Raw genomic sequence first — 126,544 nt, 5'->3', positions numbered from 1 at the left:
CTTAATTTTTGCTTTGGTTCGCTTTTACTGATGCCGCTTTATGCACTGAGAACTTGCACTGCCAGATGTTTTGTACCAATATAAACGAGAACAGAGTACAGCTTAGAGATCTTTAATTAAATCATAAACGGCAAAATCCTTTGGCAACTAAATTGCCAGTATGAACACTGAAAACCTGAGTATTGCTCTGAGCGTGCAGTCAGAAATTGGATAATTATTTTTCAGTCACCTGAGACTACATTGCCATGCTTAATCAAAACTAAATGGAATGAAAGTCAGACTACCCATTTCATTTCCTTCCCAGCAAATTACAGCATGTGGTTTACTTTTAAGTCAGCTAATTTGGAAGGATGGCTGACAAAGAAAAAAAATGTACAATTACACTTCTATCTTGATTACCCACTGCATGTTCAAGATACATAGGTAGGTATTTAAAAAAAAACCACCCTAATCTAATGTTGCCACTTTACATTGTGTAGTCTTTCTTTATAAAGATAATAGCCCCGCAAAATCAATAAATGAGAACATGGCTTGGAGAAGAGAGGGCTAACACAAAGCTAATGAAAAGAAATTATACGTGGTCAGAGGGGAATAAAATAGCAATAGAAAATAACTGCTATATGTAGCAGTTGAGTGAAATGAAGCCCTGAGCATACATCAGACAAAGCCTACATGTTAGATATGCCCCTGAAACCAGTTAGGCACCTGCCTAGTGTGTGCCATTTCAACTGCCCCTAGCCTTAAAGGTAAGGTAAAGGGACCCCTGACCACCAGGTCCTGTCATGTCCGACTCTGGGGTTGCGGCGCTCATCTCGCTCTATAGGCCGAGGGAGCCGGCGTTTGTCCGCAGACAGCTTCCAGGTCATGTGGCCAGCATGACTAAGCAGCTTCCGGTGAACCAGAGCAGTGCACGGAAACGCTGTTTACCTTCCCGCTGGAGCGGTCCCTATTTATCTACAGTACTTGCACTTGACGTGCTTTCGAACTGCTAGGTGGGCAGGAGCTGGGACCGAGCAACGGGAGCTCACCCTGTGGCAGGGATTTGAACCACCGACCTTCTGATCAGCAAGCCCTAGGCTCTGTGGTTTACCACAGCGCCACCTGGGTCCCATCGCCCCTACCCTTACAGTTCCTTTAAAAAATGCCAAGGAAATGAAGATGCTGTAGCAGCTGGAGGCTGGTACTTTGCTTTCCATTGGATGGCAAGAGAGTGAAAGCTGTGCTAAAAAATGATAAGGAGATTGCAGAGAATCTAAATGAATAATTTGCATCTGTCTTCACAGCAGAAATATTGGGCAGATCCCAGTGCCTGCACTGACATTGCTAAATTACAGCAAAGTATGGCACTAGTAAATGGTCTTTTGAGTTTCTAATGCTATAGCATTGCTAAAACTAAATGAGACATAGAAACTCCTAGTATAGAATCATAGAATTGAAGAGTTGGGAGGGAAGAAAAGGATAATCAAGTCCAACCCTCTGCAATGCAGGAATCTTTTGCCCTACATGGGGCTTGAACCCACAACCCTGAAATTAAGAGTCGTTACTTAGATATATGTACCTTCATTACTTCTAAAAAATATGGTTGCTAGAATGTACTTTAACTACACCATGCCTTTATATGAACAACTGTTTGAAGTGACAAATAGGTTTCATTTTACCAAAGTATTGTATGAAAAGAATTAGAAGCACAAATGCTTGGAATACTAATATAGCACTCGAAAATGGTACAGTGAAAAAAAAGCATTTAAAGTATAGGGATAAATTTTATATAATTAGATTTTAATTATGCCCTTAATTGCAACAGATTAGTCAGAATGCATGAAAATTAAAATTACATTACCCTTTAATTCAGTTTTCTGCTCTGTGCTGCAATATGATATACTTCTTAGTATTCAAGCAGTAAGAAAGCCATAAGAATGTGCCTGTGGCTGAAAAATACACAGAGGAAGTACTTGGCATATATAACAATGCTAGTAAGTAAATAGTATCCTTTGAAAATCATCATTTTAGGCAATAGCCTTCCCTTATGCGGAGGCTCCAGTCTACATTGTGTACTGTAACTGATGTTAGTCACAGAGGAGGAAACAGACAATATTGATTTGGACAGGGGCCACAGCACAGGGGAAAGGCTTTCACATAAATACACCATGGCAATATAATAAAATAATAATAATAATAATAATAATAATAATAATAATAATAATAAAACCGCTATACCATGGCCATAATCCAAATCAGGGTTTCCTGTTGCAGCTTTTGTTATAAATTTCAGTGAGTGCCTTTTGGCTAATTATCAAACTATCTCACAGACACATAAACTACTTCACATGGTTGTGGAACTAAATGAGACAAAAATCCTAACACATTTCATATACATAGAGGACAATCCTAAGGCAAGATCCACCAGGAGGAGGAGCTTAGGCTGCAGTGGATCTCTGGCTCAGCTGACTGATTCCCCACACAGCTTGGTCATGTGACCTAGCAACCCAACACAGAACATTTTTAAAGGCTTGTTTTCCCTTTGCCAGGCTTAGGGCAGAACAACAGCTCTAGTGCTGAATAGCGTCTGGATCTGGTGTAACTTTATGCTAGCTTAATTTACACCAGCTTGCTTTACACCAGCTTCTTGTGCACAGAATTGCTCCCCCAAAGTGTATATAAATGCCAATAGTTACAGCTTTTTTATTTTTACCCTATATTTCCCATAACCTTTGTTGAAATGTTCCATGAAAATATATTCCCTTTTGTTGTCACATATGAAAATTTGTGCAACAGTTACTTGGTAACTCCTGCCTCAACCAGTGTACACAAACATTAAGTATAATGTTCTTCTGCTGTTAAGATGCAATTACCTGGAACACTTTGCTTTTCTCTCCTGAGAGAACATGTCTGAGTCGCGTATAAAAGAGACATTGATTGGAGATGTAACTTCAAAGAAAGAGCTGAGTAAATAGTGGCAAGCTGGCAAATCATCGATTTGTTACATTCTTGTCCTACAGTGTCTTCTAAAATGATCAGACTGGCATAATCTTATTTTACTCCAACAGCCCCAGTTAGGCTTATTTGATCCAAAGAGCTTAACGAATAGGGTTTTAACTTGTATCCAGTTTCGAGAGTTGCCCCATGCCCATTGGCTGTCTTTCCTCAGTATCATTATTTCCCCTTAGCAAACTCACGACTGAACAGAATCCAGCAATTGCATATTGCCAAGACTACCGGTACTTTTGGTCTAACGTGTATGTAAAACAATATGCTAGGTGCTGTACGGAACAGAGTGGTGCATTTCTTGTGCTGGGGACTTAAGTCTCAATAGGCTGGACAATGATTTACAGGGGGAGGGAGCGCTGAAGTCATATGGTAAGAAAGCTCCCCAAGTCACATTTGAACAGAAATAGCCATGTTTCCATCTGTGTTATAAGAGGCCCAAGATATACACACACAGCACCCATGAGGTAGGTGGATGGAAATAATTTGAAATGCAACCATAGGCACCAGATCAATACGTGCAGGGATATTATAAGCTGCTGAGTGCTGAAGTTCCAACATGGGCTGAATAAGTTCCAGCCGCTCAGCCCTGCTCCCTTTCCTCAGTGGACCTGGGAAGGAGCTGTTGCCTAGCAACCGCCTCCAGCAAGGAAAGGCTGCTACCATCACTGAATCAACCAGCTAAGGCACCAGCTGGAAACCTGCCTTTTTGCAGTTGCAATACTGATCTGTGTTTTGGGAAACCCAGCAGAATATTGGCATGGTGTACCATTTTGTTATTATGTTTCATCATCATCATCATCATCATTAATTAAATTTATATGCCACCTTCACCTGAAGATCACAGGGTGGTTCAGAACATAAAATATGCTACAACATGAGAACACAAAATACATGCAAATACCAGAATAAAACAAAACCAATAACCCGCCTCTTCCAACAAACAGGCCATATAATGAACTTTCAATGCAAGCCAGCTAAAAGTTTCGGAGATGGTGGGCACTCTTATTAATTCTGAAAAATTCTAACCGCACTTTCCCATATGTTAAACTTTCCAGATTCTGGGTGGCTTTTCGGTAGCGGTTTTCACCACAAACTAATGAGCACACTCTTGTAATTTTCAGCCTTTTATTCAAATGTAACTCCGTTCAGCTCGAGACGCACTGAGCCTTATTGTGCATAGGGCAAAGTGCAAATAAATGCCCTGAAAGGTTATATCATCACTATGAGGTCTTGGGGGGGGGGGAGTTTCATTTCAGTTGTGTTCTGTTCGCATTGCGACTTCCCAAGTCAACTACAGCACACAGAACTCTTGTGTTTTATATTATATTATATTGTTGTTGTTGTTGTTCAGGTCGTTCAGGCCGTGTCCGACTCTTCGTGACCCCATGGACCACAGCACGCCAGGCACGCCTATCCTTCACTGCCTCTTGCAGTTTGGCCAAACTCTTGTTAGTAGCTTCAAGAACACTGTCCAACCATCTCATCCTCTGTCGTCCCCTTCTCCTTGTGCCCTCCATCTTTCCCAACATCAGGGTCTCTTCCAGGGAGTCTTATCTTCTCATGAGGTGGCCAAAGTACTGGAGCCTCAACTTCAGGATCGGTCCTTCTAGTGAGCACTCAGGGCTGATTTCTTTAAGAATGGATAGGTTTGATCTTCTTGCAGTCCATGGGACTCTCAGAGTCTCCTCCAGCACCATAATTCAAAAGCATCAATTCTTCGGCGATTATATTATTATATTATATTATATTATATTATATTATATTATATTATATTATATTATATTATATGATAAATTGATAAATTTGTGTTTTCACTAGTCCTATGTTTCACTCTGAAGGGCTTTTTTTTTTTTTTTCTCAGCACCCAGCCTCCCCTCTCTCAACCGTCACTCAAACCAAAGCAAGTGCGGGAAACCTTTATACGTAAAGCGACGGCACGAGCGCTTCCCTAACGGCGAGCGCGCACGCGCGTACCTCCTCCCCTCCGCCCCTTTTTCCCAACCCACAGACCGCCTCCCTACGAACGAGTGACGTCTTATGCCCCGCCTTCCTTATTGGCCGGTTCAGCTTCCTCGGTTGCGCGCGGCGGCTCGGTTAAAGAACGCGGCGCGGCATGTTCGCCCCGCTGAGGTGGCTCCGCGAGAGCCCCCGTCACGTGCTGGTGTGCGAGGGGAGCCACGTGCGGCACGAGCGGTCCCGCCACGCGGCCCACGTGCGGGACCACGCATTCAATTGCCAGGTGAGTGGGGGGGGGCTGAGAGAGTTGCGGTAACGGAATCCTGAGTGCCTCAGGCTGTACGAACTTCGTTGGTGCTTACGATGGATGAGGTGGTTCAGGATTGCACCGCCTCATTGACTTCCACAGGTGTATCTGCGGTTACTGCTGTGGCGAAACGGCCGTTTCTTAAAAGCTTTTATGTAAAATTGAAACTTCTAGGCGGTGCTTGCTGAGTTTCAATGGCCATGTGGCAGTGATAAAAGTGGCGAATTATTGAAATGCGTGGCAACTCCTAGTGCCCTGCTCCTTCTAAGGCTACAGGGCAGGGTTTTGTTTTAATTTTTGTCATTAAGGCTTCAATACCAAAACAGTTCCCCCCTCTACTGATTTATCCAGCCTGATAAAGGGGGGGGGTGTTCCTTGCTTACTATTCTGTGGTTTTTGATTGCTCTTTCTGGGGGGGAAAGGGGGGGAATTCACCACGAAGTTTGGCTGTGGGCTCCCACCGCCACAGAAGTGGCTAAATGTAAGATGTGATTATTAAACACAGGCAGACAATGATCTGGATTATTAGTAGCCACAACTTTATTGATTACAGGTGTAGGTAATCTATATTTGGCTCAGGCATTGGCTGTATATCTGTTCCAACCCCTCCCCCCAGACAAAAATAATTATTTAAGTTTTAAAAGGTAAGGGAATTCAGTTTCCCTAAGTTCCTGCTAAAAAAAAACAAACACCCCTCTGGACATAACAATTCTTTTCAAAATAAAACAATATATTACCCAGTGCCATTGCCCCAGGTAAAGCTTCCAGAGAGGTGTCATTGAGGCTCCCAGCCTCTGTGTGTGTGTACATAAATGTGGGGGTTGTGCCAAACTGGGTCTTTGACCTGGTGAAATAAAGCCTAGTTTTGCCCCGTGTTACCCCTTAACTGTAACCTGCCTGTCCTCTGCTCAGCTAATTTTAGTAGATTTTAAGAAAAGTATATGTATCTAGTATGCAGACAGGATTGACAAACAGCCTCTCTAGATATGACATTGTTTTTTGCTGCGCTGTAAGTAGCAATACATCATTCTTGCATCACTGCCATTTGGCCTGAGGGTGTTTGTTTTTTAAAAAATATCCAATGGTGCCAGTTGGCTGCAAAATATGTGCCCATGGACACACACCTCTGCCAACTGAATATAGTGTTTATGCCTTTGATGAAATGTATCATTCTCCACAAATGTTTATGCCACAATACATATGTTAGTTATTAAAGTGCTTGCAAGACTGTATTGCTTTTGCTGCAATACACTAATAGTTTCAGACTATCTTTAACAATATGGTATTTATTTAATGTTTAAATCTCATGAGGCACTTAGAAAAGCATTTAAAAAACTCAACCCATTCAAGACTATTATTTATTCAGTCTCTAATCAACTTACATATAAAATTAAAAATCAACCAGCATGTTATACTAAAGAACAGTGCCAACACACCCATCCAATGAAATTAAAAAGAACAAAACATAAAACAGATTAAAAGCCACCAGTGTCAATTCTATTCAGTAACAGTCCAAAATCATGGCTTAAATAAGCACATACCTTATACAGTAACAGAATATGGGCCAAACTAGATGCAACACACAACTTCATGGCTATGAGTTTAAAGATAGTTTCTCACCACCCTTACATGAGCCTTTTGTTCTAAAAATCAGACATGAATGGGGTCAACCCTTGTTTAAACACATCAGCCTATACATCATATATAACTTGGCCCTTAGTTTTAAAACCTAAAAGTATCTTGGCACATCACTACGAAGCTACTGTATTATTTTGTTTTTTGCTGGTTTCAAGTTTAAAATTCTACTGAGGGTTGTGCAAAGAATAAAATATTCCCTGACAGAACAGTTCAACTGTCTAACAGACATAACACTAAAGGGCTTATGAGACAATGGAGGGGAAAGGGGAAAGCATGGATTAAATTAAAGTTTAATACCAACAGTATAATATATTTAGTACTCACTGCCTTGCGGGATATCTTCAGGAGTGGAGTCCCTAAGATAGATGGATGGCATCTTGTATGCCTCCTTCTGACAACTCCTGAAGCCAAGCCGGCACTTAATGTATTGCTTTCGTTTTCTTTGGACAACATCAGCAGGCTGGGGTGCAAGATCATGTAGTTTGGGCAGCCTAGGACTTCCATACCCACTGCCCAAGCTTGCACCCAAGAGTGGTCACTTCAGTGCTGCTAACACAGTGAAAACAATGGAGGAGGCAGCAGTTACAAGTTACCAGTCTCTGCAGCCACAGCAGGCGCTATGATTCTCCAGCGGTTTGACTTCACCCCTAGAGGCACACTTCATTGTCTCTTGAGACAGATGGATGCCAATAACAACAAAAATTATTTTGGCATGTAACGTGGGCACATAAGATGTGGCCTTTTGTATCCAATCCATATAGCTTGTAGAGCTACAGTTTTCCTCTTGCATGCTTTACGTGGGGATACTTGTGGCCCTACAGATATTGCAGGACTCCAGATTCCATCAGCCCCAGACACTTTCTTGCAAACATTTGTAAGTGTGTAGAGATAGCTTGTAGCTGTGTTCAGCATGAGCAAACCTACAGACAGTGTACCTAACACAGGAATGCTGGGAGAATAAAGCAGGATAAATCCTTGTCATCTTGACTTTCTTGGTAAAAGAATTGGTTACAAATGCACAAGTATTTGGGTACTAACTATTCATAATAGGTTTAAAACACTGCTTTGTTGTTTGAGATATTATTTAATATAAAACAGCCAGCATTGTATTAATGTTTATCTGTGGAGCTGTGTAAAAGGTATTTTGCAGTCTGTTTATCAATGATTGTAATACCTCATTTATATCCCAAATGTTTTCTGAATAGGTGTCTTTTTTTATCCCTGACTGTGGAGCAGTTCCAGAAGCACTAAAAAATACAGTTGCAGATATTGGGCAGTACTACTTGGTGAAAAATTTGTCGCTTCATGAGTTAGTTACACAGGAATTTATTAACACATTTGTGAAGAAAGGTAAGAAACCATTGAAATAGATAAGAAAGCATGACTGAACACTGTTTCATAGAGGTGGATTATAATTAATTTAAGGAAAATATTTGGCTCCTGAAGGATTTTTGAAGAGACGCACCTTAGAAAATTGGGCATTTTTGTTTGTTTTTGCTTTTTGGTATTTCATTCAGTTGTATTTTTTTTAATAAATTTTTATTAATTTTCCAAATATACAACCAATCAATTCAATATCTAACACAAATTATATTCAACCATCGCTCCGCCGAGCTATGACTTCCCTCCCCCACGTCAGTCGGTTTTCTAGTCCAATCTTATCGCACAGTTTTTATTCCTTCATATTAACCAATGTCAAAGGTTTATTCCAATCCTACCAGTGTTTTCAAACTTCCTCTATTCAATCTTAAGTACTCCACAAATTTACTCCATTCTTTTCGAAACCTCGAGTCGTCCTGGTTTCTGACCCTGCCGGTCAGTTTTGCAAGTTCAGCATATTCCGCCATCTTCGTCTGCCACTCATCAATCGTTGGTAGTTCCTGTAGTTTCCATTTTTGGGCAAGCAATATTCTCGCTGCAGTTGTTGCATACATGAACAGTCTTTTGTCCCTCTTAGCTATTTCATCTCCCATCAAACCCAATAAGAAGGCCTCGGGTCTTTTTGGAAAAGTATATTTAAGCATCTTCTTAAGTTCATTATAAATAGATTCCCAAAAGGTCTTGACCTTACCACAAGTCCACCACATGTGATAAAAACTCCCTTCCTCCTGTCTACATTTCCAACACATCTTATCATGCATTCTATACATTTTTGACAATTTTACTGGAGTCAAGTACCATCTATACATCATCTTATAAAGATTTTCCTTCAAAGCTACACATGCAGTAAATTTCATCGTCTCTTTCCATAATTTTGTCCATGCATCATATTCTATATTGTGCCCAAAGTCTATGGCCCATTTTATCATCACTTCTTTCGTCAACTCATCTTAGTATACCATTCTAACAACAAATCATACATTTTTGTAAGAAATTTGCCTTTACTTTCCAGTAGCTCAGTTTGTAATCTAGATTTTTTCTCCTCAAAACCAATTTTTTTATCTTCTAACAACAGATTATTCACCTGGTGATACTATATCCATCCTGTAAAAGTATCTTCAATCTTGTGATATGGTTTTAACTTCCAACCTCTTTCTGTTCTCATTAACAAATCCCCATATGTAGACCTTTTACCTTCCATATTAACTTTCTTTAATGTAAGTACGTCAATCGGTGAGATCCACCATGGGGTTTTTCTCTCCAGAAGTCTCCTTATTCCTATCCCACACTTCGAAAATGGCCCTCCTTATCACATGGTGCATGAAACCTTTATGAACTTTTACTTTGTCATACCAAAGATAGGAGTGCCATCCAAATCTATTATCATGTCCTTCTAAGTCTAAGAGCTCAGTATTCTGTAATGTCATCCATTCTTTTAACCAACACAGACAGGACGCTTCATAATACAACTTCAAGTCTGGTAGGGCAAAGCCCCCTCTTTCCTTCTTATCTATCAACAATTTGAATTTTATTCTTGGTTTCTGCCCTTGCCAGATAAATCTTGACAATGTTTTTTGCCATTCTTTGAATTGTCCTGTCCCTTTATTTATCGGAATCGTTTGGAATAAAAACAACATCCTTGGTAGAACATTCATCTTGGTTGCAGCTATTCTTCCACTAAAGGATAGTTTAAATCTAGTCCAGACTTCTAAATCTTTCTTGATCTCTTTCCAAACTGGTTGGTAATTATCTTCAAATAAATTAATATTTTTGGGAGTTAACCAGATTCCCAGATACTTCACCTTCTTTGAAACCGCTATACCAGTTTTTTGCTCTAATTCTTCTACTTTCTCTTTCTCCATATTCTTCACCATCATCTTTGTTTTAGTTACAGGTGGGTAGCCGTGTTGGTCTGCCATAGTCAAAACAAAATCGAAAATTCTTTCTAGTAGCACCTTAGAGACCAACTGAGTTTGTTCCTGGTATGAGCTTTCGTGTGCATGCACACTTCTTCAGATACCTTTCGTGTGCATGCACACTTCTTCAGATACTATTTCTTATCTGAAGAAGTGTGCATGCACACGAAAGCTCATACCAGGAACAAACTCAGTTGGTCTCTAAGGTGCTACTAGAAAGAATTTTCGATTTTGTTTTATCTTTGTTTTAGTTTTGTTTAATTTAAAACCTGCAAGTCGACCAAATTTCTCCATCTCTTCTTATATTTTCGGAACACTGCTCTGGGGTTCTTCTACCGTTACCACCAAATCATCCGCAAAGGCTTTTAACTTAAATTCTTTTGCACCAACTTTAATTCCTCTTACTTCCGGGCAATTTCTCAATCTTTTAGCTAAAATCTCCAGGACCATTATGAATAATAAAGGTGACAACGGGCAACCTTGTCTGGTGCCTTTTGTTATATCAAAGCTCTCTGTTATTTCATTGTTGACTATTAACTTTGCTCTTTGATCTGAATATATCGATTCAATTCCTCTCAAAAAAGACCCCTCTATTCCCATTCCGACCATACTCTTCTTCATGAACTGCCAAGAAATGTTGTCAAAAGCTTTTTCCACATCAACAAACATTAATACCGCTGGTTTATCATTCCTGGTTTCCAGATACTCTATTACGTCAACAATATGTCTAACATTTTCTTTTAACTGTCTGCCAGGAAGAAAACCTGTTTGATCTTTATGAATTATTTCATTTAAAATTCCTTTCAATCTTGTGGCCATAATATCTGCGAAAAGCTTGTAATCATTGTTAAGTAAAGAGATTGGCCGATAATTCTTAACACTTAATCGGTCTGCCTCTTGCTTAGGTATTAAAGTTACATATGCTTCTTTCCATGTAGTAGGGATCTTTCCACCTTTCATAATATTGTCCATTACTTCTTTCAGCACCGGTATCAGTTGCTCGCTGAGAGTCTTATAATATCTTGCCGACAATCCATCTGGTCCTGGAGATTTCCCCAATTTCATTCTTTTAATCGCTTGTTGTATTTCTATCGCCGTAATTTGAGTATTTAAATAATCCACCTTCTCTTTCGAGATTTTATCCAATTTGTGTTTTTCCAAATATAAATCTATTTTCCTTCCATTCTCCTTCTCCTGCTGGTATAAGTTTTTATAGTATCTTTGAAAGGCTTTTTAAATTTCCTTCGGATCTTCTGTTATGCAATCTCCAATTTCCAGTTTGTTAATTACATTCTGATTTTGCCTCTTCCTTAATTGCCAAGCCAATAACTTTCCAGTCTTATTAGCTGATTCAAAACTTTTCTGTTTCATCTGTTTGATTTTCCATTCAATCTCTTGATTCACCAGCATGGAGAACTGAGTCTGTAATATTTTTATATTTTGTTTTAATTGGGTATCCATAGGTTTCAATATCAATTTCTTCTCACAGATCATTAATTGACTCAAAATTTCTTGTTTCTTGCTTTCTTTTTCTTTCTCTGTTGGCTATTCTTTTGAATCAAAAATCCTCGCATTACGGCTTACTCGCATCCCAAACCACATCCAGCCCGGTTCCTTTTCGTAGATTCAAATTAAAATAATCAATTATTTCCTGCTTCGCCTTATTCACTACTTCTGGATCCTCGAATAGACTTTCATTCATTCTCCATCTGATGGGACTTTTCTCTTTGCTCTTCAATTCTAGATCAATCGAATTGTGATCTGACAATGTCCTTGGCGTTATCTCACATCTAGACACTCTACCAATCAATTCCTTTGTTATCCAAATATGGTCAATTCTTCCAAAACTTTGATTTCATTCAGTTGTAACAGCCTCTGCGTACTTTGGCTCTAACATTGTGTCCAATATAATAGTTCTGAGGGTTTTGAGTGCATTGGTGCCTTGTGTTCTGGCTGCAGGAGTTTTTTTGTTTTTGCTGCAGGAGATGTTGAAAGCTAGGTGTTGCAATCCTTGAATGCAGTATTTTCTTGTGATGTTACTAGAAGTAAATGTTACTAGAAGTAAAAGGTGAAGGACTCCTGGACAGTTAAGTCTAATCAAAAGGCGAATATGGGGTGTGGCGCTCATCTTGCTTTCAGGCCAAGGGAGCTGGCGTTTGTCCACAGTCAGCTTTCCAGGTCATGTGGCAAGCCCAAGAGCCTCAGTGGTTTAGACCACAGTGCCACCCATGTCCCTTTACCTTTACATTTTTACTAGAAGTAACATCACAACAAGTAGAAGTGGCACTCCCAGATTAGTTTAACTATTGCAGTTTCTTTGAAGAACATGATATAATAAAAACAAACAAAAACTAATAACAACTTAAAAAAGAAACAATAAACTGAAGTCTTTCTGTGTTTTAGGTTCATGTTATGCTCTTACGTATAAAACAAGGATTGACCAAGACAATACAGCTGCTCTGCTACCAACAGGTATGATATCATGCTGAAAACAAATAGATTTAGCATATTTCAAGTTTTATAGTACTAAAAAGTATCATTCAGTTCAGTTAGACTAACTAGTGGTCTATAGAAGCCGTGTGTGCGTGCGTGCGCACACAGAAGAGAGAGGGGGATGTAATTCATATACTCACCTGGTCCAAAGATGTTTTTAGGTAGAAAATCTAGTGCGCATGTTTTTACTTCTCAGCACACATATAAGAAAATGTGCAACTAAGGTATTCCAGGCCTAGTCTTGATTCACATTGCCTTTTATTCTCTTTTTGAGGATTAAGGGTTGTAAGACTCAGGCCTCAAAGCATATAGACCTATGTGTACAGCCTTCACATCATATTGTATGCCAGTACGCATGGGCAATCCTTAGCCAGGTAAGTCTGAACCACTCCACAGAATGTGTATACATAACAAGCTGCTTTCCAAAATAGAGTAGAAAATGAGAATCAATGTAGTTGATCCCTGTTATCTTCTGGTAATAACTGTTCACAATTTTAATTCAGCGTTATTAGTTCATTTTGTGTTTGTGCTTTTACTTTGTAGTATGTATTAAGAAGTCGGAAAATATGATTACTTGCAATTATTTTTGTTTATAGGCAAATTAATTATATCAGTAGACAAGGATACTTATGAAGAGCTTGGACTGCAAGGCCGTCCTTCTCTGTATTCTGGTAAAAAGCCGATGAGATACAGTAAGTACCTATTTCTTAGATAACACCCCACTTATTTCCAGTTCTTGGGTTTCTTATGAATATAAGACATCACACCCTCAGCTTTTGAGGTTTGGAATTTGAGTTGGATTCTGCTTGAATAAACAGATTTGCCCCTTACAGATCAATTTTCCTGATCAAACAAGGGAAATACTTAAATAAGTAGTTCTCAACACATGTAGCTTGTGCAGATGCATATGCCTATTTCAATGTGCATCCCTATTTATATCATAATACTCAACTCATTGGACAGCCGTCCTAGTGGTGCAGCAATAAAATTGATAGCTCATTTGCAAAGCTAAGCAGGATCCAGTATGCTTTCAAGTTGAACGGAAGACCACGTATTGAATGTGCTGCATTGCAGAGTGTTGCACTAGGTGACCCCCGGGGTCCCTTCCAACTCTACGGTTCTATGATTCTATGGCTCAGTCTGCCTTCAGATACAGACTAGGATATTTATGCCCATCTTGGGCCAGTAAACGCTGTGTAGAACTAGAGATGAGTTGAGGTTAGTATTCATTACCAGCTTGTTTCAGGGATCAATTCACAAAGCTTTAATGGCATGTACAATCTGAGATTGATATATCTCACAGGGCACGTGCTCCTATTCCAACCGCTCAGAGTCTCAAAATGTGCTAGTGAGGCCTTGTTGTAGAACCCTTCCTCTAGGGAGGTAAGGTTATTCTCTCTTAGGAGTAGGACTTTTTGTGGCTCCTGTAGAATGCTCTTCCTGAGGTAGTCTGCATGTCTCCTGGTCTCATTTTGTAGTCAAGTGAAAATACCTTAATTCCATCAGGCATTTGGGGATTAGTGTAGATTCTAAATGTTTTCTTACGGAATCTTTTTTGTTTTCTGTTGAAATACTGTAAATAATACCTGGTGTATACTCATTAACATTTTTTATCGCAATGTTAGCTTCTTTTTAGAAAGAGTACCTACTTAATTATCCAGGTAGCATAAGATTTACTGATACTATGTACACATCAAAATTTATACTTTTTCCTTTTAATAGTTATTACTGTTGATTTGACTGATTCAACCTTCAGTCCTGATAGTAAGAAATACAACAGAGTGATCTGGGCCTTGAAGGAAAAAATGCCACTAGAGTTTGATTTCTTGATGGCTTGGCACCAAACAGGTAACAGCACGTTAACCATAAAAGGGAATGGCAGAAGACATACATGATAAATACCATTCTATTTTAAAGGCTGATTCTGGTGTTTTTACATGTGACCTATAGGTGTCTATACACACTTAAGGTGCATGTAAATGTAATATAGGAAGGGTAATCTGTCTGTCAGGAGAGCCCTTTGTTTGGCAAAACTGCAGACCATAGTTTGGAAAGTGCATGTATTTTCTAAGAAATGGGGTTTCTTTTATGTAATAGGCTGGAATGCTTAGGCATCGAAAGTAGAACTAAATTTGTGGGAGATGATCGTACATATTAAACACCAAAAACAATTGATTTTTTGGTTTTGAGTACACACACACACACATATTTAAATGTACAAGAGAATAATAATAATAAGCATTATTGTACAAATAAGCCTTAAAGATTGTGTGGATGGGATAAGGAGTGTATTAGAATTATGACCTTGTGCACTTCCTAATTTGCAATTATTTTTCCTGTGTTCTTGCATTTTTCCAATAATTTCATTTTTCAGTTTAAGCCTCTAATAATGTTGATAACACAGTTTCCAGCAAAGTGGCACAGTCTGGTTGGTCTCCTAAGTGCTAAATGGATCTGAAAGTATACTTTTTATCCTAAAAGGAATGTGACAACTTGTTGGATTGAGAGGAGGAGGCTGGAAATCTTAGGCTCTGGCATGGCATAGATAAACAGTAGATTTAATTTGAACACTGTATTTCACTAAATCTATCTTTCCAAATTGCATACAATCATAAAAGAGTTTGAATAGTGTGGGGGGAAATGCTCCTTTTAAAGTCTGTTTCTTTTTTTAACTTTTGGGGTGTGTTGTTTGCATTCAAGGATCAGAAGAATCAAGTTTGATGTCATACTTTCCCAAAAACCAAATACAGGCACTTCAGCCAAAAATAACATTCAGCACATTAAGAAATGTGCAGTGTCCAGTTCTGGAGAGCAATAAATTGGAAGGAGAGCCAGAAACAGCATGCAGTGCTCAGGAATTATTTGAATGGCTAGGTGCCATTTTCACTCACACTGGCTTGTAAGTATCTGTTGCTTGTTGTAAACCTGACTATTTTTCTTCAAAAGAAATTCAAATGGCTTAATATCAAATTACATATAAACACACACACATACACGAGTATTAAAAATAGTAGGAAAAACATCACTATAAAATGGCAAAACCCATCATATTTTCAAAATGAAAGGAACAGCCAAGCGAAAGGGGGAGTATCCACAACACAAGGCATCCACTTTCAGGCATCTGTTGAAGTCCTTTTTCTGCCGACAGAGCCAAGCCACTGGTTAAACTTCCCAGCCATTTTAATGATTATTTTGTATTGTTTTTATTGTCTTTTGTGTTTTATTATGCTTGTATAAATTGTTGTACACTGCCCTGATATTTTAAATGATTTGGTGGTTTATAAATAAAAGTTATTTAGACACTATAGTGCATAATGTCATTTGGATAGTTGTTATATCTAGGTTATTAAAAAGTAAGCTGAATGAATTTTTTCTGCTGAACATCACTGTTGTTCACACATCTCAAAGGGCACAATCTACTGACACAATGGGAATTGTACAGGAGAATTTACTAAATGGATTTTGTCCAGTGAAAGGGGAAATTATTCAGCACTTGGTGAGTTAGCTGCATGGTGCACAGATTTTTAAAGCAGAACATTTATTTAGCAGTCGGTATGTTAAAATATTAAAGAGTCTTGTATAGGGTCTTATTTGGCATATCTTCTTTTTTGCAGAGAAAATACATCATCTAGTTTCTTATCAACATATTCATGCCCTCAACCGAGCACAACAGTAGAACAAGGTTTGTTGTGTACAATAACCGGCTTTATACTTCCAGAGAAGATAATTGATTTGTTCGAACAAATATGGTAAGCAGTTAGCTATACAATCTGTCCTATTTAGCATGTTATAACAACACCAGGAGTTGATCAAATTGAGCCCTAAACATACTTACAACAGCATCAATACCACTGAACTGACTTCTGAATATACATGCATTGAGTTGCACTGCATGTGTGTTTATGCAAAACTGTATATTATACTGGTTTCAGTGTTTTTCCAATCATTTCATTTGCAGCCAATTTCAGGGAGGGGGTGCAGGGGGGAGCCCTGTTACACAAGCAGAAGTCCTTGGTTTCCACTGATGGTGCTGGTTAGGTGAACAGCTATGATTTAACTTCTCTCGCAAAGCTTAATATAATTTATAGTTTTGCTTCTCTTTTCCTTCCCACAACAGTTCGTATTTTGAAGAACCAAAGTTGGCTCACTGGATATCTCTCATTGTTCATGGCTTTGCTGACAGCCCTGTTTCCTGGAAAGAAAGTGAACATGGTTTCCTAAAAGGCGGGGAGAATTTATACAACTTCGTAATTTTTAGGAGCTTGGACTACTGGCTTCAAATGGCAGTTGGAGCATATGATGATTGTCCTTAAATAATGACTATTGAAGGCATTCAGAGGTGTTGTATTATTAAATAGGCATTTTTGTAAAATTATAAAAAATGTACCCTTTAAAAGGGTAGGTTATCTGGCTTGAAATCCAGCACAAAGGTGAAATCATTTTCATCTTAATTTTCTTTTTAAAATTAGTTGTATGTTTGTGTTTGTGTGTTTGTAAGGGTTTAAAAAATATACAGGTAGTTAACATTTGAGCTTTAGATTTGCAGCCATAAAAAATGTTGTGGAACATGTGTTGGTTTGAAGTTGGTTTAAAATCCTGGTATAAAAACAATGATACGTAAATAAAAACATTTATTCTACCAAATGGAGAAAAATGTTTTGAATTTATGTAAGAAGTTGCAGAAGCAACAATTATTAGACTTTGTTCATACCAAGGTGGCAGCTAGTAGGAAGGATTGTACCAGTTCCTAGAGCAAACATATTGGTACAACTAGAACCCTTGCCTTATCAGAGACACCCATCTCAATCCCTTTTCCTAGCCCCTTGTGCTGCACAGCTGTGTTGTCTTTTTTATTGGGCTGTGTGTGTGAATTCTAATTACAGCACAATACCATTGGAAATTACTAAGAATAAAATGACATATAATGGGAGGCAACTTTGCAATGTGTCTGCTGCTTGTGTCATGGGAACCATTTTTATAATTTCCTGTGATCCAATGAAATGACTGCAATAAAACACAGCTGAACTTACTGGGTGTAGAATTGGGAGTTTACCAGCAACTGCAGTAGTTGGGTGGAGATCTGGTAAACAGCATTTCTACTATAATGGAAATGGTTTCTAGGACAAGATCTTGTATGGTGGCATCTGACACTCTGACAGTAAGCTCCTGTGAGTAGAAAGGTAAAACTGATGCTTACTTTCTAGGTTTACCAAATTGTGACCTATTCCCAGTGCCTATTGTTATAATAATTTCAGGTCAGCAAGATTGTCAGGTGCCTCAATTCCCTATTCAATCTTGTGCCATCTTGTCTGTTAGGAAGCAGAACTAGAGTCCTTTAATTTAATACTTACAGGTTCCTTTTATAACATAGCTCTTACAAGGCGATCATAATATGTTAAATACATTTAAAACATGATATTCTAGACATTAACTTCCGAACACTGGCATGGTGCTCCAGTAGAGTTGGGTTCTCCCAGAATAATGCATTGCTGTTCTTTAGCTTTTACTCAACAGGTCAGAATCTGGCAACTTCTATGGCATTTCAGCATACTCAGAAGCAAATACTGAATTGGGTAGAGAACATGCAGACTGAATAGCTGGAAAGTAATTTACCTTCAACATCACAACTTGCAAGTTACTGCAACAATATAAAGTATAATAAATAGGACAAATGCAACAAACTATAGTAGATAAACTCACTGCAGCATAATAGTTGAGCCTGTTAAGATCAAAGCAACTTCAGTTGCCTTAAAGACAGCCTTTTCCCTAATTGCTGTGCTGAGAACTTGTTCCTTGCTTGTCAGTGAAGTTCAAAGCCAGACAGGAAGGAAGTGAGCTCAGTTGTGGAAAGGGGTATGTGTAATATACTTAGTGAAAACCTTTCAAGAATGGAAATCTAGACCAGGGGGATTGTGACCTTATTAAATTTGTTACACATGAATTCAGAAAAAAATAAATTTACTCTGCATTTTGCAACAGATTACAGAAGCAAAATATTATAACCAGAAATTATTACAGCATCTCTTGGCATTGTTAAAAAAAAGTGGCAAAGGGGGGGGAGCTCATTATGCTATATACTAGCAGTCCTAGGAGCATCGTTGCTCTGTAAATACTCTATTATTATTTTTGGCAGAGGAGAGCATGTTTTGGAAATGCTTGCTTGCCATTATTTTGTTTGTTTTAAACTTTATTAACGAGTATTTTTTTAGTTGGCATATTGACCTTTCAGACAGTCAGTCTGAGCTTCAGCTTTGAGCTTGAGCTAGTTCAGTCTCAGCAAGTAGGCTGAGCATGTAACATTATACAGCGGAAAGATTCAGGTGCATGCACCCTCTCATGTCACATATAAAATAATCAGTTTGAATCAGAACCTCTTCACATGTTTATTCTTGGATGAAGAGGCAGTAGTCCCACTTGTGCCATTTATCCATTCCTTTATTTCTTAGCAAGAGCTTTGAGAACAGTGTCTATGTGCATATGCAGATGGAGCTAACATGAAAAGATGCAATGAATGAGAAGAGGTGGGATATATCTGCTGAATATTTGGTTCCACATACAGCTATCTGTGAACTGGCCTTTTACTACATGCACCAAACATGCTTGTTTTGTTATTCACAAATTTATGAAAATATGCTATTAATTTCTTATAGCAACTTTTTTGGTCATATTAGAAAACAACAACCCCCAAACTCCAGAGTTTTATTTATTTTAAAATATCATATTCTTATGTTATGGATATTCATGGTGAAACAACCAAACGGTCCTCTGCCCCATCTAGTCCAAATTTAGACAGTTTGTCACCATATCAGTTCAGCTGTAGTCAGTAGCAGATAAACAAACATACTTTTCCGTCTCCCAGTTAAATAGCAAGAGTGGTGACTTAGAAGGCTATGCTTAGATGGCTTAAATAATACTGTAATAGAGATTCAGAGGTGTTCTCTAGCTTCTACGTAGAGCAGGCATAATGTCTTATAAAATAACCTGAGCTCTTATTTTAGAATAAAAACACAGTTGTTGACTCCTAGAGCCTCCAACTGGGAAGCAGGAAGCAAATTGTAGCATTCTGCTCTCTCCAGTACTGTTTGCATGCACTTTACAACATATTTTTTTTAAGAAAAGTATCATCTGATAGGATCCATTGCTAATTTTCAGTTACCCCTTTAGATTATAATGCCTTAATTACTATATATTCTCTAATGGCATATTGATTCAGCTAGAATTTAGGGCCACTTCATGCATCAGATTTTTCCTAGATGCATATGGTGAAAAAGCTACGTATGTATGTGTTCTTGGTAAAATGTTCTGTCAGTTTAAATGACAACAGTGTAGGGTATGGTCTTTTGTGAAGTGGTCCTAACAAGAAAGTGCATTTAGGAACAAATTCTTATTCCAGTCAGCTTTCACAAAAGACGTCAATTTCCAAATTACTATACAGAGCATCAAATGGGGTGCTGTGGAGCCCATGACTTATTGGCATGCAGCCTGTATACAGTTCTATCCCACCAAGACTTACTACATGTTTACACCAAGCTGACACTACAGAACAAGCTCACATACACATGCAATTACAGGCGCTGCTTTAAGAGGTGGCATTCTTACACACACCCTTCCCATTTGCTGTGGTAGGATAGGGTGTGCAGACTTTCCGTGACTGCAGCTCCAGTTCTGTTCTTAGAAGTTTGGTATTCATGGAACTGTCATGGAGCAAACTGATGAGAAAAATGCTAGGTCAGTATCATGAACGCATGGGGGGGGGGAACCCAGAAGAAGCCTGATTTGAGCACTTCTGTGCATGCGTGAAGTGTGCAGAACACTTCTGTGCATCCGGGGGTTGCATGCGGGTTGCACGCGCTCTGGAAAGACTTCTGGGTTGCGGGCGTTTGCAACTCGAACCTCCACAACACGGGGTGTGCGTAACCCGGGGTACCACTGTATCGCAATGTTTTTTGTTGCTATGGCCAACGGCTGATGCAAATAAAGTTTCATTCATTCATAATTTACATAGTGTAATGTTAGAAGACAATAAAAGTCACAGGAAAAAAAATAACAGCCCCTCCACACAAACTTAAAAAGCCATAGATAGTTTAATAGCTAAAGGCCGAGGTAAAGAGGAATGCTTTTCCCCTGGCGCCTAAAGACATGTAATGTTGACTCCAGGTGAGCCTTTCTGGGAAGAGCATTCCGGTGCCGCCACAGAAAAGTCCTGTTCTTGTGTTGTCACCCTCTGAACCTCTTGGAGCGGGAATGCAGAGAAGAGCCTTGGATGACAAGCGCAGGGTCCGGGTCAGTTTGAATGGGGAGAGGTGGTCCTTAAGGTATTGAGGTCCTGAGCCGTGTAAGGCTTTATAGATCACCAGCATTTTGAATTAGGCTTGGAAACTCATTGGCAGCTAGTGTTGTTGGGCCAGGTTCAGTGTTACAGACTCAACTCACCTTGCCCCAGTGAACAACCTGGCCGTCAAATTTTGCACCATCTGAAGTTTTTGAACCATCTTCCGAGACAGCCCCACATATAATGCATTGCAGTACTCTATGCAGGAAACAATGGATGACATCATCATGTTTAAAACCAGTTGCCTATGTGTACAGTGTTAACACATGACTGTGACATACCCCCCACACCATAGATCCGTGATTTGCTAATGCTTACATATTTATATGCTAGCAATTTGTTTCAGAGGTGATGCTGTCTATGCGTATCCCTGCATGGATCATGTTTCATTTATTTTATGTGCCCAATGTCACATTTGAATTGCTGCATAATTATTTTTGCCTTTTTTCTGGATGGTGATACAAAATAAGTCACACTAAAAATATTCAGAAAGGAAGACAGCATAGACAGGTGGAGCTGAACACATTTCTGGCAGGGCTCCACAGAAGGCAGTGGAGCTCTACAAGATTGGAATTTGCTCCATTTTAATCTTCACAGCTGTTTGCTGTCTCTCTTGAGGGGGGAAACACACACCGCACATCCATTAAAAAAATTAAATCCCCCCCAAAATTAAGAAAGATGCCAGCAAAGTAAATGTTTACACCTTTTCTTTATCTTTATGGAGATTTAATCCAAATCATTCCACTGCAAATTAAAAAAATTGTTATTTAAACAGGAGAAGTAGAACTAAAGGACAAAAAGAAATGCACAAAATAGGATTACTGTAAACATGTTGAAGCAGCTCGGCTTTTACTGAGAAGATGTACACCTCTCAATATAAGTCCACTTAGCCGTTCTTTTGGATTGCCATTAGAAAATGAAACCATTCACTTAAGAAAAACTTATGCTAGCTTAAATTGCTCAATCCTCTTAATAGTGATAGTAGCCTTACCTAGTGAGCTCAACCAATTTATGTTTTAAAATAGCCATAAGACAACCTTATAGAATCTATAGCAGATCTGTGAGCGACCATGTAAATAAACAGAAGAGATACTGAGTGCTTAATCTAAGGGAGGTTTAAATTGAAAAAGGCTCAAGGCATGTGGATCTGAAAGCATTTTGGGAGATTTAAATTATGGATTAGATACACAACATCATACTTCTGAAAAGCCTCATCATGGTCTGAAATGCTGCTTTATGTCTTCTGAACACAATGCCAACTGCACTGAATCTGGCACCTGCTGTTGTAATTAGCTTTTTTGGAATGGTTTGTAACACACTCTGGCCAAAGGCTTCTCTCTCCTTCCCTCCCCCTCTCCACCCCCTCCTGTGCTGCTGTGGTGGCAAAATCCAACACACTTCCTTCTGCAGCTTTCCATCTATTGATCCTTTTCTACTAACTGTCAGCAACATAAGACAATATTTTCAGGTGATGAAACCCAATTTTGGTCTATTAAAAAAGAGCCAAGAAGGCTTTCTACAAGCAATAAGAGTCAACAGAAGTGAATAGTGGGTACTAAATTAAACGAAAGAAGAAGCTTCTGAAATAAAAAATTGAAGCACTGTCAAAATATAGGCTTTGATATGAAACGGAGTTGGCTGGAGCTCACTCATCTGTGTAGGTAGTTTGGAGATGAATTGCATATATCTGCATTTTTTTCCAAGTAGAAAGTTGACTTTGTAATTCTCCAAAGCAGAAGAATCCAAGAGTTTACATTCATATTTGTTTCATTTTGAACTGGAAAGGCTATCCAGCTTTTTCCAGTGCAATGGTGCTTATGTAGAATAAATGTTGTGACTGAACAATTTTTGTTGAAAGGCAAACAACCATAAACCTTTAAAAAATGTGTTTTAGAGAAATAATGCATGAACCAACACACTGCCAAGTTTGTAACATAATGCTTAGTATACTATTGCTCCAATTTAGCAATAGAGAACTTGCAGCATTGTTTGGAGAGTTCATGAGAATTCTCATTCAGACGTAGAGGGACTTTGTGACATTCATCTGGTGCTCCTCTCTGGGCTTGATTAATACAGCCAATGATTGTGCACGTCATCATTTGGTTCCAATTGGAAACAACAAAGTTAAGCTACACCAGGATCAAGCCTTGGATAGGTGACGGTAGAGATGTGTTGGGGAGTAACTGGGTATTATGATGAATGCATATATATTTTTGTTTCTTGGTTTAGGATCCTGCAACTGTTTTTCATATCTTCATAAGCTTAAGACATGGCTGCTGTAGGTAAATTCAAATCGGGTGACAATAGCCACTTGAAAACATATTTTTGTTGTGCTCTGAAGCAGTCATTTGTAGCTTCCTGCCATGCATATTGTCCAGCTTTATCAATCCTTCTGTCCACCCCCACCCCCAATTTTCTAGCAACTGCAAAGGGGCATTAAAATGCCACCGTATGGCTCTTCAGAATCTACCTTGTAATGTACCTTCATGGGGCTGATCTGGAATACTGTTGATAGACTTGATTCCTCCTTCCCTAGGGTGATCTGATGAGTACATATTACACCAGGGGTCCCCAAACTAAGGCCCAGGGGCCGGATGTGGCCCAATCGCCTTCTAAATGCGGCCCACGGACGGTCTGGGAATCAGCATGTTTTTACATGAGTAGAATGTGTCCTTTTATTTAAAATGCATCTCTGGATTATTTGTGGGGCCTGCCTGGTGTCTTTACATCAGTAGAATGTGTGATTTTATTTAAAATGCATCTCTGGGTTATATGTGGGGCATAGGAATTCGTTCTTTTTTTTTCTTTTCAAAATATAGTCCTGCCCCCCACAAGGTCTGAGGGACAGTGGACTGGCCCCCTGCTGAAAATGTTTGCCGACCCCTGCATTACACCAACAAGTTGGCACTGATTTACTAGAGATCCGGGGGGGGGGGGGGAGATGGATGCTGCTGTTTTTTGACATGCTTTAAAGCCTACCTTGAACACAGTCCAGAATTGATTGTTACCATTAAGTGCTATCATGATATTCTAAGAACAGTGTGTGCCTTCAGGCAACTTTAGCTCTTAAAAGAAATACATTATCAGTTGCCACAACTCAGTGGCTTGCTAAGGTCTTGCATCTTCTGAAAGAACACAAGACCTTTCATATGAGGTGTTTTAATTCTGTGGTTGTTTTAATTCACTATATATATATATATATATATATATATATATATATATATATATATACACACACACACACACACACACACGAAAGCTCATACCAAGAACAAACTTGGTTGGTCTCTAAGATGCTACTGGAAGGATTTTTTTATTTTTTATTTTTTATTTTGTTTAGACCTTTCAAAACCACTGATTTTCACAACTGATTTCAAAACTCCACTGCTTTTTCTTTTGGGGGTTGGTGGGGAGTGGGTTCTTAGAATTCCCAAGCAATAGCAGGTATGAGGCTGCTAGATCACAATATATTATCCTACAAAAATATGCAGTCCACATTGGGGATGCTCAAGCTATGTTGTTAAACATCGTTCAGGACATTGTAGTATGAAACAGAATGGCTTGGTCTGATGCAGGAAGGCTTTTCATGTGGTCCTTTTAAGCAACTTAATTTTACTGCAACAATTAAAATATATTTCCTGAAAATGTCATCATGTAAAAACCTGAAGAAACGAAACTGAATTATTATTATTTTTTGGGGGGGGGGACAGTCCAAAGCCCTTGGTGAAATGTCTGTTTCCAAAAGTAACCATGAACTGTTGATTTCTTCAAATCACTTCCTAACTCCCAAAGTGAAATATTGTAACTTGCTTGTGAATTGAGTTGATGCACTGATTTTGGTTGTCATGGGCTTCTAAGCCAGACAAGCCATAGAACCGGCAATTACTGCTGTCCCGGGGAATACAGAAACAGTTCTTCATTTTCTGTTTCTTCAAGAAGCCCTATATTTTATTGCCAGAGGTCTGAAGGTCTTCCTCTGTGTCAATAAGATACCAGGAGCATATGTTATTTTGTTGATGATAGTGTTTTAGATAGTGTTGTAATGGCAGTGTACAGTGGTACCTCGGTTTAAGAACAGTCTGGTTTAAGAGCGATTTGGTTTACAAATTCCACAAAACCGGAAATAGTGTCTTGGTTTGAGAACTTTACCTTGGTCTAAGAACGGAATCTGAACGGTGGAAGGGCACCGGTGGCGGGAGGCTTCGTTAGGGAAAGCGTGCCTCGGTTTAAGAACGGTTTTGATTTAAGAATGGACTTCCGGAACAGATTAAGTTCGTAAACCGAGGTACCACTGTATTCTTAAACACACTTAATAGCAACTAATGTTACTTCCGAGTAAAATGTGCTTAGGAGCACAGCCAAATTTTTAAAATATCCTCACGTGCCCTTCACCAATGTATTAAACTCTTCTCCCTGTATCTACAACAGAAGACTGAGTCGCCCTGATCCATGAGTGCTCTGTGCCCAGGGAACCTCTCCCATTATATCCTGAGCAAATTATCAGAACTACCAATTTGGAAGAGCACACAAAGTTAACATTACACACATAATTGGGGAGTACATATTTGAGGCAACTGGATGTCCAGTCAGCAGGATTGAGTCATTTCCTTGAGTTGCACTTCTTTGGAATGAAGGTCATTGACATGGGCATCTCCAGGAATTTTTCCTGCAAATTAAAACACCAAAAAGCGGCACTTGCCCCCCCATCCCCCATAGATGCCCATGGTCACAGGTGGTGTTTCTGTGATACAAGCTTTATTTGCATGTATACATAGCCTAAACATGAGAGCAGTTTCACCTCATTAACTTTCCAACACGTCCTGCTCACCCACTAGGTTTCCTAGTGCCATAGATGTCTCTTTCAGACCTAGTTTCAAGAATGGCAGTCTTTTTTTTGTTCTCTTTCAGACACAGACACATTGATTACATCTCCAGCCATGGCAGGAGGGAAGAAAAACATGCACCCTTCCACATGGATCCCCAGGTATTTTGTTTCCGTGGCAACACTTCACCTGTACTTGGTCATCACTTTAGTTGCACAAAGACAGGTTGTCTTTTAGTGATCCATGATGATTGTGGGGTGGGGGAAATCAACTAGAGCCTTGATTTCTCTTATCCCCCCCCCCCCCGTGAAAAAAATGGTGGTTGTAGCAGATACATCTTCTGACACAGCAGATTACAAAACTGAAGCGTTCCCCTTCAAAACAGCATGAGGATAGAGGGGAGAGCCATGTATCATTCCTATATTCAACATCATTCAGTCCCTCTACTCCTTAATCGGTGGAACAAAGAGTAAGTAAGTAAAATCTAAAAAATTCCACTTGGTGGGGGTGGGGGGATTAAAATCTGTAAATCTTCCAAGTTTTCCTGCGGCTCTGTTCATTTAAATTGAGGTTGTGCAACATCAGTATTTGGGGGATTGTGTCCATAGAAAATAACAAGCTTATTTTATGTCTGGATGTTTTTAAAGCTGGTTGGATCTCCATTCTCCATATAATGTATCATGACCCTTGAGTGAATAGAAACTATCCCCAGTGCTATGAGTACTAGAGCTTTTAGAGCAGAGTACACATGGGACACAGGTGGTGCTGTGGTCTAAATCACAGAGCCTAGGGCTTGCCGATCAGAAGGTTGGCGGTTCAAATCCCTGTGACGGGGTGAGCTTCCGTTGTTCGGTCCCAGCTCCTGCCCACCTAGCAGTTTGAAAGCACATCAAAGTGCAAGTAGATAAATAGGAACTGCTCTGGCGGGAAGGTAAAACGGGATTTCCGTCTGCTGCTGCTCTGGTTCACCAGAAGCTGCTTACTCATGCTAGCCACATGACCCGGAAGCTGTCTGAGGACAAATGCTGGGCTCCCTCGGCCTATAGAGCGAGATGAGTGCGCAACCCCAGAGTCGTCTGTGACTGGTCCTAATGGTCAGGGGTACCTTTACCTTAACCCTACTTGCATTTACCCGTGGAGGGCTCCTAAGAGAAGAAGTCACACCTCTTCAAAAGGTAAAATATGAACCACACTCTTGGCTTCTTGGTAAAAATAAAGAATCAAATGGCTTATTGTTGTGTCTCAGTTCACAGCTAGGACACAAATGGTTTTGAATTAACCCCTTATTGGGGCAACATTGATTGTGAAAGTGCCCTTGCTCAGATTTGCAGCAATGTTGCATGTTCACGATTAAAGTTTGGTTCAAATTAACTTGGTTTATTGCTGAATGTCATATGTGGTCTTAGACACAAGTGTCTATAAAGCTCATACATATTCATTTGCAGATAGCTCATACTTCACTCCCTGAAAACCATAAGCATTGAAAAATATTAGCTCAAGCCAAAGGGATCTTTATTAGGTCAGTCTAAGGCATGTGTGTGTAATCTTTGCAGGGCTGTAACTGTAATGCTGCATAAAGCAAATCATACAGCAAGATCTGAAAGAGCATTTGAGACATTCTGCTATGTAAGTCTTCAAGGGAGAGGTCATATTTCATGAATTTGCATTTTCCTTTCTCCTTTGAAAATGGGCAAGGGAATCAATCTTACATTCAAATGTGAAACCTAGACGTGTGCCCTAAACAAATCTGCCAGACTTCATTCCAAAATCTCTAGTGACCAGTGGAATCAAAACATTTACAAGCTGAGAAATAAACCAACTTGCTCACTTTGGTCGGTTAGCTAGAAATGACACCAGTACTATACAGTGTGTGTTACACTTTAGATTGGGGGGAAATATAGTATGTAGTGATTTTTTGTTGTTCCTTTTTGCATGAGTGGGTGAAAGACGCAAAAAGTTACAAAATAATTTGACCAATTGACATATTACATTAATCTGCCAGTTGCCCTGTGCCTGCAAGGGGAAAGGGCACTCAGGCCCTATCATTTGGCCAAAGGAACAAGAGCCCCTGCCTGCTATTCAGACAAGAACAGGTGCAAGGGAAGAGCTCATTTATAGCTCACCACTTTGTTCTTGCACTGAAGAATTGATCTCCCTTCTCTACCTGTTCACCCTGCTTCCTTTCCCTTGAGTATATTTCAAAGCCTGGTGGCAGTGCCTGTCTCTGCTTTATTGAAGCAAGTTGCTTTGGGAGGCAATAATTGTTTGAAAAATGGGATAAATAGGGTGGTAGTTGGCCAGCTGCAGTTGTGCCTGGAGGAAGCAGATCTTTGAGACCCATTTTAGTCTAGTTTCAGACCTGGTTTTAGTACCCTTGCTCAGCTTGATTGATTACCTTTATCAGGAAAGATACAGAGTGCCAGTATCAGTATCAAACTTTATTTTGGTCATAGGTTAGCATAAGATAAAACATACGACTTAATACACATAAGACTTAAAACAGGTAAGGAATAAAAACTAGTAATTAAAAGGTGATTATATTATACATACGTAAAAACATAGAAACAGAGACAGTTAAAAGTGACTATAAGGGAGGGAGCGTGAAGGAGCACAGGTCTTGCATTTTGGGCCTAGTTTGTGGCACAAAGCATTCTTTGATGAATATCCATCATGGCAGTGCAGAATCTAGCAACTGAGCATGTAACATGGGTTTTCATCTTGGAAGTAGCAGGGAGGTATAAAGTTGTTCTGTGTGACCTGGGTATTTATGTAATATAGGCAAGATGAACCTAGCTCGTATATCTGTATAGTATTGGCAGAGAAAAAAGACATGTTCTGTTGTTTCCAGTTGTTCAGAACCACATGGGCATTTCCTCTCCTCATATGGTGTCTTCCTAAAGCAGCCCTCCTGGATGGCTGAAGGGAGGGCCTGGCAGCAGGCCAGAGTGAAAGTCCTTCGCTGTTTTGGAATTTCAAGGTTGGTTATATATGGCATGTGGGAGGTAAGGTATCTTCTGGTTTCACTGATTAAAATTTTTGGGGACCTGGCTAGATCTGCTTGGCGTTCGGTATCTTCTACGTGCTATTTGATGCTTTTTTTTTTTTTTTGCTTGTTCACACCCCATGTCAAATAGGATCTGCAGGGTGAAGCCTAGAGTTATTATGTTTATCATTGCACATTTCCATGTTGTTTGGAAACTGACCTTAAAAGTTAAGGGAGCAATGCCAAGTGGAAGGATAGTCTTAGCCAGTAATTTAGTTTGGCAAGCCATACTCTAGCCTCAATTCTTACAAATCCAGTTTTGAGACGTATGGTAGCTTTGGAGACGTGTTTAGGTACTTGTAGGGCTGATCTTAAGAATCTAGATTGTACCAGTTCTAATGGCACACAGTTGGCAAGGGGACCCAATTGGGTGCCATACACAAGCTGCACAATGGATTTGGCCTCAAACAGTTTGAGGGCTGCAGGTATATATTGTCTGCCTTTAGTCCTGAGGTACCTGAGTATTGCATTTGCATTTCTCTGGGCATTTCCTGCAACATAATCCTTGTGGGCATTTCTACTTTCCGAGGAGTGAAGGGTTATGCCCAAATATTTGTAGCAGGTGAGCTGCTCAATCTTACGGCCATTGATGTACCATGAGCAAGGTTTGGGCCTTTTGGCAAAGGCCATGATCTTGATTTTCTGATAATTTAGTTCTAGTTTGTTCTCCTTGCAGTATGCTGCCAGTGTTTTCAGGCCTATAGGAGTACTTGAGAGGATTGCTGCGTCATCTGTGTAAAGTAGCACAGGGATATACTTTCTGGAAGGATTCAGAGGAAGTGCAGCCTTGTCGTTGTTCCTTAATCTCCTAGTGGCTTTAGACACCATTGACCATGGTGTCCCTGGGGAATGACTTGGGGATGGGGAGTTGGAGGCACCATATTACTGTGGCTCTGCTCCTATTTGCAGGATCAGTACCAGAAAGGGCTCCCTTGGAAGGAAGGGTGGAATAGAAATTTCATACATAAAAGGCAAAATATATTAATATACAATCTATGTGCCAGAGTTACCCATATGGCTTGGATAGTGCCAGTTTCAACCAGGTATTTGTGGGCAGAACAACAAGCCAGGCACCTGTTCCTATAATTGTGGAACCTCTTCCCTTCCTATTGGCAACAAGAATGTTAAATGCATTTATCTGAAGTGCCATTTCAAGGTAGTTTTTTGAAGTGGGTTTCAAGACCTTCCTTCTTGATTCAAGTTCCAACTTAATTATTCTTTTAAAATAATTGGTATGTTTAATGTACAACCACAAGACGTTCCCATCTTGCTTGTAACCATGGACAGTCCAGGAGATAATTTCAGAGTCATTGGTAGAGTTGCACAATTTGGCTTCCTGGATGCAACTAGAGACTGGAGAACAGAGTGACTCAGTGATTCATAATTGGCATCAATGCTTAATGATGTAATCCAGAGGCCATGGCTGCAGCCATCTATGAAGCTATTCATAACAAGAATAAAACTACTGATCAAGTGTTCAACAGAGTATCTCTGAATTAGCTGTAATTCAGTGATGTCACATTCTGCTTGCATCATTGCTTTTTACAAGGCAGAATGTGCAACACCCCAAAAAAATGCTGTTAAAATTTTGTGAGACTTATAGGGTCTGACAATCATTCTTTATTGTCTACCATACAACTGTGGGCTGAGAGCCTATGAGAGGTGGCAAAATACCTGCATGGAGTAATGAATATTAGGATTCTTGGTTTGACCTCTTACTGTTGAGAGAGGTAACATCTCAGGGATCCCCTTTGAGACCCTGAGAACTCTGGAAGCAGCAGATGGGAGAAAAAGCTGCTCCATTCCTGTCCTTTGGGTCATTGCCTCTAGAGTATGAAATGATAAAAAACAGGACCAAATCCTACCAAGAAACTAAACAAATCAACAAATGCAGGAAGGACAGGGAGGGGAAGAAAATGAATAGTAGCCAGTCTACAGGTGCAAGAAAAATCAAATTTATTAAGTTTCCAAAGTAAGGTAGATGGTGATAGGGAACAGGACCCTTTGGGCTGTGGCACTGTATTTCTTCCAAAATTAGATGGCATGCTCCTTAAGAGGCAAGAATCACTGTATGTTTTTGTCTATATAAGGTTCTGTATTAATAAGATTAATTTTGTTTAAGTTGAACTATTTCAGTGTTTCAAATTACTGAGCAATGGTTGAACTTCTAGATGGTCCTGCTCCCCCTAAAAGACCTGTACTTTGTCAGCTGTATTGGTTGCAAGTCTGTCTCAAGGCCCAATTTAAAGGTCTGGCTTTAAACCTTAAATCCCTGAATTGCTTGGGTACCTAAAAGGCCACCATTCCTTTATGTATTCACTTGAACCTTAATACCATCTTTAGAGGCTCAGCTCTTGGTGCCCCCCACAAAATGAAGTGAGGTGGAGAGCCACCTTTTTGGTACTGGCACATTATGGAACAACCAGTGTGGTGTAGTGGTTAAGAGTGGTAAACTCGTAATCTGGGGAACCGGGTTCGTGTCTCCACTCCTCCGCATGCAGCTGCTGGGTGACCTTGGGCTAGTCACACTTCTCTGAAGTCTCTCAGCCCCACTCACCTCACAGAGTGTTTGTTGTGGGGGAGGAAGGGAAAGGAGAATGTTAGCCGCTTTGAGACTCCTTCGGGTAGTGAAAAGCGGGATATCAAATCCAAACTCTTCTTCTTCCATACACGTTTGTGCTAGGTGAAGCTCCTAAGTAACTTGCATCTTATGGTCTGATCCTGATATATATATACATTCAGTTAATAAATGTTGTTAAAAATATTCTGAACATGATGGGCAGGAGTGCTCATTATCCAAATCAGCCAGGTGGGCCTATGGACAGGCAAATGGATTTGTGTGGTAGGGTGTGGGCAGAAGGCCTGAGGGATAACAATCCAAAATACTCAGCATGTTTTTCTCCAGGTCTGTCTATTCTCATGTGCACCAGGGAGATTCAAGCCAGTGTATTAAAATCTCCACATACTTGACAAAATGGCTGCTTTCAGGTTGGTCCCCAGATTACACAATACACTTTTTAGAAGAGGAACTGATTTTTATTTTTTAAAATGGAACACTAGCCTAGCAGAGGTTACTGAGACAAACTGGAAGTCTGTACAACTCACTGTTGGGTAAAATAAAATTTAACAACACTGAAGGTTTATCATACTGGTTCACACCATCAAAAAGACCCCCTTCCTTTTTTCAATAAATAGGAATAGAAACTTAAAACTCATTTCTTTTTTAAAAAAAAAACATGGTAAAATGAGATGGTTGGGTGGAAAACCAAAAATTGGCCTAGATTCTAAAATGTAGAAAATGTTCCGTAATTGCTTCTGGTATGTGAAGATAACAGTCATTTGGAAGAATATCATCATGTGTGTTTTTCTATACTTTTATTTTTGCCTAAGGCCTAAGAGTCAATGCAAGTGAAGTTCGTAGCTGAGACTGAACTTTCCACTTGACACCGATGGAAAGAGCTAATCCTGTTGTATCTACACTGAATCATCTAAGAGGTATACCAGATTGAAGTGTTAATCTCCTGACCTTTTCTATAACTGTTTTAATTTGCTATGTCTGCAAATGAGGAAATTAAGTAGAACAGTCTCAGGTTAACTAGCAGTGTTTACAGGAAAACTGCAATTTTAAAAGGATTTGTAAAGCTGGAAATGAAGTATTTCCTGGAGGAGTGAAGGCAGGGAGATGGAGGAGAAAGAGAACTACACACTGCAACAATTTTAAGAGGTGTTAAGAAATATTAGTTTTATTTTAACCAGTTCACAGCTGAATATTTATTCTATAAAAACTTTACAGATTGTACAGTTTATATATAGTTCAAACTACTAGAACAACAAAAAGTAGGTCCCACAGATGCAAAAATACTGTACCAATCCAAGGTAAAAGCAGATTTACACACTGTACAACTCTCCACTAGGATGAGGTGGTCAGGCTCCAAGTATAAAGTTCCATACTGTACAAAAATAATGTTTGATTCCTTCCCCCCACCCACCCGCCCCCCATTCTTCATACATTCAGTAAGATTGCAAACAGATACCCAAGTATAGATATCTGGAGTCAGGAATCACCACACACCCCTGAAAGGAATGCAAAATAGGCATGCTGATCCAGTAATGGCAACCTGCACATGGAAAACAAGGTTTCATGGGCATAGTGCCTTTCTGGATGCAGTCCCATGAGCACAAAAGGGCACTGTGCGGGGGCAGGGAAGAGAAAATTGCATCCAGCATCTGGGTGTTGCAGTGTGGTACTCTGGTATCAAGTATGCACTGCTAAACAGATGGGTGATTCTTCTAACTTGAAGGCAGAGGAACCGATTCCAAGAACCCACTCTGACATGAAATCATCTGACAGAGCTGATCGCCTGGCAGTGGAGATCCTCATCCACTGCAGAATGCATGCAGCCTGCTGCTGCATGGAAGGATCTCTGGATCAGGGCCATAGTGTATAATTCAAATTAAAAACAAATATTAAACATCTAATATAAGGTAAGGTGTTTTTTTGTTGTTGTAAAAAAAGGGAATATTTAATAGTGTGCCAAAAGAAATTTTAACTTATTAAATAAAATATATTCTACGTGAAGCTAAAAATGAACATAAAATACATTTTTTTGGTGTAATTCAAACAGAAGAACAAAAAGAACAAACCAGCAAACCGAAGAACCAAAAAACAAAAAAACTTATATAGAGTTGTTTTCTCACCCAGCAACAGAAGCAATTATGTAGTTAAAATAATAAAACCCGCTAAGACTAAGCTATAATTTAAGATATCCATAGTATATATGGTATTTCAGTGATTCACTAATACTGCAAATGAAGCTTCTTTTTCAATGACAGACTGGCTTCTTCATGCTCTCTGGGTAGGAATCGGGCATGCTCCCCTAAACAAGAAGGGCTGAGTGTTTTTTATAGCATAAATCCTGAGCACACTCATTTTTTTTAGGAGGTGGGGATGGGGGGCGGGAGAAGAGACAGAGAAAATAGACCATTTAATTACAAGGTTTTCTTTTAAAAAATAATTGTCTTTTTTTTTTTTTGAATGCATCATTACTTGAGGTATTTAGAACCTTCCTCAGAATTCAAGGCAATGCCTCTTCTCAACTAACTCTTTTTGGGCAGTGAAAGTAAGGGCTGGCCAATACCCGTTTCAATTCTGTACTCTAGTGAAAAAATATCTCATTGCTTCAGGACCTTCCTGCCACATACAAAGTAACTCAACACCTCATTTTATCCACCTTTTTCTTCTGATACAGTACTAGCCAATGATAAAGTAGAAGACAAAAGTTTGGTAGTGCACTCCATTATAGTTTTTTTTTAGTTCGTGTATATAAAGAAATATAATATATATATTTATAATCTATATATGGAGAAAGGAAATTTGTTCAATGCTTAACATACAGTACTTCTTTAATTTTTTTTTTTTAAAAAAACCCTTGACAATAAAACCATGTTCTCCTCAAGCTTTAGTCCCACTCTTTTCTGAGCGTTGGACTTTTAAATTCGTTTAGAGCATCCATAAAACCCAGATGTCCCAAAGTAAATACAATTCCAGTGTCAAATGAGCATCTCTTCAAAATTCATCAATCTTCCTCTGCAAGTATTTCAACATTGAGTCCATCCCTTGAGCAGAACCCCAAATTTTCTTTAGAACTTCACACTCTTTGTCATTTGCTTGTTCCAAGTCCACCTTCATAATACTACGAACTAAACCTTTGGATTCTTCAAGTACCTACATAAAATGAAGAGGATACAATAAGCATGTGGTTATAACGTGGTTATAAGCAAAGATGAGTGTGCGTTGCACACTCACTGGTTAGGGCGGGTGCCTCCATGTTGTGGGTGGAGGACATTGCCCTCTTTGCAATATATAAGAGGAAGGACGAAGCCCAGTGGCAGCTATTCTGTTACAAATGACAATTTTAATGACCATTTTGTACTGTTTATATTGGCTGCTGTACATTTTTGCTGTATATATTGATGGAGACCACCATTCAATATATCAATGCTTATATAAATTATAAATAATTAAATTATAAGAGAAAGTGAACGGGTAGCAGGCACTGTGTACAGAGGCACCCCACGACCAAACACAATACATAGCCACACTCAAGGAGGAGACAGATCACTGAGGGATGGGAAGAACTGAATTTTACCCACTCCTGTGTTAAGTGAATGGCTACCATTTGTTTCCATGGGGGAAGGGAATCAAGGCATGCACCGTCTTCAAGTGAGGGTTAACCCCTCTCTGCATTTACCTGATCTGCTTTCTGTTTTTCGGCCATGCTTGAGGGGGATGGAATGTTGGGAAATGGCTGACTAACATGGACAGAGAGGGACTTTAGGAGTCCCTAAGCTTTATCCAAGGACAGCCAGGCCTCCTCCACCTCAGCTTTCCCAAAATGATTGGGAGGATCTGAAGGGGAACTGTGAGCAGGCTCAACTAAATGTGTTTACAGTTCACCACGCAATCAGGGACATTACGCACAATCATAATATTTGGTAACTAGAAAGATGTAATTCTTCCTCCAAGTTAAAAAGAATAGGCCATTGCTCTCTGCATCTGCCACATGGAGTGTAGAAATGAGGAGGTCATAATACACCAGGGGTCAGCAAACTTTTTCAGCAGGGGGTCGGTCCACTGTCCTTCAGACCTTGTGGGGGGCTGGACTATATTTTTTTAAAAAATGAACGAATTCCTATGCTCCACAAATAACCCAGAGATGCACTTTAAATAAAAGGACACATTCTACTCATGTAAAAACACGCTGATTCCCGGACCGTCGGCGGGCCAGATTTAGAAGGTGATTGGGCTGCATCCAGGCCTTAGTTTGGGGACCCCTGTGATACATGATGAAGGGAAACACCTCAAAGCTGGTGGTAAGTTCCCCAAGGCAGCGCAGCTGAAGATAAGCTGGCATTGCTTGCTTATCCTGGTCCAGCCATCTGAGCTGAATGTGAGTCCCTTCAAAAGGAGTGGAACCAGAGGGTTAAGACATAGGCTTGGGCATGTGACATAGCAACTTAGTTTGTTTTCCTTCCGTGGAACAGCAGCAGCTGCCTCACCGCTGAACAGTATTCGGATCTGGTGTAAGGCTACGCTGGCTTAACTTACACCAGCTTGCTTTATGCAGGTTTCCTGTGCATAAAATTGCTCCCCAAATGCCTTAACTGTGCTGGAACCTAGGTGTGTGAGTTTAAGAATTATGACAGTATTTTCAGTAATGATTATGTAACGCAGAAAAAACCAAATAATGTTTGTTGCACCTCTGACTCTAGTTCATTAATATGAAGCTCAACCTATGCATAGCGTAGCCAAGAGGGTTGCATTGAATACTATTTTTTATTATGTAAGTAGGACTTATGCAGGGTGGAACCCTGTAGATTTAACCCTAAATATTTCTTTGATGTGATGGCAGGGTGGTGGTGGGGTTGGTTGGTGGTGGGGTTGGTTATTTTTGGTCCGTCTTATCCAAGCAAATATAAACAGAAACAAAACACCGCTATGGACACTCTGTTCAAATATCAAAGCAGTTAAAAGGAGCTCTTTCTATCTACAGTTTAGAGCAGGATATTTTTGGCTAGCTCAGTACAACTGTGATCCTTACTCTAAAATGTAAGACTAACTTTATAAAGCTGCTGAGGTTCACTTTCCAGATTTATGTAAAAATTCCCACAACATGTCAAATAGCTTATTTAAAAGCTGTATTACAAGTGTGGACAGCTTTCAGGTGGACATTAGGATAGTTAAGTGTTCATGGGATCAGTTCACACTCACTTCCCCCTCCAAACAAGCTGTCCCATGATGTAGTTGGGCATATATTTCATATAACCTAAGTATGAACAAGACTTTATGCAGATACAAGTCATTATTGCATTCATGGCCACTGGGGAAAATGCTGGCATAATTACGGAAATTGCTTCTGCCTGCATATGCACACAACCCAATTTACATTGTGGCTTCCCCATGTTTTGGGGCATATCCATGGGTCGGGAGGGCTCAGGACTGCTCAAACACTGAGAAAATTCACTATGCGAAGTTTTCCTTAGCCACTATAATAACTACAATCACTTATTCAGCCTTAAGTGAAATAAGGTAAAAGAAACTTACAACTGAATTACATGTGACAAGTTCCTTAATTCGAACCATGACTTCTTGTGTGAATGTTCCTGGCCAAAAAACTTGCGACACCAGTCCCTTGGCACATGCTTCTTGTGCAGTCAGTTTCCTTCCACTGAATAACATTTCATTTGCCTGAGGAAAATAGCAAATGTTTTTTGTAACATGAAATATGATGAGATTATCAAAACATTTTGAATACAAACCTTGCTGTTTCTAGAAATGCCTCTACAGGTTGGAACAATTTACTGGCCTGGACTATTTCTTCTTGTTTTGTTTTCCCTTTTCCATGGACTGAAACAAAATCAAAGACTAAATCTACCACTAATAAATATTTAGTGCTAGCGTGCAAGGCCCTGTCTAGAAGTGACACAGTTACAGTGCAAGGGGTTTGAAACGTAAGCATGGCATACAATTTAGGTCTCTCAACTGAATTGCTTTTAAAATGTGCACTCTGCTAAAATCTCAATATAGATCTTTGCATCAGATAAGGAAGGAATTGGGAAACAACCATTAAATAAATAAAGAAAAAACCCCAAACGTTCTCAGAAAGGTAATTTTTAAAATATATTTTCTTTTGCTATCCTTATCATTGTTGAATAAATGAGCAAAACAAGCAAGTATGCCCGTAATTACAACCTTCACTGATTCATATTGGCTTAGTTGACTGACCAGCCAGTTAAAGCCTGTAGCACTAGACAAGCATGACAGGAAATGGCATGGTGTGATAAAAAGAAACTAAATGATGCCAAAATTTGCTAAATAAATAAATAATGCTCTTTAAAACTTTTTTATCCTGTTAATATATTACATACTTGAATGATCCTGCAAATGCGATGAGTTTCACATTTTTAATTGGCTTGAATCTAGATAGTATTATGTATCTTTAATTATGAAAATTCGGTATATTTTCATATTGGATGCCAATGAGAATTGCATGCACCAATTCCTCACACCAATGGATCTTGTACATAAAACTGTTGATGCCAAAGTAAGGTAAACACATACTGCATTATGACATATCCATTTATAAAAGAGACTATAGGGACAAGTAGTGTATAAATCATGCAAATAAATAAATACCTAACTTGTTCCTGAAACAGAGCTTGCTCAATTCAATGAGAGCATCTCTTCTTTTTTTTAGACTGAGACAAAGCATTGTTATAGACAGATCACAAACTTTGAAACAAAGTTTTTAAAAACAGAAACTCTTTTGGAAGTATTTAATTTCTGTTGATCTTGTTTAATCTGGAAAGCAGTCTAGTTTGTACAGGCAAAATCGAGAACAATTTCCACTTGAAATAGTTTCAGCTAGCAGGACTTTGGCTTAAATGATCCAGTGCCATCACATTTTTAAATTTACGTTCCATACAGTCTACTGCCCATTTAAGTTTCAGCCAAACACCCATTTGCATACATTTGAGTATCAAACTTCTTTGTTGAAACAAAATAAAAAATAAAAAATTCCTTCCAGTAGCACCTTAGTGACCAACTAAGTTTGTTATTTGATGGACTTCCATTTCATGCGGCTCAATGTGGTGCCTTCCATAGTTCTAGTTACAGGTAGGTAGTTGGTTTCTAAGGTGCTACTAGAAGGATTTTTTTTTTTTTTTTAGTTTCGACTGTAACTAAAACTTCTTTGTACATCAGACTGAGGCATACTGTGTTTTTTCAGTGAAAGCCAAGTTTGGTTGCGTGCAACACAAGCAAGTTTGGGTGAGCACACAAATGCCAATTTTTATTTTTATGACTTCAAAAATGGGACAAATTTGGGGCCAAACAGGACAGGGGACTCTGTACTGCCAAAATGGGTACTGTTCCATTTTTTAAGGAAGGGTGGCAACCCTCGTTCCAATGTAACTGAGCTGCTACTTCTTATACAAAATACTGGGGATGCCAATTGTTATACAAGTTACCATGTGGATATTATAGATGTATTTTAATTTGGACACACTAGCTTTTTCAGACTTTAAAATAATGGCTTAAATGGATTTAAACTGTGATAAAAGTTTCAGATATTGCGAAAACTGAAATATGGATATGGAATTCAAATTAATTTGTGAACTAAACATGATGCATGAAAAGAGCCGACAGACTGAACATATTTAGCATGACTAATACTTGGTTAAATAATGGAGTGGCTTTGAGCCATATCACGAAATGACTCACAAACATGCAAATGGGTTTCCCCAAGTTTACAAACGTGCAACCTAAGGCTCAAGAATATAAAATCCTCTCTTATGGCTGTGGGGTGAAACAGTGCTAGGGTTGCACAAGAAAGCCCACAAACCTCTTATCTGTAGCCATACTTTCACCAAAATATGTTATGTAATATCCAACTGCACAGTCACTATCAAATATACCATAAAATATTTATATATATAATTTTTAATGTGTTACAGATCCCCCAAGCCGGGAAATGTAAAGCTTTTTTTCTTTTTAAAGTGTGTTATACAAGTTGAAAGGGAAAGCTGTGATTCATACAAACAAGTCGTGCAAAATTCCAAATGCATGTACACATTCATAAACTCAAAGCATGATGAAGACCCTTGCCCAAGAGTCCAAAACTCAACTAGAATTGTTGCAACTTCCTGAAATCACAGCATTTTTTTTTACTCTTTGGAGAGTTGAATAACTTTGAATAATTAATACAGAGACTAACAACATAGCCACACAAAGGACCTCTTCACAACAAAGGACACCCAAAATGCCACCAGCGTTATCACAAAATCATATCAGTGCTACTATTTACATATGCCATTTAGCTCAGTTTACATGCTTGCTAAACTGCAATAGTTCCACTGATGTCACTAACATCCAAATCTTCACAGGACCATTACTATCCAAAGGAGGTATTTACGTGCCCAAATAATGTTCTGCATGAGCATCTATGGAAATGTGATTACAGCTGTAAAATCACAGGAGGTTTGGAAATTCCTTTGTTAAGGAAAAAAAGGAGAAGCAGCAGCTTTGACAATTCCTATACATCTCAAGAAAGAAAATGTAAAAAGCCAGGGGAAAACGTATATGAAAACACCAGGCTTCAAACAAGAAGCTGTGATTAGATATCAGAGGTTTTCCTATTATTATGTTATCTGAACATGCCAGAATGCAGATATAAGCATTTTAGTGCATGAGAAAATATGAGCAAAAATTGAGCTGTCAACTTTTAAAGATGCCAACTGATTTCACAAGCTCTATTCAAATGTCATCAATTTTACCCTGCGTAATTAAATGCATTTCAATCTAACCTATGAGAGTTTTATCAGCAGGAACTTGCAGAGAGGAAGACTAAATTTAAGCAAACGTTACTTTTAACTAAAATGAACGGTTCAGCCACATGTGTTTACAATGGTATTCAAGACCAATTTTAAAAGTCAGCTTAAAAATGTCATTTATCATTACAAATGATACTGTTCCTTTTTGACAATGGGAAATCTGATCACAGATCTGCCATGTAACGTGTAGTTTAGCCTTTCCTGGGAAGCCAAATCCCATGACAAATATTTCAGTGCTGCTTAATCATTATTTCTGTCTATCCTGGTGAGGGGAGAAACGACTACATTGGCATTTTTATTATCACTTATTCCTGGCTCAAGCAAGTCTGAAATATCTGTGAAGACTGCACTGTAGGTCTATCAATGAGAAGCAATGCACAGGCCATGGATAATATTTCACTCTTTACAATCATGCATCTTGGCTCTGAGTATTATTGGAAGACTTGTTCCCTGCCTTGCTAGACTTTTCCTACCTGGCCTTGGAGGGTGGAGCCCTGACTGACTCCAGCTACAAAAGCTGAGAATCCTTGGCTCGGGTATTGTTTGGGCGGGGGGATTGTTGCTGTTAATTTTTTGTGTCTTTATGTCAGCTCTTATATTGTTCAATTTGGTTGTGGCTGTGTACTTTTTGATGTTTTTGTCTACTGTTTATGACTACTTTTGTTATGTTTGGAGATACATAATTTTCCATATGTTGTAAGCTGCCTTGAGCATGGTTTAAACTTTGCAAAGGTGGCATACAAATAAAATGATTGACTGATTGATCTATGCAAAGACTGAATATATTTTTATTTACTCCAGAAATCATACACAAAGCTTTATTATTTTTATACTAAGACTTCTTTATCTAATAATGTGGAAATGGTACCAACTGGGCAAATCTGATCATTCCTGCATAAAATTACAAGCACGTTGGGATAAGCAATAAATGGAGACCATATTGTACTTGACAATATCCATATTCCAACAAACAATTTGCTCCACTTTCCCATTCACAATGAATCAAATAATCCAGAGTCTATTCCATCTTGTTAGAGCCTGAGCAGGCAAGTTTCTTCCTGAATACTAATTCTACTGCAAGGCATCTATGGTGTTGCTTATACCTTTTCTCCAATTAATAAGTTTTTCAAGATCCTGTATTCAATCTCCAAGGACTTTTAAACAAGGGCTGCCTGACTAATAAATATATCCCACATTAATATCTTGAAGGCATTCCCTCATGACCAATATCTCATCACTAAAATGATCTATCACTAATTCATTAAATTTCTTAGATATATAATGCTCAGGAGAAATGATCTAGCTAAAGTGATTCAAAAACTTGTAGAATTTTGCAAATTATATATACATCTGAATCTCTAGACAAGGGGAGTATCAATAGTGGTTTAAAAACTCTATGACAGTGGAAGTTAAGGTCTATGAAAGCTTGGGGGGGGGAGGAACAACTACCAAGACTCCAGATTAATATAAGCTAGGCACCAAATGTCTCCTTAAACCAGGGTTACAGTCGCCAAAATGGAATGCCAAGTTGCCATTTTTGGGCCAGATGCCTCAAAAGCCTTATTTTTAATATGACTTTTGGTTCCTGAAATTTGTTCTGACTGTGCAGATAAACAGGATGTGTTGTTAGTATGTGAAAACCGTCAGGATCCAAGGACCCCCAGGCATGCACCTCCAGATGGTGGAGACATCAGGTGCCATCCTGGTGCCTGGGCATCTTCACTTGGTTGCAGAGGCCGATGGCCTGGTGCAAAATGCACTTGGCAAATTTTGAACGCTGCATGCATTGTATTTGCAGGATGTGTACATTCTTTTACTTCCATCCTGATACAACAGATGTACATACTCCTTAATGAAAGTATACATTCACCCTGAACAAATTAAGTTATTCACAAACAAGCTAACATACATAAATTATATTTCAGAGATAGAAAATCAACACAGCTAAATACATACAAAACGTCTGATTAATTAGTTTGGGTTTTTTAAAAGTTTTTATCTCTACAAAATAACAGAAAGAAACGTTTACACATATGTACGTTAGTAACACAAAGCACCCCACCTCACCCCCAACACCACCTTGGGTTCGACATAACTCCGAATGTGAGTTAAAATCTGACTTCCTTCCATCATTGCTTGACCTTAATTCTATAACTTATCTTAACAGTTGTGTTGTTATATTGTATTTGACAAATATTATGATTTTACTTGCATTTGTAACCTTTTCCCCTTACAAACTTTGTTCTTTACAATCAATATTTCTGTACCAGAGCAGTGTTTTTTCGTATATTCATTCACGCAACTACTTTCTTTTATTAAATTTTGATTTGTTTGACCTCTGATAGCTGCCGTCATTTTGGCCAATTCAACAAATTCAATAATTTTGATTTGCCAATCTTATTGTGGGCATTTTGTCTCCCTTCCAGTTCTTTGCTATAAGAACTCTTGCGGCAGTGGATGCGTATAACAATATCATTTTCTTATTTATGGATTTTGGATTCTCTACCATTAATATCAAATCATCTGCGAATACCCGTAGTTTTTATGATCTGTTACCCAAATTTATTCCTTTTATATCCTGATCCAGTCTTATCTCTTGATTTAGCACTTCTGGTACTAATATAAAAAGTAATGGGGAAAGAGGGTATCCCTGCCTGGTCCCACTTTCAATATCAAAATATTCTGTCATTTCCCCATTAATTATTTAATTTGCTGTTTGCCCCTTATATATTGCTTTTAATCCTTTTATAAATTGTTCTCCCATGCCCATTTTTTTCTATAACTCCCTCTATGAATTTCCACGATACATTGTTGAATGCTTTTTCAACATCTATAAATATAAAGGCCACTTTATTTGGTCTCAGCTCCAGATATTCTATTACATTTATTACTATTCTTATGTTATCGCTGTTTTTCCTCTCTGGCAAAAACCCCGCTTGCTCTTCATTAATGTAGTATTTTAAAACATTTTTTAACCTTGTGGGCAGTATGTCTGCATAGATTTTATAATCAATATTAAGTAGTGAAATCGGTTGATAATTATTGATGTTCTCTTTGTTTCATCCTTGTTTAGGTATCACTATAATGTGCGCTTTTTGCTCAGTATCTGGTGTTTTTCCTTCTTCCATTATTTTGTTTATTTGTGTCTGCATTGGTAGTGCTAAATAATCTTCTATTTTTTATAGTGAAGGGCACTTTTGATTAATTAGTATGAATTTTTTTTACATTTCTGAAGCCCCTGTTAATTACATTTACTTTTGATCTCGCATCTCTTTATGAAATAGAAACTGGATCACTTATTTAAACCTGAGGGCCGATGGCTTCTACTCTAAAAGTTTTCTATTGTACATGGGCATATGTCAGGGGTATTCCCTCTTCCCATTTTTGTTGTGTTGTTGTTCAGTCGTGTCCGACTCTTCATGACCCCATGGACCAGAGCACGCCAGGCACACCTATCTTTCACTGCCTCCCGCAGTTTGGCCAGACTCATGCTAGTCGCTTCGAGAACACTGTCCAACCATCTCATTCTCTGTCGTCCCCTTCTCCTTGTCCCCTCCATCTTTCCAAACATCAGGGTCTTTTCTAGGGAATCTTCTCTTCTCATGAGGTGGCCAAAGTACTGGAGTTTCAACTTCAGGATCTGTCCTTCCAGCACTCAGGGCTGATTTCTTTAATGATGGATAAGTTGGTTCTTTTTGCAGTCCATAGGACTCTCAAGAGTCTCCTCCAGCACCATAATTCAAAAGCATCAATTCTTCGGCGATCAGTCTTCTTTATGGTCCAGCTCTCACTTCCATACATTACTACTGGGAAAACCATAGCTTTAACCAGTGTTTTTCAACCACTGTTCCGTGGCACACTAGTGTGCCGCGAGATGTTGCCTGGTGTGCCGTGGGGAAAATTTGTTTATTTGATTCCTATTCAAGAGAATTACTTTATATATAGTCAATATAGGCAAAGAGTTAATTTTTTTAACATTTTCTAATGGTGGTGTGCCTCGTGATTTTTTTCATGAAACAAGTGTGCCTTTGCCCAAAAAAGGTTGAAAAACACTGGCTTTAACTATACGGACCTTTGTCGGCAAGGTGATGTCTCTGCTTTTTAAGATGCTGTCTAGGTTTGTCATTGCTTTTCTCCCAAGAAGCAGGCGTCTTTTAATTTCATGACTGCTGTCACCATCTGCAGTGATCATGGAACCCAAGAAAGTAAAATCTCTCACTCCCTCCATTTCTTCCCCTTCTATTTGCCAGGAGGTGATGGGACCAGTGGCCATGATCTTAGTTTTTTGATGTTGAGCTTCAGACCATATTTTGTGCTCTCCTCTTTCACCATTAAAGGTTCTTTAATTCCTCCTCACTTTCTGCCATCAAAGTTGTGTCATCAGCATATCTGAGGTTGTTGATATTTCTTCTGGCAATCTTTAGTCCGGCTTGGGATTCATCCAGTCCAGCCTTTTGCACGATGAATTCTGTATATATAAGTTAAATAAGCAGGGAGACAATATACAACCTTGTCGTACTCCTTTCCCAATTTTGAACCAATCAGTTGTTCCATATCCAGTTCTAACTGTAGCTTCTTGTCCCACATAGAGATTTCTCAGAAGACAAATGAGGTGATCCGGCACTCCCATTTCTTTAAGAACTTGCCATTGTTTGCTATGCTCTTCCCATTACTGTTTGCCATTGCTATAGAGCCAATGACTGTAGCCATAACAAAATAACCCATTACTTTCAAGGCTGTTGACAGGACAGAGAATTTAGCATAAAGAGCTTTTCTGTTATTTGTCTAGCCCAGAAGTGTCGATCTCAGCATCACTTGCAGAAATGGAACAATTAAGGAACGTATCTAGATTTAACATTAATTGCAGTGGGTTGGATCCAAAGGTTCTCTTCTGCTGGAAGGACTCCTTTAGAGAAATGGCACTTTTGGGTCTGACCTATTTAAGTCTGAATTATGGAATGTGGGTATTCCTCCAGACTGCACTGCTAAATTGCAGAGTACTCAATGTTTCTCCTGGGTGGTGGAAGTACTGTACCTGGGAATGAATATATATATATATATATATATATATATATATATATATATATGTGTGTGTGTGTGTGTGTGTGTGTTTGACTCAACAGAAAACATTTCATGCAAATAATATCCCTTCAAACACTTTTAAATGTGGAAAGATTTAAAAGTTTGGACAAGGTGTAAGTTACTTCCAACTGGCACATGGCTGCTATTTGTTTAATGGTGCTCAAGTCCTAACTAATTCTATTTCATTTGCCAGGCCATTATTGATAGACACCTATAGGCCAGGATGTTTCTTGTTAAATACACTACAATTGAAAGGCTATTTTGAAATGGAGGCCTGGGATCACTGAATCAGTTTTATTACAAAGCACATCAACTTAAGACACCTATTCAATTTTATTAACACTTCAAAAAAAAAACCACAACTTTTTATCCTTAGAGGATTTTACAGGGCCATGTTTCCCTTTCAAAGTTGTAATGGTCCTTCCAGCTAAAGGCAAGGCCAAAGAGTTAAAGGAACACCCATACACTAAGGCACGGGCCTTCAACTAGTAGGTCGGGACCCCAAACTCGGTGGTCAATAGCAACATCACCAGTTAGTTGTCTTAAAAATAAAGAAATAAGCGATCACCTTAAGGGGGGGGGGAGAGAGAGAGAGAAGGGGGAGGAGAGTGAAAGATGGATCTGTATAGTAAAATAAAAGTGGGTCCATGCTTCTATATTCATAAACCCAACAAAGCCTAGGTTACTGCACCCTGCCATTCCATAGCCCTAAGGATATTGTTGCCTTGGGATAACTCAGTCGGTAGAGCATGAGACTCTTATTGTGGGTTCAAAGTCCCACGGTGGGCAAAAATTCCTGCATTGCAAGGGGTTAGACAAGATGACCCTCATGGTCCCTCCCAACTCTACAATTCTATGGGTCACACGTTGCCAGAAGGGTGGCAAGCGTTTCATGAGTCTGAAAAAGTTGTCCAGAAGAAGAAGAGGTGGAAGACAATGACTGATTGATTGATTGATTGATTGGATGCAAGCAGCGGGACATAATGGACATGCTAACGGGAATGTCTATTAAATTTGTTGTTCTAGGACTTGGTGATAGACTAATATTATGGCCACGGTGTGTGCAACACCCCATTGGACCTGCTGCATCTCCCTTTTCCTTTGCATGCTGGCATTATGAACCAGAATCTTGAAAAACAGTTTCATCTTGGTTTGCTCCTGATTAGCAAACTGACATTTAGCCACTAATGCTTTTTCAGATATAACACAAACCCATAGTTTAAGACAGACAGGGATTGAAATATGGTAGCTAGCAGGTGGAGGAGATAAGTTGGGAGTATGTGGACTAAGCACTAGTCCCAGACAGGAATCTGACATTCAGAGTGGGCATTATGCCTCTATATAATAATATGATTTGTACAAGAATGATATGTGGTCAACAGTAGGCCTATTACAGATAATTTTACTATAAATTTGGATTTGTCTTCTAAACTTCAGTTTATTTAAAAGTATATTATATGTGTTTAATCATTTGCAAGATTTTTTTTTTAAATATTAAAATCCTTTTATCAGATGTCATACTACAGTGGTACCTCTAGTTATGAACTTAATTCGTTCCGGAGGTCCGTTTTTAACCTGAAACTGTTCTTAACTAGAGGCGTGCTTTCACTAAAGGGGCCTCTTGCTGCTGCCGGCATATGATTTCAGTTCTCATCTTGGGACGAAGTTCTCAACTCGAGGTAACTCTTCCAGGTTAGCGGAGTTTGTAACCTGAAGCGTTCGTAACCTGAGGCATCTGTAACTCAAGGTGCCACTGTACAGTCCTTTAAAGGCAACTTGCCAAGATCAGGAAAGAGTTATTGCCTTTCTCCTGAATGTCTGATTCTCTTCTTAACATACTTTAAAAGCATACCAACATTTAGCAAAGAAATTATAATTACAATTTAAGTATTACTCAGTGAGGATTATATCTTTGGCAGGAATAGAAGTACCATATCCCAGTAAAAACAATACAAGGAAGGAAGGAATTGCCATTTTTAGGCCACTTTCAAACTTACATACTGGGGGGAAACAACATAAAGCTATTGTTTACTAAGGAAAGTTATCTGGTTTACTCAGACTTAAAATAGTTAATTCAGTATTGGGTTAATTTCTTGGGATACAAAATTACAGATGTGAATGCAATGTCACTCTCACACTGCACAATGCATGTCTGAAAGGTATGAATGTGGTGTGAAGACATGCATACTGTCAAGAGCATGTTTCCCTATAAATATTACCTTACGCATCATTAAAATATGTAAAACAGAAAGCGATTCAGAAATGTAACACCAATAAAACCACTATTATTTTCACCCGGACTGGACGCTATAGTTTTATAAACTTGCAAGCTGTATTCTGTAGTAATCTGGAGAACAGGCACAAAAATTTAAGTCCTGCTGGGACCAATGCTATTTAAACACACTAAAATGCATGCTGGACTGCAGCCACTGTTAGCAAACAGACAATGAATGATCAAGAGCCAGAGATATTTGCACACTGAAAGATTGTTAGTCGCTGCCAAAATTCTAAAACAAACTGAAAGCACTCAGGTTTTACATATCAGAACTGTAGAAAATGGTTTCCTAGCATTGGAGCAGCTGAAATGCTGCATTGTTTTGTTTTGTTTTTAAAAAAGGAATGTACTTTTATTGCACACAGCCTCAATGCAGACACAATGACCTTAGGAGCACTGGCTCAAGTGTACTAATTTTGAGGAATATATATAAGGCAGGACAGTGAAAGTTTTCCTTTTTAGTGCTCTGCTTAAATAAACTGTGGCTCAGTTCTCACATAATGCTAAGCTAAACCATGGTGTAGTGCAAATATGCATGTGAGCTCCTGGAAAAAAGATTATGGTCACTTTGCTCCTCTTCCAGACTTCCAGCAGTGAGACTTGCAGGATGACTGTGTGTGTGAACCCAAGCTTGCAGTTTTGCTCCTCCAAACCACAAGCCGTAAACCAAGAGCAAACTTGGCTACACATTGCAGTTTGTCTGGAGTGAGACAAACTGTGAGCCTGGGTTCAGGTGTCATGTTATGCCAAATCATGGCTAATCTCACAGCACCACAGCAGATGAAGACCAAAGCAGCCACAATATTCTTTCTCGGTTTGCCCTAAGTGATAGCTTAACTTAACTGTTACATGCAAGCCGTGTCATTGTGAGACTAGAGTTACGCTTAGGTCATGTTAGATATGCAAGATGCAAATGGGAGCACCAAAGCTAGAAATATTATTAAATACAGTACATACTTCTTTTACAGATTACTTACAGATGCCAGGCCCATTATTCTTGGGAATGTAAGGGATGAACATCCATCAGGGCTTTGCCCAAATGTCGTATACGGAGTCTGAAACCAAGCCTTCTCATTAGCCCAAACCACATCACACAGAGGTAATATAGATGCTCCGAGTCCAATGGCCGGGCCATTTACAGCTACGATAATGGGCTTCTTAAACTGAATGAAAGTATTTACAAAATTCCTGAAATGAAATAAATATTAAATGAAAATACATATTTTAGTAACAAAATGCTGTAGCCACCTCCATAACAAAGCTGCTGTGATAGCAGTCAATTATTAACCTAGGTAGCATAGCCCCACTTTCTTACCAAAATCCAACAGAAGACTATAAAGTTGTTGGATGGCAAATCACTTACAAGGCTCAGAACCATCATTGATGTTATTGGGTGATAGCGGAAGGGGGTTGAAAGGATCAGGTGAGGAAGATACAGTGTCCAGATTATAACCAATAATCTAAATTAGAAGGCATTTTCTTTTAGAAGATTCAACACTTGCAATAAGCCAATTGTCCTTCAGTACAAATTCCCAACCAGGAATTAAGCAATTAACTGTCATTGGGGGAAAGCTCTGATAAAAATGACATTGGCAATTCCTCCTGCCACTGAATCCAATGAGTTTTACAATATGCCATTTGGGCTTTGGGCATGATCCGTGACACACCTAAATTGTGGGTTTACTTTAGAAAAAGTCAGTATAGAAAATAATGAAGCATCTTTCAAATAAGATTAAATGAAGACATGCAGAGAATGTGTTTTCTCTGCCCCCCTTTTAATTTTTTTTAATTGCTACGTTCATAAAGATGAATCTGCACAAATTACTCTAAAGAGAGAGGAGGCTTTGCCCTGCCAGATTTAAAGATTTATTTTGAAGCAGCGGCCTTTTGCTGGTTAAAGGATTGGTTCAAATTGGAAAATGTTGACGTGTTGGACTTGGAAGGCTTTGATAACATGTTCGGATGGCATGCTTATCTTTGGTACGAAAAGGCAAAAGTTCACAAGACTTTCAAGAATCATATAATTAGGAAAGCCCTGTATCAGGTTTGGATGAGATATAAAGACTTGTTGGAGAGAAAAACTCCTAGATGGCTTTCACCCGTGGAGGCCAAGGCATATAAGAGACCTAACATGTCTGCAAGATGGTTAAGATATGCAGATATATTGCAGCAAGAAGGCGAGTTGATTAAGCTGAAAAGCTATGATCAAGTAAAAAGCGAAGTCGCCGACTGGCTGCAATATCATCAGATTCATGAGTTATCTAAAGCAGACAAGAAAATTGGTTTTCAAATGGAAAAATCAAAACTGGAAACAGAACTGATAGAATCGAACTCTAAAAACCTTTCCAAGATGTATAATTTGTTGCTAGAGTGGCATACGAAAGACGAATTGGTTAAATCGACAATGATAGATTGGGCAAAAGATGTGGGCCATAACATCATGATGGATGACTGGGAGAAATTGTGGAAGAAAGTATTAAATTTACAGCTTGTAATAGTTTAAGAGAAAATATTCTGAAAATGCTCTACAGATGGTATCTAACACCAGTTAAGATAGCTAAGATGAATCCTACAATGTCTGATGTGTGTTGGAAATGTAAATCTACGAAAGGTACCTTTTATCATATGTGGTGGTCGTGCCCAGGGGTAAATGCTTTCTGGGATAAGATTTATAATGAGTTAAAGAAGGTAATGGAGAAGGCATTTCTCTTGAGCATGACCAACGAAGAGATACCCAGTCAGGATAGAGTATTTTTTATGTATGCCACAACAGCCGCTAGAATTTTATTGGCAAGAAACTGGAAAGGTGAAGAGATCCCAACAGTAGAAGAATGGCAGATGAAGCTAATGGACTATATGGAACTCGCCGAACTGACCGCGAGAATCCGAGACCAGAGGGAGGAGAAGGTGTCGCAAGACTGGAAGAAATTTAAGGAATATTTAGTCAAATGTGTAAAATTGAATATTTGAGCAGAATTAGCTAGCAGAATTGGCTTTAGCATGATTATGTTAGATAAAATAGTGCAGAAGAAGTTTAGATGTGAATGTTAAGAATGTGTAAGAATATATAAAGATAAAGAGTTAAAGGGAGAAATTATATTGGTTTAATTAACTTTAAGTTTACTGAGAGACAAGGTTAAGATTAATGGAAAAAGATACAAAGCTACCCAATTTAAATATATTAGTTTTGAATGCAGGAGGGGGAACGAGGGAAGTCTAAAAGTGTGTAAAGAAGAAAGAATTAATAAGAAGATAGAGATAGGTGTATGTTTAGTGAGGTATTTGTGTTTTTTATGTTTATTGTTATTGTTATTGTCATTGTTATTGTTTATTGTATGTTGTTTATCATGTATTTTTGTATTTTCTTTTGTTTATATATGGAAAATAATAAAATCTTTATAAACGAATCTGCACAAATTAAATTCTGTGAACCACCCTGAGATTTTATTATGAAGGGCAGTATATCAATCTAATAAATAAATCAATAAAAATGTGAGTAAATTGTGGGGTTGCAGAATATCCTGAGTTTTAGTTATGAAGAATTCTGGTTTGATACCCTGTTTTGTTAACTAACTATGGTTTGCAACAGTTAACTAACTGTGGCTTTTCATATGAACCCCCCCCCAAAAAAAACAGAAATGGTTTGAACCTGGAGAGAAATAAAGAGGAAAGGCAGGGAGAGCACAGGACCATGTTTACGCAGCAACAAATCATGGTTTGGTGCTATTTATGTGCACCATGGAAGATGAAAAATAACCACTCAAAAATTATTTAGAGAAACAATGTTTGGGGCAGATGGTGCAGCCAAACATGTTTCAAGGCAACTTGAAGTTTTCAAACATTCAACACATATAACTTGTCTACTGTTATTATTGCTTCCTATAATAATAATAAGGCTGGGGGGAGATCATAAAGGAAAGCTAGGAGTTCTATCATTGTAACATGAGCCTTCTGAACATACAATGCTGCTTTGAAGACATACAACTCAAAAGTAGACATCCTTATGGTGTATTCATATAGACAGTCTAATTTATTATGAGTATGGTGGCTATTGGGAGCGGGGGGAAACACCAGTTGTGAGTAGGTACAGTACCTTTGATAGCACACTCTAGCACTTAAATATGTGGCATGTTTTGAGCTCATAATTAGATATGCACAATGGGAAAAAAACAGTTTCACAAACCTAATAGCATCTGCCATCTTAGTACTTTCCCTTTTTCTATCATCTGTTAAGCGTCGAATAAAATAAATGAAGTCAAGGCCACAGCAGAAAACACTGCCAACGGCACTGAGGAGTACAAGTTTGCTGTCATCAGCGGCTGCTGTGTTCAGTGCACTTTGGACTTCTTTCATTACCTGCAAGTAAGACACATTAAATGTATGAAAATAGGATGCAGAATATTGCAACTTAAGATTTTGCCTTCACATAGCATTTCTGTGATCTGAACAGCAGGTGGCATATGCAACCAGTTCAGCAAAATCTAAATTTAAGACAAAGTTCATTACAAAGTTCTCCTTTTCACATTATTAAAGTTTGCTCTAGCTTGTTCATGTGGTGCTAAGCTATGTTTTAGCAGCAGGTACCAATTAGGCCTCAATGGGTCCGTATTTCCCATGACATCCCTGACCATAGCTACAATGTAATACACTACAAATACAAACCAGGATTTATTTATTTTTTAAGAATAACATTGACTATCTTAAGATCAGAACCAGAAATTGCAAGTCTCAGCAAACATAGTAGCTTAAAAATAGGTAAAAACTGAGGAAATTCAAAACAAAAAAATGGCAAGAAACAACAACAGAATCACAATATAATTTCAAGTTTCAAACTGGCACCTGTGTTACATTAATTCTACTCCATTTAGGCTAATGTTTAACTATATTAATTTTTCATTTTGAAAATTAACACAGTAGTTGGCAATACAGTACTGAAAAAGAGTATTGCTCTACTTTGGCTACAAAAGTATGCAATGCTAAACCATACTATAGTGCTATTATGTGCACAAACCAGAATCAGCCTTGAGTTCACACACACTGCATTTCCTCCTCTGGCGTATTTTGCCATTGCTTGGACTTCACACCCAGCAGATCTTTGATTCTTGCACATGAAGAATCAAAGGCCTAATCACAGATCATTTTAATTAAATGAGCCAGCTTCACAACCCATGGTTTGAATTTGGCTTGTGTTGGATCTGGCCACTGTTCATGGTAGCACACAATCTCTGGTTCATATATGCAAGGACATGTCGAGCTTCTACCAAAGTGAAACTAAACACTGGCAAAATCCTCATCCTGGCTACATAAGAGGAAGGGAGGACGACGACGACAGATTGCAGGAGCCCAAGGCTTTGCCCAGACTTGTTCTAGCTCAGGGGCCAGCAAACTTTTTCAGCAGGGGGCCAGTCCACTGTCCCTCAGACCTTGTGCGGGGCTGGACTATATTTTTTTGAGGGGGGCAGGGGGAATAAAAATGAACGAATTCCTATGCCCCACAAATAACCCAGAGATGCATTTTAAATAAAAGGACACATTCTACTTATGTAAAAACATGCTGATTCCCGGACCGTCCACAGGACGGATCAAGAAGGCGATTGGACCAGATCCAGCCTCCGGGCCTTAGTTTGCTCTAGCTTGTTCATGTGGTGCTAAGCTATGTTTTAGCAGCAGGTATCAATTAGGCCTCAATGGGTCCGTATTTCCCATAACATCCCTGACCATAGCTACTGTTCATCTAACTCCAGCACACTCAACTACCCTAAGGCCTTTAGTTCTCTGAAACAACTCCACTCATTAAGTTTGCCTTGCTGCCTGCGTGCCCAGGATGTGCACTCTGAAAATGGACAGGGAGCCACCTCTCCTCCTTCTCATTCAAATTGCTCCTCAGAATCTATTCTCCACAAAACCTTTCATCTAATTTATTTATTGTCATTTCCCAACTGTATCCAAGCTTAACCTTCCTGCGCTACCAGAGCTACTGTGGACTGGACCACTCTGTGTACCTCTCAACAATTACAGAGTCAGCTGCCCAGTTCAGTTTCATCCCACCCCATCCTCCACTTTTCATTTCTTAAAGAAGTTACATTTCATTTACTAACAGGGGAATCCTAAACATGTCTACTCAGAGAGAGTCATACTGAATTAAATGGGGCTTACTCCCAGGTGAGTTGTGTTATTTGAAATCAGTCATAATCTTTATTTCCAGCTATAACTTAAGAAGGAGCTGTTGAAGCACAATAGCATATTGATACTGCCAAATATTTGCATTGCTGCATTTATTCACATTCATCCCTTGCTACACTGGTCTCACACTTCTGCTAAATCCAGTCTTTGGATTTAGATTCCAAACTGGGTGGGGGAGAGAGATCTGTCCTTTTTGCTTACAAATCACTGTACATTATCTTTGAAACAGAGTGCTTTTTATAAAACAAACAACAACAACAACAACAACAACAACAACAACAACAACAACAACAACATATGGCTCTAACCTCTGGATTTAATGAATTGTTCTCTGATGATTTTGTTGATAACAAAATGTGTGTGAAGCCATCCTGTTTTCTGACAACAATGTCTCTGTACCGGTAAGCGCTTTCCGTTTGCCTCACACTGAATCGTAGCCTTTTATCAAAAGGCTGGTCCCTCCTTTCATCGATAAATCTTCGCTTGCTGGCTGTCACTCCCGTTACCGATGCCTGTATGTTGGTACCGTTTGTGGACAACGCTTCTATAAAGGTAGATGTACCTGTGAAAAGTTTCAACAGAGGTATGGTTTGACATCAGCATTGTTAGCTTAGCTTACCTAAATGGCTTGCCCATGGAAAATATGCAAATGGCAAAAATCCGAAAGCAACCACAGCGAAAGCAGAAATTTGGATGCCATAACGAAAACCTGGAAAGGCAACAGTGTCTGAAATACAACTGCGGGAGATTGCTTAGGAGTACACGGTAGGGAAAATATATATAAAATGTTGAACCCATGGGGTGGGAGGGGTTAGATATCAAAAGACAAATAATCATTGTTCTAGTTTTATTTACTGTAGCAACACAATGAGGTATGAAAAAGAAGCAGATGTGTAACATTTAGCACATTCATGTCTATAACCCTCTGTTACTAGATAACCATGTATCGTTCTCCATTGCATGCCTCCAAACAACAAGCTAAATTTAAATGAAATTTTCATTCATATGCAAGTGAAATGCACTTAGGATGGAAAGCTGCCTTGCAACTTTGCTCCCTTTCATATTTCGTGGCTCAGTGTGGCTACTGAGATACATGGACCCCTCCTATTATTTACCGTAAGAGTCCAATATTTTGTTTTCTGTTTTGCTTTCCATTCTGTTAACATCATGAGGTTCAATGTACCCAAATAGCTTCTGTGTTAGATGATATTTTTTCAATGAATAATTTCATTTTTGTTTGAAATAAGTTTCTTCTCAACTTAATTTCCTGAAAGCTTAACACAATAACTCAGCTTTCCCATGTAACAGCTTCCAGGGTTCTGGATACTGCATACTTATCCTTAATTCGGATAGCTTTTTTGGACTGGACACAGAATAAAAGGAAGTCTCAAAGTACATTCTTCAGTCATGCTATGAGTCCACCTTCACAACTACAGTGGTACCTCGGGTTACGAACTTAATTCGTTCCGGAGGTCCGTTCTTAACCTGAAACCATTCTTAACCTGAGGCACACTTTCACTAATGGGGCCTCCCGCTGCTGCTGCACGATTTCCATTCTCATCCTGGGGCAAAGTTTGTAACCCGGAGCAACTACTTCCGGGTCAGCGAAGTTTGTAACCTGAAGCGTTTGTAACCCAAGGTACCAGCAGCTGAGCAAAAAGACAGCAAAATGAAAACTGGTTGAAGCCTGTTAGTGTTGCCTCTTCCCAATCCGCCCCTCGCCTCTTTTATCAGTTAACCAAGCAGCCTGCAATCATATGCCTATAACAGAAGTAACACAACCTCTCCTGTTTCGACACTCGGCTGCAGGGCACCTGGGTTAACGTTTTCCAGTAGGATGTGGGGACACTAACAAGTCCAAGTGGGGCTGGGGGGGTGGGGTGGGCAAGACTAGCAGGCTGGGGTCCTCATTTGTCAGACTGGTTGTGAGGTTCACAGTGCAACTGAAAAAGAACTGCTGTGACCCCCCCCCTTTTAAATTCTGGCAACTGTGACCACCAACTCAATTTTTTTTAAAAAAATTATTTTTTTGCCTTCAGTGGCATTTCTTGCCCCTATCTAGTACTGCATTGGGTACAATGCTGCTACAGTAGAGGACAACTCTAGTGATTATACTGCTGTGCATAGCAAGTTTGTACTTTATTTTATTTTTTACCAGAAAGGCAGCAGGTGCGGTGAACAAAGTGTGGAAATTTATCTACTACTATTTTACTAAATAATTATTACAAAGCGAAACATTATTATAGCACATTTTTGCTGAGAGTAACAGAATGCCCTAGCTAATTTTGAGGTGCACAAGGGTAGACAATATACTACAGTGGTACTATATCAGACAACCAGTTTTTATCGCATCACTTGACTCTTTTACATTCACTGTGCCTTTAGATCCTTACTGAATGGAGCGTAATATGTTCCAACAATGCTATGAATTCCATTATAGCTATCTAAAAGTAAATGGCCACTACTTATGCTGCAACATTCAAACATCCAAATTCTACAGGAACCTCAACATAGGACGACAAGAAACCCTTATTACAGTTAAGAGGGTGGGGTGGACAGAAAATCTGAAATTACACAAGGTTTCAATTGCTGCAGAGCTATTCTATGCCAGAATATCTTGTACCTTTGCATTATGAGGGATTGCTTTAATAAAGGTTTTTACCTCACCTACTTTGCATTCTTCATTATCTGGGACCAATAAGGCAGCAGTGCCTATACTTAGCTGGTTCCAGCTTTATTACATTTGTGTGGAACAATTTAAATAGGTAAGAGGGTGCCAAGGTGGTATTACAAACAAACTCATCTGCAAATGTTAATTGCTTTATAGATGGGAGTCCAAAAAGCGTTTGTATTCTTGGTTGCTTATGTACAGTAGGCAGAAAAGAGTCCTCTTATTTTTCTTCAGTGCTAGTTGAAGTAAAGTTGCTGGTTTTAATTTCACAAAATAAGAAAAGATACTAGATGTCATGGAAGGCTTTTGTTCTTTGCCCCAACAATAATTTCAAGCAAAGAACTACTTATGCCTTAGCCAACTGCTTATATGAATGCCAGAAAAGATACTTGCCATGATCTAATGACAGATCATGAAAATCTTCCAGATGAGAAAAGCATTATGACTCACTTTCTGCACCTAAGGCTGCAAACCGAAGCATATCCACTAGGAAGCAAGTCCCAATGACTCCAGTAAGATTTGCTTAAGCAAATAAACATCATTAGGATTGGTCTGTTAAAATCTAATATACTTTTTATGCTCACACCTATTATCTTTTGAGGGGAAACGTTAATACTTGATTGTCCAATAATATTGCAAGTGTATAAAAGGTAAACGGACCCCTGACCATTAGGTCCAGTCACAGACGACTCTGGGGTTGCGGCGCTCATCTTGCTTTAGTGGCCGAGGGAGCCGGCGTTTGTCCGCAGACAGCTTCCGGGTCATGTGGCCAGCATGACTAAGTCGTTTCTGGCAAACCAGAGCAGCGCACAGAAACGCCGTTTACCTTCCTGCTGGAGCGGTACCTATTTATCTACTTGTACTTTGACGTGCTTTCAAACTGCTAGGTTGGCAGGAGCTGGGACCGAGCCACCAACCTTCTGATTGGCAAGCCCTAGGCTCTGTGGTGTAGACCACAGCACCACCTGTGTCCCTATTGCAAGTGTATACAGTATGTTTAATTATATTTCTAAAATTCTTCAACAATATGTGTGTGTCAAACATCTGACAGCTTCGCCAGAATATAATTCTGAAACTATAACATAATACATGCAACATTTCATACTGATTTTTCATTAAATTATAATTCTGCAGTTTCTAATTTGCATTTATCATTTCCCTCAATTTTATACTACATTTTATTAACCTTGAATGCTCTTAGCCCATTCATTCGCACTTGAGCTCATGTGTTCCTTCAAGGACATTAAAGGCATTTATCAATTTTCTCTATGATTCCTGTTTAGGTAAAATACTTCTTCAGCCGTTATGAATAAGGCTAACCTAAAACACTTTTTTTGGGAGGGGTGGGAAGCAGTTGGGATGTGTGTGCTAATTCCATCCCGTCACCATTCTATTTGACATCCAATTCACAAAAGGCAAATCTATGTAGCAGAAGTGTTTCATAACTGTGAGTATTTAAAATCTCAGAAAAACAAAGTTAGAAAATATTTGGGAGCCTCCATGGTTGTAATAGGCTCCCCAATGCAGAAGTTTGTGTTCCATGAGTTGGAAGGTGACAAAAAATGATGGGGTGAGGGGATGGGAGCAGCTGCTAGAGAATTTGTTTATGATGGTCTAGCTTGTAACATCTGAATAGGGCTATAAATTGTGCCATTTCTGCTAAAGCTCATAGCCGGTGAAGAGCGAGTTTAACCACGAACTTGGATTCAGATAATACCTTGGCTTAGCTCAGGGCAGTACAGGAGTTTAGAATAAAAAAAAAAGACCAGGAAGCTCCTATCTGCAAGTGTGCATGTTTGCATGGGCCTGGTACAAATGCCATGTCAAACTTCCCATATTTCTGCTATTGTTTGCAAAATCTATCTGAAAATATTAATAGTGGGAATTACTGTTAAAGTCCCCCCTTCGTGCATAATTCCGTTTGAGAAATAAAAACAAACTCCATCCCAAGAGTAGTAGTTGACCAACATTTGCTACCCTTTTCTCATACAGGAAAATACTCAGGAAGAAGTGCAAGAAAACCTGCATTGCATAGTTTGTACAAATGTCTAAAAAATAAGACTTCATCCGCTCACTACAATGTGCTCAACAAATATTTATAGTATGAAGATGAAGGTGTTAATCCAAATTAAACAGATATCTAAATAATACCATTCAGGTGTTGCTGTTGTGCAACAAATATATTAAAGCTGTAAAAATTAATCAGGTAGGCTAGAAACGAAATTGCTGCAATCCAATTGGTCCATTTGGGGTTCTGGTAAGTGAAGCCTTGGATTAAAATATGTTAGATCAATAACCTGACATTATATAACATACACACACTCAAACCGTTCCCTGCCCCTAAATATATGCATGTAAGTTATAAGCAATGTAGTTAGGTTATTCACTCATGGCTCTGACGAAGAAACTGTGATATCCTATGAAGAGCCAATTCATTCTAGCAGCTCGGAGAAATCTGCTCAAGAGCCAATATTTTTCCTCTGCTTTTGGACAACAGAAAAGGTTTCTTGTAACAGGACTAATAGACTTGTGTGTCTATCAGTCCAAAGTGGTTTTGCTGCTTGGAAAATGACACCACGTGAACTAACCTCTTCCTCAACTAAATTCACCGGATGGCTGGAATAGTTTGGATGCTTTTGCCGTTTCATCTGAACTAGGAATTGTGGTTTAATACTAACTATGGTTAGTTTCAAAACAAGCCAGCTTTGAACTGTGATTTATGAAGCTGGCTTGTTTAAACTAACCACAGTAAGTATTAATCACAGTTACTGGTTTGGACAAAACAATGAATTGTGATTAACTAAAAGCAAATTCTTTTGAACACCTCCACCCTGCTGTGTATGTGTGTTTGTGTGGTGGGAACATGCAAACATGGAAGGAGGCTAGGTTTGTTCTTATAGTACAAAACCATGGATTAGCATTATGTCAGAACATGGCCACAAGGCACAAACAAGGAATGAAGCTTGCACACCATCTATTTCAGTATGACAGCCATATCACCATCAGTCAGTGATTAGCCTACTACCTGGTCTGCTTGCCCTCTTCTATCATTCTAAAAAAAAAAAAACACTTCCCCTCCTACAACAACATGCAGCCGAGACAAACAATCACCTTGTTTTTAGGGTTCCCTAATTAAGGGCAGAGAACCACAAGCAGAAGGAAAATAGTGCTGTTCTGCAAATAAACGAGATATATAAAAAGGAGGGCCTAGAAGTCTGATTTTACAGTTTTAAACTAATTTTTATACTTTATTTTTTCCGCACTGCTTAAAGACTGTTGCAGTTGCGGGGTATATAAATTGTATAAAGGAATAATGAATCATGATTCTGCTACTGCTAGAGTCTGTGGAAGCAGAACAACACATTTGGATCTGAAGAAGTGTGCATGCACACGAAAGCTCATACCAAGAACAAACTTAGTTGGTCTCTAAGGTGCTACTGGAAGGAATTTATTTATTTATTCTGTTTTGACTATGGCAGACCAACACGGCTACCTACCTGTAACATTTGGATATAGTTTCACTTATCTGGTACAACACTAGCAAAATGTAGAGACCACCCTTTTATAGACAAAGGGCATTTCCCACATATTCAAGGACATCACTGGATCCAGCCCTAGAAACATGATTATGGCAACTTTCGCTTGCAGCTAAGGTAAGTTCCACCAGTGAGTAGGTAGGTAGGTAGGTAGGTGGCCAGATATTTGCCACTCAGCTGCTTGTCTTGAATGAGCTGCCTACGTGTCAAACTGTAGCTTGGTAATTTGCCTGGAGGCAGATTTGGCAAGACCTGAACAGCTTTTAGGTTAATTGTATGATGGCTACATGTTCCATAATGTACAACCACAATCCTCTCTCTGAGTGCAGGAGCAGGTTGCTTAGGATATATGCATCCGTCAGTGAAAACTTTTGACATTTACTACTGTTTCCGAAATATGTTATTCATAAAATGAACACTTGGGGCTTAAGAAAGGAAATATGTCCCTGAAAAATCACAGGTACTTCTTGCATATGTGAAGGAAGTACCTATAGTTTTTCAGGGTCATGTTTCCGCTCTAGAGACCCATTTTTTTAGTAGCATCTTCCTGAAAAGAGCAGAGAGAGGTGGATTATGGTTTAAGCATCTAAATATTGTTTGAAAATGGCCCAGACACCCTTTAAAAAGACACCAGACATCCCTTAAAAAACACATCAAGACTTTCCTGCACTAATGCACACTGGGAAATTTCCACGAATGATTCCCAACTGCAGGAATGAAGTGTAACTGATGTGGGTATAGTACGTAAATGGTTTAACAGGGAAAATGTGCCATCCTTTCACCGCAATGTCAGGTTTTAAGGAGCTGCTGTTCATAGTTGATTTTGCCACACTCAACACGTTAAAGATACAAAGGAGATACCAGTGTGTTTGAAAATGCTCTTTATCTCCCACAATACTTTTTTAACACACTGATGGCAAATTATTTGAGCACTAAGTGGAAACATGTTGTCAGGACATTATTTTATAACCACATATGCACCTGAGAATATATTTAGATACACTATCCGGACTACTCACTTATAGCCAGTGTTTAGGGGAAAACCTGAACTGTCACATCAGCCTTGCATGGGAACATAAACTATTCACGGGCTAGAGTCTACAACAGCATAAAACTAGAAGATGGCACCTATGCATTTGTAACAATAGAGCAGGTTTCCTCAACCTCGGCCCGCCAGATATTTTTGGCCTACAACACCCATGATCCCTAGCTAGCAGGACCAATGGCCAAGGATGATTGGAATTGTAGTCTGAAAACATTTGGAGGGCCGAGGTTGAGGAAGCCTGCAATAGAGGTTCCTGATGGATGGATGGATGAATGAATGAATGAATGAATGAATAAAAAAACAGTACTGAAGTCAAGAAGCTAAGATGACTGGACACTCTTAACTTCAGTAGTAAAATGCAGGAATTAAGTAATGCACACATATTGGTACTGTATACATGTCTCAGTCCACTTTTAACTGAATTGGATTTTAGGTGTGGTATGTATGATGTAGATATTATGAATGAGTTAGGTGAAACACACAAATAAAAAGATGAAATAATGTGCTTCCTGATACATGCCATGGACCCACCTGTATACAGGAGATTTCAACTACTGAACAAAAACAGAATAAATAAATTAGGAACAGAACAATACACTAGAGCAGCTACAATGTCATGTGGAAATCAATTTTAATTACTACTGGAGGAGCACTGTACAATTTGTGATAACTGGATGTGAAAAACATATTACACATAACAATCTCAAACAAACACTGGCAATTCCTGTCAGAAATATATATATGTGTATATATATGCCAGGCTAGATTTACATGGCAATTAAAATGTTTTCTTCAAAAAGTCAGGAGCAGGTTCAAAACAACTCCAAGTGTTTAAACAGATCAATAGGAAACAAGGGGAGGGGGGAAAGAATACGCTATACTTACAAGAAAATAGGAAGTAAAGAACACTGGGAAGAATACAGGGAGATGCTAAAACAGATAAAGAAGGGTATTAGAAATGCAAAGCAAATCCTCTGAAATATACATTGCTACAGATGCTTAAAAAAAACAATTATTTCCAGTGATATTAAGAGGAGGGGGGATTAAGGCACAAAAACAAGAGGAAGTGGAGTATAATTTTGCAGAACAGGATAAAAATTGGAATGCTATAGCAAATGAGCCCCACCCGCCCCCCAATACATTGACCATCACACACCTATATAGGTATCATTTCCCTTTAGCAGTGTTAGAAACTCAGATATATAGACAAGGCTCCTTAAACCAGGGTTACAGTCGCTAAAACGGAATGCCTTTTTTGGGCCATGTGGGACAAAAGTCTTTTTTTTTAATATGACTTTTTGGTTCCCATTTTTTTTCTGATTGCACAGATAAAATATGAATGGAATTATACAGGGTGTGTTGCTAGTATGAGAAAACAGCCAAGATCCAAGGATCCTGAGACATGTACCTCCAGATGGTGGAGATGTCGGGTGACATCCTGGCGCCCAGGCAACTTCACTTGGTTGCAAACAGTGCTTTTTTCTGGGGGGATGCAGGGATACGCATACCCCTAAACATTTCGTGAATCTAAGTTTGGCTTCATTGAGGGGCAGTATTTCAATAGGAGTATGAAAATGAGAGTACTCCTAAACATATTTTTTTTTAAAAAGTAAAAAAGCACTGGTTGGAAGTGATTGATAGTCAGGTGCAAACTGCTTTTGGCGAATTTCGAACGATGCCCTAGAGGAAAGACTATGTTCACCAGCACTTGTGATGAATGCATGTATAAAATGGGAAGCCCCAGCTGTTCATAATGTGTGAAGCAGTTCTTATCTGAGCCTCAAACAGCTCTGTCACCATAAATTCCAGTGGGAATGAGGGCACCTTATTGTGGCATATGAGACACCTCCACATTTGCCTGGGTTTGCCTAGCTCGTGCCTTTAATTTCCCTTGAGGACTACTATTATAAAAAGAACAAACCACAACAAAACCCATTGATCAAGACAAAAAGTATTGCAATTTTATATTTTCCATATGAAAACATGGTAACATGATAATATTTCAGGTTAAGTCAGAAAGATATTCATGCCCTTTGAGCCAAGAATGGTGAGAGACAAGAAACATCAAAATACACACCCCAGCATGTTTTTTTATGCCTCATTCTTAGGGTGTGTTTTTTGAAAACTTGGGCTGAACCAATTTTTTTGAAAATGGTTCAAAACTGAGCAGCCACAAACACTTCTACAGATCCCTTCCCCAACTTAGCCATGGCTAAACCTGCCTTTGCATTTTATTCAGGCGCAAGTCCAGCTGAGTTCAATGCGGCGTACACCCAAGAAAGTGAGCACAGGATTGCAGCAAAAGGGCTGAAGTTTGAGACAAAGAGATCTTAGCAGCAAATTGTACATTTTCTTTTTGCAGGGTATTATGCATAATGATAAACAGCTTGGTCTCACTGATGCTACTTTTAGCAAAAGAACGCTTAATAGCACACTGCTGAGGTGAGGCTTGAGGATGCATTTGGGTGGAAAGACAGACAAAGCCATTATTTGCTTTCTCTTTTGTTCATTTCACAACTAAAAAGTAAAGGATTGTCTAGAACCTAGAAAGACATTTGCTATTTACTAGCATAATAAAGAAAAATACAACACGGAATGAAAAGTATTATAACAATCTCACGTGGCTTTAGACGGAAACGTATTACAAAGGAACCTCGAAAAACTACTTCTGCTGCAACAGTAACTCAAGAAGACAAATGGAGTAGGAGTGAGCACTGATTTACTAACTCTTGCAAAGGAAGCCGTTAATCTGTGCACAAATCCTACACAGGATCCTCCCCCCTCTTGTAAATTTTCAACTAACATCAACCCCCAGCTGTTTTTCCCTGCTGTGAGGGAAAAGATATAGGTACCCCTGAAGATAAAAGCACTTGGGCATGGAGAGCAGAGGAAAGGAGAAGCAATTTTCAAACAGAAAAGCTGTTGGAAAGGAAAGAAGCCCCTCCTCAGTGTTCATCTTCCACAGTTGCATTTAATAATGGTGTTTTGGCCCTAAGTAACACCACCCAATTCATTTTGGGGTATCACATACCCAGTCAATTTTCTTATACTGTATTAACCCTCATATTCGCCAACTTGCTTAAAAGGGGGGGGGGGGTGGTTTCTGAAAAAAATATGAAATTTGCTGGCTGCTTGTTTAAACCTCTATCTGTGATCACTGCTAATTTTACTTTCTTGGGTTCCATGATCACTGCACATGGTGACAGCAGTCATGAAATTAAAAGATGCCTGCTTCTTGGGAGAAAAGTGATGACAAACCTAGACAGCATCTTAAAAAGCAGAGACATCACCTTGCCGACAAAGGTCCATATAGTTAAAGCTGGACCATAAAGAAGGCTGATCACCAAAGATTGATGCTTTTGAATTATGGTGCTGGGGGAGACTCTTGAGAGTCCCATGGACTGCAAGACGATCAAACCTATCCATTCTTAAGGAAATCAGCCCTGAGTGTTCACTGGAAGGACAGATCCTGAAGCTGAGGCTCCAATACTTTGGCCACCTCATGGGAAGAGAAGACTCCCTGGAAAAGACCCTGATGTTGGGAAAGATGGAGGGCACAAGGAGAAGGGGACGACAGAGGACGATATGGTTGAACAGTGTTCTCGAAGTTATCAACATGAGTCCGACCAAACTGCAGGAAGCAGTGGAAGACAGGAGTGGCTGGCGTGCTCTGGTCCATGGGGTCACGAAGAGTTGGACACAACTAAACGACTAAACACCAACAACTACTATAACTTTCACTTTTGTTGAAGTTTAAACAGTTCTGGCCTTTGCTATCTAAGACTAAAACCAGAAAAATCTGATGAGTTTTATGGTCAGTTTATCAGTTCAAGAAAAAGCCTGTGTTTTACAACTCCCATGATTTCTCCTGAGATAGGTATGAACAACCGCAAGGACTCACTTCTTAGGAGACATGATTGGGGTTGCAGCTTTAGTCAAACATGCGGATTAAATCTGCATATATTTTATATGGGTAAAACCAATAATATAGAAGCAAGAATAACTTTTGTTTTTTTGTCTATTATGCCCACACATGCTATTTCAGCTATTGTTATATAAGAGGCATTTCCTCCCACGTGGGAGAAAAAGTTTACTGCCTCTTTTAAGATGGGGCTTGCACTTCGGGGTTTAACATGTATTTCTATTGAAAGTATTTTTTTTTTTAAAAAAAATCTGCTGCCCAATTAACTGAAACTTTTTTAGTTGCACAAATGTGTCCCCCTCCCCTCCCAAATGAATAAAATCAACCCACTTAAACACTTAGTCCTACTTGGCAGTTCTGGACACAAAACCCACCTTGTACACTAAGCCCTAATGCAGCCAATTTGTCCGTTGCGGATGGAGGCAGTACTAAAAACAGATATATAAAAACACACATCTTGGGATGTTGCAGGTGAAAAATGCTTTCCCGCAAAAAAAAAGATAATCTTGAATCTTTTCAGTACTTTAAACCTCAGCAACTACTGACAAAAAGACATGACAAGAAACACCTTTCAAATGGGAACTGACTTCCACAAGAGGGGCAAGCAGCTGTAGAGAGCCTTTCTGCCGCTTGCGACTTCTGAGTCTTCAGAGAAGCTACAAAAGATGGATTTCCAGATTGCGTATGCCAGCTCCTCCTTTTCTTGGAAGTTGCACAGCTCTCGATGAGGGAGCTGCTACTAACTGTGAGAAGCAGCAGTTCCTAGCAGAGGAGCAGCAAAGATAGGGGCCATTAAACAGACAGCGCTGCTAGCTAATTCCCATCTACGTAGTTGCAGCTGACCTGAGATCACAAGAGAAAAAGCCATTCTGCTCTGTGGGAAAGGAAAAGGCTAGAAGGAACGAAGGAAAGATGGGGCTAGGAGAATGGAAAATAAAACAAAATTCAGAACAAAAGTTGCTGGAATTCTGCTCAGATGATACACTTTTTTCATTTAAAAGCCACTTAAAATAGACACGTGTGCATGCTCCGATGGCCACTGGCTAGTCTCAGGATGCTCTACCACCTGCAGAATATCCACCAGAAAGTATTGTTTAAAGCCTGAAACATCAATACTATAATATCTGCACTGGCTTCCCGGTACTTTCTGAGCACAATTCAACAACACAAAGCCACCAACAGCGTGGGCTCTACATAGGTAAGAGACAGCATCCTCAAGATGTTATATTTTGTTTTGTGGAAACTTGTTGGCTCTACTATATTCAAATCCATATTTATAAGTTCTCAGTGGCTGCCCCAGGATTGTGTGAGTTCTGAAGAATCAAACTCCAAATAACTCTCGGATAAATACCTTCTGGAAGCACTATAACACTTCCCTGTTTGCGTTAAATTCTAACAACCGGGCCAAGAACTGGAATAATTTTAATTGATGGTTCGTTTCTCACGCATACACTCCCCTGAAACTTTTGACACCTGCCGTGAGTTCTTAGGAAGGACGAGGATAGAAATTTAAATAAACAAAATAACTCTTAATGAATATTATATTGCCACAATCCTTGAGCTACAATTCTCAACCGGAGAAAAACTGCAATCCTTAATACAGGGTAATTATTTTTGTTCCTTTCCTAACTAACTAGGGAATGAAGAGAATTTGCAGACTGCGTGAAAGTAAGAATAAGGAGGCAAGGAGCTGCTCTGTCTGCTTTGTAATAATATGTTTTTCTGACCTCCCCTCTTTTATTGTTTGGTTTAAGGATTAACTTTGTTTTGCTTAAAGATTACAAGGCTCTAATTTTGAAGAGTAAAAAGCATGCAAGACAGAATAATACAATTCAATAACAAAATAACAAAATAAAAAAAATCCAGAAAGCCTAAAACGACGTCAGCTGAAATCTGCTGTCACTTCCATCTATTTTGCTTCTCCAGTTCAGATATTTAATACGCAGTCACGGGATGCCAACTGGCACACTTCCTTGCTTTTCCTTTGCTCCTCTCTCACTTTCCACATTATTTCCTTATCTTGCCCGTTGGACTGAGCTTTCCTCTTTGCCACCCCCACCTCATTATTTTATGTGCCTTTTCTTCCTTCCTTCCTCCCATTTCTATCTGTGTCCTTCATACTTTGCATACTGCACAATTCTCCTGATCCTTCCAAGGGTATACAAAGCTCGGAAATGCATTCACACTGCCTAAAAGGTTGGATAGATACCTCCCTTCTCAGTTGCAAGAATCTCTCAACCTTTAGGGACTGGAAAATCTGCAGCAGAAAGTTACAAACTACTGTATTAATCCGCATCAATGCATTTTAAACTTGCTTGGACACTTCATGCCGAAAGATAAATTTTAAATAATCATGCTTCTCAGGTAACAGCTTTTAATGCTACCTGTCTGTTCCAGAATACCCAACTGTGGCTTATTCCCAGCTCTGCCACAGTTTTATTGTTGCATGTTCATTTCAGAACAACCATCTCAGGATTATTGTTTTTTCAGTTTTAAGGTATAATTTACTTTCGACAGCTCTGAATTCTCATTCCCTTTTCTCAACAGAATAGACTTAATTCTTTCTTCTTAACTGTTTAAACCAATTCATGAACCAAGAACTTGTACAGTGACCGCTAATAATGAAACATATGTTGCAGATATTTTTCCACATTTATTATTTTTGTGATATACAAACGACATGAGAAAATTGGTATACTTGTTTGTATAACATTATTCTTGTTTATAAAACCCAATAAAAAGTAACAACCAAAAACAGGTGCTGACCTTTTTTTAAGGGGGGGAGTAACATGCCACCATGCTGCAACGCTACAGAGGTGCCAGAACTCACCAAAGAGGTGCCAGGACTCAGTTCCAGCTGAAAGAAAGCCTTTCTTAAGACCACTCATCTAAGAGAGGTAAGAAGCAGAAGCAGATATTGCAGTCCGGAGCAAATTAAATCTGAAGGTCTCCAAGTGCTTACAATTACACCTGGGACAATGTGCAGGTGTATAGACAAGACCTAGTTGAAAATTCCTTAAAAACCCAAGTTGAAGGAAATAATCCAGCACACAAACCCCAATGGCCACATGCTGTCGAACAGGTGGTGGGTACCTTCAAATCAAGGTGCCATGAAACAAGAGCTTGAAATATTGAACACAGCAAACAAGGAATATAAAAGTTCTCGTCACACTTAACATTCCTTTAATATTAACCCCACCTCCCTAAACGATTGAAAGACGGCCAACTCCTCACCCTGAAAAGCAGGAAGTGGGTTCCCTCTGTAACAACTGGGTGAGAAATTTTGCTGTGTTTCACATAAAACACTGCCCACAACCAGAGTTCCACAAGGACTGTCTTGAGTAGTAGCTAGCCATCGCTTGTAGCTTTCTCTAGGTACTCTGGCACACACAGCAAACCCAGGAGCCTTAGTTCTTTCACTTTCTGTCCTTCTAGGTTCTCTGCGATTAGTAGAGAATACAGAGAAGGCACTGGATATATGGCACCGGCCCCAAACAAACTAATTTAGAGCTCTTCTGCCAGTGTGGCTTTCTGTTTCATTATTATGCCTCTGTAAGCATAAACACCTCCCACTGTTCCTTCCCCCATCCTTTCCCTTCAACTCCAAAAGATGCAAAATATATTGCTCATGGTCCAAAGGGCAACAAGCTGAGAATCAGAGTTGCCGGAAGATAACAAGAGGCGGCCAATTCATTAAAAACAAATGAACGGAAAAGGCACAACACACAGTTCAGAATGTGCTCAAACACACCACTACCACTACAGAGGGCTTAATGCAGAGTCAAGGTTGTGAAAAATCTAAACAACCAGTTCCTGGCACATGGGTTGTAGGATGCAACTATATTTTCTTACCACCATGTGCTCCTTGGAGTGGGAAATTGCTAACTCCTAGTTTTTACTTCTACTTCTTAAGTCCTAATCCCAACAAGTAGCCATTTCCCAATGGCTCCCAACATTTGATTTCCAGGCAGGGTTCAGTCCTAGCACCTCTCAATTAAAAACTCCCTAGAATAATGGCATGCAAGGTAGAAAACCAGAAAACACACCAGGAACAAAAAATTTTCTCTCACTTGCATACTTTGATCTCTTTCAAACTGATTCTGGGCTTCCCCAGACTGGTGTTATATTCCAGATGTACTTGACACAGCATCGGACGCGGGTGCCGCTGTGGTCTAAACTGATCGGAAGGTCGGCACTGTGGTCTAAACTGATCGGAAGGTTGGTGGTTCGAATCCCTTTGACAGGGTGAGCTCCTGTTGCTCGGTCCCAGCTCCTGCCCACCTAGCAGTTCAAAAGCATGTCAAATTGCAAGTAGGTTAATAGGTACCGCTCTGGTGGGAAGGTAAACGGCGTTTCCGTGTGCTGCTCTGGTTCGCCAGAAGTGGCTCTGACATGCTGGCCACACGATCCGGAAGCTGTCTGCGGACAAACGGCGGCTCCCTGCTTTTGGGATCGGCGGGCGGCACAGAGGAGGAACTTATGGAGCGAAAAATACGGTATTTTGAAAATATTTTCTTGTACTTCCTAAGAAATGTTTTGCTACATGCCCTAAGTTATACACAAATTCCTATGTTGTTCTCAATCTTTCTTAAATACTTTATGGAAACTATGTTTCATGAAATTTTCATTCCGTTTACAAACAAGAGACAAATAGGCAGCTGTGTCATTTCCTTAGGGGGGGGGACCCCAAACTGCAGCACCCATATTTTAATAGGAATGCCACACAATAATAAACCAGTCTTTGAATCTCACAGTACTCTCCCTCAGGTTGAAAATTAAAAGGAAAATTAAAAGGAAAAAAGCATGAATAAAGGTCACAAGGTTGGAAATTCAGAAACCTCTTTGCAAACTAAGGGTTTAGGAGACCAAGTAGTTACACAAGAGCTATGGCTTCTCCCTTTGAAAATGTTGTTAGGAATGCTGGCTTAGCCATGCCTTCTGTCAGGCAAATTGCCTGATAGATGGCACACAACCCTCGGGAAATATATCTTTATAGAGGCTGATTTTTTCAGGATGGGCAGCCGATATTTTCACAAGGGGAGAGGCTCTGGAAACGCAGCAGAGCTGTGGGGCGGCTCTGCTAGTCAGTGTGTGAACAGAAGCTACAGCTTTTATTTTAGGAAGCTGTGCAAAGAAGGGGTGGTAACATTTCAGCAGAAGGCACCTAAGGGTGTGCAAGTACCTCCCCTTTGGGGATCTGATGTGGGGCAATGGGTTTACTTCATGCTAGGAGTGCTAGCCTCTTTGCTTCCACCTATACTATCTTTGTAACTAAACACAATTATTACAAAAAAAAACAACCACCACTGTTAAGCATCAGGTGGAGGAACCCCAAAAGGAAGCCAAACCTTGCTAAGTTCTGAATCTAGCTTTTCTCAATGCCCAGCAAAGTGGCGAGTGTGTAACAAAGAAATTTCAGAAATAGACTGGAAAGAGAAGTGGCTGAATTGCAACTAATCACCAAACTTAAAACCATGGAGAAACCTGGTTTGAACAAAGACATTGGATTCTTATCTCATTATACATAACAAAGCTATCTTTAGCCATCTCACCCCTTGCCTTTCCCTGCAAGACTAATTGCAGCCATTTAGAGTCGTCTACAGGTTTTCCACACTTATCAGCCTATCACCCATTCCCACCACCCTTCTGAGTAATACCCCTCCCCACTCCCCCACTATATTTAAGGATCTGGTGACTTCTGTTTCAGTGTATCTGAAGAAGTGTGCATGCACACGAAAGCTCATACCAGGAACAAACTCAGTTGGTCTCTAAGGTGCTACTAGAAAGAATTTTCGATTTTGTTTTGACTATGGCAGACCAACACGGCTACCCACCTGTAACTCCTTTTGGTTGTTTGCATACTTGTATCTGAAAACCTAACAAACACTTTTTTCTTTTTAAGGAATCTGATACGGAAAGCAACATTTGGTATTTGCCAAAGCAACAAACAAACAAACAAACAAACAAAATAAAGGCAGTTGAGTTTGTGTCCATTATAAAGGCATTTATAAATTACACTTGTTCTTATAAAAGATTAAACTAACCTTGTAAAACCTTGTAAAAAATAAAAATGCAGGCAGGCAGGCAGGCAGGCAGGCAGGCATGCATGCATTTATTTTTTTACGTTCTATGTTTGCTTACTTTCTAAATAAGAATATTATTATATTATTAGTATATATATATATATATATATATATATATATATATATATATATATATGTTTATTTATACCCCACCTTCTTCCTCGAGTTCCATCGAGGCTAGCATTTGTTAGTTTACAGAAATGCAGAGGTTCATCCAGGAGTCACAGTTATTTGGGACCTCCACCTTTTAACCTGAAGTCTACCAAAAACCACCAGTGGCGAGGGAAGAGTACTTTGTTCTAATGGGTGAAAGACGAGTTGCCATTCAAAACAGTCTCTGAGGCCTCCTTTAAAACAGTCACGCTAATTATCACTGGTTGATAAAGAGAAAGCTATGCTTGCTGCAGCTGTTTAATAATGAACACCAAGTTCAAGCATGGGATACTTACATTCCTTCCACCCCTGTATAAACGTAAACAGCCCACACAGAAACTTTGCAGGAGAACAGGCCCACAGTTGCCACAAGCCAATATAAGAAGCTGCACAAAACTCTGAACTTCTGCATCCCAACAGGAGCGAAGTACAGGAAGGAGAGCAGCTAAGGACACAGGAGCTTTGATTCCAAAAAGGATTTGCAATTTGATATTAGTCCAAAGAGAAAAGTAACCACCAAAGTTTCTAGCCGATCTTTACAACTGATTATTATACGGCTAACAAAATAAGTTATATCACCACATTCCCCACCCCCACCCCTGGTTATAGTAGCCACACAAAAATGTGCCATGCATGCCAAACAGAATTTTCAGACAATTTCCACTCTTAGTGGTTATAGAAACCTCTTTAAAATACATAGCGAAATTAACTTTTGCCTTATGCAACTTCCAGTTGACAAACATATACAATGCATAACATGCTTCTGGTCATAAGCAAAGCAAAGCAAATTAGCTATCATATTTATTTTCACGAAGAAGCCAACTTAAAAAAAAAAATTCTGAAATTTAGTTTTCATCTTTGTCAATACGTTTTGGTGTTTAAGCATTACTTGCTACTGAGAAATGTAGCTATGTTTGTATATATTTTCAGGGAAATGTTTGAAAATTTGCACTGAAGTTTCCTGATGAGCTCAGAACCTCCCTCCCTACTTTCTTTTCCATGTTAGCCACTTCATATCCTCATAGAGTCTGAAGGGACCCGCAAGCGTTATCTAGTCCAACCTGCTGAATTTGAAAATTCTTTTGAAAGTAAGCAAGTGAAATGTGATGAAGTCAAAATCCGTACTCTTTGCTGTATTCTCATAATTTGCTTACTGTTGCAGAATGAAACTAGCTGTGGCTATAACCAGACGTACATAGGTAAATTTAAGAGAAGGTCAGCACTATGTTTTCCCTGCACTGTTGGTGGCAGCAATTAATTCATACATGCCTCTTCATTGCTGGAGAATGAACTGTGTTCAGGGCAGAATATCTCCAGTTTTGGCCATGTGCTGGATAGCTCAGTAGTGCTGATAACACCAAAGTTGCAGGTTCGATCCCCAGAACGGACAGCTGCATGTTCTTGCATTGCAGGTGGTTGGGCTAGATGATCCTTAGGGTCTCTTCCACCTCTACAATTCTATGATTCTATTACACTAAGCCAAGTTCCGTACAAACAAGTTAAAAGCTCATTTCAAATGTATTTATCAGTGTTCACGCCCCTTTCAAAGTAGCCTTTATTCTTCTCTGCTAGCAAATTATTTAGTTAACCTAATAACTGCAGCTGTTATAGTTCATGATTTCTGCTGTATTGATACAAAACATATTCCTAAACCTAAAATGAGTTTCCCCAGCATTTTCTCCTAACCAACCTTTATTACTTTCTCATATACTTGAATGCTAACAGTACAGCGTCTATGAGGGCAGTTGATCAAAAAAGTAAAATATGCTTCAGAGAGGTCAATATTTTGCCAATGCAGATCTCTAATAGCTTACAATACCATGCCATGATCATCATAAGATCATTTCTAGATGTGAGAAGAAAATAAAAAGGCCTTACTTACAGTGCTAAAAATTCCCATCATGTTTGCTCAGCTGGCATTTATATTTCTCCACTGGAAAGAAATCATATAGAGTCAGGAGAACTGAATTTCTATCTATTATGGCTTGACAGTGATAGATGTGATTATTACAAGTGTCTTTTGCAACATGGGTTTTCCATTCAGTAGCATGGAGAAGTATGCCCATTTTGTTTTCAGAGGGATTACACAGATACATTCATTTAAGCTTATTCAAGCTCCACAAGAGTCCCAAACAGATCAGTTGCTAGGGAAGCTTTGCATATGATTGTTAGTTATTACACAATTGACTGAGCTGCAGTTGTTCTCTGGTTAACTAGATGCTGAATTCTGATAAGCCTCCCATCCTTCAGTGGTTCGGCTACGCAGCCTAGGAATCACAGTTAAGTCTTCTGCATTGCCCCTGCCTGTTTATTGAGGTTTACACTCCTACTAAGCAACCCTAGGAAACTCAACATTATTTAGCACAGTCCCCTTGAACAAATCAGCTGCAGAAATAAGTGGAACAAGGATAAATATATAGGATGCCCTTGGGTTTGGTGGGAAATATTCTCAACTGAAATATCCTCTCAACTAGCCTTACCGCTTCTTTTCAACCTCCCCTCCTGACTGCCGTAGCTTAAACAAAGAAACAGCACCATTATCAACAAAGCTTTGGTGGTTTCTAAAGTACAATATATTGTGTTGAGATATGAAATTGTTTAAAATTGACATTACATGTATATCCCAAGGAGGGAGCACCATCTATGATACTAAAAACATTTATTTTCCTAGCTTTGTTTTCTGATAGGCAACACTTTATCACTTAAGATGGAAATTAGGAAGAATCAAACTTTCCAATCAGTGGATTTCATGACTCTGACATTGGTGATAAATCTGTAGGTGATAAATATTCCTTTGATGGGAATGATCAATGGCAAATCAGACTTAAAATGCTGACCTCTTGTGAAGTTGCCTTCAAACATTTGCTTACAGCAGAAACACCCTTTCTGTACCAGCAGTATAGAAGACCTGGCCATTCATCAAAACCAGTTTCAATGAAAGGATTTTTGGGATGTGTATGTGGCAGGATTCCCAGTCATAGAGCACTGCATGTGTACATATGTTCAACGAATGTTTGCAAATCAGGAGTTGCCCTACTGCCACAATTCCCTCCCTACCCTTTCACTGACTTTATTTTGAACTTCAGAACAGGGCAAGAGTTGAGACAATGTGAGAATGTTATTGCATGTTTTTTAGACTGCTTTAATGACATTTTTATTAATGTGTTTGCCTCCCTAGGCTCCTTTGGGAGGAAGGGTGGCATATAAACTGAATGAATGAATAAAAAAAAAACTCATCCTTCTCAAGATTAAAGGTCAACACAGCATTTCTTTTTAAGTTTCACTAAGGTCAAGCAACTACATAGTGGGCGCACAGATTTCCCTTTCTACTTTGACTATATTGGTTATTTCAAGATAAAGAAGCATACCAAGTATATCAAGCTATGACAAGAAATATCTGGTATTATGGAAAAACCATTCCATGGTGAAGTCAGGTTAAGCACTGAACTCTTCAGATGAGAAAAGAGGTTATTAAGAGAGAAAATGACTATTCCTGAGTTATCTGGCTAGCTCCAAGTTCATCTCCTGTCAAGAGAGGAGGAAAGAAGCACATCCAAGGCAGCTCCTCTTTATCTTCTAAGTTTGCACATACAGAGCATTACAACTTCAAGGGTAAACAATTATTTGACAAGCGGTTTGCATGGGCTTGAACAAGGAAGAAGAGCATCTGCTATGCAGTTAACAGTCAACTCTGCATTTACCTAACCTGTTGGTTTATGATGATTTCATCTCAGAGCATAGCCCGTTGGAATTCACACATTCTAAGAAAGGAATTTGTGGAACAGTTAAAAGAGTATGATATCATATATCCACATATCAGGACAAAGATGCTACTGAGGCTTGTCACACATGCATCTTACTGCTAATTAAGAGCAGCTGATGCAGCCAGCCTGGTGGACTCTTTTCAACCTTAAAAAGAGAATGGATCATTAACTAAAAGTGCTAAATGTCCCTGATTTTAGGGAGCACAACATAGAGGAATCCTTCTCTTTTATTATTATTGTTCATACCTGTATTCCAGCACTATTGTACTCTGCCATAGAACTATCTGAGAGTATGTGAAGCCAATGACATTAATACCTGTGCAGAGTAAATAAAAGTTATGGCAAGTCAATGAGGAACAGGTTTTATTTTTATTTTGCTACTAAGAATGAGTACCGTATATACCCGAGTATAAGCCGACCCAAATATAAACCGAGGCACCTAATTTTCCTACAAAAACCTGGGAAAGCTTATTGACTCAAGTATAAGCCGATTCACCTTTGCCGCTGTGGAGGAGGAGGAGGAACGAGCAGCCCGAAAGCAGCCCTTTGGGCTGCTCCTTCCTCTTCCTCCTTTGCCAAGTTTGCATTTATGCGAGCAGTTCAGGAATGGAACAAGCTGCCTGGGGAGAGTAAAGAACCACTGTTCTTGTACGCTTCTTAAGGAATGGTTGACTGGGGAGAGCGGGTGGCAGCATGAGCGGAGAGAAAGGGCTTCTTTCTCGCCGCTCCCACCGCTCGCCTCACTCAAGTATAAGCCGAGGGCAGCTTTTTCAGCACAAAAAATGTGCTGAAAAACTACGCTTATACTCAAGTATATATGGTAAGTTAACTTTGTAGATATCCAGCCCATGGAAAATCTTTTCAAATCAATTTTTGAATTACTTAATGGCACACAGAAGTTTTTGATAAAAAAGGTGACTTTACTTACATCTTGTTCTTAAGGCACTACAAAATTACAACTGTGTTTCCTTTAACTCAGTAGGTATCTTTTCCAAGCATTATCCACTTGATTCAAGGCATCACCAGATCATTTTTGAAATTCTTACAGTAACAATTTACTATTAACAGTAAGGCAGTGACAGTAGCAGGAAGCATGGTGGGGAAGAAACACATACCTGACCTCCCGGCAGGTGACTTGCGGAGACAGAGAGGGGTGAGTTGGTGGGAAGGCCAGCACAGTGCAGCAACAGTGGCAGGAGTGCTGAATCGGCTCCACTGGAGCAGTTGCACTATGCTGACCTTGCCCCCTCTCTGTACGCAGCAAAAACTCACTTGCTGGGAGGTCAGGTAAGTGCCTCCATGCCACTATGCTGTCTAAAGGTAAAAGGACCCCTGACCATTAGGTCCAGCCGCAGACAACTTTGGGGTTGCGGTGCTCATCTTGCTTTACTGGCCGAGGGAGCCGGCATACAGCTTCCGGATCATGTGGCCAGCATGACTAAGTCGTTTCTGGCAAACCAGAGCAGTGCGTGGAAATGGCGTTTACCTTCCTGCCAAAGCAGTACCTATTAATCTACTTGCACTTTGATGTGCTTTCGAACTGCTAGGTGGGCAGGAGCTGGGAACCAGCAACGGGAGCTCACCCCATTGCGGTGATTCGAACCGCCAACCTTCCGATTGGCAAGCCCTAGGCTCTGTGGTTTAGACCACAGCGCCACTCACATCCCATACACTATGCTGTCTACTACTGGGTAATTACCTCTCAAGCTAGCTAGTTAGAAAAGAAAAAGAGTAAAACTGATTTTTTGTTTGTTTGTTCCTAAGTGGTAGAACACATGCTTTGTATAAGTTCCAGGTTCTATCTCTGTAACTCTAGGTAGAAGGCTCTCAGAAAGGAAGGGTAGGAAATACGCTTTCTTGGAATTCCTTAACTGCTACCATTGAGAGCAAGCGACACTGGGCTTGATAGACCAGTGCTCTGCGATTTATGTTTTAAGAACTTTTACAGTTCGAGTTTAGATTTAAGCACAACCACAAGGTGGTTTGGTACAGGGTTAGCGTATCCGTACAACTGATAGATTAAATATTGTCAGCAGACTGTCCAGCTGGTCATCTGCCACGCTTTCATAATTTTTGACCTCGCAATATATGGCGAATCATGATGTGTGTGTGCTATGCAAAAATCACAATGTGGGGAAAACCGTAAAACCAGTCAATGTTTCTCTTGATTCCTGCAGCCCCCATTAACTCTGCCGGCTCAGCTCTTCCCTGCCTCATGCAGGGGGCAGCGAATCACAAAAGCAGATGCCGGCAAAAATCACAATGCAGGAAAAACTGTGAAGCCTCTACATAGTTTCATCCTTATGGTTTATCATAATGTTTAAAACCAGACACTGCCCGGCCCTAGAAGGCAGCAATTCATCTTTTTTATTTTAAACAAAGTAATAATCACAAATAAGAATAGAAATGTGCACCCCACCCCCGGGACCAATCCATTATAACTATCCAATCTCCCAAAATTTCAACACCTCTTATGGTGGTTTGCCCCCTTTCCATTCTAACAGTACAAATTCTACAAATATCTTCCATATCTCCTCAAAATCATTTCTCCTGCATATTCCCCATCTTACCTTAATGGCACATGTTAATTTATCATTAACAGCTATATCCCACACCTCTTCATACCATTCTTCCATGTTACATTCACCTTGCCCCTTCCACTTCCTAGCTATCTCTATAGCAATCTGGCATTAGTTTAGAAGCCTAGCTAAACATCTCTTGCTAAAATTGCAGGCATCACTAAACCAAGATCAAGGAACACATGCAGTAAACCAACAGCAAAGGGCTAGGACTAATTAGATGCCCAGGACCACTTAGTTTTACAGCTGTAGGCTGTCCCTAGTGTTCCAAGGTTAAAATTTTGGTGAATTGTCCTTATTTGGAGAAACCTTAGTCATTGTTAACAGTCCTTACAATTTTTAAAGAAGCTGATTTCCTTGTTTTAAAGCAACATTTTACTGAATGTTAACAAGCTGCATTCCTTCTGTGTGGAATGTCAGTATAATGGTACCCATCTTGTGGGGTGAAGTGAGAGGAATTTGCCCTTCAACTGCTTTGTTTGAGCAACATATTTATTTATTTATTTGCATAAATTTTACAAATAATCAAGCTACAGGAATAGATCCTGGGAAGTAATGCAATTGTGGAAGAACAAGCTGGTTTCCAGAGGCTGGCCATTCCACTATTGATCAGTGACTTGTCCTTGAGCACAACATACAAGTACTGGTAAGCTACATTTTACTTGGCGCTTGTTAACCTTAGAGCAGTTTTAGAATACTATTGTTAGACAAAAACTCTGAGATAATCTTACACAGATAAAACTGTATCATACACTGCTGATTAAAAACTTCATTTTGGCTATTACTGATTTGAGGGTAAAGTGTAGCCTACCGGTACTTCTATTGGTGTTCTAACCAATTCAGTTTGTATTTCTTGCAGGATTAAGCAAAGTTGTAATTTTGCTCTACCTATCGAAAGATCACAGTTCAGATGAACTTCCAACCTCCCCATGGTCAACGATAGGAATCTTCCCATCTTGGTTCTGAACAAGTTTGCTAGCTGCCCTACAACTTTAGCAACAAAAATTCACTTGAATATTAATTATGACAGAAAAAATGTTGGGTTTTTTGGCTGCAAGCCGGCTGTTTCTCTATTTTCTTTATAAAAACTATTTGTATCCCACTTTGTGCAAGGGCCTTCAATATTAAAATGAGATAACAACAATTCTGACACATAAGGATGCAATCAAATGAGCGGCAATGCACTTCTTAAACCAGTAGAAAAATGTTTAGGGAATAAAATCCCTTTTGCATTCTGGGGGCTACAAATGTCAGTGAAAACAGCACAGCCCTCACCTGTCACCACACGGAACCGAAGCATGAGTAAATATTTGAAATTTAGTCTCCATAAGCAACAGTTTGCAGTTAATGTTGAGTTTTATCTGCCATTCTGCTGCCAATTTTCTCAGTGCTAAAATATCCTTCTGGGGTTCCTCCTCATAGCCTACTTAAGGTTTAAATATCATAAATAATGTTTCATCTGCCAATTCTGCCATGTCCCTGGTCGCTCTTCTCCCCATGTCATTAACGCATACATCACACAGCTCTGCTATACATTTACTTTTCTCCGCTGAGATTTGCACACTAAAGAAGAATCTGGCATACAAGATCTCATGGTATACTGAGAAGCTCAACAAATTAACTGTTCCCTATAGCTCTGATTTTGAACTCATAAAACCAATAGTAATTAATTTAAGGAGGTGTAATGGGCACATGGAGGAGGGTAAATGATTAACAATGTCTTCGCAAGGATCATTATGTCCTTAAGACAGAAGCCGAAAAAACAACTATGTTTTAAAATCAAATTAGCCGACTGCTGAACATCTGGAGTTGGCAATCCTTGTGTGGATATTCACCAGTAGGAAGAAAATACAAGTACAATAGAAGCCACAGATAAATAATTGTGCAGCAGACAGCTGGAACACAGATGGCTGGTTGGGACAACCAACTTGCAGGCAGCCACTTCAAGTCTCTTATCTTACGCTTGCTTCACAACATTACAGTCCCCATGGGCAGGACAGCAAAATACTTTCTTGCATGGTGGCAGCTTCACAGGTGAAACAACAGGCAACAGCAGGTCCCCAAGTAAATTGATCATTGCTCAACCCTTCACGGCCAGATGGAATTCCTTCAGGCTGCTGTCCCTAGAATTCATGCCCCCCCCCCCCCCCTATTCCCACCCATCCAACTTCTAAAGTCCAGCCTCTCACCAAATCAAACAGCAAATAGCTACTATAGTAATGGGCTGAACAAGGGTGAACAAACTAAACTGAGAAACTGAGCAACCCAGGAAATTCTGGATTTATCCATTTTAGGTGGGGTCCTAAGGTTTTCCGTTTGCGTATCCTCCAGGATCTGGCTATGCTCCTGAATTTTCAGTGATAGCTGTGGCCAGGAATGCCTTTCACTAATTTCAACTAGCATGCATGCCAGCTATGCCCTTTTCTGGATAACAAGGTTCTGCTCTTGAAGACAATAGAAGCTTCAGCAGCTCCAGAATGTGTCAGATTAGTTTGTTGTCTAGAGCTGTATGCAGAGAACACAGACTTCCATAATAAATTAAAAATGCAGCTTTAAAACACTAAATGGCTTGTGTCTAGTTACATTAGGGATTGTCGTCACCCAAATGAACCTCTTCAATAAATGTGATCAAGTAATTATGTCTTATTATGAGTCTTGTCAACAACATAAGCAACATCTACAAACCCTACATCTTTAGCAGTAGCTCTGTTTTACAGATTTGCTCCCAAAAGATATGTACCCTTGGCCCTTCCTAGAACACTGAAAAATATATATATACCCATATATATACCAGGCCTTTGAGTGACTTTAATTTCTATTTTTATATTTTCTCCTATGTATGATACCCAACTAGAGAAATGGGTAGATTTTTTTCAACATTGATTTAGATTGATGAAAGTCCTTTTTGAGATTTAACAGACAAAAATAGCAACTATATTTAGAAACAATAAAAAGTAGCCAATATATACTAAAGTAGCTCTTAACAGCTACCATAAAATTGTTTTGGAAGGTAGGTGCTATTAAAAAAAAACTTTTTAAAAAAGAATATTTTGATCTTTTGTAACTACTTGTAGTGCACAGTTGTATCTTGCCTATTCAAATTTCCTGAAAAGTAGGGAGTCTTGCCCAATTTCTTCTAATTGTGTCATGTGATCCCCATTCTTAGTTTTAACAGAACCAACTGTTGAACACCAGATTTGTCTAAATATATTAAAATCCCATCACCTTACTTTGTTTTTAAAAACCTTTTTACAATGATAATAAAGCTTCCTGTCATCACCTCCACAAAAAATGAAACTTTTTACCTATTCCATTCTGGTTACTTCCTCATTACAGCCTGTAACATTATTCATGTTGCCCATACTGAAGGCAGACCCACACCCAGTCTTTTCCTGGGTAAAATACTGGTGTGAATGATTGCCCAAACATAACAAAGGACAATTGCCTGCCAGGATGGAATTTAACAGTTTTTTCTGTAACTGAAGAACCAAGTCATCTGTGTGTGAAAATGCATTTGCATACATTCTTATTTTGCTCATCCTTTTATAAAGCAGATGCCCTCCTGTGGCACAATGCGTCAGTGAATATGACTGTTTTCCAGAAGGTTGGTGGTTCGAGCCCACTCAGGAACAGCTGTGGGCAGGATTCCTGAACTGCAGGAGGTTGGAGAAAATCACCCTCAGGGCTCCTTCAAACTCTATGATTCTATAGCTAGAAAAAGTTCCCTTACCAACCTCTACCTGGGGAGCAATTTTAAAGCTTTATGTTTACCTGTTTGCCTGTTATCCTCATGCTCTGAATAACTGGTATGCACTATGCAAATCCTCTTCTATTTTCAGCAGCGCCACAGATCAATTCAGAGTAACCCATTGCGCGAAGACATGGAAATTACGAAACCGTAAGCTTCCTTATACCGAGCTAAACCGTAAGATCACCTTGGCATACGTAACAACATGGAAGTTAAGGAAGGGAGAGAAGCTGACAGCTCCTCCACCCAGTCCAGTGGCCTGTATATAATGTACCGTATTTTGCGCTCCATAGGACGCTTCGGACCATAGGGCGCACCTCGTTTTTAGAGGAGGAAACAAGGGAAAAATATTTTTCTGGTTTTCCTCCTCTAAAACCCATGGTTTTTTTGAGAATCAGCTCAAAGTTTTACAGCTTTTTTTTTTTTTTTTGCAAAGGATCAGTTCAGATTTGTGCAGCTTTTGCAAAGGGGGAAAAGCATTGCTTACAAAACAGTAAGCACCAGTACAGACCAGTAAGCACCAGTAGAAGCCAGTACGCACCAGCAAGTAATAGGAAGCAAGAGGAAAGCAAACCAGTACAAACCAGTAAGCACCAGTACAAACCAGTACAGACCAGTAAGCACCAGTAGAAACCAGTACGCACCAGCAAGCAATAGGAAGCAAGAGGAACACAAACCAGTATAAACCAGTAAGCACCAGTACAAACCAGTACAGACCAGTAAGCACCAGTACAAACCAGTACGCACCAGCAAGCAATAGGAAGCAAGAGGAACACAAACCAGTACAAACCAGTAAGCACCAGTACAAACCAGTACAGACCAGTAAGCACCAGCAGGTAATGGGAAGCAAGAGGAAAGTAAACCAGTACAAACCAGTAAGCACCAGTACAAACCAGTACAGACCAGTAAGCACCAGCAAGTAATAGAAAGCAAGAGGAAAGCAAACCAGTACAAACCAGTAAGCACCAGTAGGTAATAGGAAGCAAGAAGAAAGCAAACCAGTAAGCATCAGCAAGTAATAGAAAGCAAGAGGAAAAGTAACAGAAAGCCCCAAATGGCTGAAAAACTCAATTTCCCAGGATCCTCAGCCCTTGCAAAGGAACTACTATGCAAGGGGCCTGGGCGGGGCAGGAAGGGAGCTAGCTCCCTTATCTCCCTCCCCAATCTCCTGCAATCAGCTGTTGAGCGGGTTCTTTTCAACACTCTCTTTCCCTCTTGTTAGCCTTTAGCTCTTTCTAAAACAGAAAAAGCAGGATCTGCCTTTCCTCCCTGGGCAATTTGGCTCCAGGGACCATGCATTCGCTCCATAAGACGCACAGACATTTCCCCTTACTTTTCAGGAGGGAAAAAGTGCATCTTATGGAGCAAAAAATACGGTATATTAATTTAATTCCTTCTAAAAATAAGTGACGTCTCTACTGTATGTTCTGCTCTCTTTCCTGGAAAACAATGGCTCTCACTGGCATAAGTACTGAAAGAAAACAAGCCTTCTCCTGTTCTATCATATTAGTAGCTCTACTTATGTGTGCAAACACACGCTAGAAACAAGCACATGCATGCACAGACAGTTTTAGCGTAAAAGAAAATCAGTTGACTCTGTGTTGTGCATGCTACTTTACCATATGGTGCAACAGAATGCCATTCACCCCCCAAACAAGTGTCTTGTCTACCCATTTTCATTATCTGTTCACCCTAGCTAAATGCTCTACTTAGTTTATTTTAGCTACCTGACCATTTTTATATATGAATGCTTTCTTTACTTGTATCTTAATAATGTGACGGCCCTGGCTAATGAGCCATCTACAGGTTACCATATGAGATGCAACAAACTGTGCTCTTGAATGGGGGAAGTATAAATTGAACACACCAGGAAAATTGTAAGACAGAGCTCAAGCGTAGCTGAAGCAGAAAATGATACATAATAGAGAGAATTCCGTAACAGAGAGGGAATTCCTTTCCATTAGCACAAATCAGCAATAGGTTTTTGTTTTTGTTTAAAGGGGGAGGAGTAAAAGTATGTTTCATTGGCAATTTCAGGGTTCTAGTCTCTGTTATGGAGAAGCAGAATGTCACCTATGCTGATATTTGTACCAGACTGAGAAGTGAAACATTTGTACGTCACTTATCACACTGCAAAGTAGTATTAAGAGCAGGGGGGTCCTGTGAATCATACACTGCTATCACTCTCCTTTAAAAAACGAGTTATTAATAGGAAAGTACAAGTAGAAGCTATAAAGCTGCTAAAAAGTCCTGAAAGCCTGGCTTTCTAGACCTTCAGGCAATGTTTCTTAGACCTAGCATCTCATGAACCACTTGTACAGAGATGTTTACTATTTTAGCTTGCAAGAGAGGTCTCTCGTGCATAAATGACTCCAACAAAAGATTCCACTGTTGTCCATCCCCAACTCCCCTTCTCTCAGCATTCTTGTGAGAGGGGAAACTTCATTAAACTAGAAAGATATTGGCTAAGGCTGGAAAGAAGCAATATGAAAAATTCAGAAATATTTTAAAATATACCAATGATTACAAAAGTGTCATTAAGCAAAAGAAAACCCTAAAAACTGGGGGGGGGGGGGACTGGTGCAGAAAGTAATCAGCCTAAGATATCAAATAGCCAATGGCACATGCTTATTATTATTTTTAAGAATAATTTGATCTTTTGTAAATACTAGTAGTGCACAGAAAGTATTTTTTTTCCAGAGAGTCTATCATGAAAGTCTTGCAGATGAGAACAATGCCACAGAATGTGTGTAAGTTGTAAGCTCCTAGTGGTTTATAAAGTAAATCAGCAACACGTGCCTGTTTATATAAAGACAGGATTAAAATAACTGAATTTGGTTTCAGGTTTTTAAAAGCGGTATAACATAGCAGCTAAGAATGTTAACAGAGAGCCAGAAAATGTCTAGTTTCCAGCTTTTCCTCAGGCATAAAGTCACTAGCTAACCTTAAAGTGAGCCATCATGACTCAATTCAGACAAGAAGCCAAACCACAGTTAAGGAAATATATCTACATCAACAAGCCAGTTATGGCTGTTGCTTTATCTCTGAAGGCTTTAGGAACTAAAATACTGAGCAGATAGAATTCTAATGGAAGCACACAAGCAACTCTAAGCAATGGTTGTCTATAGGTATTTAGAAGCTCTCTAATCCTCTCAGCCTCAATTTTCCATATGTAATATGGAAATACTCTTCACTCCTTATACCAGGGGTCGGCAAACTAAGGTCCACGGGCCGGATCAGGCCCAACTGCCTTCAGGATCCGGCCCAAGGAATGTCTGTGGATCGGTGTGGGGTTTCTGTTCATTTGGGCTGCACCATTCCCCCCCCCCTTTGCAGCATTCCATTTCCCTCCCTCTCCCTCACACACACCGCGGCAGCACCTCCTCCCTCCCGGCTTCTCCCCACCCTGCCTAGAGGAGCAAGGGGGCTGGGTTGAGCTGGCTGAGCGCCATTTTAAGCAGCCCCTCTCTGGAGCCAGCCCTTTTGCGCCACTCATCTTCCCTCGTCCTCCGCCGCTACCCTGGTGCTCCTGTGGGCCAGAGAGTAGAGTGGAAAAGCTTGCTCTGCCTATTCACGAGAAGCAGCAGCAGTGATGGTGGTGGTGGCAGCAGTCCCTGGGAAGGTAAGCGCAGCAGCTGGGGCTGGGTGGGTGGAAAGGAGGACTACTTGCCCCCCCCCTTGCCTCTTCTTCCAGCTCCATCCCCCAGTGCTGCTTCTCTGGCCCACCACAAGGTCTGAGGGACTGTGAACTGGCCCATGGCTAAAAATTTTTTGGCAACCCCTGCCTTACACAGTACATGTTAACTGCTTTGAACACTTGGAAGTATTATGCAAATGCTACGAAGCTCAATGGCTGATGTTGGCCCAGTCATTATTTCTCAGTATAAATCCTTTCACGGTGTTGCTGTGATGATAAAAATGTATGTTGGCTAGACCTCCTTGGAGGGAAATAATAAATAAATAAATAAGCGTTAATTAAACAACTATATGATAATATAATTTCCAGTCTTTTCATGTTCATTCTTATGTAGACCATAATGCACACAAGAGAGAGATCACTGCAGATTTGGGTTAACCCCATACACAAGTACAAAAAGATCTGTTGGGGGAGAGGAACCCTAAGGTGAACTTCAAAAAGTCCCACAACAATACTGAAAATCAGAGAGAAAACCCTGGGGGGGGGTGTCAAGTGGTTAGAACAGGAGGAAAGATACATATAAAGAAAGCACTGAGATCACCTGAAAACACTATATAAATGCTAAGTCTTATCATCATCATCATCATCATCGCCTCCCTAAGTGATTAGTCAATTACTTAGCTGCCTGTCACCTATCTGAATAAAAAAGGCAGGATTTCAACAATTGCCTTCAGGACTGTAATTTAATTACTGTCTCCGGGAAATGATAATGGTTCTGGAATTGTTACTTCATAATCTTTGTCTCCTATAAACTTAAAACTTGGGAGAATTAAACCGGAGAGCGTTCTAGCTCAACTCTGCATAATTTCCAACAGAAATGAGTTCTATTAAATAGCAAATCCTGATAAATTGTTTTATCTTTTTCTAAGATATCGAAGTGGAATTCTTATCTGTGGCATCAAGTCTTAACTGAAATATTCTACAGGAAAGATCCAGCAGGATGTTTGGGGCTTCTAGGTCTAAAAATGTAGTTTGAAGACTGAGAATTTAATAAATAAATAAACAAAACAAAACAAAGATTCACCTCAAGAACAAATACGTTATGTTATTAAGGTAACAAAATGTTTTCTAATGCTACATTAGAACCTTGCTGCAGCTGTAATAGGTTCCCGTAACTCAGTGACAAAGATGAAGTTCAATCCTATGCAAAATTAAGTCCCAGTGAGTTTGGTGGGGCTTACTCATAAGTAAGTGCACACAGGGTACAGCTACAAATCTGAAACTTGGCTGAAATTGTATGAACCCCCCCCCACACACACACACCTGAGAGTAATCCCAGTGAACACAGCAGCATTTAAGCATGCCTAGAATTGCCCTGTTATTCACTCAAGTTGAAGTCGTTGCACTTGTTGAACAAAAATGTATCATCTTACCTTTAAACAGTAAACGGTGTGAAAGACATGGCAAAATACTAATCACAACATGGAATTCCCTTGTGAAAGGGCAAAACTTTTATTTTCTACAAAGTGATTTACTAAAGATACTACCCATGTTTACTCAGAAGGAAGCCTTACTGGGTTCAATAGGGCTTAAAGGTAAAGGTAAAGGGACCCCTGACCATTAGGTCGTCGCGGACGACTCTGGGGTTGCGGCGCTCATCTCGCTTTATTGGCCGAGGGAGCCGGTGTACAGCTTCCGGGTCATGTGGCCAGCATGACTTACTCCCTATTGAATGTATCCAGGAAAGCAACTATCGCCTCAGCTCAAATGTTCACATGGTGGTAATGCTGAAGAGCAGATCAAGCCCTTCCCATCTACATGTGTGTGTGTGGGGGGGGGGTCATTATGGTGTGTGTGCACCAGAAAAGTCAATCTGGTGTTCCTACTGGTCTGGCCATACTGCACTAAACACCTTGATGCTTTGTAGCGACCTTTCCTGCCAGATTGGTAGTACTGGGGTTCTGCCCTACCAGGCAAGCCACTTCTACTCAATGTCTTCACATAAAATGCCATGTACTTTACAAAAAGAAAGAAAAACAAACAGATCCTTGCTCCATGATCTTAGAACTAAAAAAAAAAATGCATTAAGAACCACTACTGAATAAAGGAAAACAGGGAAATAATTAATACCATACATCTAGCCATCATCAGCTCAGCATGGCATAAAATGAAACTCACAAAGGCAAGGGCAGCCGAAGAGCTATTAAAATTTTAAAAAATTTCCGTGGGATTATTTCAAGGAATGATTCAAAGAACAAATGCATAAATCTGAAAACGAAAAGTGAGAATATGACTTGTTTCCTATCAAATTGTCCGTGAGCTGTATGACTAATTCCTAACATCAATGAAACATTGCTTACTTTGGGCCCAATTTCAAGATACGTGAGCCAACAGAAAGCAATAATGCAGTATTAGTGAAAGGTAAACCTAATGACAAGACAACAAATATAACTTACTGAAAATGCCAGTTTGCCAGTTGCAACTATCTCAGGAAACTCAAATTGGCAAATGTTTAGGGTGGTGGAATTCAATAGGACATAATAAAATAGTTCCCTCAGTGCAAGCATTTCTGCTTGCCAAACAGAACAAACTTCCCTCCCCCTGCTCACTGTTCTGGGGTTATCCCAACCCCCCAAGTTGATGGGGGGGCATGGGACACACAGGATGTCAGGGACTGGCAGGGCTTTGACAAGTGTGTAGTGGAGGCAGAATACCAGGGGATTGACCCAGAATATGGGGTCAGTGATTTATGGGGTTTGGAGCCAGCCATGAGGCAAGAGCCAGGGCAGGGGGAGGAAGAATGGCCAGAGCTGTCAGAGATGAAGATGGGTGCACAGGACACGTTGGAGAAAGAGGCTATTCAGGTGAGGGATGGCCAGGAAAATCCCCCCCCCCCGCACCATTGTCTCCTAGATCCAGATGGGACGTGGAAGAGAGAAGAGCAGCAATGGCTTCCATGTAGGAGAAGCCTCATGGGGGTACATAAGCTGGTGGGGTGTGTGGTCCCATTGCCGCCGCAACTGCACCACAAGGTACAGATCTGGGGATATCCGCATAGAGGCTAGAAGGATGTGTATGGGCATACCCAGAGCACCATGGGAGTTGCTGTAAGTAAGTGCTTTTGTCAAAGAATTAACTATCAGGTGTACGCCTTCCTCGGCTAGGGGTACCCAGGACACAGGGGGATGAGAGCAGAGCAAAGCCCCGTTTGAATTGGTGAACTCATTGCACTGATTTCCACTAGCGCAACTATTTAATTGAATCCAACTCTTAAGTGTTTTTGGCAGTTTTCATCAATGAAAAAAAAGCAACTGAGACAGTGAGTGCATTCATTCACATGCCACAGTAAGTTGTGAGTTAATGGCTTACTATAAATGTGTCTTCAAACAATCACAATCTGAAGCCAAGGTTTGTTCTTGGCTTGCAAAATTACGGTTTGAATGGAAGAAACCACAACCCCTAGTTCAAGTGTAATGCTAAACCAAGGATCATGGTTTGTGGCTAGCAGGGAGGTGCTAAGCCGGAACCACCTGCCTGCTCACAGTAAACCATTAAGCCATGGCTTACCGTCACATGTCAATGCACCTGTTGTGTGTAGCACAGCTCTTACGCCAAAACAAAAACACACTACTGCAAGCAATGAGCCGAACAGCTTTTTGCTAAGGTACAAGGTTGCCAAAATATGCATGTACACTTACCTTTACCATTTATTGTTAATGCAGATGCAATGGTAGCTGTTACTGGCACAGGTAATTGTGGCACTAATGGGTGTATTCTTGGTCTGCTCCCCATCCTAGCCCGTTCTTCTCCAGGTCCTAATAAAGCTCCAACAGGTTTCTCTGCTGCCACTTCTGGTGCTACAGAATCCTCCTGATCTTGTTCAATGCGGTCCAGCTTATCCGGGCTTTCACTTTGAAAGCCATCCACTGCTGTCCGACTCTTGATAGGACTTTTGGGCACAAGAATTTTGATACCTGACTTTGCAAGGTCCATGTTTTTTCTACTGGAAAGAGGAGTGTTGTTTTTCCGAAACTTCTGCGCTGCAAACAACTGATTGTTTTTTGATTCATGGTCCTTTCCAATAACTATGGACTTTGGGGTCTTTGAAAAAGAACTATTAGTAGATCTAGAAATTTGTTTTCTTGCATTATTTGGAGATGTCCTATTTGTCCTTGTTAATGTGCTTTCTTTTTGCTTTTCGTTGTGATGTCTATTGAATTCATGTATATATTCCTCACAATTCACAAGGTGCTGTTCGGGCTCCCACGTGTCATCTTCACTCTCGTAGCCTTTCCACCGCACTAAATATTCCGTTTTCCCCTTCTTGTTTTTCCTTTTATCAACAATTTTCTCTACCTGTTGGAAGAAAGATTACAGATGGCGATGAAGACTTGCTTGTGAAAGCTTAAAAATGTACATGTGAAATACACGATGAACTACTTGCAGTAATATACTCAATAAAACAGCTGTTACTTTGCATATTCAGTAGAATCGTGCCCTTTAAATGCTGGCAATTAACTATACCTCTGCTTGTTACTCTATGAGATCAAAGAATCTGAAACTTAAACTTCTTCCAATTATTTTGTATGTACTGAAAGTGAACAACTTGTTGTCATGGTGATGAGTAAAAGAAAAATTGTACCATGGCCACATGTTTAATCTGTTATCATGTGCACTGCTATGCTGCGTGAGCTTCAGTCACACATTGAAAATTACTATACCCATTGAACACTGCTCTGTCACACAAAGTAACCATGATTCATGACATTTAATGAGGTAGCTCATGGTTTTTGATGGAAAGAACAACTAGCAGAAGACAAGAGCTTTTAACTCTAGCAACAACATGCTTTGGAAAATCCTTGGACAAGTCACATCCCCATTATCTAATCTGTTAAAAAAGAAAGGAAAGTGAGATTACAATGAGAAATTCAAGGCTTCTTATGGGTTCTTTACATTCTTTCATCATTCCTCTCCCCCTCCACACACTGACTCTTTCTCCTGTAAGATAAAGGAGGTAAAATTTATTAAAGCTATAGGGATGTACAGTGTGGAAAAGAAAGCTAACACATCCTTCTCACCTCACAAACTACAATCCCTTCCACTGCCTCAAAAACTGCTTCCGGGGACTGCAGTAGATCGAAAGGACTTCCAAAAGTTAGCTGCCTCATCTTATTGAGCAGAAACACTTTTTATTAGTGCAAAGCCTCCACTGACTACAACCCCACAGCATTTAACTCTAAGTATTGTGTCAACATATTACAGGAAACAAAATATTTCTCATTTTTAACTTGAAAAGCCTATGGCTAAAGACATGGTGACTTATATCATACAAACCATTTAAACTGAAGTTACTAGCAAAAATAAAAGTTTATACTGACTTATTATTCAAATGCCAAATATGTTCTCTCTCCCTCACACACAGTGGCTTCCTTTGCATGTTACAGTAAGTTAGTTTGTCTTAAACCATGCTGAGCATTCTTTGAATATAATGTATGATGGCCTGGTTCGAACGTCATGCCATATAACAATACTTTCAAACTGTGGCAGGCGTTATTGTTTTTGTTTGTTACCATGCTATGTATTTTTGTGTTTTTATATTGCAAACTGCCCTGTAGTCCTCAGATGAAGAGGGTATACAAGTCGGATGAATAACAAAAATAACAATGCTAAGCCACAGTTTGTATTAAACAATGGTTTTAAATGATTTTACTCCTCCCTCCTTATGCTGGTCTACGACCGTAATGAAGTGTTGGTTGATTGATTGATTGATTGATTTTGATTGATTGATTGTTTAATCATAGAAATGTCTCCCTGCCCTGCATGTTGTGTGAAGGGGAATGTTTGTCAATCAGCAGATACATATGGATGGTAGAAAAAATGGGTGTTTCCATTCACCACCAGTATGTGGTGGCCCTCAACCACTTTCTCTGAAATGGAGCTCTTACAAGAGATGTTCCCAATGGATTACCACAAAGAACAAGTACTATATTCCATCCATAAAGGAACAAACATATGTGTTTTCCAAAGCATCTTCAACAAACAGATTTCTCGCAACGTTCAAGACCAAAGTCCTATTTCTATAGTCACTCTGCATTGCAAAAGAACACAGCACAAAATCATTTCCAGCAGATAAAAACATGTTGAGAGAGTGCCATCTAATCTAAGTTTCATTTTGGGCAATGGCTAGATCTGCGCATGTGTGTGTATAAATATATATGCATCTGGGGAGAATTTAGATATTGTATGACAATAGATGTGCACACTTTTTCACAATATGTATTTGTGTGTATCTTAATAAAACCATAATGTATTGTCAAGAGAGAGAGATCTAACATAATGGATACTATAATGGAATACTGAAAGAAAAAGCTCATATAAAGACAGAGGGGACATTAGTTTACTCAGCATATGCTTTGGAGTAAAAAAAAAAAGTAAAAATTACAATGCAGCAGTTAATTCTAAATAGATTCAAAACAGCAAATGTGTATCTCTCAATTTTTCAAAGATGGAGGCGAAAGGAGTAAAGGATTGTATCCACTACATTCTATTCATAGTAGACCCATTGAAATTAATGAACCTAAATTAAGTATGTTCATAATTTCAATGGGTCTACTCTATGACTCATGTTGGATACAACACTAAGAACATTTCAGTGACTTAGGGAACAAGACCTCTTGTTTGAGCACGAGCCAAAAGTAGATCAGAATGCACTACTAGATCAGAAGATGATCTTCAATGGTTTCTGATTCCCAACAGAAACAGCAAAAGTACTTTTCTTCTTCTAAATTAGGCTATAAAATCTCTAATCTGTTGCAATCCAGATGTCAATTTGTACTTGTATAACCAAGTCATCCCTTTGTATGACTCATGAGACACTGCAACCAGCCAACTGTTCATTTTTCTTACATAGATACCCTCCATATATCTCCTATACAAAAGAACCAAACATAAAAGAAACAAATATTTTCCAAACAGGAAGAAAGTTCTCCCAGGTTGTTGGTTTTAAATTACAGCAGAAATTTCTAAGAACATCTCAATCTCAAATTGTAGAACATCTTAATCCCAAGAACAAACAAAAATGTATATATTTTACACTCTGTGTATAAAGAATAGCCTCACAACCCACACATTTCAAAGGGAATCCATTTTGGTCAGAGAGGATGAAATAAACACATTGGTACAGCCTATCAGGAAATTCAGCACCTGAGCATAGTGAAAGATAGGTTAACATGCAGAGAATATTCAAAGTGTGGGATTTACAAGATGAGAGAAGAGTGAAGGAAATACATAAATAATAATAATAATAATAATAATAATAATAATAATAATACACACATTGAAGCAGTTGAGATCTCTTAGGTAACCTAGGATAACAGTAGGATACTGATATATATGTGCAGTGTAGTGAAGATATTTTTTGCACAAATATAGGTAGTGTTACATCTGTATGTTGCGCAATTAACAAGGGCAAAGGAAGAGCAAAGCACAAATAGAAAATTTGTTAAGGCATTTCTACAGTTGCATTACATGAACCCATAGCCTTTTCTACTGGGAAGTCCCATTTCACAGTTATTAGTGCTGAAATTCTTCATGGTTGCACCTAAAGTATTAACTTCTGACCAGTTTGTTTGAAGAACCTGAAAAAATATACTAGCTTGCTAATAGGCAAGTACAGTAGTACCTTGGTTTACAAACTTAATCCTTCCGGAAGTCCATTCTTAAACCAAAACCGTTCTTAAACCGAGGTGCACTTTCCCTAATGAGGCCTCCAGCCGCCGGTGCCTTTCCATCATTTGGATTCCATTCTTAGACCAAGGTAAAGTTCTCAAACCAAGACACTACAGTATTTCCATTTTTGCGGAGTTTGTAAACCAAATCATTCTTAAACCGGACTGTTCTTAAACCGAGGTACCACTGTACCTGTGATTCGGTGATAACCATGAAAGAGGGAAAGCCCTTTCTCGTCACCGGCACACATTTCAAAGCTAGTCACATAGGCAGGTAGCCAAGACTCACCTCTTCTCCACCAGCCTGCTCACTCACCTGTATGGAATTTCTGGTCCTAATGGCTACTAGACAAGTTATTAACTGTAAGGCTGAGCTTACACAGAAAAAAATGTTTGGCCTGCTTTGTGACACTTTTTAGCATTCCAAAGGTTTCCTTTCAGTATTGGCTCATAGGTAAAATGTATAAGGCCATCAAAATCTAATGTGCACACAAAATATATTGAACAACTAATTTGGTAAAGTCAAGCAAATAAATAAATAGGGAAAAGTGTGTGTGTGTGTGTGTGTGTGTGTAAATTTATATCTTTTCCAAATGTGGTAGTATAAAATTTTAATTCCTGTGCTTCAAAATGTACTTCATACAAGCCTCTATTATTAAACTTGGTTTTTCATTTTAAGTGGTTAGCCATTTCTGAAGCAGTCTCATTTATACACATTTATTTATACTAAAAGCCTCAGTGCAACACAAGAGCCTTTTTATGCAAGAACTGTTTGTTTTTAGGATAAAATATTAGTTCAAAGCATTTCCACAAACGAGAAAAGGGTCTTCCATCCAGGTTTAGGTATTCATTTGATTTCCAGTTAAGGTTTCAAACAAAAAATGAATATCTAAACTCCAGTATTGTATTTTAAGGCTACACTTAACAACATTTTTTATTTTTGAAATTTTGTTGGTAAGTATTAAGGGAACTTGACGAGAGAAGTCACAGATAAAAGTTTTACTTTACCATACAGTGTATAATTCTGAAAAAGTACTCAAGGGACTCCAAGCTCCAATTTCAAATGAGTCCCTCCCATCAAGGACTTCTCTATATTTAGCTCGTGTACATGAACACAATGTCTTAAGACTTAGTTCTTATGCATATACATCTGGGAAACTGTATTAATTCTTGAAACCAGTTCAACCCCTTACAACTGCTCCCAATCCAATCAGCAAAATTCAGTATATGCATACACATCCTTAGAAATCTAGGTTGAATAAAAGCTACAAACCAATTTCTCTACACTTGCTATCAGTTTAGTAGCGGTCATCTATGTATTTATTACATTTAAATCACATCTTTCTAAAAACATTTGTATTCAAAGCAGATACATTATAATATAATTTAACAACAGCTAAAGCTCAATTAAAAAGTATATTAGAGCTAATTTGAAATTACAAAGCAGATAATGCAGCAATCTGCTGAAAGCAACTATGAGGTCAGATTAAATCCTTTAGGAAGGGCATTACTTTTGTCTTAACTACCAAGAAGAAACCTGTCCTTCATGTGTCCACCACTTCAAGACTGCAGGAGGACACAGAGTTGGGCCTCAATGTATTATCACTATGATTAGGCTTATTTATAAGGGTGCATCAACTGAAAGCATAGATCTTGTTTCTCCTGCTTGTGAGCTGAGCTGGGGGAAGGGATCAGGAGAGCAACCACACAGGTGAATACATGTACTTTCCCAATTACTGTCTCCTTGCATTTAAAAAAGGGTCAAATTGCAAATACACAAGGGTGACCTCGCTTTTGCGCAAAGTAAGGGGAAATTCTCTGCTCCTCTGCCTTTCTCCAAGGAAAGGAAGGGGAAATTGCTGGTTTGGCCTTGCACTGCTGAGCTACGGTCAGTGGAGACCACAGCCATACACCAACCAAGAACGCCCCAGCATTACTTGCAACCTTGCAGCTGGAGAGAGGAGCTGTGGTTGCTATGCAACTACGGAGCTAATCAGGGACCAACCTCAAGGTTGGGGAAGGGGGGAGGTTGGGACTCAGGATCAGCTTTTAGGTATGACAGTACAAAATGAAAGCCGATGTGCTTCATATAAAATGATAGGAAAACATTCATGCAGTCTAGTAATGCCACCATAATATTCTATGCACCACACTTTTTAAGATTAGGGCTCTTATAAAGTTTGGACATATAACTGTAGAACAAGTAACACTCTCATACTTACAGTATCTTAGTGACTGAAGTTGAAGAATCCAGTAATGGCCAATTTATTACAGATGCATGAGTCACCTGATCTAATGTGCCAATTTGTAAATTCTAACAAACTAAGGGAACATTAGAAATCATTTTAAGATTGAAAACTTAAGGAAGTAATTTTGGCTGCAACATAAAAGGCAACCTCGCTTCTGGTTCCAAGATGTGTGTGCCCCCCCCCAGTAGGTTCCCTTGAATTGTGAGGGCTATCTCTCTGTTAGGGTTACTCTCTTAGCACTCCCTCTGAGTTACAGTAGGTCAACCCAACCCATCTCCCAGTGGGAGGGGATGTCACATATTAGCAGAAGAATCAAAGTGTAATTCTGGTCATGCTTTTCAGCTTGGCACTCTTTCCAAACTTCTTCCCCCTGGCACTCCCTAGCTTCTTTGATATTTTCAGCCTAGCTAAAAACCTAAGGGAATGCACAGACTCACACTGTCCCTTCAAGCCACTCCTTTCACTCGTTAGGAGGAATTGCACAATTCAAGTACCCAAGAATTTGTTCTGCTTTGAACTAAAAAAGGCTTGCCTATTTTCAGTTCCCACCATTGCCTTTGTCTGCATGGGAACAGAATCAGTCCACAGCTTGTTTTTGAAGAAGAAGCAAAACCCACAACAGTAGCTTGTTCAAAAGTGACTTCTCTATCCTTGGTATGGGGTCCATGTGTCAAGCTTCCAGGTCTCTCGCTAGTCCCCAAGGAAGAAGTCCCCATTCTTCCTCCTATGTGAAACAGGTAAATATTTGTGCTTCTAATATACGTGCTCCAAAGGTCTGCACTTTTATTTGCCATGGTTTCTTTCTCCTAATTCTGCCAGCTCCGGGTCTCTAAGGTGCTACTGGAAGGATTTATTTTTTATTTTGTTTTGACAGTGTGAACATGTTGGCTGAATGCATATGTATATGTTTGTGAACTATCAAGGACATGCATTAACAGGACATTTCTGGGCAGAGAAGATTCCCTGCCAACCCACTTACTTCACCAGGTACCTGACCATGTCAACTGTCAATGTGGGCCCTGGGAAGCCAACTTGCAGCCTGTGGTCTTCCTTATGTGTGGCCTTTCACTGTGTGAATGCTATCAAAGGGAATTTTTTCATAAACCCCCAATGATACCGCAGCACTCGGGAAATTGTAGGCACCAAGCATGAGCACAACATAAAATCGAAGCCTCTAACTAACTTATGCAAATACGCCCTTGCAGACAGTTACATATGTATAAGGCACATCTCTTTAAATGGAGTATTAAGATTCATAACCATGAGTGTAATTTTAGCTCTAGAGCAGTGTTTCACAAACTTGGTTCTCCAGCTGTTGTTCAGCTACAACTCCCATCATCCCTGACCACTGGTCCTGCTAGATAGGGCTGATGGGAGTTGTTGTCCAACAACAGCTGGAGACCCAAGTTTGGGAAACACTACTCTAGAGGATTGTAGCCAGCGCTTGTGCATTGAGTTCCATTTGCAAAACTGGACTTTCCCCTCTTCTCTCCCTCAAAATCTGCTCTAGAGGGAGAGGATAGGAAAGGAAAGGTCAAATGGACAAGCGGAAGTCTACTGTACTAGAGCAACAGCAGTGCTGGACACAGCCCTTAGTCTAAAGAATAATTTAACAAGTGAGTAATTTCTCATGAATTGCCCACTGTTTCAGAGCGAGAACTGCATAGCAACATTTGCACATCTGGTGACAAAGGAATGGGGTAAGCAAGAGTTATAAAACAAATTGAACCCTAAATTGCTTACACTTCTGTTTTTGAGCATGAGTTTCCACACCTCTTTTGAAATAATGTTAAAATAATTTGAAAATCAATTAACTGTTCTGTGACCCAAGTATATTTGTGTCAAAACATTACTTAGGGAGCACTTTAGCATCTCAAATGCTAAGCATGAGCTCTGCACTGTTATGTGTTCTATTGTGGTGAATATTTTTGTTGCATTATGAAACAAAGTATTAACACTATTTGAAAGTTTTGAAGTCATTGGGAGAAGGTGTATCAAGAAAGCTATGATGAAGAAAGCATATTCTACTACTTTCCTTGGGTTGGGTTACTGTCATTTGGCTTTACTGAGGCACTGCTACACATACAACTTATTTTATTTATATATTTAGAAAAGCTTTCAAGGCAGAATACAAGAATTATGCATCTTAGACCAGCCTTCCCCAACCTTCTGCCCTCCAAATGTTTTAGACTACAATTCTCATCAGCCCCAGTTAGCATGCTCAATTGTCAGGTATTATGGAATGACAGTCCTAAAATCTGGAGTGCACCCAGTTAAGAAAAGACTGCTATTAGCCAAATGTTTCTCAAACTTTTAACACTTAAGACAACCAAGCCAAACTTTCTGATGGCTTCCCACATTTCTACTTTTATATAATAAAATTATGTTTATGTTTTCCCAGGCCATAGAATGCTGGTAGATGAAATGGGAAAATCAGCAAAAGTAGCCTTTCCCTGAAACTAAGGGAGCCAGCAGAAAACTTTATTTTTTATCACAGTATTTCCCTCCTGCATCTCCATTAATTACAGATTTAAATAAAAAGATGAACACAGCAGATCACGTTTATTGTTAAAAGCTAATTTCAAGCTAAAATTAGAATGATTGTAAGGATTATTTAGGCAAGTAAATTAGCCTCAGTTTCTAGCAGTTTCTTTATCAGCAAGCACTGCTATCTTAATCATCATTCATGATTACCCCCAACCCTTCCCATCAATAATATGCCAAATTCATGTACAGAAAAATCCAAAAGAGGCCAAAGGCCAGCTGAGGGACCACTGGAAGTGGCTTGAAGTTGCATTCCACCAGCAGAGAGGAGCTGTGCTTGTGGGCCAGCACTTACACTCCCAGTACAAACCACCCAGTATGTGAGTGGAAAACTCCCTCAGAGAACATACAGTATACCACTGGGGGTGTCACACTGGTAGGTAGCAAGGCCTGAAACGAAGCATTCTGAGGGGGTTTCTGAGGCAGCCTTAGTCCTCAACTCCCCGACATGCCCACAGGGCAGGCTCAAAACTACACCAGTTCTAGAGCTTACATAGTTAATTCCCTTCCCAATTGTGGTGGGGGGGTTGATGGAAAACGGAAAAGACAAGTTTGAAAAACCCACTCTGGACATCTTTCGCAGGCTGGAAGAAGCCAGTGGCAATTTGGATGCAGCAGAGCAACCTCCAGTTTTCCTTCAAGCAAAATAGGACTGCAGATTTAGTTATAAAAATGTCTGTCACATAGGGAGGAGGAAAAAGAAAGCACATCTATTCCAACGGTATGGAGCTGTATTCTACATTGCCCTGAACAATTTTCTTTTCTTTTAGATACTCACACTTAGATCTTGCTATCTCAGACATAATGGCACTCGTACCAAACGCATTTGACACAAAATCACCACCGCTTCATTATGGCTAAGTAAGAAACAGGGATACCCTTAATATTTAAAGAACTGCAGAGAGTTCTTTCATAAATTACTAAAGAAACCATAACAACCCATGGGGAAACTCATAAATTTGAGTTTATGAAGAGAAAGTGCCAGAAAATCTATTGGAATCTTTCATTCCATTGTATGTTCCTTTTCCTGGGACAAAGTATACTTCACTAGGCCTAGGGCACACCTGATAGCCCATGAATTCCTATTTTGCTAACATGGATGGGACTGCTACAGCAGAAGAAGCAATGTCCCAATGAAATGGAATTTTAAAAGCACTGCAGGCCACAGTCTCCATGTTATATCACCTCCTAAAACACATTCTTGTCTGAATTGTAATTTGGCAGTATCTGCCACATGAAATGAAGCTGCCATGGCTATATTAATAAGCACTACTCAATTAGCATACAGTGTTAAGTACTGCCTCTCTCACTGATGAAGCAATAGGAGTGGCAGATGAAGAATTTATTAAACATAATTGTCAAAATAAATCAAACATTTGCCAAAATAATAGACAATAGATACAGGTGGGATATGGACAGATCTCAACTAAGATGCAAAATTTTAAGACCATTTATAAGGTTGTGTTGCCCAAGGACCAGTTCTGCCACCACTGATGATGTGTGGGGTCCTCACAGATATTCAGCTTGGAAAAGGCTCTATTGTTTGGATGTCACTTTGTAAAGAAGGTATCTATCAACCTGCAGAGTTTCCATCAAGACCACTAGCAGCCAAAATCGAGAAGGTGAAACCCTTTGTGCAAGGTAGCTGTTGTGGCACTTCTAAAGTACCAAATCTCTCTCCCATTTTAAGGTGATGAAGTCTCACCTTAACACCTGTAAAGGACGCTAAGTAGTAAAAGGAAGCACTACAATTTCCACATAAGAACAATACAGTAAGCATTATGTCACTCAAGGTTTGTACCCCACATCCAAAAGGTGCACCCAACTCCCATTTGGACCCCACACGTTTACACGTAACACCCACAAATGTGGGGTGAACCAAACCCTACCCTTTGACTTCATTTTTACATCTGAAACGCCTTCCCTTTGAAACTGAACTTCTACATATAGAAGAAAAAACTAACTACACTATCCCCCTGTTCTACGTGGGGGGCTTTGGGAGAACCCAAGAACATTGCAGTCAGCTCCCCCCTCCCATTATAGTCTTTTGTATGGATGTTTGAAGACAACTTAATACTGAGACCACACACATCAGTAGAGAAGATGGAAGCCCTAGTCACAGTGAATATTTCAGAGAAAACACTCACACCCCCTCCAACCTGGAAGAGGTAACATGTATTCTCCCTTCAGATTCGGTTTCTTATTTGCTTGCCTAACTTTCCAAGAAGCTACTCATGCCACCTCAAGAAATTTTATTAGGCCTCCTATGCTCCCCATTTGCTCTAGCTCAATCTCCCTCGGAATCTGTCTTGTCTATTCTATGACTTTGATCCAAAGGTGGATAAACTGTGATCTTGTTAAGACTCCAACTTTCATCAGTCTCAGACAGCATGACCAATAACTAAGGATGGTGGGAGCTGGAGTCCCCCAACATCTGGGGGCAGGCTTGCTACCCCTGCTTCAATAATTGCAAATTTAATTAAAATGCTGTGCGTAGTTTTCCTGTGATTTTTGGAAGGTGCCATGGCCTCTGGGCTAGTGCAATAATAAACATGATGGTGTATTTCCTACGGCTTGGTTTCTTTTGAGTGCCAATAATAGATCTGTAACACACCGAGTGGCCCTCTATGTACTGACTGCACAAAAAAATCTGGAAAAGGAAGTTAGATATAACTGCTCTAAGTTGTTTTGGTGGTTCAGAGATTTAATCTGAAATCAAGACAGATTAAAGATTGTTGGGTGTCTCTGTTATCTTCTCCAGTGGCGTAGCGTGGGTGGTGCTGGGGGGGCCAGTGGCACCGGGCGCAAGATCTGGGGGGGGCGCGCTCGCACCGACGACCCCCTCGGCACCCGCCTCCCATGACAGAGGCACCCTTCTCTTCCCCTCCCGCACCTGACGCCGCCGCTGCTGAGGGAGCTGCTGCTGCTGAGGCGTTTGCCGGCCGACGGCAGCCGCGGGGAGCCTCCGCGGCGGCTTCTCCGCAGCAGCAGCAGGAGGAGGCGGCGGCAAACGGGGGCGCAGGTCGCCGCCGTCGCTCCCGCCATATCCAAAGGCCGAAGACGTCGCCGGCCTCTCGCGCCGGTCCGGGTCACCGGCCGGCTTTGGGGAGGCTCCGCCTCCGGCTCCTCCCCGCGCCCGCCCAAAGGCAGGCCTCACCGCCGCCGAGAGAGGCACAGGGGCGCTGGGGGGCAGGCCGAGTGGGGTGGCTCAGAGGGGGGAAGGAAAGAGGGACTGGCTTCCTCCGTATCAGGGAGGGGAGCTGATCTGTCTCTCTCTCTCTCTTTCTTTCTTTCTTTCTTTCATCTCCACCTCTACCTTTCTTTCTTTCTGTCTTTCTTTCTGTCTTTCTTTCTGTCTTCTTTCTCTTCTCTTTCTTTCTTTCTTTCTTCTTTCTTTCTTTCTTTCTTTCTTTCTATCTCCACCTCTACCTTTCTTTCTTTCTTTCTGTCTTTCTTTCTGTCTTTCTCTCCCTCTCCCTCTTTATTTCTTTCTATCTATATCTACCTCTATCTCTGTGTATCTATCGTTTAGCTATATTTCCCTACAGTATCTCTGTCTCCTCCCTCTCTGTTTCTCTCTCTCTCTTTCTTGACTTACTGTAGTTTATTAAATTGTCACATAGCTCCATCCAGATCACATAACATTTTTTTGTTTTTTCCTTTGACTTCCCATATCGCTTCCCAAAATCTCTTTACTGCTTTATTGTTTATAACAATACACCTGATATTAACCTAACAATAGGAAAAAAATATTGGGTTCCCCCCCCCCCGTTGCTTATTATGCTAATCCATCTTGTATTGCCAAAAAATCAAAATATTTACTTCAGTAATCCAAAAAGGGTTCTTCTACAAATGCCTCATTCTAGGGGTCTGGAGGTTCATTCTCTCTCTCTCTCTCTCTCTCTCTCTCTCTCTCTCTCTCTTTCTACCCTTCTCTATCTTCTATCAATCTATATTTTTATCTCATTCATTCTCTCTCCCTCACTCTTTCTATTGTGATCTACCTCCCTTTCTCTCTCTGCCGCTCTCTATCATCCCTTTCTCTCTCGTTTTTTTCTCCACCTCTACTGTCCATTTATCTAATTATCTATCTTAGATAGCTCAGCCAGTAGAACATGGGACTCTTAATCTCAGGGTTGTGGCTTGGATCACCACATTGAGCAAAACGATTCCAGCATTGCTGGGGGTGGACTAGATGACCATTGTCCCTTCCAACTCTACAATTCTGACTCGAGTGCTAAAATCCATGGGTTAGGGGGCGCAAATTACTTGCCTTGCCCCGGGTGCTGACAACCCACGCTACGCCACTGATCTTCTCTCTCTTACACTATGTATGTCAGCTTATATTATGGATGGATGTTTGGTATCAATTTATTAATGCTATTGCTACAAGTGGCTAAAACAATAAACTTATGAACTACTGTATGTCATTCTCTGGGGAGAAAAAATTGTGTAGTTGGTTCACTGTCTCCTACACCTCAGCTCATTGTCCCTATTCTGGCGCATTGATTCCTATATGGGAAACTGCAAATTCAAGTCTCTCTTGGATGTGCATACAGACAAAGGGTTACATTAACAATTGTCTCTGGAGAGTAGAGGTGAAGGCAATTAGGATAGAATTATTAACAAATGCAGGATTATAATTTTTTAGAAATCCATCCCAGTTTTATAGTAGTCACTTAGGTTAACTAAATGTTATACTAGTAGTATACAAAGCCCTTCATTCATATTTGGCCTTGTGACACCTACAGGCTGAATGGCTAGCATTTTTTTAATGGGCCGTTAAATTGATGTACTGAAAGTTTACACCCTGCAGATAACAGGTTAGCATTTCACTAAAATGATTAGAATCTGTTCCATTGATACAATTAACACTTGGCAATTCAACAAAAGGAAGCTTCACAAAAGATTTTTTTATAGCTTAGATGAATTCTTCATTTTAAAGTCTAATTTATTTGCAACTATAAAAAGCTTTCTTCAAGATAAAGAGTTTGCCTTAACATTCTACTCATTACCCTCTGCGAACTTAACACAAGAGCTTATTGAAATGTAATAGCATGTACAGGCCACTGAAAATGCACATGGGTGCTGTGCAGTGTGGGCTAACAAACTGTGCTGGTTCATATGGATGCAATATCTGCACACTAGCACAGCTGCCTCACATATCATGGACAGGTGGTAGGAAATGCTGTATGCGTACGGGCTGGCAAATGAGCTTTCAAATGTTATGCCAGCTGTGTGGAGTGCCTACATGCGTAAATGCTTTCCTATAGCTTCCACAAGGCAGGTGTCATGTCAACATGAGCTCCAAAACCTTTCAAATGCAAACAAATTACCTCATCTACTCCATATCCCCTAACAAGCTATTTATGAGCATCCTGTTCCTTACCCCACCTTCTCCGTCCAACTGGTTGCTGGAGCATGAGAACACTGAGGTTATTGTGAGATCAGAGGCTTTGAGTGCTTACTTCTGCTGGTTGTGGGAGCTGCCATGCTATGTAATAGTTTTCAATTAGGGTGTTGGATTCAACTACCCTATTCCACTAGCAAGAAGGCAGCGCAAGGATTCACAATGGCGCAACAGGCCTTTCCCACACACCCCTCCTTCCCCCAAATCAACTCTGCAGGATCGGAAGAACCCCCAGAATACTTGTACTGGCAGAACAATCTCCTAGCGCTATGTTGAGTTCCATCTGTGATTTGGAAATCAGTTCCAACCAGGGTGGATTTGATTTAAATCAAACTGATTTAAATCACGATTTAAATCACTAGTCAGTAAGGCTCAGGGCCGATTTAAATCAAAAAAATCTGATTAGTTTCATATTAAAATTAGAAGAACACAGCCTTTACCACCAGAAACATATGGGCCATCAACAGAAAAGGGAAGCATTTGGGAGGGTAGTTCTGTTTCAGTAGGGCTTGTTCTTCTATATGCTTATTTTATCCTTAACAAAATTTCCCACCAGTTTTCCCAGAAGGGAGGTTAAACTAACTAGCCTGTAATTTCCAGAATCCCTCCCAGATCCCTTTTTAAAAAGTGTTACATTGGTCAGTTTTACACTGGAGGCTGGTCTGAGGAACAAGCTGCATCTTTCGTTAGAAGATCAGCAATTTTCCATTTGAGTTCTTTGACAACTCTTGGGTGGATGCCATCTGGACTTGGCAATTGGTCAGGTTTTTACTTTTGTCTTCACCTATTAGGCCTAGAACTTCATTTCTCGTCACCACTGTCTGTATCAGTTTCTCAAATTCTCCTCCTGCAGAAATTAGTTTAGGACAAAATATTCCATGTTTTGCTGTTTGTTTGTTTTGGCTATTGAACAAAGATTTCTGATTCTTCACATTTTATTTTGAAACCATAGTTTCCTGGTTTTCCAAAGACATTTTACTACATATATAGTTGGGATTCCATTTCAATGGGTTAAATCCAGATTAAGTTGTTTGAATGTAAGTCTCATTGAAACCAATGGTACAAGTTAGTAATGAATAAGTGAAGTTCTACTGAAGTCAATGGGAACCAAGTTCAACTAACTTACAGCCTGTCCATCCCATTGTCTTCATTGCTGTTCAGCTCCATTTTCAGTTTTCCTACCCTATTATTTCCCCAGTCTCAACCTATTGTGGAGATTTGTTCTAAAATAGCCATTTATGAACGTCTGGAACTCAGATAGTAAGGCATTAAGTACCTGAAAGCTCTTCTTACCTATGTAACCATCCTGAGTTGTTCATTTATTGTTTTTCTTCTATTTAACATGCAACAGAGATGATGAAGATTCATTGTAAAGTTTAGATGTAGATTTTCATTTCTCCAAATCAGCTTTAAAAACGTAAAGTTAGTGACTTCAACTGATGCTATCCGGGTTTTAATATTTTAAAATATTGTAGAAATGTGCAAAGTTGCCAAGAGTTGCCTTCAACTGAACCCAAAATGTAGCTGTGGCTTTTTAGAAGCATCACACACACACACAGTTTCCTTTTTGATTTTTACTTGTCCTACCTGTCTGTGGATGCCTTCTTTCAGTATAGCTTTCTCTCATTCTAGTTAGCAAACTAAAGTCACCTGCATAGCTGACTGCTTGCAGTTTTTATCTACATTCTAGTGATTACCTTTTACATTCATTGTGATCCTTCATTGCAAGAATACAGGTGGCAAGATATTATTGACACCAATAACAATCTCAACTGGTATAATCAAATGCATTATGCACTATTTTATATGCTTTCTTGCCATAAATCATGATCCATGATTCTTTTTTTTTATCATGTATTAACAACACCTGCCTATTACTCTTTAGAAGATATATAACTGGTTGCCTTCAGACAATAATTCCAGTCTCCAGTTAATATGAATGGGATATATTTCTTACTGAGATCTCTGCAGGCTGTTTTTCAATTTAGGTAAGTAGAGATAAGCTTATATGCAATTTGTATACAACCAATTTAGTTTGTTTTTAAATGTTGAGTATATATGATTCATGCAATGCATCGTCTTTGTTTATACAGCCCCTGACGGAGGACTTTAAACAGTAATTGGCCAAAATTGGGCTGCTTTGAAAATAAAATCCATATCTTTTCAGCATCTTGAGACACATTCTGTTTTGTTTTGGAGTTCACTTTGGATGTTTTTCTTGCTTTTACATTTCTTGAGAAAAACTAACCGATCATGGTTTGCTGCTCAAACTAAAGAAGAGCACACTGGAAGCATTCCAGTGTTGTGTATTAGCATGTGGAAAGCCATGGTTTAAGGCTTACCATGCCTTCAGAATGCAGCCTACTTTTTCTATCTATTACATATTTTTGAAAGTAGGCTGTCTTGTCTGTCTGTTTTCTGTGAATCTGAACGCCTTTTCAGATATTATTTCCAAACTCGGCACAAGGATTCCCAAAGGTTGGCCTGGTGATTTTCACTGGTGTTTGGGTGCTGGGTGCCGTTTTGAATCAATATGGCAGCCCAAAAAGTTGCTTTGGCATGACTTTGCATGTTTGTTTGTTTGTTTTTTTAATCCTTTTGGCCACCTCTTGAGCTATTGTTGCGAAACTCACTATGAGGGTTCGTAAGGTGGGGGTGGCAGATATCTTTGCCATCTGCCAGGCGCCATTTTGAAATAAATGAATGGTACAAATGCTTGACACCGAGCACACATTGGGATAGGAGTCAGGAAAGTCCAATGCAACTCCATGCATCCTCTGAAAAATCATTTCTGAAAGACCCTCTGAAGTGGGATTAAATATGCTATGCAGGGTCTTTCAATCCTAGACACAGTATAGAGCTGAACTGTCAGGGAGACTGCATCAACTATGGGGAAAGGTCAATTATCCAAGATCACAAAAGCACAACTCTTGCTAAATTCTATTAACCTGAAAGTATTATCAAAACCAGCTGCACAGCTTTGGCACTCACTCCCAGCTTTTTTCTTACAGGTCACAATCATACAGATCTTCTAAGAAATGGTTAAAAAGTTTCTGGTCTTCTGCTTGCCTATCCTTGACAGGTGCTCTGATTTATTACTTGACTACCATCCTACCACATGTTGATGGGTCTGTGGACATAGTTATATATTGCTTTTTGCTTTAGTTCCTTGGCAGAATGGTGTTTGCTTTTTTTTGCTATTGCTGGGTGTATTGGTGTCTGATAATAACAATCAATTTTATGTTGCATTTTAATATTTTATGATGGAAGTTGTCCTGACAGAGCTTGGTCTTAAAACTGGCCTATAACTCTCTTAAATAAAAAATAAAAATAAAACTGTAACTGAATAAAATTAAAATGTAAAGTATTCCTTCTGAACATGTGGACTGGCACATTGCATATGGGGAACTAGATAGCCAATATTATAAGCAATTGTCTCAAAATGCAGAAATATGAACAAGGTGCCTTGATAATATTTCAGCCTATGTGCTACATTGAATGAGTGCTGAAATTAAGTAGAATAGAATAGCTGTATTATTTCCACATGTAATAAACAATAACACTTAAAGACTATCATAAAACATTAAACCTCTTTAAAGAACACACACATACACAATTACTCTTCAATTCTCAATCTACATTAAGAGATCAAAAATAGCTATTTAAACACAGCAGCTCATCTTCTTCTATTGGAAGAATTTTTATTCTGGTCAAAATATTTACATTTGAAGTAAGTTACACTCTCAAGTTAATTGCTAAGAAGGACATTCTTCCTAGCCGATTTCTAACACATGCAACTGCTACAAGAAAAGTGGAAATAATACACTTCCACTATTGTTTGCTTTGTGGCAATGAGGAGATCAGCAGATTTCATTTTTGCCTAGCTACAGTCTGGCCCCAAGCTTATATATCCGAGTTTCTAACACTGCTCTGACCTACCTGCATGTCTAGCATACCTCACACTAAATGAAAGAAATAATGACTGCCAGATATACACAAAAATGTAATGCAATGTAGTAATTAGGATGACACCCTTCTCTTCCACTCCCCAAGCCACACGTACATATCCCTTCTGCACTTGAAGCAGAAGCAGGCCAGCAGCATCACCAAGCCCTGAGCAGAGCAGGGAGAGGAGCAACTAAAGATCATGCCCTGCCCTATTGTTATGCAATGTTTGCAGAGCTCAAACCTACACAATTAGCATGAAAAAGAAAAACATACCCCCTCTCCTATCCAAATACAAGCCTGAACGTTTTTTTTAAAATGGAATTTTGAACCTGGGGAAGAACATGTACTTCCAACATCTTTTGTAGTGAAAAGAAACGAACAGTTTTAAACCTTAAATGGGATAGCATGGTGCACTATAATCCACCATAGTTCTTCTACTGTTTTCCTCCCATTCAGGCTGTAGCCAATCTTACAAATATTGGGGACACAGTTTTTTCACAGATCAGCACAAATTGTTCATCAGGTCTAGTGCTAAAACACGCATCCAGAAAGAGATGTTAAATGAGTACAGCACTTTATGGAGTTCTGATAAGCCCACTATTAATCCCACAAACAATCCACCTACCCCTTCCTCCCATTTTAAGTACTGTATGCTCCGTTTTTAAGCAAAGCATAGAAATATCATTAAAATATGAATGACACAAGGTTTTCCCACGCAGGTACAGATAGGGACCACAGAGCATAACACATCCCTCTTTGTCGCCGCCATCCCTATTCCATAGCCAGTCCGCTTTTCCATCACCTGATATCACAATGAAAGCAGGTGAGCCTTTTTCCTTTCCCATGCGGTTTGAAGTCAAACCACATGGGTAAAGGGCACAGTGCTCTGCAAGCACCAGCAATCAGCTGATTGACACGTGGCTGGAAATCCTGCTTCCGGCAGTACGTGGTAACTTTACCAGTCTCACATCTGACATTATTATATATGACATCAGGTATGGGGCAGGTAGGTGCGACTTGGCTGAAACTGCATGGCAGGCCAAATTGGCATGCCTAATCAGACCCATGGGCTGGAAGTTCCTCAACGCTGCTGTAAATGGAAGGATCACATCTTGTGTATGCAAACGTTAAGTCAGTACATCAAGTTCATATATCAACTCAACTTCAAGGGTCTGAGTCACCTTTAACAAGATTGGCAAAGGAAGAAAAGCTAGTAAAATATTTAAGCTGGGTTTACTTTAAACAAGGTGAAGCAAAATGCTACCATATACTAACTTGTGAATGCTCTCCCCGGTGAGGCTTGCCTGATGCCTTCATTACGTATCTCTAGGAGCCAGGCAAAAACATTCCTCTTCTCCCAGGCCTTTGGCTAATTAAACAATTTGTGGGCCCTTAAACTGTGGGAGGGGTTATTTTATCTGTTTCCTACCAGGTTAGGTGTTTTTGCGGTTTTATATTGTAAACCGTTTTGCGATCCTTGGATGAAGGGCGGTACAGAAATTTAATAAAGAAGACAAAATTGTATTATAGTATTTATCACATTTTTAGGTACATCAGCTCAAAACTGAGACACATTCTTTGAAGAACACTGCACAGCGTCAAGGGTCTCATGTACCGTAGCTCAACCCTGCGCACATCTGCTCAGAAGCAAGTCGCTCTGCAGTCAATAAGTCTTACATTCAAGTAAGTGAACACACAGGACTGCAACCTGAAGTCGCAACTCAGCAGGCATGTTTTGAGTAATTAACTGCTCAGACAAATGTTCAGTATTCACTACTGTTGCCACATCTTCTCATGTTTTCATTACCGTAAATTTATTTTCTGTGTATGTGCCGCAATCACATAGGTACCAGGTGCCTTACAGGCTCTTAAGTGTGGGTAGCACTTAGGCATGGTCAGGGAAGAGCTGTATAAATAATATGGGGGAAGAACTCCTTTCCTGGCTGCAGACTTGGCTGTGAGTGTATACATTCAGTTAGTCTAAATGGGGATAAAACTGCAGTAACCGGACTCCCATGTTAAGTTATTTGGCTGTATACCCGTCTATGAAGAAGAAGGGGCTTGTAAGCAAGGAGATCTCGTTGGCAGACATAGACATGACATAGTATGAAATTAGCTATATTGGTAATATAGAAAAGCAAATTTCTATAAACCTGAAATTTGCTCTATCTCAGCTACAAGTAAAACACACCTCTCATAAGCACAGGTTTGGCAAAGGCTACCATGAAAACACTTGGGCTACCCACTCTGCTAATACTTAGTATTGCTTTGCTTGTCCAGTATAGTAGATACTGAGAAACAGCTAAGCTTAGAAGCTCAGCTAGAGGTAAAATAAGAGACTCGCTCTTGATTTATAAAAATAAAAATAAAAAATCCCCTCACTTCCATTTTTGCAGTATTTAATCAGATTTCTTGGAAAAAATAAGAGTATTTGGTCCAAATTTTCAGGGTTGTAGCCAGTGTTAATTCTACACAATTACCGGTAGACTCATCAAAAGTAAGTACATGGCTAACTTAGGTCCATTCATTTCAATGGATATACTACTCTCAGCAGAACTTAGCTGGATACAACCTTCAGCTTCCATCACATACATTTGGTAAATGTGCAACTGAGATCATTTTATGCCACACTGCAATTACATCTTCTCATTTGCATGGCCAATTTCAAGGATGAAAAAATATTTCAAATGCCAATGCACTTACATCAATGCTTAAGAGGCCAAGGTCAAAAATCTTCAGTCACCTGCACTGCAAAGAGCAGAACAAACAATCCAGGATTCCCCCTGCCCCCGCCCCCCAACGGGTACTAGCCAGCATTGTAGATTAAAAAAAAAAAAAAACCAATTGTGACATCTTTTCTACAAACATTTATTTTCTTAAAGCCTAAATCTAAGCAGATTTACACAGAGGTAAGTTCTACTGAGTTTAACGGCGCTTTCCCCCTAATAAGTGTACTTAGAATTGCTGCTTTTATATATTTACAAGACAGTTTCTAAAATAGCAAGGCAGTTTAGTATGTCTTAACTTTTAACCTTCATGACACAAGGCAACACCCATGTAATAGAAAATCTTGCACAGCATGGCTTAAGTGCTTGATGTGAGTTAGTGAGCTCTAAAGTTCATTTGTTCCACACGTTAATTATAGAAAATGCATTTGCTTACCATGTTATTTTATGAAATGATATACTAAGATTTTAAAACTAGAGACATTTTTGGACATCAAGACAGCACACTGAAATATCAAACAGTGACCCTAATCAAACATTTCTGTAATTGAGAACAGGCCCCCACTTCAAATCAGTTTGTACAGATGAAACAATTCTACTGATGAGCAGGAAGAACTGGATCCAACTTTCACTGCTACGGACAACTTGGTACTGGAAGGTGAAGACTGAAAAAAAATAATCTGTGAACTGATCATATATATGAGGGCTGCTCAAAAACAAAGCAATTTCTCAAAGCAATTATGCACTGAAGCCAAAATTCAATGATTTCTGAAAAAGAAGCCTGTTTTATTACCATGGCCAACATTTTATTCATCCAAAATATTTATTAAACCTTCTCAAAAAAAGGTAAGTGAATGGAACATCAACTGTATTACTTTCTGAGCCTAATATTAGCTAGGGAAACTAGTATTTCTAACCTAATCTTACAAAATGTGGAAGTACAGTGTTCACTTTATTTACATAAATCTGGCATTATTTATAAACAACCATCCTACTAAAGAGAGAAGAAAGAGACAACACAGAAAATACTGGATAACAAGCATGGAAAAATAATAATGTGCCTGAGATTAAATATTGCCCCCACTCCAGACATGAATTTGGTCCCAGTAGATGCCTTAAAAGCATAATAATTTGAAAATGTACAAATCCAAAACTTTATGTTGTGTGCTTGAAAAGTCAGCTTTCAGAGATGAAGCAGCACTTAAGTTGATGCAAATGTACTGCAGCTTCACCACGTTGTGAAGCAGTTGTGCTCATCACATGAAACCACGTCTGCTGTTGTGAATGTATAAAAAGCATGAAAGAAAGGCTTGCATTTCGAAACATAATGGGGCACATGCCAGAGAGGTGCAATTCCGTATAATTCCCCAGCACTTTTTTACTGCTTGTTCCCCTAGGAATTTCAGAGTGTTCTCTTAACCAAACACAACAGTACATACCACACACACACCTGCTTTATAAAATATTACCTCACTCATGGTTAGGTACTACCTTTCAGAGATCCTTTGCATAACTGTATCATGTTATTGTGCTATCTGATTTGGATCAGTCAGCAGGGACTCTTAATCTCAGACTCATGGGTTCAAACCCCACATTGGGCAAAAGGTTCCTGCACTGCAGGGGGTTTGACTAGATGACCCCCGTAGTCTCTTCCAACTCTGTGATTGCATTTAGGATCTATGAAATGCCACAAGGAACATACCAACCATGCAGGCAAGTGTAAGTTTTTTTTTTTTTTTATAAAAAAGGTGAAATGGAATTACTGTAGCTAAGAAGATACTACTTTGGGGGGGAACATCCCAAAATGTTTCATTCACCACACAATGATATGTGCTATATAATATAATACAACAGAGAGAAAGAGGGTGGGGGTATAGGAATTAAGTGACCAGGTCTGCTGTCAGTGGGGCAGTAGAGTAAGACATGATATGGACATGGGGGACTCAAAGTTTGCAGAAAATATTAGTTGGAAAATGAAACAAGGGCTGATTCCTGTGTGCAAAATGGTTGGAATGTCTTCCCGGACTCAGAACTCACTGCTGGGTTTTATCTTCAGTCAGTCCAGCAGCTAGAAACTGTAGTAACTGGGCTCCCACTTTAAACCCCTTTGTTATATGAACTTGCCTAGGAAGAAGAGGACGCTTGTAAGCAAGGAAATCTCTAGGGCAAGCATGCTAGTATGATATTAACATACAGTATGATGGCATTTTCTGCATGGATTGTATTCCAGGGAAGGAGCATACCGTATTTTTCAGTTTATAAGACGCCCCCTATTTTTGGGAACCACAAATTAAGAAAACAACACCCCTCAGCACTACCGGTGTATAAGACGAGCCCCAATTTTAAACCTTATTTTTTGGTTAAAAAACATAGTCTTATACACGGGAAAATGTGATATATACAAAAACGCATATACTCAAACTGCCCCCACATGATCATCCCTACTACCCTGCTGCAAGCAAGGTGGAGAGCTTTTAAGCTCTCTCCACATTTCTCACTAGGCTCTGGGATGCTCCTGTGAGATTTCATAGGGCCATCTACGTTGCCACAAGATCTCACAAAAGCATCACAGAGCCTGGTAAGCACAATGGAGAGCTTTTCGCACTAGGGAAACATGGTGCAAAAGGAGGTTTCAAGCTCTCTGCCTTGCATGCAATTAATTCGTGCCATTTCAACAGTGCGGCGTTGATATCACTTGAGTTAATCATGTGCAAGATGCGATCGTAATGTACTATATTTAAGCAAATGTGTACCACAGGCTGAAATTTGCTCCAATCCCAAGTACCAAGTGTACTATTGTCATCTACACTGTAACAAGATAACTAATAATTATTGACGACTTATATGTAGTTAAGACTCTGCAGTCATCTAAAGGGAGGACAGAGGCCTGTTTGCAATCAACAAGTTGCAATAATGTAATACTGCCAGAGGCAACATCTGTGAACTCCCTAAACCTCAATCTCTACAGGGGAATTGTGCTACAGTTCTAGACTTCTAAGATTCAGGGATTGGTAAACCAGTGAAAGGGAATCTGGAATTCCCCAAATGATGTTGGACTCTAAATTCTATCAGCATAGGCAGCATGGCCAGTGGCTGCAATCCAAATACCATATGGAAAGCTAAAGGTTCCCCATCACTGTATTAAGCTACCCGAAGGAAATCACCCCAATTGTTTATCTTTCCTTCTTTCTTTGATTACTTGAATGCTTCCAAATTATGAATTTCAAATTTGGAAACTTATTATTTAATTCAAATTTTAATATCATACTTCCTCAGTATTTTACACCCCCACATACAGCTTACAGTCTCATTAACAATGAGATATCAAAAAAGGCAACCAAACTAAAAGCAAAAGAACAGAGCGCCTATCAAATAATTAATAATCCTACATATTCCATCTCCAAGATAAAAAACCAAGGGCATCACAAAGCTCCAAAGGCCTGAGTGTTTTTGATACATCCCTAAAGGTCGGCTGTGCAGACCCTTGCCAGATGTGCCTGGGGAGAACATTCTCTGAAGTCTGGGCCAAAACTAAAACAGGAGTTCTAATGAAAGATCTTAAGATGTGGCTGTTCTTATTTTAACAATATGGAAGAGCAGAAAGTCTTGAAGATACATCGGTAGACTTTACAGGCAAAAGCCGTTACCAAACAGTAATAACAGATAGCATGTATATAATGGATGCAGCATTTTGAATCAGATGAACTTCCCAAATGGTTGTCACAAAGGCAGTCCCAATTATAACTCATTAAGAGTATTAGTTTAAATCTGAGATAACAAAGTGTAGATAAGTATGTCGAGACAGAACAACACTTAAAAAATCAAAATAAAAGGAAGAGCCTCAGCACACAAACTAGTTAATAAAAGGTGCTTAGGGCTGCTGATGGCATGCAGTTATTTGCAACCAAATGATTTTGATACTGCAAACCGCCCTGTGATCCTCCGATGAGGGGTTGTGTATTTATTTATTTGATTAATAAATAAATACTATATTTTAAAAAGCACCCCTATGCTGTGAAGCTCATCCTGTATGACAAGTGCAATCCCATTCAGCAGAGGTTGAATACTAACACATCAACCATCCATTGATGGTTCTAGTGGAACCATTAGTAGATGGTTGTGGAATCTCTGTCTTGTCTAGATTGATAAAAAACAAAGCTTGCCATGTTGATCCATGGGGGGAGGGGGAACCAAAATCAGTTATAGAGGCTATACCTCTATAAGGACCAACCAAAATGGCACAAAATTATGACAGGTTTTCAAATTACTAGTATCTTCCCTCACAAAGAGTTCTCACACAAAGCAGTAGTGGTGGGGACCATGAAAGTGCAAGAGATAGACAAGATGTGGTAGCCATGAGGTCAGCTTCTCAACTCAGTTCCAAGATAGAGACTGAAGGCTGAGTATGTCCCTTTTGGTCCATTACTGATTCCAGGCACTAGTTCACAACACACAGTACTATTACTACAAGTCATTTCCGTCCAATGGGTGAACCAGCTGGAGCTGAAAAAAATACACAGCTGTCTACGGAGGCCACCTGAGTCCAGGGACAGTGCTGAATCCAGGAATACCTACAATATCCTCCAGGGGAGTGCAACCACTTCCACAACGGGCCATCTCCCCAACTTGAGACAAATAACACCCCTCTGTCTTTTCAGGATTCAGCTTTAATTTATTGGCCCACATCCAGCACATCACCATCTCCAAGCACAGGTCTATCCCCTCAACCGCCTCTCCCAACTCAGGTGGAATTGAGAGATAAAGCTGGGCATTATCTGCATATTAGCACCTCACTCCAAATGTCCTGGTGACAGCTCCCAGTGACTCCCATATAGATCTGAAATAGCATGGGGAAGAAGATGCAACTCCATTGAACCTCACAGGATAGCTCCTATGGTAACAAACAGCAGCCTCCTACAACTGCTTTCTGGAAAAGGCTGTGGAGATAAGATCAGAACTACTGAAGTACAGTGCCCCCAACTTCCCTGAGATGCTCCAAAAAGATACCATGGTCAACACTATCAAAAGCCGCTGAAAGAACACACAGAATGAGCAGGGTCATACTCCCCCATCTCTCTTGACAAATGTCCTCAGCCAGGGCAACCAAGATTGTTTCAGTGCCATGGCCAGGCTTCAAACTAGACCACATCACCTTCTCAAACACCTTTTTCCCCAAAGGGGGATATTTGCCACTGTACAATAGTTATTTAACACCCTTGGGTCCAGAGAGGTCCTCTTAAGGAAGTGGGCACATCACCACCTCCTTTAAGGTAGATTGTAGGTACTGTAATAATATGCTGGCAATTTTGTGATGCTGTGGTGAAATCTTACATGTTAAACTTACCAGACACTGCACTAACTTGTGTCTACTTCACTAGTAGACATCAAAAATACAAACAAGTTTTAATATCCTCATGTTGTTTTACACAAATTTAAGCATTAGGAGCAGTGGTGTTGGGTGAAATTTTTCTCAAGTGTTCCCCACCCCCCCACCCCCGGGGAAAATTTCTGTTTCATAAGCTCATTAGTAACAATTAGTGAATGCCAACTGCAAATGAATATTAGGCAAGGGTTTGTAAAAGATTTGTTTACTAAATACAAGCAAAAAACCATGCTAAATTAGTTCACTTTCTAGGGAATTAGAACATTTTCTGGTGGAAACTGACCATTTTCTTATGCAAATTATCCTAATTCACAATTTTCCAGAAAACCTACATCACTGGTTAGAAATACCACCTAGCAAAAATAGTGCAAACAGAATTGAGAATTGTGGCCATGAGAACTCACTTATCTGTGCAGTGATGTGTCAGTACAAAAGAGAACAAAGAGAAAACTAGCAGCTCACTCCTGAAAGACAAAATAAGTATATAATAAATAGCTCAAGCACAATCCTCAGTAAAAGGTTTATCCTCAAACTACTCCACAAGTGCAAGACAATGCCTACCCACTTCAGCTTTTACAACCTAGTCTTTTAAACACTGTTTTGACTTTGAAAACAGGGCTGTAAACATCTATATGCAAAGACCTAGTGTTCTTAGCAGTAGTTTCCATATAGCATCAAATGAGTATTCTGTTTAAATATAATGAGGCATCAAAAAACTGCATACGAGCAACATCATAACCAACTAATGTAAGGATATATTTATGCCCAAGACTAATATTGCATATTTCATGCACATTTTTACTAAAAGAAAATACTTCTTCGTAATACTGAGGAATTAGTTTAAAGCTAGGTCTCATATGATGTTCTCAAAAAAAAAAACCCACTAACTTTATTTACATCTTATCTCCCCAAATATTGCTACTTCACAATATCTCCATGGGACAATATGCAAAGCGTTTGAAACATTTAAGCATTTTAAACAAATAATATACAGAAACAACACGCAATTACATTTCACTTTGTCCTCATTCAGAAGCATGAACTAGGAAATGTGTTCTTCCTTCACCCCTTCCACCAACAGCTCACTCTACTTACCATTACAGTGGTGCCCCGCTAGACGAATGCCTCGCTAGACGAAAAACTCGCTAGACGAAAGCATTTGTCTATGGGGCTGCCTCGCAAAACGAATTTTTTTTCGTCTAGCGGAAACCGTGGTTTGCATTGCCGCTTCGCTAGACGAAAAACCCGCTAGACGAAAATACTCGCAGAACGAATTATTTTCGTCTAGCGGGGCACCACTGTACTGTATCTATACAATGGGTTGGATCCAAGTAAACATAATGAAGTCAACTGGACAAGTTAGTCATGGCCAACCCAAGCATCACTGATTTCAACAGCTTTACTCTAAACATGACTTAAGTCTAATTAGGGTTGCCATGTGTCCTCTTTTTCCAGGACACGTCTTCTTTTTCCGGGGTAAAATTTCTCCCTGGGTGGATTTTGTAAATTTGCCAAAATGTCTCTGGCTATACTTTCTGGATGAGACACAGACATAACTGATGGTTGAAGACTTGCTTTCCTCTTCTCTTCTCCTGCCCCCCTCAGCAATATATCACAGCTTCTATAGCCTACCAGTACATATACAGGGTGAGTCCTTTAAAAGAGGCCCTGTGGATACAGAGCACACATGTTCCATGGCGCCTCTTTTAAAAGACTCACCCTGTAGTAGGGGTATTTAAAATGAGTTATCATAGTGTCCTCTTTTTTGCTGTTCAAAATATAGCAAACCAGATCCAACCCATCATTTTTGCATCAAGGATACTTAGCTCTTTAGTTGTTGTTTTTAAAAAGGGTCAACCAGGATTCTGAATTCTGTACTCAAAGAACTCTTGATCAAGAGCTATAATCTCTTCTCAGGGCCAAGCATGTCAGGTGGGCATTCTTCATGGAAATTTTTGTAGTGTTTTATTTTTCTACAGAAATTTTTCCACTTCATAAGTTCATTGGTAACAATGAATGGAAGCCAAGTACAAACACAATATTAGGCAAGCTCTGCAGTTTCAAAGCTTTCAGCTTTGTTTACTAAATACAAGTAAAATAAACATGCTAAATTACTGGTATATCACTCTACAGAGTACAGTATAAGAAATATTTCCAGTTAAGACTTGGAAACCACATGTATTCATGTTCACACAATCAGAAGCCAGAGATCCCCAAGCATGTATACACATGATGAAACCAACATATATTCACTGCTACTATATTTGGTAAATATGCCGGATACATGCAATTTCTTACAGCAATATGATATACGTGTAATAAATTCATCTTTAGAAAGCATCAACCCATTCCAAATACTATACTACAATCAAGCAGATTATTATCTTGGAACTCATTATCAATGAGTGGCCTTCACAGGTTAGGTATACGTAACTTTAAGAAAGAACTCGACAAATTCATAGAGGCAATTGTATCAACATTTGTTAGTCATGATAACCAAGCAGGACCTCCATGTTCAAAATCCTTGTATCTCTGATTAGACAACAGTGGGGGAATGGCCATTACAGTACCAACAAACTCCAACAAAACATCTAGCTGGCCACTTGTGGCAACAGAATGCTAGACCCGATGAACTTTGGTCTCAACCAGTGTTTCTCAAACCTGGGTCCCCAGCTGTGGTTGGACTACAACTCCCATCATCCTTGACCACTGGTCCTGCTAGCAATGGATGATGGGAGTTGTAGTCCAACCACAGCTGGGAACCCAAGTTTGAGAAACACTGGTCTGAACCAACCAGGAAAGTTTTCTATTTCATTTCTCACAGCATTTCATCTCAGGAATCATATCCTTCTAAATTCTCTATGCTTAGGGGTCAGTTAACACTCTGACATTTTTGCTGCTAGGATACATAAAAAGCAAAGGAGAGCTGGGAGTCTCCAGGCTCACAAGGGAGTTGCTACTGGATGAAGCTCCCTACTGCAAACCTACCACACATCCCGAAGCACTGGGTATGTACTACATATTTTGGAAATGCCAATGCAGCCTATGATGCAAACTGACCACCACATTATAGCACCCTCCTTCCCACTTTAGCTCTTGCCAGCTTCTCTCTTCTCCGCATTCACATTTAAAGCCATTTTCATAATCATTCTAGTTCAGGGTCTTCCATGCTACAGGGAGCTTTGAAGCCTCAAGAATCTTCAACATGTACAAAGCTTAGCTTTTGTCCAGTTTGGTTTGTTTCAATGTTGTCTTTTCCCATATCCATGCCTTTCTCTATTTCTATTCAATTGTGAGTCATGGGTTACAATACAGTTGTACACCCCAAATTCTTGTGATGGCTATAGATTCAATTTTAAATACGAAACTCACACACCAACTAAATTTAAATTGTCTCATTCACCAATAAAACTCAACGGTAGCTGCTTGCCATAAACAATATAGCTAGCTAGGTTGAAATAAAATTTTAGTTGAGCATCGTACTGCTAATAACTCAATACTATTTGGAAGTTGCCTGGTTCCTATGTACTTGAGACCCTACTTCCCATTATAACTCTTAGTTCAGTTGATATTATCTTAATTATTCCATACATGTGTCAAATCTGAACAGCAAGGACAAACGGAGAAGAATTAGCCATGCCTGCCTGTCTGGTTCACCCATTTTCTAGACAATCACCAAAACCTGAACATAATTTGGAACTGCTGAATCTTTTTACTTGGGCTGTCATTTGATGGCCAGTATTTGAAGTAAGCACGTGTTTTAACACACAGTGTGTTATCTAGTATACACCCTTTCAGAATGCAAACTGTCCCAAATCTAGGCTTGATATTTTGATTTATTTTTGTTTAAATTATGAGTATTGTAAAATCAACACCATACAGTTCTGGATCATGCCTACTTAATGGCAGGTCAAAATTTAGATATTTTGAAACTGATACAGTACAAACATATTAATAAGATTGTGTGTAGAGCACCCTTCCTAAAAAACAAGCAAACCAAAAACAAACCTGTTCATTGTACTTAAAATCCCATTATCTTCATAAACAAGATGTTTAAGATTCACCATCTGAGATAATTTGGTGAAATTATTAATTCCAAAATTCAAATAAGAGAAATCCTCCTCAAAATAAGTATTGCTTGGGTCATGTGTTGGGTAAGATAGCATAGCAAGTTGTCTGGTTAATGGCTTCCTCAAGCTTATAGAGATACCATATATACTTGAGTATAAGCCTAGTTTTTCAGCACACTTTTTGTGCTTTAAAAGCTGCCCTCGGCTTATACTCAAGTCAACCATTCCTTAAGAGGTGTACAAGAACGGTGGTTCTTTACTCTCCCCAGGCAGCTTGTTCCATTCCTGAACTGCTCACATAAATGCAAACTTTAGACCCCAGAAGGCAGAAAGCCTATCAGTTAAGGAAGTACTGAAACCCCACAGTTGCTCACTTTCCCTGGCTCCTGCTTAAACAGGACAGGATCCCAGCCTTCTCTGTATAACACAAGGGAACATTGCACTGTGAATTAAACCACAGAGCCCTAGGGCTTGTTGATCAGAAGAATGGCGGTTCGAAACCCTGTGACGGGGTGAGCTCCACAGCAGCAAAGGAGGAAGAGGAAGGAGCAGCCCAAAGGGCTGCTTTGGGCTGCTCGTTCCTCCTCTACCACAGTGGCAAAGGTGAACTGGCTTATACTTGAGTCAATAAGCTTCCCCACATTTTTGTAGGGAAATTAGGTGCCTCGGCTTATATTTGGGTCGACTTATACTCGAGTATATAGGTAAGTGGTAGATATTTGATTCAGAGTCAAACAACCTATAGATTTTGCTTACGTTTCAAGTAAAAAAATGTGCATAGAATACCCTAATATGAGAATACTGTGATGCCATTAATAAAGAGCAAAATTCCAGGTGAAAAGATGAAAGAAAGTCACATTCAATGACTTTTAATGAATGCTTGACTTACAACTTCAGGAATGCTTCTAAATAAATGACTGTGATGTGCAAGACTCCTAAACTTTGATCCTCTTCAACTGGTCTTCTGTATCCTGCTTTGAACTCTTAGATGAATCCAAGAGAACTATATCCAGTCAGGATAGTACATTTGACCTGTTGCTTCTCCAAGTTATTTTCCAGAAAAGAAACAAAATGTTGGTATGTCAAGTTGCTTTTCTTTGAGTTGCAGAGAACTCTCAAATATTATCTTCAGCACTAAATAAAAATTATAAAACTATAAAATTATAAATATATATATATAAAGCTCAATAATCCGTATTTGTCAACCATAAACGGCAAAAGTATTTCATGGGAAAGATAGAATTTCCATGGAGTTTCGTTTATTTCTAAAACATCCAGTAATCAAAATTTATATTCCTTTGACAGTTTGTTTGTAGTTCAAAAAAATATCATGGCAAAGACAGCTGTAAATCTTTACATCATGTTCATCATTTAGACCAAACGCAATGCCACTGCATTCCAACTCTGAAGGATAAAAACACCAGTACCCAAGAAAGAGACCAGGGCCTGCCCCTTTCATTTAGCACCGTACATTAGCAATTCCCATCAAATCACTGCAGAAATCAATACAGGACCAGACGGCATCACAGCTGTATCTGAACAAGACATTTATCCCACTTAAATGGGATATCTGTTCACTCTTCACAGGCATAGCCAGACTCGGCTGTCTTCTACCTGAAACTTGGCATGAAGGACAACAATCATCAAGCAACTCTGGCATTTTTAAACAATGTATTTGTGTTAATCAGCCCTGAGTGCTCACTGGAAGGACAGATCCTGAAGTTGAGGCTCCAGTACTTAGGCCACCTCATGAGAAGAGAAGACTCCCTAGAAAAGACCCTGGTGTTGGGAAAGATGGAGGGCACAAGAAGGGGACAACAGAGGATGAGATGGTTGGACAGTGTTCTCGAAGCAACTAGCATGAGTTTGGCCAAACTGCGGGAGGCAGTGGAGGATGGGGGTGCCTGGCGTGCTCTGATCCATGGGGTCACGAAGAGTCAGACACAACTGAACAACAGCAACATTTGTGTTAATATATTTCAAGAGTGAGACTATTTGTAAAAAGAAGCACAATGCATGATCTATGGTGCTCTTAAAAAAAAGACAAAATATTTGAAAAGAATGTTTCCATATCAACAACCTTACTCGTGGGATTGGCCAACTTCATTTAATGAAGTATTCCAGGCACTGGTTAGGTCCCAAATGGTATTTGCATCCAGCATCTGGTATATTTTTATGTCTTAATGTCCTAATCACCTTTCCAACTCATTTAGTTAGTGCGACTAAGAGACATCAGTTTCCATAGCTAATGAGCATGACTGAATGATACATTGATTACTACCTTAATGGTTGAGGTCCATATTAACTGTTGGATGATCCAGAGGCGACCACTCCATGAAAGTCATCTGCCTTGATCACCACACCATTCAATTAAAGGTTTGAGTAAGCCAAATTAGTGAACTCAGTCATAAAGTTTTTTTTCTTTCTCCCACATTTCATCCAAGACTTAGTTTGGCTTCAACTCTGAAGATGGGTGAAATCTTCACAACCATTAACTATGAGATACCAAACCTTCCTATTATTGGTTTAGTGGTTCAGAAACTTTATTCATCAAACTCACTCAAAACAAACATGCGTATAGCTATTTTTCTATTGACTGAATAGGATCTATCCCTCATTCACAAGAAGTTCCTCCTAGTACATTGCGCAATCCTATTCATGTTTACTCAGAAGAAAGTTCCAATGTGTTCAGCAGGGCTTGCTCCCTACTATTATGCTTATGATTGTAGTCCCAAGTTTCATACTTTTTTCCGGTATATTTCAGCTCTTCCTAAAATTTCAGGTTCAGATAAACAGTACCAATCTAAAAATACCAACACACACTCTAAATATGTATTTGCCTAAAGGACAAGAGAACTATTGTCTCTTCAGTGAACTGATATTTGCCAAATGGGTTCAAATGGTTCCAAAATAATTATTGTTGCAGAGCCCTAATACAACACTTCGTAAATATCAAAACCAGGAAGTTGCATTGAAGAGGATTTCCAATGTGCATCCACATACATTAGAGATGTGAAAACTTGAAATTCAAAGTTGAAGCGGTTTCCCCCTTCGCTGGCAAAGCTAAAGACTCCAATCTATACCACAGGATCGCATAGTAGTGCAAAAAGGATGACGTCTCTTTAGCACCGGCTCTGAACCTCCCCCCCCCATATTCTTTTTTTTAAAAGAAAAGAAAAACTTGCCTTCCTACAAAAACAACAACGTGGAGGCATATCGTTTTTGAATGTTTCATGCTGTGCATCAACTCAGCTGGCTTGCTGCAAGGCTAAGATGTCAATGCAGTTTCAAAAGACGATTCCAGGAAAGAAAGAAACCCTTCCTCGTGCCCGCCCTGGAGGGGGCATGGCTTTTGCACGCATTTTTGCACACTACGGGGGGGGGGCGCACACAAAACCTCACTTTGGGTGTACAAGAAGCGCCTGAGCAAGTCGTGGCTGTCAGCTCTTGCAACCCACCGTCCGGAACCCACCCGGCAGCACCCACCCACCCTTCCTTTTCCCCCCTCCCCTCCCCCCTCCCTCGTGGAGTCAAGAGTGGCGAGACCGGAGAGGGCAAGGGGGTGGCTGTGGAGTTGGGAGAGGGTTGTGGGGCCGGGCGGTGGGGTGTGTGGGGGAGAGGTGGAGAAGGCGGGCAAGAAGAGAGAAGAAGAGAAAGCGCAAGCCAATGGCAACACTTTGCAGTCTCCTCCTTTCAGTCATATTTCCGTCCTCTTCTCTAGCGAAACTGGGGGAGGGCAGGGAGGCAAAAAGCTCGCAATTTGGAAACACGCGCACGCGGGCCGGCGGGAGCGCGCGCGCGCGGGCGCCTACAGGGCCCCGCCAAGGAAAAAAAGGGAGAAAGAGAGAGAGGAAAGAAATGCAAGGGTGTTGTGTTTTTTTTTTTTAAAGCGTTAGCACTTAAAATAAGGGGGGGGGCAGAGTGAGGATGGCGGGGGGGCCACGGGGTGGGGTGGGGGTTGTGGAGTTGGGAGTGGGGGGGGGAGAGGAAGCACAAGGGTCTGTGTTACCTCGTAGAGTTCCTCGGAAGCCATGCTGAGGCGCCCGCCTCCCAAGGTGGAGTTGGGTGGTGGTTTGGAGATACTTTTGTCTCAGTTGAGTGTCTGCCGTGGCCTCTCTCCTTCTTTCCCCTCCTCCTCTTCTTCTTCTTCTTCCTCCTCCTCCTCCTGCTTTCTCTCTCTGTGTGTGTGTGTGTGTGCGCGCGTGTCTGGCTCCTCTCCCCCCCCCACACACACACACTCACTCACTCTCCCAATGCCCGTGTGGTGCTGGTGGTGGTTGGTGGTGCCTCTGCCGCCCTCCTCCTCCGCTGCTGGTGGTGGTGGTGGTTGTGCGCAGAGCAAGCTGCGCAACGGGGCTCTCGCTCACTCGCACTCGCACTCACTCTCGCACACTTTGCTCGCGAGGCGCGGGAGAAGAAGGAGAAGAAGAAGGCGACGAGGGTGTAGGGGGCGGGGGGGCGCCGCCGCGCGCGCGAGGAGGAGGCAGCTGCAACAGCAGCAGCGGCGACTCCCCTCACCCGCCGCCGCCGCCACTCGGGCGTCCCTCCCCGCGACTCGCTCCGTCGGCTGCCTTGCCTTGCCTGGCCGAGCCTCCCACTAGGATCACTAATCGAGCGCAGAGAGAGTGCCACACGCCCGGGCTCCAGCCTCGCCTAGCGCCATCCTCTTCCTCCTCCTCCTCCCCCTCCCCTCCTTTGATCGCCCATTGTCTCCTCAGCTGAGCGGCGGCGCGAGGGGGCGGCGGGGATTGGGCCAATGGCCGCCGGGAGGAAGGGGGAGGAGCGACGGGAGGGGAGGGGTTTGGAGGAGGAGCAGCAGCAGCAGGAGGGGGGAAGTGGGGAGGTGGTCTGTGGTTGGGGGCGCTGGTGTGCCGTGGGCTCCGTCGGAGGGAGCGCTGCTGGTGCTGGTAGCAACCATGGAGGAAGGGCTGGACCCAACTTTTTGAGGAGATTGGGGGTCCCCAACTCTCCCCCCATTAAAAAAGGCCACCACCACTCAGACTGTGCTGAGGTGTGTTAGGGTAAGGCAGGGCTGCCCTTCAACCCCCTAGCCCCAAGGAAGCAGGCACCCAGCACCTTACTACTTCCTCTGCTCAACTCCAGCCTTGGCACCCTTTGCCCATGTAACCTTCAGGTCCACCCATTCATCTTCTGTTCTGTCCCCCTTCAGCCTTCCCATCTTTGCTTAGCCAACCCTTCATCCCTGCCCATCTATCTCTGGCGTTTCAGACTCATTCCCTTCCAATGGTGATCTGGTTTAGCCACCTAACATGATCATCCTTTCCATCTACTCATTTGCCTGTCCCTTTTACGTTTTACTTCCATGCAACTTCATGGTCCACCCACATCATCGCACCATCAGCCCATTGCCTTTTCCACCTTCTCATCTCATCTACATTCATCTCACTTCATCTCCCAACATCCCCACCCATCCATAGGCTCTACATTCATAAAATATAGTTGGGTTTTGCCCATTCAGACTGCCATTCCCATCCACCTACAAACTACCAACCTATTGCATGTACTCATTTTCTCACCCACCCTTTATATGTATCCCATTATCTCCCATCTGTTCATCAGACCAGCATTTCTACATTCTCTTCTTACAAACTCACCATTCTTCCCAATTATTACATATCCATTTTCTAACCATTCTATTTAACCAGTCCTCTTTTCACGTATCTCCTACTCATCGCTTTCATTTTATTTCTGTCTTTAAGATTTCTGCTAAATTTTATCTACATTGCTTTCACCTACTATTACTGATTAGTATCTCAATCTCTTCCCACTCCATCTATTTGCACCCATCAGCTTGGTTTTTACCTGTTCAGATGTACTTATCCATCTTGTTTTCCCTTTTAAATTCTTCCATTCATATCCCATCCATCAACACACTGAGACTGCAATCCTAACCTCACTTACTAGTAAGTACGTCACATTGAATTCAATAGGACTTAATTATGAATAGACACGGTTAGGACTGCAGTGTAAGCCTCTTCTCATTTATTATATACATCTATTTATCCATTCCTTAACAATATCAGATTCGCTGTCATATATGCATCTTCCAGTTCTGTCCTAATTTCCAGTAACAGTTTCGTGTTCCCAGCTTACTTCATCTTTAGTACCTTCAGTATTTTATATAAACTTTATATTACAACAGCTTCAAAAGTCTGTGGTTATGCTTACCATTATTGTGGCTGCTTGCGGAGACTTCTGGAGTATTTGGATATGAGGAATTGCATACAACAGTGGGAGAATTCATAAATGGTTTCTTGGCAAATTTCTTCACCTCCTGAAGAAAAATTGATTAAATATTGCCTTTAAAATGATTGACTAAAAGCCTGTCTTCCACTCAATTAAGGAAAAACATAGGCAGATACAAAGCCAGATATGCAAAGAGAGCAACATCAAGAGATGCTTAGGCTAGGGCTGAACTCCAAATTAAGTCAGTGAATAGAATTTCAGTTCATATATATCACATACATTTGCACATAACAAAATTAAGATTATAAGAAATAACATACTTTTTTAACCTCTTGGCATATTTGCCAGAAAAGAAAACAAGCAGAAAACTGTGTTCTTCAGGAATGCTGAGCATTAGGACATTAAGCAATACAAAATATAGCACAGGATTACAACGCATAATTGTCATTTCTGCAGCCAGGATTTCAAACAAAGTAGTTTTGTTTACATTATCCAAGTTCATAGATGGGCAAAGCTTATTGACAGTGATTCCTGCTGCACTGAATGTTCTCTCAAGCCATTAAAATAGTTTGATTACAATTTCTTTTTCTCACCAATCTTGCAAATAGTGAATTTGTCTGCTACCAGACGAGGAGATCGGCAAAGTTACTGACCTGCTATCTGGCATACTCTTGAATTTCACTTAGCAATGCATATGCAATATTTGCTGCATCAGGTGTGGAAAATGTAGAAGTTTCAGCAGCTTCATAGTCTGTTTCTGGATCAGAAATTGCAGTTCTAGGAAAAACTGTTCTCTATTTTGCTGGAAAACAGTCTGATTGACTAACTTGGCCTTTTGCATTGGAGCATCTGTGTTGTTCATGAGATGCAACCACAAGCCCTCTGGAAGCATCGCAGTATCTTGATACTTGAGTCAAGACCAGTTGCTTCTTCATATTTTTAAAGATCTCCCAAGCTCATCTTCTCTCAAGTCATCCATCAGCACTGCTAATATATCCTGGATGACTGTTAGAACTTTTCATACCGTTTGATAAATGACCTACAGTATGTAGAAACCACAACACGGAAGAACATTTTTTACCTTCAAGCAGCTCTTGACACTTCAAGACAAGGCTGCAGTATACTCTAAGCACGTTCTCCATCTTGTTCCACTCCTATGAAGAAAGTCTGCTTTCACAAAATTTGTTCAACAATGTATTTCACTTTTAGAATATCTTTTGTTGTTGTTGTTTAGTCATGTCCGACTCTTCGTGACCCCATGGACCAGAGCACGCCAGGCACTCCTGTCTTCCACTGCCTACCACAGTTTGGTCAGACTCATGTTGGTAGCTTCGA

The 126,544-nt window shown here is 39.9% G+C and overlaps 2 protein-coding genes across 5 annotated transcripts; one reads left to right on the top strand and one right to left on the bottom strand.

Annotated features, from left to right (window-relative positions):
• The first annotated feature begins 5,067 nt into the window (after positions 1-5,067).
• On the top strand, positions 5,068-34,292 carry RPP40 (ribonuclease P/MRP subunit p40). Of its 2 annotated transcripts, XR_004427011.1 has the most exons (10): positions 5,068-5,227; positions 8,095-8,239; positions 12,589-12,657; positions 13,275-13,370; positions 14,401-14,526; positions 15,379-15,577; positions 16,293-16,427; positions 16,796-17,017; positions 25,919-25,994; positions 32,267-34,292. XR_004427011.1 is itself a non-coding variant. In XM_033154504.1 (8 exons), exons 1-8 carry the CDS (start codon positions 5,102-5,104, stop codon positions 16,989-16,991), a joined length of 1,092 nt encoding a protein of 363 aa, XP_033010395.1. In that variant the 5' UTR covers positions 5,068-5,101; the 3' UTR covers positions 16,992-17,156. The 2 variants fall into 2 exon arrangements, 1 of the variants encoding a protein (XP_033010395.1); XM_033154504.1 differs by lacking the exons at positions 25,919-25,994; positions 32,267-34,292 and having other exon boundaries at positions 16,796-17,156.
• On the bottom strand, positions 33,897-123,157 carry CDYL (chromodomain Y like). 3 transcript variants are annotated; one of them, XM_033154500.1, is made up of 8 exons: positions 123,012-123,157; positions 88,644-89,301; positions 61,945-61,989; positions 54,116-54,369; positions 51,808-51,980; positions 48,602-48,812; positions 36,981-37,124; positions 33,897-34,601 (listed from the first exon to the last, which is right to left on the bottom strand). In XM_033154500.1, exons 1-8 carry the CDS (start codon positions 123,033-123,035, stop codon positions 34,443-34,445), a joined length of 1,668 nt encoding a protein of 555 aa, XP_033010391.1. In that variant the 5' UTR covers positions 123,036-123,157; the 3' UTR covers positions 33,897-34,442. The 3 variants fall into 3 exon arrangements, with proteins under 3 accessions (XP_033010391.1, XP_033010392.1, XP_033010394.1); XM_033154501.1 differs by lacking the exon at positions 61,945-61,989 and having other exon boundaries at positions 33,899-34,601; XM_033154503.1 differs by lacking the exon at positions 61,945-61,989 and having other exon boundaries at positions 33,899-34,601; positions 88,650-89,301.
• Positions 123,158-126,544: the final 3,387 nt, after the last annotated feature.

The sequence above is a fragment of the Lacerta agilis genome, chromosome 7, assembly GCF_009819535.1.
Source record: "Lacerta agilis isolate rLacAgi1 chromosome 7, rLacAgi1.pri, whole genome shotgun sequence".
NCBI lineage: Eukaryota > Metazoa > Chordata > Lepidosauria > Squamata > Lacertidae > Lacerta > Lacerta agilis.
The sequence above is the reverse complement of the archived record's forward strand: the minus strand, read 5'-3'. Positions and strand labels throughout refer to the sequence as shown.

Excerpts from the sequence above, each read along its gene's own strand:
- RPP40 (XM_033154504.1), top strand. The coding sequence starts at position 5,102 with ATGTTCGCCCCGCTGAGGTGGCTCCGCGAGAGCCCCCGTCACGTGCTG. Across the intron at positions 5,228-8,094 it reads ACCACGCATTCAATTGCCAG|GTGTCTTTTTTTATCCCTGA; the intron begins GTGAGTGGGGGG and ends TTTTCTGAATAG. Across the intron at positions 8,240-12,588 it reads TAACACATTTGTGAAGAAAG|GTTCATGTTATGCTCTTACG; the intron begins GTAAGAAACCAT and ends TCTGTGTTTTAG.
- CDYL (XM_033154500.1), bottom strand. The coding sequence starts at position 123,035 with ATGGCTTCCGAGGAACTCTACGAG. Across the intron at positions 37,125-48,601 it reads GAATAATGGGCCTGGCATCT|GCAAATGAAATGTTATTCAG; the intron begins GTAAGTAATCTG and ends TATTTTCCTCAG. Across the intron at positions 34,602-36,980 it reads TTGTCACATGTAATTCAGTT|GTACTTGAAGAATCCAAAGG; the intron begins GTAAGTTTCTTT and ends CATTTTATGTAG.